Raw genomic sequence first — 135,944 nt, 5'->3', positions numbered from 1 at the left:
ACGGTAAGAATGTATTTCACAGCATGACCCAGTACACTGATACATTGCATTGTGTTACTGAAACATTTCATGAGAAAATGTCTCTGGGTATAGTTAATATTTCTGGAGCTCTCCTTTTCCCTTCCCTCCTTGAATAATTCAGTCCTTAAGCCATTATGTGGAGTAGGGCAAGGTAGGCGTTCGTGCTGGGGGCTGAGCGTTCTGGGTGTCGGAGCTCAAGTGGAAGGAGGGCAGCCATGCATAGGAGCGGCCCAGCTTGAATGCCAGAGCCTGAGCAGGATGAAGAGGGCAACCACATGGAGGGCAGCCTGCTGTGGGCTGTTAGAGCCCAAGCTGGATGAGGAGAGTGCCCATGGGGGTCGGGAGCCTGTCGTGGGGTTGGAGAAAGAGAAAGGAGCCCTCACAGGAAAGAAGGCATGTGGGTTGTCAGCTGGAGTGAGTGAGGTGGGAGCCTAAGAGGGGGGGCAGCTTGACGTGGGGTGTCAGCATGAGGAGGGCATCCACAAGGTAGGTGGCTCAGCATGGCTTGTCCGAGCCAGTGTGTGTGTGTGTGTGTCTCACATGGAGAATCAGAACCCTATCAGAATGAAGGAGGTGGGACTTCCCTGGCAGTCCAGAGGTTTAGATTCCGCGCTTCCAAGGCAGGGGATGCGGGTTCGATCCCTGGTCAGGGAACTAAGTTCCTACATGCTGCGCGGCCAAAAAAAATGAAGGAGGAGGCATCTACACGTGCGAGCAACACATGCAGCTCAACCTGGGCTGATAGAGTGCAAGTGCAGTGAGGAGGGCATCTGTACAGGAGGAAGATCTGTCGTCAGGTGGGAGTCCAAGTAGGGTGAGAGGGTCACCTGCCATGGAGGCAGCCAGTGGTGGGGAGATGAAGACGTCCACACAGGGGCCAGCCCATTACAGTGTCAGAGCCTGAGTAGGATGAGGAGGGCATACATGCGAGAGAGTGTCGGGGCTTCGACTATGTGCTGAGAGATTAATCAACAAGTATATTAGGAATAACCTGAGCCATGTTTCTCACTATTAGAGAAGGGTGTTACATGCATGGAAAGGGAGAAAGCAAGAATGAACTCTGTGGTGGTGGATCGGAGAAGGGGATATTGGCATGTGTTCATGGTTTTCAACAGATCTACGTAAATATAGAAATAAACAGGGAGGGAAGTAGCTCTGTCCACTGAGGGTTTGGGAGCAGGAGAAGTGTGATAGCAGTAAGTGCTTGTGCCTAGATCTTGCATGCTAAATACACTTTCCACTAAAACAACAAAAACCCAAGGTTTCTTGGAGAAATAGTTGATTCTAGGGCTGGGACCAAAGTACAAGATAGGCCTGGAACATCTTGTGCCAGAAAGCAAAGAACTTATCAAGGAAAGATAAGATCATATCAAAGGACACAGAAGTTAGCTTGAAGGGACTCTCACTAGCCAAATCTGGAACATTCTGAGCACTAAAAGTAATGGATTATAAGCTATTGAATGAAAAAAGGAAATCATGAATTCATACTGATAAAAGTAAGTTGGAAATTAGATAGGGTATGGTATATTTATATAGTTTCAAATACTTCTCTCTGCACAAAATACTTAATTACAAGGGAAAAAGAACTGTAGTGGAGAAGCCTGGCAGACACCATCTTAAGTGATCAAAATAAACATCATCTGTAATGGGATAAATCAGTCATGCATCACCTGATAAGATGCAAAGGGAAGAACATGTAATCACTTCTGTGATTCTCTTGTCAGAAATGTATAACCTGAGTCTAATCATAAGAAAACATCAGACAAAATAAAATTGAGAGACATTCTATAAAATAACTGGCTTGTAATTATTGGGACCATAGCTGAAAATTAAATAGGATCTGAGTATTAGATGGAAGTAACATTAACTTCCTGACTTCGATGCTTCTGTTGTGGTTATGTAGGATAATGTTCTTGTTAGTAGGAAATACACAATAAATTAAATTTCATGCATGATCTACTGATGTGTTGCAATCTGCTAAAAACACTGTAGTGCTAGGCTTCCTTCCCAGCTTTCAGACGCGGAATGGGTTTCTTTCCCACTTCCCACCACCAATGGTCCCAGAATTCCAAGGCCTCCATGCATTTTCTATTTTCCTAAAGTGGTCATGTCCTCTGAGAAGCCATTTCTGGCTGTTCCCCTTCCTGTGAGAAGCAAAAGAGCTATCACCCTCCAGTCCCAACAGAGAGCCTTGGCTCCTGATCATCTGACAAAGCAGAAAACAGATGACTTCATGGCAGGGCTGGTGGTGGGTGGGTGGGGTCTTCGGTCCATTTAACCATTTTTGCTAGTTAGAGAATAATCCTTTCAACCATTCCTGTATGTTCACTAAGCCATTGGCAGAGGTTCTAGTTCCCGAGCAATAAACTCTTCGGATTTATTGTCTGAGAAACATGTTTACCAACCCAGAATTTTACACTTAATCAAAACGTAATACAAATGGAGCATGAAATAAAGATTTTCAGATATACAAGGGAACATAGAGTCAACAGACGTCAACTGTTAGAACGATGACCAAATTAACCAATAACATTTATTGTTACATCTAAATAAGCAGGGATTATTTTTCAAACAATATAATCTGGAACTAAAATCCAAGAGCTAAGATTCTCTAAGCTAACTGAACTAAGATTCTCTTTTCTCTTTTTTAGAGAACAGGATGTAGACCAACACTAGATAATAGAAAAATTAAAGTATGAGTTATACATTTAAAGATAACTAATAGAATAAAAGAAATATATCACTCCCATACCATTAAAGCAAAAAATCAAATGGAACAAAAAACCCCTGATTATTCCAAGCATAGGTGGAGTGGGGGTGGGGGGATTTTTCTAAATAAAAATGCTGAATAACGTGGTAAAAATAAGTCCAAGTGTATCACTCATCTCAATATTTATGAATATATGGAAGGAAAACGAAGTCATAGATTTATACATTTGGCAATAAGGAAAGAAATCCAGCTTTTGCTATTATCAAAGATATACTTAAAAGGAAACAGCATGGGGGCTTCCCTGGTGGCGCAGTGGTTGAGAGTCCGCCTGCCGATGCGGGGGACACGGGTTCGTGCCCCGGTCCGGGAGGATCCCACATGCCGTGGAGCGGCTGGGCCCGTGAGCCATGGCCGCTGAGCCTGCGCGTCCAGAGCCTGCGCGTCCAGAGCCTGTGCTCAGCAACGGGAGAGTCCACAACGGTGAGAGGCCCGCATACTGCAAAAAAAAAAAAAAAAGGAAACAGCATGGGGCTTCCCTGGTGGTGCAGTGGTTGAGAGTCCGCCTGCCGGTGCGGGGGACACGGGTTCGTGCCCCGGTCCGGGAAGATCCCACATGCCGCGGAGCGGCTGGGCCCGTGAGCCATGGCCGCTGAGCCTGCGCGTCCGGAGCCTGTGCTCTGCAACGGGAGAGGCCACAACAGTGAGAGGCCCGCGTAACGCAAAAAAAAAACCCACCACCACCACCACCAACAAAAGGCCTCTCAAGGCTAGGAAAGCCATATCAAGGGCTTGCCATCAGATTCTGCCAGAGATATCTATAGATGTGGGTGGATTCCCCTCTTCTCAAGGTCCCGAAATATCTTGAAATTCCTGCAACCAGCAGGAGGTGGTCTTCTTATTCACCTGATAAGGCTTTTGGGAACCTAAGAATTTCTAGTTTTTGGAAGGAGCAGGTAGAGAAAAGATAAATGTTTCAATTCTACTTACAAAGTTATAATTTATTAAATTTCTGTAAGTCATACTTAGCTTGAGGGGAAGGGTTTCTTTATATCTGGAAAACACAGATTAAAAACCAGCGATATTTCAGGCACCCCTCCCCTTGCCAAACTGCAACCATATTCATCAGTTCACTCAGTCCTATGTGACTAATTCTGGATCTTAATCTTCTGTTAACAGTTTTATGAAGCCATCAGGTTTTCCATTAAAATTCTCTAATTTCTTACCCAGTTCAGTGGAAACTATTTTTGAGTAGAAACACAATAAAACATAATTATTCCTAAAGAGTTCACCTAAAAAACTCTTATCTCACTTACATTTAACTTAAAAATTTCATCATATCAAGTTATTTTTCTTGCAGACAAATTTTGTAACAGGTATAATAAGATCTTATTTGACTTCTAGTAAACTTAGGTACAATAAAAGTATTATACTTAATGTTGATGACTCTAAAGACATGTCTGTATTAATTAAACCAACAAACTTAAACTTGTTTTCATTCATTAAAAATTAATCCTAACTCATGTGATCCTGAAATTCATTTGGGTTAGTTTCATTTTTATTTCTGAGTATTTATATAAGCACCTAATTTCCTTTAGGTCGATTATATAGAGATCTTTTACAAACTAATTTTGACAATACTGATGCCAAAATATTGGCTCCCTGTACACTGATGCTGAAATGAGATACGGAGACATGGTTTTGGAAGAGAAAGAAAGGGTGGCTTTACATAGCAGGCTAGCGCCTCAAGAACTGTGCACTCCTCCCTGGGGAATAGGGAGGGTCTTATAGTCAGGGCTCTCAGCTGACTGAGGAATTAAAACAGCTGGTTTTAATTCCTCAAAGAATTGGGTGGCCACCTCAAGGATATCAAAGGACTGGTGTACCAATATTTTCTTAACGGTTGTAGTGGGGTTCCTCTGAAGAGCCACTGCAGTCACGAGGATTGATCCTCAGATACTTCTGCTGGGTTCTCAGTCACCTGAGGACCCCTTGTGGCCAGAGAAGCAAATGTCCCTTGTTCTTAGGAGATGAATAATTGTCTCTCATTTCACTAGCAAATGGTTTGTTCAGATCATACACTGACCTTTTTTTTTCAACTTAAGCAAAAACCTAGCCACCTATATTTTTCCTAAGCCTACGGCCCAGATTCCCCTAGGTCCCTACTTAGGACATGTACCGGTACCCCTTAAGACTCCAAGTCTTAAGTAAAAACAGCTTGAATAACATTTTTAGGATGATCACTTAAAAACAATGAGATCCAGATATGAGGAGAATTCACCAGAACACCTGAGGAGTACTGAGAGGCTAGTGGGACTCAGTGGGCCTGTGCTGGTACTGAGTGCCAGTTCGGTGTAGATTCTAGGTGTCCTCTGGTGGGTATCACTGATATCCCGCCCACTATGCCATGCTAATGTCAACCAAAAAAATTAATCAATAGTTGATCTAAGAAAGAAATGGAATAATTTTATTCAAGCCAATGTAAGGATTATAACCTGGGAGATGGTCTTTCAGAAAGCTCTAAGGGCTGCTCCACCCATTAGAGGTCTAAGCACAATTATATAAGTTTTTGAAACAGTTTACACAATCCAGATCTGCACACACAAAGGGAGTATTGGGTCATTGTGACCCATTGGTTGTACTGAGGACCAGGTTTTCTCCTGGACTTTGTTACACCCACTTTTCTTTTCTTTTTTTCTTTTTTGACCACGCCCTCTGGTTTGTGGGGTCTTATTTCCCCAACCAGGGATTGAACCTGGGCCCCCTGTAGTGGAAGAAGGAGTCCTAACCACTAGGCCACCAGGGAATTCCCAACAGCCACTTTCAATGCTGGGGCTGGCATTGCCCTCAATGACTGCTTTGTCAAGTTCATTTCCTGGTATGACAATGAATTTGCCTATAGCAACAGGGTGGTGGACCTTACGGTCCACATGGCATCCAAGGAGTGAAAGTCCCCTGGACCACCAGCCCCAGTGAGAGAACAAGAGGGAGAGAGAGGGTCTCAGCTGCTGGGGAGTCCTTGCCCCAGTCCTATCCCCCAACACAATGTGAATCTCCTGTTCATGACAGTTTCCATCCCAGACTCCCTGAAGGAGGGGAGGGGCTCAGGGAGCTCTACCTTGTCATGTACCATCAATAAAAAGAAAGTCCTGGTTTATGCAGCCCAGGGTTTTCGTGTGTGTGTGTGTGTGTGTGTGTGTGTGTTGGAGGGTTGGGGGAGTGGGTTGGACAGGGGGAGATCCAAGATCATAATTTTATATTACAGAATAAAATCCAAAATTTCAGGGTCAGCTGGTATGGTCAGATGAAGAGTGACAGATTTGTTAAAAATAATATGTGTGTAGGGCATGTTACCACATGTAATTTACATTTGTGTGAGCCAAAGTTTTAAAAGCCACCACCAGCTTTGCTGTGCATCTAAAGAAAAGGAAACACCAGCCCAGATGCTTCCTGAGACCCTGGAGTTTTCTGTGTGGAAGACTTGAGTATCACTGCTTTTTCAAAGACCACTTGGGATTGAAGATCAAGGTGCCATAGAAATGATGAGAGTGAACAGGAATGCTTCCCATGGGAGTCAGTGCCCATTCAACACTATTTTTATGCTTTTATGTAAGGGGATGATTATGATGTCAGTAATGAAAAGGCATTTCTGGGTCCTGATTGTAAGTGTGACTACTGGGAGGCTGCTCAAAGACAAACATGGGCCCCCAACTCCTCTGCAAGTCACCAGCTTAACACTGTTAGCAGCTGCCCAGCTCCCCCAGCCCTGTGTAAAACCATTGGTTTGTCAGACCCCTGTGAACTCTGGCCTACAGCCCAGGCAGCTCAGAAATTCTGGCTGTCAGACTGGAAACAGTGTGACAACCTTTTTAAAGTGTCTCTTCTGGGAGACAAAAATCCAGTGGCTTGCCTGAAGATACTTACTGGGATCATGTCTGATAAACACCTGAGTTTTCTGAGGTTGGTCAGAAATAAACTTCATATGTATATATATTTTTTGGTGAAAAAATAATATCATTTTCCTAGACTATATGTTGCAGACTTGATTAAAGGAGAGCTTGGGTAAACATGAAAGATTGAATATGTTTTATCTTTTCCTTCCTAAATCCCCACTATAATAACAGTAAAGAAGTAAAAAGACCATAAACCCATAGGGTTAAAGAGAAAGGAGAAATGATGACAGGAGTTAAGAGACGTCAACACAATATCGGAAAATGAAAGCAGATGGAAGATTGATAACTGATTTAGAAGAATGGAGAGACTTAAACAGAAGGGAGCTGGTGAAAGGTGTGCAGCAGATAGAGGGGGGCAGTGGAGGGCACCAATAAAGAGAAAGTCAGTTGGCTCAGCAGAACACAGGAAAGTGTAAGGAATCAAAGGCGCAACCACTGATCTGTTCCTTATCTTTCTATTTTTGCCTTTTCCAGGGTTTTCTTTTTTTTCTTTTTTTGAGGTACACGGGCCCCCTCACTGTTGTGGCCTCTCCCGTTGCAGAGCACAGGCTCCGGACGATGCAGGCTCAGCGGCCATGGCTCACGGGCCCAGCCGCTCCGCGTCATGTGGGATCTTCCCGGACCGGGGCACGAACCCGTGTCCCCTGCATCGGCAGGCAGACTCTCAACCACTGCGCCACCAGGGAAGCCCTCCAGGGTTTTCTTAAATGGAATTATGTAGTCTTTGGAACCTCGCTTCTTTCAATTAGCATAATATATTTAAAAGTCATCTGTGTTGTAGTATCAATACTTTTTTCCTTTTAATTGCTAACTAGCGATCCATTTTATAAATGTGCCACAATGTGTTAGATTGGTTCCAGGTTCTGCTATAAACATTTGTGTAGTGGTTTCTCAGTTTCTCTGTCAACACAGGTTTTCATTTCACTTGGGTAAATACCTAGAAGTGAGGTTCTGGGTCCTGGTAAATCCTCTGAATAATGCTGATTACTTTGTTGTCATTTTAACAAGCAACCAATCCAGCGAGTGTCAGACCGCAAGTTCTGGTTCACCTTCTTTGGGAAGTAGTTCCCGCATCAGTTCGGTTTTCAAAGACTTTGCTGTACAGTTTGGATCTACCCTTTCATGTCTTACTCTGGAGTTGGTCTGGGACTTGGATGTTGATTTATCAATATATTTATGTTGTAGTTCCATACCTAAAGCTTTGTATGCTTCTTTGGGTGTGTCTTGCACATGAACAGCCTGGGGTGAGCCTCAGACTTGTGCCAGTTTATGGACAAAATCAGAGATACCCTTCTCCAGCTCTCTCTTCTGAGGGCTTTCCACATCACAAATCAACTGATCGTGTGGCTTCTCTTGCCCTGTCATAGTTTATTGTGAAGGCTGGGAAGGATGACCAGTTCTGCTGCTATAAATGTTTAGTGACAGCATTTCACTTTAATCTTCACCCCCTGCTCTGCTTCTCAGGTCATCCATAACCACTGTGTTCACACATTTCGCACGAAATAAACTCACTGTCATTCTGTGTTGTCAGGAGGACTCTCATCAACAGAATGTTTGGGAAATGTGTTGTAACATCCTATACAAGGGCTGCCAAACAGCCATTGCATCATATGATTTTTTCTGGCACTTTAGAGACTCTTTAATCACCCTTTTGATGTAAAAAAAATTATCTGCCAATAAATTTTTCTCTAAAATAGGAGGTCATGACAGGATACAGACACACAAAATATTTTTGCAGTTGGACATATAGGACTCAATAGCCATAAGGGTGCATTTCAAAATTTTTGGATACTTTTTTAAAAAAAGTTTCTCTCTTTATCATAAATAATAATTTGCCTTTTGTTGTATCTAATGCTGCTCTGTTTCATGACTATCTTTGCTTGGTTCAGCTTCCCAAACTGAGCAGTGGTTAAAAGCACAGGGTCTTTTAAAGTGTCAAAACTGACCTTTGGTGCCAGATCCAACATTCAAATAAGAATCCTTGTACCTTGATCACATTCTTACCACCTTTAATTTCATACTTCTGTGACTTGGGGCAACAGAAATAAATATGAAAGTGTTTCCCTGTCTAGAGTTTGTTTGTGAGTCCCCTTTAAACAAATACATCACAAGAAAATAAAACTACACACCAGGACTTCCCTGGGGGCCCAGTGGTTAAGACTCCACGTTTCCACTGCAGGGGGTGAGGGTTCGATCCCTGGTCAGGGAACTAAAATCCCACAGCCTGTGTGGTGTCGCCAAAAAGATAAAACAAAAAACAAACAAACAAACAAAACTACAGAGCAGCCATAAGGACAGTCATTTTTCTCACATAACAAGATGTCTGGGGGCTAGGTGGTCCAAGGTCAGCTCAGAGACTTGATAAGGTCATTGCAGATCCCAATAGACCAACAAGTCCAACTTTCTGCCTTGCCATCCTCAGCATGTTGGTGATGCTTCCACTTGGGGTTTCAAGATGGCTGCAGCAATTGCGGACAATGCAGGAAGACAGGATTTCATCCTGCAAAAAGGAAATGCAGTGCTTCTTCCCATGCATCTCTTTATACTAGAATAGACAAAAAACTTCTTAACACACCATTCTAAGACAACAAATATGCTATATTAGTGATTATATTAATAATTCTCTGGCAAAAGGAAGAAGCAGCCAGCAAAATAAAACTAAAAACCTTTCTGGCAAACAGCAAAATCCAGAAACTTAAGTAGCTGAGGTACAGATCCAACACTGACTGCTATTTTACAAGATAATTCGTTAGCAAGTCTAGGAGATTGACAGTCTCTATAAGGGATAATACGAAATTTTTGGATGCCTAATGTCTACAAGAAAGTTCTTATCAGTAACATTGAAAGACATTTTTATGATTACACAAAAAGAACAAGAAGAAAGAAGATATTGAACAGGTAAACAGGTAAAAATTTCACAACAGAATCTCTTTCCTGAATGTAGGTCTGCACAGTTCACCCTGGCTAGATATATAGTCAACATAACTTCTGGGGTGATGAAGAGGTCTGTATTTTCCATAAGACTGCACAGTGATTAATGCTGGGAGCATATAAATGGTATCATACAATGTGTGGCCTTTGTGTCTGCCTTCTTTCACTTTATATCATGTTTTCAAGGTTCATTTGTGTTGTAGCATGTACTAGTTCTTCATTCTTTTTTATTGCCAAATAACATTCTATTGTGTAGATATACCACATTGCGTTTATCCATTCATCATTTGATGGACATATGGGTCGTTTCCACTTTGGGGCTATTTTGAATAGGGCTGCTATGGATGTTCATTCATAAGTTTTTATTTAAACACATGTTTCTAATTCTTTTGGGTACATACCAGGGAGTGGAATTGTTGGGTTATATTGTAATTCTGTTTAACTTTTTGAGGAACCACCAAACTGTTTTTCACAGTGACTGCACCATTTTACATTCCCACCAGCAATGTACAAGTGTTCCCCACTTCCTCATTAACATTTGTTATTTTCTGTTTTGTCTTTTTTTCTAATTATGGCCAGCTTAAGTAGGTGTGAAGTGGTATTGATTTGCATTTCCCTAATGACTAATGATGTTAGTTATTGTTTGGGTATTTGGTTTGAACACTTTCTTTCTAGCAGCTAAATCACCCAATGAATGACAGTGCTTCTGGTGAAGGTGGTAATTGAAGCAGGTAAGTGTTTAGATGGTGCTCTGGTAAAAATTTGAGTCTGTACATAGCCAAGTCACGGAGCCAGTGCAGAGTATTCAAATAGATTAACATATGCCTGATGATGCTCTTGCCTGTCATCATAAATGTCATTTCAGGCCATTATGACCATCTCTGAATGGTACAGGACTTAAGTACAACTCAGGATCCACACAGCATGCTTATAATTATGCCCTAACTCCCTCTGAAGATGAAACACATTTGTTTGTGTTCCTTAAGCCAATGCATAGAAAAATTTCACTGAGACACTCTTTGGACCACTGCTCTTTGTTTCCCTTTTTAAAAATTAAATAATACATTCATATAGTTCAAAAGCCAAACAACCTAAAAAGGAGTAGCCTTAAAAGGCTCACTCTCACCTTATCCCCCATCCACTTCAGTTCCCCCTCCAACAAGTAACTGCTTTTCATTGTTGTGTGTGTGTGTGTGTGTGTGTGTGTGTTTCCTTATGCAAATACAAACAAATCATATATATTCTGGGAGAGTAAAATACATGCTGTTTTGTACTTTTCTTTGTCTTCATTTATTTCTATCTCAAAGATCTTTTGACACTAATGTTACAGAAATATATGAGATCTGTTTTTCCATAGAGTATGTTGTCAAACTTTTGGATTTTTATTAGTATGATGGTTGAAAATGGTATTTCATTGTAGTTTTCATCTTTATTTCTCTTTATTATTAATGAGTGTGTCTATCTCTTTGTATGTTAAAGGCATTTGATTCGCTTTCCTGAGATCTGTCCGTTCATATTCTTTCTCCATTTTTCTGTTGGGTTGTTGGTCTTTTTCTTAATAATTTCGAGGAGCTTTTTGAATATTACTGATGTTATCACTATGTCTATGACCTGAACTGTAAATACTCTTTGTCCAGTTTGTCATTTGCCTTCTAACTTTACTTATAGTGACTTTTGCCTTGCTAATTTTCTCCATGCTACTTTTATATTTATACGTAGAACAGAGGAGGAGGAGCCAGGAAGAAGACTGAGAAGGAACAGCTGGTTAAAGAATCTGGAGAAGAAAAGTATTTCAAGAAGGACAGAGTTGTCTAAAGGGTCAAATGATGCAAAAGAAAACAGAAACTAAGACAAGGCCATATAAATGAACATCAAATTTGGCAGAAAGGGGGCAGTTTTAGTGGTGGAGATAAACACCTTGTTGGAGCAAGTGAGTGAGGAAAGGCGATGGAGAGAACTTTGAAAAAGTGTTCCTCTGTGGTGGGGCAGAGAAATGTGGTGGCAGATGGGGAAACAGGGTCAAGGAAGGGTTTTTTAGTGGGAGATGCTATACTAGAGAATATCTGTAGGCTGATAAACGTGAGAGAAACTATCTAGTGGTGAGAAAAAAGCCAAGGATGCAGAAGGAGGCAGAGGGAATACTTTTAAGAGTGAGGTCCTTCAGAAGGGCAAGAGGGGGTGGGATTCAGGCCCACACAGAGGACAAGCTTCATCCATCGTGAGCGTGGACACAGCTGGGAAAGTGGTAGGTGTGGTTGATGGTGCTGATGGAGGAGTTCCTGCCTGACTGCTCTTGTTTTCTCATGAAGTATGTGGTGAAGACAAGCTGAGAGGACTCTAGTAGAAAAAAGGAAGTGGGAAATCAATGTGTTAGAATGTGGGAAAGGAAACATAGGAGGGAAGGTTGCTGCAATGTTGAGTCCCATTTGAGATTTATGGTGAAAATTTCAAGGGAAGCCAGGGGCCACAGTTGTGGTTTCATCTCCAACCATGCTCAGGCCTGGATTGGGAAGATAGTATCAGGTCAGGAAGCTGTCAAGCAGAAACAATGGAGGGGGAGGGAGCAAGGGAGAAGGGTAATGGCAAGGGAGCGATTATGATAATAAGCATGGAATCAGAGATGAATGAAGAGGAAGTAAGGTTATGGGGGAAGATGGTTAGTAAAACAGAAGGTGGTAAAACAATCAGAGGCCTCAATAAAATAGAAGAAATATGGGACCGCAAGCACTAGCCTGGGTGAGATGGAAGGATGGGAAATAGGGATAAAAATATCAAATCAGAATGCTTGAAGTAGAGATTTTGGAGATGGTGCAGTTATTGGTGAAAGGGTATGACCGTAGGAGTGAGTGGCTGCAGTGAGGGAATAGGAACTTGCATTTGAGGAGACCAGGAGCTGAGTTCCCAAGACGTTGGATAACGCCTCTGAGCAGAACCAAAGGATTGGCATCTAGAATGTGTAAAATAGGAAAATCTTATGAGAATATTCTGGCTGAAAGTGTAGATAAAAATAGATGGTTGAATAAGCAGCTTGTGTTCTGTTTTATTTAGACACAGATTTAAATGGTGGGAACTATGGAGATGTGTACTTAAGTGGGTTAGGAAATTATATACCATGAGGTTATTTATTTTTGGGGGGATGGAGGGTGGAGTGGCTTTATAATAATTCGTAACAGTTGGTACCAGCCTGCTAGGGGAAGCACGCTGAAAGATCACGGTCCATCAAGGCCTCAACTCACGTTATTTTTCTCACAAATTACACAACCTTCTTGTTCATTTGCTGGGCAAGCTCTGCACACATGTTTACAATCTGGTTAAAGAATCAGCCTTTACAATGACGTTATTAAACACAAACATACACAGCGGTGGCCATAGTAACAGCAGGGAGCCTCTGGAGTTTGATGCTCTCAAATCCAGTTTCCTCAGCAACATCTGAGGAGGGTTGTGAGCCTCTAGGAAAGAGGCCATTTTCCCATGCACGTTCACAGGAGAAAAAAACACGCAGCCAGAGAATGTTCATAAGGGTTGGTGTGACCTTCCTTGTCCTCCTGGCAGGCAGTCACAGCTGTAGACGCTCAAGATGCTCTCCTCTCCGGCTCTGAGGGATTTCTGTGACCACGTCAAGATGCCACTGACAATCAACCAAGCGAGGCTGGGAGGATCTGTGAACCTTGTCGCAGCCCTCAGGTTCCCTGTTTGAAAGAGGAGTGATGTTCAATGCATTCTTGCAGGTCAGGAATGAAACTTGCCCAAAAGAATTGATACAGCTGTAATATCATTCAGGGTCCAGTCAGGAACATAAAAACCATACCAGTTATTTTTATTTATTTTTTATTTTATTTTTTGCGGTACGCGGGCCTCTCACTGCTGTGGCCTCTCTGCAGAGCACAGGCTCCGGACGCGCAGGCTCAGCGGCCATGGCTCACGGGCCCAGCCGCTCCGCGGCATGTGGGATCTTCCCGGACCGGGGCATGAACCCGTGTCCCCTGCATCGGCAGGCGGACTCTCAACCACTGCGCCACCAGGGAAGCCCCATATCAGTTATTTTTAACAGAGGGAATTTATTATAAGGACTGCAAAGGCCAAAGGAAAGGGCCCAGGAAACATAGACGTGGCAACAGAAGGAAGCCCCTGGATGGGTAGTGGTTAAAAAAGGCAAGTGGTTAAAAAAGGCAACAGGAATCCAGAAGCTTGGAAGAGGTGGAACTCAAGCCTCAGAGGAAGGAGTACTGGACCGTTGGTGCAGGTATCTTTGATGCACACAGTAAGATTGGTTCTGAGACGGGGAAAAGCTGGAAACTTGAACAGCCCTAAAGAGCTGTTGCTGGGCGCCAACCACAAGAAGCCAGTCCCTTCTCTCTCCTCCAGCCTGGCAGGTTGCCCCTACTGGTGGAGTCCAACAAGGTGCCAGCTGGTTTGCTGAAGTCCAGCCCCACCGAGCAGCCATAGGAAACAAAACCAAGTTTCCAGTTTGGGGGCTATCACAGACAATGCTGCTATGAGCATTCTTGTGTATATCTTTGGATGCCATTTGTGCACTCAGATTTTGGGGGTATATACCTAGGTGTGTACTTGCTGGATTTAATAGATACAGGTATTAACCATTCTGGAGAATGTGTAATGGTATCTTGTGATTTCAATTTGCATATTTCTAATTTCTATTGAAGCTGACCATCTTTGATCACTTGGATATCCTCTTTAGAAAGGTTTCCAGTCAGGGTTCTAGCCCATTTATAATTGGGTGGTCAGTCTTTTCCTTATTGTTCTATGGGGTTTTAAAGTATATTCCTGATATAAGCCCTTTGATTACATGTATCACAAATATTCTCTCCCAGTCTGTGAACTCGCCTTTTTTCACTCTCTCAACAGCATCTTGTGATAAGTAGATGTTCCTAATTTTATGTAGTTTTAATGTATCAATCTTTTTCCTTTAGGGTTTGTGCTGTTTGTGTCTTTTCAAAGGAATATCTCCTTATTCCAGGGTCATGAAGATACTCTCTTATATTATTTTTTTTTCTATTTTCCATCTCTTTGTCCATATGAACTGAATTCTAGTGATTTTTTCAGACCTGTTTTCTAATTTGTTCTGCTTTCATCAGTTTCTAATCATCTACTGGATTTCTAACTAAAATATTATATTTTTAATGCCTAAAAATTCTACATTTTCCCTCAATTCTGCCTGGTCATGTTTGACAGCCTCTTATTCCTGCATTGTCTTTTCAAAATACTCTTAATTTCTTTAAACATATTAAACATATTTAATGTATATTCCGTACCTAAATATTACAATATCTGCAGTCACTGCAAGTGTGATCCTACCACTCCCAAGTTCAATGTTTCCACTCTCATTGTTTATGGTAGCATGTTTCTTTCTGATTTTTTGAACTGTTTGCTATGAGCTCAAGTTTGTCAGAATTTTATCCACGGGAATCCTTCAATGCCTGATTTAAAGTATGTTGTTCCAGAGAAGAATTGTAATTTCTTGTGCTTAGAATCATTACTAAATTGAGATCACTTAAAATTTGGGGCGTTTTTGGCCCCCCAAATTTTAAGGGCTTGGAAATATGTGGGAGACTCCCTCCCCCACTTCTACCCCAAGCCAAAATCTATTTGGGCAAATATTCTCATCTCTCCTTTACTCACTGAGGATGTTGGCATTTGGGGATCCCAAGTTTATTACAGAGTCTTTGATCCAACTTTGCATTTTGTATGGGCCTGGGCTTTTTGTCTCTTGTCCCCAGATTTGGCTTCTTAAAACCCTGGCCTTGGGCACCAGGAACCTGCAGATACCACCAGGGCTACACTGGCTTCAGTGCTGGCTTACCAATTTATTTTTTTTGGCTGCATTGGGTCTTTGTTGCTGCACGCAGCCTTTCTCTAGTTGCGGCGAGCGGTGTGTGGGCTTCTTATTGCGGTGGCTTCTCTTGTTGCAGAGCACGGGCTCTAGGCGTGCAGGCTTCAATAGTTGTGGCTCATGGGCTCTAGAGTGCAGGCTCAGTAGTTGTGGCTCACAGGCTTAGCATGTGGGTTCTTCCCGGACCAGGGCTCGAACCCGTGTCCCCTGAATTGGCAGGCGGATTCTTAACCACTGAGCCACCAGGGAAGCCCTGGCTTAACAATTTTGGTTTTATACTTTCTTACTCCTTTCCCTCACTTTTCTGCCAGCCCAGCAATGAATTTTAAAACATTTAAAACTTTTATCCATCATTTTGAGTGTTCTGTGCCAGGAGGGTTTTCCTGCACATTAGTCTACCATATTGTCAGAAGCGGAAGTCCAATAATCTTTCTTAGAAAATATGATACTCATGCAGGAGCCTCAAAAGGCATATATATAATTTCTTCTTCAGCAGTCGGTCAAAGACTTTTTACAAACCCAAGTTTTCTCTTTCCAACTGTGTTTCTTCATATTTGTTTAGGGTGTCTCAGGAGAAATTCCTTCTATAAATGTGTAGTTGCCATAAGTGAGAGCAAATTGAATGAAAAATCCCTAAAAATAGCAACTATTGCACCAGGTAATGAGATGATCAGCCAGGACCATATTAAGTTGGGAAAAAATAAAAGCTATGGGAGAAATGATTAACCCAAATGATACCTTTCTGTCAAGATCAGAGCCGTCTTCTTTCACAGTTTTTGCAATTTAGAAAGAGCTAGAGGTTGTTTAAAATAGATGAGCTCCCTGTCTTGGGATGTAAATTTAAGTGGAGCAGTTCTGGGAAAGAAACCAGAGGGGGTCTTCTGAACAATTCCAGTTCTGACTTTGTACAAAGATCATCCTTGAAATGCTTTAAAGAAAAAAAAATACAGGAATTCCCTGGTGGTCCAGTGGTTAACACTGTGCGCTTCCAGTGCAGGGGACGCGGGTTCATTCCCTGATCAGTGAACTAAGATCCCACAAGCCGTGCAGCGTGGCCAAAAATTTAAAAAAAAAAATTTTTTTTTTAAAAGAAAAGGAAAAAATCCTCCAGCAAAGGTGGTGGGCAGAAAGCCCAGCCAATATCTGTGTCTTCTTAAGCCAGAAAAGACACTTTTCTCCTTCATAAAAGGCCTCAGGAGGACCATCTTAGGATTTTCACTGTTCCTGGGAGGCTACTGATGGTTCTGGCTTCTTTTAATATGCAGGAGACCGGCCCCTTTCCATTCTAGGTCTTAAATAAGCTTGGTGTTAATGACACACTTCATCACTTCACTGGTAGTGTTTTTGGGGTTTTTTTTTGCAGTACGCGGGCCTCTCACTGTCGTGGCCTCTCCCATAGCGGAGCACAGGCTCCGGATGCGCAGGCTCAGCGGCCATGGCTCATGGGCCCAGCCGCTCTGCGGCACGTGGGATCTTCCCGGACCGGGGCACGAACCTGTGTCCCCCTGCATCGGCAGGCAGACTCTCAACCACTGAGCCACCAGGGAAGCCCCACTGGTAGTATTTTTAACAGTTGGTTTCTTGGGAGGATTTATAATACCAGGATCTCTTCTACAAAGTGTCGCTGTCTTTCAAAAAGGGCTATCCAGTCTTCTCGTCCAGTGCTCCCATGGCTCACATATAACAGGAGCCCCATGAAAATCTGTTCACTCTGGGTCCTGTAGTCATCAAAATACAGCCTAGGATTTCATAATTTTTCAGTAACACCATTTTTTCCCCACGTAGAGTTCCACTTTCAAAGGCACAGGTAAATGTTCATTTTGTAGTAATGTATGAGAGGCCTGCCTGTCTGGGTCAATGGCATATTTTATGACGACCTTCCAAAAGCAAAATAGGTCTGCCTTGGTTTGCCTTTCTGTCCAGGAAAATGATGGTGGCAGCATGTTGTCGCCAATAGGCACCTGGTAAGACTGGTCAAAAGAGAAACTCCTTGGCCAGTTGGTGGAGTATTACCACTGTGTTTGTGGCACGTTAAACCAGTCCTGACCGACACTTCCCATGTCTGGCAGCCCTGCCAATGTCAGGGCCAATGGCCTCTCGTGATGAGATGTAGCCCTTTCCAGCTGGCGTGGCATATACTCACACTTCAATTAGAACTGAGCTTTGCTTCAACTTCTGCTTCATGCTACTATACTTCTTCTCAGAGCATATCACATCTTGATAGTTTTATATTCACCTGGATCCCTCTCCAAGCCCTATTCAAAGTTTGCGTCTGTAGAGAGAGTGTACCTGTGTTTTCACCAGGACTCGGCCAGCCACTGTGCAGTTAACTGTGGTTTCTGGGATGTGTGACACAGAATTTATTTTCACCCGACTTGGACGCAACTCAGACGTTCTTGACCCCCGAAACCTTGATAGACCTCTTAGGACAGCCTGATTTACTCACTTTTGTTTCTCCTTCCAGCATCCTTAATGTGGAGGAGTGTTCGTAATCTGATAATTTGATGATTTGTCAAATTTTTTTCAGGTTAAAAAACACCCAATTGTCTTTGCCCCTTCATAACTTCTCAGCTAATTCAATGGTCCTTAGTTTCCGCTCGGTCCGCATGATCTCCCCAGTGGCTGATGGTCAGCTACTCCGTCTTTCTAGCATCTCCTGCAGGTTGCACTTAATCTTGCTGCTTCTGCCCTGGGCAGTTGAGGTGGTCCCTGTCCTTTATTTCCCTGCTCAGCAGCTGGCCCCTAGCTGTGTTGGGGGAGGGGGCTCCTCTCCAAACCTGAGGCTGGGGAGGCAGAGCCCCAAAGAGGGGAAGTGCCCCTAGCAGCCAGCCTGGGGGTGGGGGGAGTAGGAAATCCAGGCTCAACCAAGAGGAGATAGATCTTCACTCCTGGGGTTTCTCATCATCAAATCAAGAACCGTGGTGGTTCTTTTGGAAGCCACTTGCCAGCCAGGTCATAGGACCTATGCTTGGCTGCAAGTCTAGTGGGATGGGGGGGCGGGCAGGCAGTCTGCACAGTGGTGACAGGGTGTGGCATGGGGTACAGGGAATCCTGGGCTCCTGGGTGCCTGGAACAGTCACACTTCTTGGTGGCGCTTGAGGCGGTGGGCGGGGACTGGGGGTTTAGAGTCCTGAGAGCAAGGGGAGGGCAGGGGGCCGCGGGTGTGCCCTGGTTACACGATAGGAGCCTCAGGAGCACTTTGTCTTCAGGCGGAATGCGGGGCCGGACCCTGAACCCTCGGACCATTTACCCAGTGTTGCCGAAACTCGTTGCCCTCCTGCCCACATCCTGTCAGAAGCGACTTCACTGCAAAACCCCCAGCCAGGTAGCACCTCTGTTGTCAGATCGCCCCTCCCTTCCCTCTCAGGCTACTGCCGGGCCTCCTGGGTTCCTGTGCTTCCCTTTTCTTTCTCCTCCCAGCCCCCCTTTCTCTGATGATTGGCCTGAGCTGGACGGTCCCGCAGCAGCTGCCTGGCTCCTTCCCACAGGGGAGCGGGGGCTTGGTGGGCAGAAGGGTCTCGGCCCCGCGAGGCCACAGCTGCTGGCCTTTTGTCTCCCTCCTCCCAGCCCCGTGCTCATCCCCGGGCCTGCTCCTCGTTGGTCTCCTTTCTAGCCAGGATCAAAGCAGGGTCATCTTTCCTGCAAGAGAAAGGGGAGGTTCCTTCACCTCCCCTTTGCCTCACGTTCACCCCACCCAGTCCCTTTGCTCTGTGTTCCCCAGGATCTTTCTGTGGACACCGCTGTGTTTCCGGAGAAGGTGAGCAATGGGATGCTGAGGGGCAGCAGAGACAAGGAGGCCGTGGATGTGCCTGAGGACGGCCCAGCCCACCAGGGGATCAGCCCCACCTTCATCCTTCAGGAGACCTCACTCTGATCTGGACTCGGGACAGTCTGTCCACATTCTGCCAGGCACCCCCCCGCCCCTCACCATAAGCCCCTTGTCTCTCGAAGGCCAAGACTGAATCACTGTGTCTGCCCCAGGCAGAGGGTAGAGCTGTCACATACAGGGTCATGGGGATGGGGTAAGAGCTTTTCTTGACCTTCGCCAATCTATTCTAGGGCAGAGATTTCTAAGAATTTTTGGTCTCAGGATCCCTTTACGTTCTTAAAAATGTAGGGCTCGGAAAAGCTTTTGCTTATGTGGGTAATTTCTATTGATATTTACCATATTAGAAATTAAAATAGACTTAAAAATATTTATTTAAAAATAACATTAATTAACCCACTATATGTGAATATAGATACCATTTTTATGAAAAATAATTATTTTCCATATTGGAAAATATTTAGTGAGAAGAGTGGCATTGGTTTACATTTTTGCAAATACCTTTAATGTCTGTTGTAATCGAGAGCTGGACTCTCCTATCTGCTTCTACATTCCATCTGTTGTTGCAATATCACATGTCATATGGCTTCTGGAAAATTCCATTACACTCATGAGAGAATAGGAGTGGAAAAAAGGCAAATCGCATCTTGTATTATGAAAATAATTTTGACTACTTAGGGCACTGAATGGGTCTCAGGGACCCCCAGGGTTCCCGGACCACACTTTGCATATCTCTGATCAAGAGCAAAACTTTTCCTGTAAAGGGCCAGAGTTCCTTCGCAGGAACTCTGTAAGTATTTTGCGCTTTACTGTCTGTCGCAGATATTCGACTCTGCCTTGTATCAGGAAAGTAGCCATAGATCATATGTAAACAAATAGGTGTGACTCTTTTCCCAAAAAAAACTTATTTAAAAAATCGGGGGCTGGATTTGGCCCACTGGCTATAGTTTGCTAACCCCTGATCTCGAATACCAAGATTGCAGGGGCCCTGGGTTTAGGGCTTAGGCCACAAAGGGGAAAGGACAGTGCCATCTGACTCATCCTAGCCAGGCTCCTTCCAGAGGAAGCAAAAGGGAATTTCTCAGACAAGACTAGATTTTTCTATTTCTAATGACTCTAGTTCTCAATTTAGTGAAATCTGCAGTCTCCACCTTAATACTTAGATCTCCCTTGGCCAGCTCTGCTTCTCCCAAAGTGCATAGAAGCCTCTCCCCTGTAATTCTGCTGCCTCTCAGAAAGCACACGCATATCCAGCCCCGGGGAAGTCGTCCCGGCCATCACTGCCTCACCCCCACCTAGAGTCACAGGTACATGGGGATGGGGCAGGCGTACAAGACACTCAAGTGGACCAATCAGCCCTCTCACTCCCGAGCCAGGCCACCTGAGCGTCATTTTGTCATCCAAGCTCCTGTTTCCTTTTGGAGCTTCTTTCCTACATACCCCTGTTCCCAGGGTCTCCCAGTGAGACGGTATTTTTCCTCCTCTGCTACAGAGGAAAAGGGGGTTACTCCTGATTCTGGTTCATTTGTAGGTCGAAGTCTCCAACCTGACATTTCCTCTGGTTATTCCCATTCATCCCCTGGTCCTTTTCTTGGCTCTGCCTGCCCCCTGGCAGTCCTTTTGCTTCCTGACCTGACTGTGCTGGGTGCTGTCTGGCTGGAGGAGACGGTCCCTGGACCCCTTGGGGACTGTCCAGAACACTAAGGAAATGCCTGGAAAGATCCTGAGACAGACTTAGAAACTTGTAATGATGGTACTTGCCCTCCCCCAGCCCCCCACCAGCTGCATCCTTCTTTGGCCCTCCTTGTCTTTTCTACCAGGGTAATGTGGTCCCCCCTCTCCCGAAGGGTCTGGCATTACTAGGCAAAGGCTGGAGTCTGAGCGGGGTGCGTGGAGCAAGCTCCCAAACCTGAGTTATCAGGAGAAGCTCTGTGTTATGGGGGGACCGCAGTGCACACCCGAAGCCAGCTGTCCCAGCTTCATCCCCAGACAGAGATTGCGCACTACCAGCCCACGAGGAAATTCATGTGTTCCTCTTCTGACCACATTCCAATTCAACAAGGAAGATACTGCTTTTTGGCTTTAAACATAGAACATTCGAGCTGGACTTTTATGGTCCTGCGAAGAGCACTGTGCTAGTGCCTGCCCACACCTGGTCTCTGCCTTGCCTGGCCCCGTCCAGCTGCCCAGAAGCAGCTCTGCACAAGCTCTCCAGGCTCCTCAGCAGAGACTTGGTAGATTTATGAGTTTGGCCTTGGCTGAGGCCTTCTCACCATGGCTCCCAGCCACAGTCCAGCTGCTCTCCCACATCTCATGCTGCCGCGGCTGGGACGTTCTGTGTCTGCTTTCGTGCCTCCACACCAATCTGCTGAGTCACCCCCTCAGCCCCCTTTCCCCTGCTGCCCTGGTCAGCCCTGTGGAGGAATAGCAGTTCCTCACACCAGAGCTCAGACCCCCCGGCCACGCCCAGTCGGCCAGAATCTCATTCGTTCTCATGATGGCAGTGGTGGCGTCTGTCTAAGGCTACCCCTGTTGGGACTCTAGTTGGCCTGGCCCGTGCCTTCCTACTCTGAGGCACTGAAGTTTAACAAAAAGATGGTTCCTTCTCTGTCTGGACTTTAGGTACCTGATCTGAAGCCACACCTGATCTGGAAAGTTACTTTCTGTATGTATAGACACTGATTTTTCCTCAAACTATTTCTACAAGGCCAGAGATAAATTCCAGTAAAGCACTATCTGATTTCTGGCACCCTATGGCAGGACTAAGGGAGAGGCTGGGAGGGCAGTGCCTGTGGTGGGGAGCTGGCCGGAGGGAGCTCGGTGTAGACAGACTGTAGAAATAACTCCTGAGCCAGTGGGGCCTTCGGCCAAAATCATACAAGGAACCCAGTGAACCCAGGCCTATCTTGTTTGTCCTGGAGGTTAGGTTTCTAATATAATGGAAGATTGTAATTATTATCCCCTGGAAAAGATACACGTTCTCCTTCTCAGGTCCTTCAAGGATGTAACTGAGTCTATCACAACCTTCAAACGCAAGGGCTTAAGGTGCTGCCTGGTTCAGTTAAGGTAAAGCTGCCTCTGGGATAAAATCTCAAACTAGGCAGCTAGGACTATGTAAAAGTTTCTCTGGATACTGGAATGTAAGCAATGTAAGCTTTATGGTTTAACCTGTAAATATAACTCATAGCAAGAGAAGAGTGGAAGGGTGCAGGGCCCAGAGAGGGAGAACACGTAGTGATGAGGGGCAGCTGGAGAGACCATAATGCAGATACAAAATTCCTACATTCCTGATGTTGGGTAAGCATCTTGCAGTGCAATAACAAAGTATGTTCCCTTCTTCAGTTTCCTCTCTACCTATGTGACCCCGGCCCAGCTCTGTTCACACTCACAGCTGCTGAGAGCCTGTCTGGCCCCTGGCTTTCCCATCAGCACCTGCAGCTGCTGCCAGCCTCAGCCGCTACCTCTGTACATGTGCAGCAGTGTCTGTCTTCTTGCAGTCTCCAGAGGGTTTGTGGGCACCTTAGGGGAGAAAAGCAAGGGACAGTGCCCTAACTCAACTTCCAACTCAGTCAGACCCTTTCCTTGCCCACTTCCCTGTAACTGCCACAAGGGAGCCACTGGGGCATCACCCGTGGGTGACAAGATGAGGATCTTCTCCCTGGTCCTCCTGAGTACTCTCTGTCACAGAGGTGCCCACTGCTCTGCCTGGTCTGTGTGCTGGAACCTGGGAGTGGAGCCTGAATCAGATCGATGGGTGAGAGGCAGAATGAAGACAGGCAGGGCCTGGCAGAGAATCCAGGTCCCTAAGCTTGAGTCATAGTCCAGGAGAAAAGGGCGACTGTGGTGATCACTTGTCACCAGGTGCCGGTGAGAGCGGCCTGGTGGGACGAAGAGCATCTGCCTCTCCAGAGACTTGGGGCCCGGTCTCTGCCTCCTTTGTTCTTTGGCCCGAGGTGATGGCTGTGGTGGAGTCAAGGCCAGAGCACCCCAGGCCTCCGGCGTAGAGACGCGATCGCATCGGCCACTTCTGCAAGACATGGGGAGGGGATGGGGGTCGTGCTCACTAGCCCAGCCCTCGTGGTCCTCGGCAGCCCAGACCGGGCCTTCCCTAGCCTCCCTCCCCGAGACCCGTCCCCACAACTGCTCCGATGACAGCGGTCCCAGGCTCCCCACCACTCATGGCCTCACACATTCTCCTGACCACCTGAGCCTGGCTGAGGGGCACAGGAGGAGCCATCTGAGAAAAGCAAGGGCCCCAAGAGGAGCCCCGGATGGTGGGGAGGGAGGCGGGCGGCAGAGCTGGCAGCAGCCAGGGCCTGGGCAGTGGGGAGGGCAGCAGCGAGGGGCAAGGACAGGCTCCTCCTGGCACTGAACAGTCCTGACCCTTTCTCTTGCCCAGTCCCGGCCGGGCCCAAGTGCCTGTGGCCCCAGATGTCAGTGCTGCCCACTCCCCCTACGCAGGGACCTCCCAGGATTGTCCATCCTTCCAGCAGGAGCGTGGCCAGTCCCAGAAAAGGCCAGGTTGACTTGGCTCTGAGGTCTGCCCTCCTCTTGACAGCCCCCCACTTGGGGGCTGAGGGCCACTGCTGCTGGCTAGCTGACCCACCCGACCCAGCTGCCAGAGTGCTAGACCTAGCTGGGCTCTCATTTATACATTCTTCAACATATTTTTGCATCACCTGCTTCCTGCAAGGGTCTCACCTTGGCCGCCATCTTACATCTAAGTAAGCAACTGTGCCGCCCGGGGACACTGCACCAGGTGCCAACATTGGCATTTCAGAGTTTCCCCTTTTAGTCTCAAATTCTTGCATTTTAGTTGTATTTATATGAAAGAAAAATGTCTTAAGTTTCAAGACATTTCAGAACTATGATGTTTAAGGAAGAGAGATGGTGAAAAGTATCCTCCATAGAAATAAAGTTGCTGTCCTCAGAGGGCAAAGACGACCCTTTAGAACAGCTACACTGGCAGTCAGCAACTTACAGTGTGCTCCACCCACCCCCGGGGCCTGCTTAGTGGCTATGAGCCCGGGGCCTGAACTGCATTCAGCCACTTAACCTACCTAAGCTTCAGTTTCCTCATCTGTAAAGTAATCTTCATTTGGTTCTTTTTCTTTTTTTTTTTAAATTTTCTTTTTTTTCATCCTCATTTGGTTCTTGTGCGGATTAAAAGATAAAAATACACTAAAGCGTTTAGTCTAGCTCTGGGCATAACTTTAGCCCCCAGATAATGTTAGCTGTTATTGCGATGATGATTATTGTTAATCATACTTTTCCTTCATGATCTCATTTCACACCCTGGAAGCAAAGTCAGACTCATGTTATCTTCCCTTTCCGTATAATAAAACTGAGGCTCAGGAAAGGTAGGTGACAGTCTGGTAAGTGATGCCTGCAGGAAGCCCTCCTTCCCCCTTTCCCAGCCCCTGCCACTCCCCCACCCAGCTTGGTTACTTCTAGAGTGATGCTTTCTTAGAGCTTTGTTCTCCAAAGGGGGATCCCTCCTGAGACAAAAGTCCAAAGGACACCAAGGCACTGTACAGTGGCATAGTGTCCCTTGGAATCTAGGAATCTCCTAGGTGTGGTTTCTTTCCCAGGCCCCAGCCCTGGAAACTACCCCCTTTTCTCTTCTACCACTAAGTCCCCCGGAGTCTTGGGGCCTCTAAGAATTTCCCTCCCCTTGGAGGAACCATAGTCTCATGAAGTCATTTCCAATCATCACTCCCACTGCATCCCATGAGAAATATTGTCATTCCAGTCCCAAGAGCCAGCCTCAGCTCTTCTCCCCATGAGAGAGCAGGAAGCAGCCGGCCCCAGCGTCAGCTCTGCCGAGGGCAGGGGGACTGAGTCCAGTATCCCCCATCCCAAACCCCCTTCCCCGAGGCCCCGGGCCCGTGACCTACCTTGAGAGGGTGCAAGTAGCGGAGTCCACGCAGGAAGGGTGGCCAGGCGGGGCCAGGCATCTCGTGGCCAAGTGTGCGGGTGAGGTGGGCTATGTAGCTGGTGGCCAGCACCAGCACATCCAACTTGGAAAGCTTGGTGTTGGGCGGCACGGCAGGTAGAGCGGCCTGCAGGGCCAGGAAGGCCTGGCGCAGGGTCCTCACCCGGCTCCGCTCCCGAGCGGCGTTCTCAGGACTGGCCTCACTCTGCAGAGGACCCCAGGTGAGTGGGGCTGACCGGACGCCCATTGCCCCATTGCTAAGAGCATCCTAGGGCAAGGCCTCCTGCCAGAGTAGTAGCATGCCAAACGACAGAGACCCGAGGGCCTCGTACCCTCTTGGTCTGCTCTCAGCCCGGCCCTGCTTTATGGCAGAGGACATGGAGAGAAGACCTCATCTGGGCTCAGAACTGAGAGTCCTGTACTCTTTCCCACCCTCCACTGTGCCTCCCCCTGGCCCTTGCTGCATCCACACCTAAGTCTGAATCCTGCTTATTAGGATGCCCTGGGGCCACAGGGAGCACACAGCCCTGCCCTGCTCTGTAGGGCTGACCCTAGGCCCAGCCGGGTCCTGAGATGTAGAGGCAACTGTGGTAAAGAGGAAAGGACACCAAAGCGTGCTGACCCTGTCGCTGACTGCTGCTCTGGGACCTTGGGCAACATATCACTTCTCCGGGCCTCAGTTTCCTTGAGAGAAGTGAGTTGGGCCAGCTCTCTGAGCCACGCTCTGGTTAAGACCGGCTCTGACTTCCCCAACCACCCAAGCATGGAGCCTTGGAGCGGAAGTTGGCCAATGTCCCCTCTCTCGGGCAGGACAGTAACCATGAGTGAGGCTCTGCCATCACAGGTGACGTTGCAGCCCCTCCCATGCCTGCCTCTCCCAGCTACCTCTTCAGGTCGCGGCTTTCTTACCCGGCCACGAACCAGCCTCCTGGCGCTGGCCCCTCGAGGGCTTGGGGCAGTTCTGCTCCATCTTTGGTTGCTCCAGCTGGTCTCTTCCCACAGGTCCTGCCCTGTCCTGCTCAGGCGGCTCCTTTTCCTGTCAGTGCCTGCCAGCGACCTCGGTGTGGCCTTGGCCGGGCTCTTCCCTACTCCTGGCATGGCCAGTGCCCCTCTGGCCTCTCTCTGTGACATGCCACACCCCTGAGGTATGATGCTGCAGCCCCCAGGACCGGAACACAGGGCCTGAGGAAGCCCCTGGGCTCACGCTAGCGGGGCAGGCTGGTCATTCAACCAGCGACGTCTATATCTGAGGAAGCGAGCGCCAACTCAGTCCTGCTCCGCTCCTTGCTCTGGGAAAACCGCCCACCCGGCACAGCCCCCGCGAAAAGCCTCCTGACTGCCTCCCAACCAGCTGAAGGCGGGGGTGCTGGATGCGGGGAGTGGCCAGGCCCTGGGAGGAGGCCCCTGCTGTAGAGGGCAGGAGGACGGTGGGAAGGGAGCTCCCTTCCCGGATCCCTGCCTGACCCTGACTGTGGTCCTGGGATAGACCTGCAGCTTCGGCTTTGGGGCTTAAGTCCATGGAAGGGCCCTGAACTCCTTTCTCTGTGCCAGAAGCCTGGCTGTGCACCTCCCTGAAAGGACTTTTCCTCCCTTTGCCAGTGAGAATGACCTTCCAGCCAGAGGGCGCTACTCCCCATACCCCAAACTTGCCTCTTATGTCCACCTCAGTGCTTTTACTTTTACCTTTTTGTCCCCCTGGAATACCTCCCTCCAGCTGTACCCTGGGAAAAGCTGCCCATCCTTTGGGTTATGTCCAAAGGATTTGTGAGGATTTCTTCCAACCCCACAGAACCCAGAGCCCACGTCTTCCTGTTTTATTGGTACCCCATTCTATGCACAACCACACCCTGGCTAGCTTCCTAACAGTTCAGTGTTCTAGATCAGTACATGCCAAGCGCTGTGCTAAGTACTTTACATGTATTATCTTATTTCTCAGGTCAACATCTTAAGAAAAAAAGACTCTTACATCATCATTTTACAGATGGGAACACTGAGGTATCAGGAGGTGAAATAACTTGCCCAGTGCCAAACATCTAGTAAGTGATGTTGGTGGACGAAAGCCCAGGCAGTCAGTGAGACTTGCAAGGCTTCTCCTCACCCTACACCATTCTGCCTTGGGTGGGTTACTCACATGTCTGTTCCCCTGCTAGGTGCGAGGTCTTTGAAGGCAAGGACCAGGATGTTTGCTGAGCTGCATGAGATCCTCCATTCAGCTAGTTAGGAGGAGGTAGGCCGAAGGAATAGCAAGCCTGCCACAGTCGGCCCTGCCTGCCCTAAGGTTACCACCCCTGCCTGCAGCAATGTCATTGCACGTCCCTTATCCCCCAATCTTGAACTCCAGAGGAGACAAAATAAGTAAAGAGAAAGTGCAGAGAGAACAGAGGAACAAAGGTGGCTGTACAGAGACAGACATGCAGCCAACCAGAGAGAAAGGAAAACAGAAGAGAGGTCAAATTCACTTGCATGTCCATCGATAAGGAAGTGATTCAATAGATTTTGCTATATCCATTCTGTGGAATGATATGCAGTAATAAGAAGAAGCAGACATCTGTATAGTGCATGGAAAACTCACCAAGATGCACAGTGAAGTGAAAAAACCTAGTTGTAGATCATTAGGTCTAATAAGATCCCAGCCAGGATTTTAAAAGAAGACACCAAAAAACAAAACTATAAGTATAAAGGTTTAGGGACTTCCCTGGTGGACTCCCTTCTGCCAGTCCTCCCTTCCAGTTTAGGACTCTGCCATTGACTGCAAGGGCACAGGTTTGATCCCTGGCTGGGGAACTAAAATCGCGCATGCCTCATGGCGTGGCCAAAAAAAAAAAAAAAAAGTATAAAGGTTTTTGTGCTTATGTGAATATATAGAAAGGAGACTGAAAAGATGCACACTGAGTTACTTTTTTTTTTTTTTTTAACTCCAGATGCAGAGAATTCGGTGCACACTGTCATTTTTGGTCCACGCAGGGCCTCTTGTTAGCCTACCTCTCTCCCTCCTTCCCTTCCATCTGTTCCCTTTTATCCTATTCCCTATCATAGGCAACCATTCCAAACTGTTTAATGTATATTCTTTGGTTTAATGTATACTTTTTGTGGTGGTTTTAAACTATGTACACAAATTCTTTGACACTCCTCCCTTCAAAAGGTGGAGCATACCAGATGGCTTCGCAGGCAAATTCTATCAAACATTTAGAGAAGAGCTAACATCTATCCTTCTCAAACTCTTCCAAAATATAGCAGAGGGAGGAACACTCCCAAACTCATTCTACGAGGCCACCATCACCCTGATACCAAAACCAGACAAAGATGTCACAAAGAAAGAAAACTACAGGCCAATATCACTGATGAACACAGATGCAAAAATCCTCAACAAAATACTAACAAACAGAATCCAACAGCACATTAAAAGGATCATAGACCATGATCAAGTGGGGTTTATCCCAGGAATGCAAGGATTCTTCAATATATGCAAATCAATCAATGTGATAAACCATATTAACACACTGAAGGAGAAAAACCATATAATCATCTCAATAGATGTGGAAAAAGCTTTTGACAAAATTCAACACCCATTTATGATAAAAACCCTCCAGAAAGGCACAGAGGGAACTTACCTCAACATAATAAAGGCCATATATGACAAACCCACAGCCAACATCGTTCTCAATGGTGAAAAACTGAAACCATTTCCTCTAAGATAAGGAACAAGACAAGGTTGTCCACTCTCACCAATATTATTCAACATGGTTTTGGAAGTTTTAGCCACAGCAATCAAAGAAGTAAAAGAAATAAAAGGAATCCAAATCGGAAAAGAAGTAGTAAAGCTGTCATTGTTTGCAGATGACATGATACTCTACATAGAGAATCCTAAAGATGCTACCAGAAAACTACTAGAGCTAATCAATGAATTTGGTAAAGTAGCAGGATACAAAATTAATGCACAGAAATCTCTTGCATTCCTACACACTAATGATGAAAAATCTGAAAGAGAAATTAAGGAAACACTCCCATTTACCATTGCAACAAAAAGAATAAAATACCTAGGAATGAACCTGCCTAAGGAGACAAAAGACCTGTATGCAGAAAACTATACACAGATGAAAGAAATTAAAGATGATACAAACAGATGGAGAGATATACCATACTCTTGGATTGGAAGAATCAACATTGTGAAAATGACTATGCTACCCAAAGCAATCTAGATTCAGTGCAATCTCTATCAAACTACTAATGGCATTTTTCACAGAACTAGAACAAAAAATTTCACAATTTGTATGGAAACACAAAAGACCCCGAATAGCCAAAGCAATCTTGAGGGAAAAAACGGAGCAGAGGAATCAGGCTCCCAGACTTCAGACTATACTACAAAGCTACAGTAATCAAGACAGTATGGTACTGGCACAAAAACATAATTATAGACCAATGAACAGGATAGAAAGCCCAGAGATAAACCCACACACATATGGTCACCTTATTTTTGGTAAGGAGGCAAGAATATACAATGGAGAAAAAGACAGCCTCTTCAATAAGTGGTGCTGGGAAAACTGGACAGCTACATGTAAAAGAATGAAATTAGAACACTCCCTAATACCATACACAAAAATAAACTCAAAATGGATTAAAGACCTAAATGTGAGGCCAGACACTATAAAACTCTTAGAGGAAAACATAGGCAGAACACTCTATGACATAAATCATAGCAAGATCCTTTTTGATCCACCTCCTAGAGAAACGGAAATAAAAACAAAAATAAACAAATGGGACCTAATGAAACTTAAAAGCTTTTGCACAGCAAAGGAAACCATAAACAAGATGAAAAGATAACACTCAGAATGGGAGAAAATATTTGCAAATGAAGCAACTGACAAAGAATTAATCTCCAAAACTTACAAGCAGCTCATTCAGCTCAATATCAAAAAAACAAACAACCCAATCCAAAAATGGGCAGAAGACCTAAATAGACATTTCTCCAAAGAAGATATACAGATTGCCAACAAACACATGAAGGGATGCTCAACATCACTAATCATTAGAGAAATGTAAATCAAAATTACAATGAGGTATCACCTCACACCAGTCAGAATGGCCATCATCAAAAAATTTGCAAACAATAAATGCTGGAGAGGGTGTGGAGAAAAGGGAACACTGTTGCACTGTTGGTGGGAATGTAAATTGATACAGCCACTATGGAGAACAGTATGGAGGTTCCTTAAAAAACTAAAAATAGAACTACCATATGACTCAGCAATCCCACTACTGGGCATATACCCGGAGAAAACCATAATTCAAAAAGAGTCATGTACCACAATGTTCATTGCAGCTCTATTTACAATAGCCAGGACATGGAAGCAACCTAAGTGTCCATCAGCAGATGAATGGATAAAGATGTGGCACATATATACAATGGCATATTACTCAGCCATAAAAAGAAACGAAATTGAGTTATTTGTAGTGAGGTGGATGGACCTAGAGTCTGTCATGCAGAATGAAGTAAGTCAGAAAGAGAAAAACAAATACAGTATACTAACACATATATATGGAATCTAAAAAAATAGAAAAAAGAAAAAAAATGGTTCTGAAGAACCTAGGGGCATGAAGAAACTAGGGGCAGGACAGGAACAAAGACGCAGATGTAGAGAATGGATTTGAGGACACGGGGAGGGGGAAGGGTAAGCTGGGATGAACTGAGAGAGTGGCATAGACATATACACTACCAAATGTAAAATAGATAGCTAGTGGGAAGCAGCTGCATAGCACAGGGAGATCAGCTCGGTGCTTTGTGACCACCTTGATGGGTGGGATAGGGAGGATGTGAGGGAAACGCAAGAGGGAGGGGATACAGGGATATATGTATATGTATAGCTGATTCACTTTGTTATAAAGCAGAAACTAACGCCATTGTAAAGCAATTATACCCCAATAAAAATTTAAAAAAAAAAAAGGTGGAGCATAATCCTCCTCCCCGTGAGTGTGGGCTGGACCTAGGGACTTGCTTCTAACAGGTAGCATGTGGCGGAAGTGTCAGTGCGTTACTTGAGAAACTAGGTTATAAAAGACACTGCAGCTTCCTCCTTGCTCTCTCTGGGATCTCTCCCTCTGGGGGAAGCCAGCTGTTAAATCGTTGAAGATACTCAAGTAGCCCTGAGGAGAGGCCCAAGTGGTGAGGAACTCGAGCTTATCAACCACACCAGCACTAACTAGCAACCATGTGTGTATGTGTACAACCTCAAAAATGGACCTTCCAGGGCTTCCCTGGTGGCACAGTGGTTGAGAGTCCGCCTGCCGATGCAGGGGACACGGGTTCGTGCCCCGGTCCAGGAAGATCCTGCATGCCGCAGAGTGGCTGGGCCCGTGAGCCATGGCCGCTGAGCCTGTGTGTCCGGAGCCTGTGCTCTGCAACGGGAGAGGCCACAACAGTGAGAGGCCCGCGTACCACACACACACACAAAAAAGGACCTTCCAACACCAGTTCAGCCTTTAGAAGACTGCAGTCCTGACCAACAGTTTGCGTGCAACCCATGAGAGGCCCTGAGCCAGAGTCACCCAGCTAAGCTGCTCTAACCTGTAGAATTCCTGACCCACAGAAGCCATGTGAGATAATACATGCTGATTGCTGTTTAAGTTTGGGGGTAATCTGGTAAGCAGCCATAGATAACTAATGCAATGCATGTCGTTGAACCATGTGCATTGTTGCATGAATGGATTTAAAAATCATTAAAATGATAATGCATTTATATTGCAAATATATAATACAATACTACTTATGTCTCAGATCACATTGTTACTTCTTCCATTCCATCCTATGTTTTTAAGTCCTTTGCTTCTAATTTGCTGCAGGATACTCCACAGTGTGCACCCATCACATTTTGACCACCCAGAGCCCCAGGGATGGACATCCAGATTGTCTCCAATTCCTTATCGCCCCAAACAATGCTGTCATGAATACCATCGCATATCTCCTTATGGATTCATGTCAGATTTTTAAAAACACATGTCCAGGAGCAGAATGCTGGGTACTCCCAGAGTGCCATCCAGAGTGGCCACAGTGTCTGCACGTCCAGCAGCAGTGCATGTGCCCTAGAGCCCCATATCTTCACCACTACCTAGTATTAACCAGATTCCTAGTTTTACGGTTGAAAAGCTATAAAGGGCCATCTTATTTATAAGGGCTGTTTTAAATTGTTCTTATCTGACAACTGATGAATTCGAGCATCCTTTGTGTATGGAGCTTGGTAGAGATTCTGTTTTGTTTTCTCCATATTGGGAGACTGTTTGCCCAACATCATCTATGAAAAAGTGCCTCCTCGCCCTGTTTTGTTGCAGCTCCCACTTCACCACATACTTAGTTCCCGTATTTATATATAGGTCAATTTCTGAGCTCTCTGCTCTGTTCTACTGATCATTTTGTCTGTGTTTGAGCCAACATCACACTGCTTTATTATTATGACTTTGTAGCATGTCTTAATACTTGGTGAGATAAAACTCCTCTCTTAATGCTTATTTTTTCCAAGGTTGACTTAGTTATTTCTGGACCCTTATTTTTCTATATAGATTTTAGAGAAAGTCTGCTGAGTTTCTAAAAAATTCAGCTGAAATTCTGATTGAGATTTCATTGAATCCATGGGTTAATTTGGGGAGGATTGCCATCTTTATACTTTGAAGTCAATCCTTCCAAAAACATGAAATATCTCTCATTTTATTTCAAACATCTTCTATATCCTTGATTAATTTTGTAGTTTACTCCACAAATGTCTGTGTATTCTTTTATTCTTTAATTTTTTTGATGTATTGATTCAATAACAATTGATTCATTGTTGAGTTACAATGTTGTGTTGGTTTGGGTTGTACAGCAAAGTGATTCAGTTATACATATTATGTATATATCTATTCTTTTTCAGATTCTTTTCCATTATAAGTTATTACAAGATATTGAATATAGTTCCCTGTGCTATACAGTAGGTCCTTGTTGTTAATCTATTTTACATATAGCAGTGTATGTCTGTTATTCCCAAACTCCTAATTTATCTCTCCCTCATTTTTCTGCTCTGGTACATAAGATTGTTTTCTATGTCTGTGAATCAATCTCTGTTTTGTAAATAAGTTCATTTGTATCATTTTTTAGATTCCACATATAAGTGATATCATGTGATATTTGTTTTTCTCTGACTTACTTCACTTAGTATGATAATCTGTGTATTCTTGCTTAAGTGAAATAGTTTTGTTCAACTAAGTAGTTCATAGTTTTTGTGGCTCTTGAGAATGCTCTTATTCTATTTTCTAGCTGATTATGGCTGCTATACAGAAATATTATTACATTTAAAAAGTTTATCCTGAATCCAGCAACCTTGCTGAGCTTTCTTTTTTTTGTTTTTTTTGTTGTTGTTGTTTTTGCGGTACGCGGGCCTCTCACTGTTGTGGCCTCTCCCGTTGCGGAGCACAGGCTCCGGACGCACAGGCTCAGAGGCCATGGCTCACGGGCCCAGCCGCTCCGCGGCATGTGGGATCTTCCCGGACCGGGGCACGAACCCGTGTCCCCTGCATCGGCAGGCGGACTCTCAACCACTGCGCCCCCAGGGAAGCCCGTGCTGAGCTTTCTTATTGGTCTTAATACTCTGTTGATTCCATTGGTTTTTCTAAGCAGATAAAATAATGACAATTTTCTCTCTTCCTTTCCAATCTTTATACTTGTTTTTTCATCATTCCTTAGAGGATCGACTAGTGCTTCCAGTACTGTTAACCAGAAATAGTGATAGTGGGACTTTCCTGGTGGTGCGGTGGATAAGAATCTGCCTGCTGATGCAGGGGACACGGGTTTGAGCCCAGATCAGGGAAGACAAAAAAAAAAAAAAAAGGAATAAAGTAACGATACGTGCTATAACATGAAGGAACCTTGAAAGCATAACGTTAAGTGAAAGATGTCAGGCACAAAAGGTCACATACTGTATGATTCCACTCATATGAAATGTCTGAAATATGCAAATCCATAGAAACAGAAAGTAGATTTATAGTTTCCAGGGACTGGGGGGAGGGAGGAATGAGGAGTGACTATGGGTGTGAGATTTCTTTTGGGGGGACATAAAACTGTTCTACAGTTAGCCTGCAGTGATGGTTGCACAGCCCTGCGAGTCTACTGGAAAAACAGTGAATCGCACACTTTAAATGGGTGAATGGTATGGTACGTGAATTACATCTCAACAAAGCGATTAAGAAAATAGAAATTAAAACATACAAGCATATCCAAAGAGAGTAAAACTTAAATGTCCTCACCTCCCCCCCAAAATAAAGATGTAAGTACATGAGGTGAAGGATGTGTTAATTAACAGTTAAGAGGATTCCTTTCACAATGTATCAAATCATCACTATGTACACTTTGAAGGTATTACAATTTTAGTTGTGAATTATACCTCAGTAAAGCTAAAAAATTACAGAACATAACTGATTTAAAAAAAAAAAAGCAAATATATAAGCATTATCCCAAGGCGGGAAAAGGTGTGGAGCATGAACCACTGCTCAGAAAGCAAAGAAACAGTAAGTTGAAGGGAGGGTTCAGCCCAGATAGGCTGTACAGTTGGGGAGAAGCCTGGATGGAGGAGGTGGTGGGAACTGTAAAGTATATGGGCAGACAGCAGAGGTGGGGGCTAGGCCCTGAAGGAGAGACTGAATGCCCCAAAGAATTTTGCTTGCTTCAGTTTTATCAAGGGCCAGCCTTTGGATGATCTCTGAGAGAAGGTCCTAGAGCCTTGAAGAGGAGAGTCTATGATGTCAGCCCCCGACCTCTGTGACATAGGCACTAGATGCCAGGGACAACTGCCCCAGGAAATGGGGCTCCCAGCTCCCAGATCCCAAGGGCTGCTGGGACAAAGTGCCCACCTCCCAGAGGCTTTCACCAGCTAGCCCCACTGCTACTGCTGCTACTGAGCGCGAAAAGCCATCTTGGCTGGGGCCAGACTGAGCCAGAGGACATCAGCATTAGGGAAGACAGGGATTAGGGCAACCAGAGTGCCAGGAAACCAGGATGCTTGCAGAATCTCTGATTCAGGTTTAGGAGAACAAAAACCTGGTAACAGAAGACCCCCGCCTGGCTGAAGGAGGACTGAGGGTAAGGCTCAGATGGAACTCTTGGTCAGAGTGAGCTTTGGGTGACAGACGCTGGGGGCAGAGAGGGGTGTACCCACCATTTGTTGACTCTGTTCCTCTCTCTCCCAGGTCCCACATCACTGAAGTGCCTTGAGAAACACAGCCCAGAGGAACCCTCATTGGTAAGAGCTCACAGCGCCAGAACACCCTCAATTCCTAGTCCCATCTCAGTCCCCATCTCCCAAGCCCCCTCCTCTAACTCCATCCTATCCATCCTACCCTCCTTCCCTACTCCTCTCCTCCTTAGCTCTTACCTTCTCTGGAGCTTTTTGCCAGCTCTTCTGACCCCAAAGGTGACATGGATTTAGGGCCTTGGTGAACCAGCCTGCATGGTACATAAGCCAGAGCCAGAAATGGACCCAGTCTCCCAATATCTTGGGCTCTGTTTCTTTCTCTACAGATCCTATGGGCTGTGTCTTCCTCCCTGGCCCACCCAGATAACTTCTGCTGTCGTTCAGCTCCCAAGAGTCAGTCCTGATTCTCCATCCCCTCCATCTCTCATCACTGGCCCACTGCAAAGAAGTGAGAAGGCAAGTTTAGAGCCAAGCTCCCGTCTGAACACCCAGAGAAGCTGGTGCTCCAGGGCTGCGTGTCTCCTTGGCTTGCCACCAACAGTCCTACCAACACCAGGCTGGAGCCACATTCTGTGCAGAGAAGGCCTTGATTTCTCAGCCACTTCTGGCCCCAGAGATACTGATCCTGCCTCTGCCAGGTCTCTGATCTCTGGGCTTGACGCTCCACTCTCCTCTGGATTCAAGGCAATGTTGCCTCAAAACAAGGACCAAGTGCTGCTACAGAACGCAGCACCCCCTGGGCGCCCCCCTCGGGGCCCCTCACAAATTGTGGACTCCCTTCCCTGCAACCTACGACCTCAACCGCCCCAACCATCGCTCCGTCCCACCCGCCCACCTTGCTCTCCTCCCCCATGGTCCCACTCTGCAGGCTCCCATGTCTACTCTTCTGACTCAAATTCGGACTTTGTCCTACATCCCTACTCTTATCTCCCAAGTTCCCCTTCTTTCTTTCATCAGAATTGCCTCTCTCTCTCCCCACCACGTTCTTCCTCGTCCTCCCACTGGCTATACCCATCTCCTGCTCTCACCCACTCCTCTTCTGCCTCTCAGCCACAGAACTCCTCTCTCCTGAGCTCACGTTGCCAGACTCCTTCCCACCCTGAAGACCTACCTAGCTCCACCCTCACCTCCCCAAGCCCCAGTCTACCTTCTCGTGGGGTTCACTCTAACAGCCAGACATGGCACTCACAGAAGTACAGGAACACCGGGTCCCCTGTGGGGGAGGAGGGATGCGTGGCAAGCGAGAGGGACCCTGCAGAGTTCAGGGACCCAGGAGCCCTGGCCCAGGCCCTGGTGGTTCATCTGGGGCGCCGCCGTATCGCCCACGACCTGCGGCTACTGCTTTTGCAGCGCCTGTGGCAAGGCAAAACCGGCAAGGCCCCGGTCGTGGAGTATCCTGTCTGTCTGGTGTGTCTCCGGCCCCGCAGCCCCTCTTGCCCTATCCCCAGGTACAGGACTGGACCCAGGCTACTTGCTTTCCCCCAGCTACTGCCCCGTGTGCAGGGCCAGGAATCCGGACCACTGCGCATCGGCATTGGCTTTGGCCTCTGCCTGCCTCGGGGCCAGGCCAGGGCCTTGCATCTGTTGCCAGAAAGAAGGCCGGAGGAAGTAGGGCCTCGGGGAGAGGCTGCTCAGGCCCATGGGTGTCAAGCCCAGGCATCTCAAGCCCCAGCAGCTCAGGCCCAGGCGGACCTAGGCCCAGGCACCCCCTCCCAGAACGGGAGCCTCAGGTCTGTAGGCCCTCAATCACCAAACTCCACGTGCTGTTCAGGGTCTCAGGCTCAGGCACCAAAACAGGCCACTGCCTCCCTGAAGCCCAGACCTTCCTCTGCCTCAAAGAGGCCTGCCTCTCCAGAGCCCATTCCCCAAAAGTCACCACTCTAGTGCCAGAGCCACGGAGGCTCCCTGGAGCACCTCCTCCGAACCCCACCAGCCCTGCCCGGCCCCAGATCTCAGGGGCTGGCTGGCTGGAGGTCAGGTGTGTTCTCCAGCCCTGAACCCTGGGAGCCCCTTGTGGAGTCTGCTTTCTCTTGGCTGAAGAAGACCAAGGGCACCCGAGGCCCCACTCAGTCTTCAGTGTATCCAATAAAGCCTGACCCTGCAAAACTTGTGTTTGTGTCTTGCTGAGCAGATCCTGTGGGTGGCTGTACCTTCAGGGTGACCAGAACCCAACAAGGGGTGGAGGAGAGTCAAAGGAAACAGAATGACCAAGGAGAGTGAGTGCCATATATCTGAAGAGGGCAAGGGACCCATAAGCCCTGAGCACCTGAGATGTGCAGAGGGCTCTGCCAGGCCCTTCACCCATTTAATTCGACTTGTTGGGACAGATAATGGCATCCCCAGAGATGAAGCCACTGGGCCCCTTCCTCTGGCTGCACCTTAGATTAAAAGGACTCATGCTGGTAAGGCCAGGGGAGCAGCAGGACGTGTCTCCTTGCAGGGAAGGGCAAGCCTAACACGGGGTCCTCACGTTGGAGATCATAAATCCAAGGGTCCCCTCAGGAGGGTGGGGTGCGAGGCAGACCTTGGATAAATCACTTCGTCTCTGGGGTAAACGTAAAGGCTGCGTTCGACGAGTCTGCGTATCACTCCTGAAGTGTGGACAGTCTTAATCCATGCACTTCTTTCCGGACGCGCAGGCTCAGCGGCCATGGCTCATGGGCCCAGCTGCTCCGCGGCATGTGGGATCTTCCCAAACCGGGGCACGAACCCGTGTGCCCTGCATTAGCAGGCGGACTCTCAAGCACTGCGCCACCAGGGAAGCCCCCACGGAATTCTTTATTAAAGACTTATTAACCTCCCTTAACCTTTATTAGCACACACCGTCCCCGCCTCCACCCACCCCGCTCCTGCAGAACAAGACATTTCTTTGAAGCTGGCGCGGCGCGCCCCCAACGCCCCGCAAAAAGATGGCGGAGGCTGCCTTCACAACCGGGCGGAGAACGGCCTCCTGGAGCTGGGGCTCCGCCTGCCCGCGGCCTGCTAGTGCTGACGCGTATTGGCGGCTCTGCGCCTGCGCGAGGAGTGCGGGCTCGGTGCGCCTGCGCCTTGAGCGTCTCCGAGACCGGGTACGGCGGCCCGCTGCAGTGATAGGGAGCCTTGTGTGTAGTTACAGTTTCCGCAACCCGGCGGCTGTGAGAGCGGTCTGGAGTCCTCCCGGCGGCGACCGGACCAAGGTCAACAGCGACCGGAGCAGCAGTCGAAGGCCGGGCGCGGCATGTCCCCGGTGCCTTGGCGCAGACAGTGAAGCGCGGGGCGAGCGGGATGGGTCGGCGCCGGGCGCCAGAGCTGTACCGGGCCCCGTTCCCGTTGTACGCGCTTCAGGTCGACCCCAGCGCTGGGCTGCTCATCGCTGCGGGCGGAGGAGGCGCCGCCAAGACCGGCATAAAGAACGGCGTGGTGAGTACAGCGCCCCTGGGGCCGGGTCGCGCCACGGGCTGAGGGCGATTCTGGGAGGGTCTGGGGGCGGGCCGCACCCCTGCTTCGGACCCGGCCCCTCCCGGGTGGGAACCCCGGCATGCCGGGCGTCCCGGCGCGAATTTCAGTCGGGAACTCACTGGTCAATTTAGAGGCTCCTAAGGTAAAGTGAAAACTGCACACAGCGCTACCTAGGCAGGAACGCTTCAGTTCGACCTCAGGATTAGCACCAGGGGTCTTATCCTGGCTTTGCCCAGTGAGGCCACATAGACTTGTCTGCCAGCCTAATAGCAGCGGCGAGTGAAATATAAGCTAGGTTTCTTCACTCTTCTGAGCGTCATCATATTCTGCAAACTAGAGCCTTGCTTGCTGTACAGATTCGTGAGGCTCAAAAAAGAAAAAAGGTTGCAAAAAGTCTTTTAAACTAGAAAGTGTAGTTAGCAAAGGGGTAGGGCATCAGTCTATAGGATGTAAGTTTGCCCTTGAGGTGCTCTCTGAACCTCATCCTGGTTCCCTCTCTCAGCACTTTCTGCAACTGGAGCAGATTAATGGGCGCCTTAGCGCCTCCTTACTACACTCCCATGACACAGAGACACGGGCCACCATGAACTTGGCGCTGGCTGGTAACATCCTTGCTGCGGGGCAGGATGCCCAGTGTCAGCTCCTGCGCTTCCAGACCCATCAGCAGAAGAGCAAAAACAAGGCAGAGAAGGCAGGTGAGAGCCCCCTCTGTAGCTTTGGGAAGAGGGTTAAATAAGTAAGATCTCTCTCATCTTGGTCTCTGACGAAGTGGGGCTGGAAGTGGGGTTATGGTAGCAGGCGAGAAGCTCAATGTTCACCACTAGAGAGGGGGCCAGTACTACTTATTTGAGAAACCTGGAACCTGGCAGGCTGTTTGTGTTGCAGGTTCCAAGGAGCAGGGACTTCGACAAAGGAAAGGGGCTGCCCCAGCAGAGAAGTCTGGAGCTGAAACCCACCAGGAGGAGGTAGAATTCAGCGTAGAGAATTTGCAGGCGGTGCAGACAGACTTCAGCCCTGATCCACTGCAGAAAGTTGTATGCTTCAACCATGATAATACCCTGCTTGCCACTGGAGGGACGGATGGCCACGTTCGTGTCTGGAAGGTGTGGTTTTGGGAGGTTAGAGGATGAGTGTCAGTAGCAGCAAGGCCAGAATTGTGAGAAACTGAATATGGGTTCTGGGGAACTTGTGAGTGAAGCCTGCACTGAGCGGCCATTAGTAGAGAAGAGGGGTGAGTATCACTGCACGCTTGCCGGGTACCTAGGCTAACTGTGGTGGTGGTTTGGCTGCAGGTACCCACTTTGGAGAAAGTTCTGGAGTTCAAAGCCCACGAAGGGGAGATTGAGGACCTGGCCTTGGGGCCTGATGGCAAGGTGAGGAGTTGAGAGGGTGGAGAAAGTAGGTGATTATGCTGCTTGCCCAGTAAGTGGATCCCCTAACTGTCCATCCTTGGAATCTTGATTCCTGACTAGTTGGTAACTGTGGGCTGGGACCTTAAGGCCTCCGTGTGGCAGAAGGATCAGCTGGTGACACAGCTGCACTGGCAAGAGAACGGACCCACCTTTTCTAACACGCCTTACCGCTACCAGGCCTGCAGGTGTGAAGACCCCAGAGGGTGGCTGAAAGAGGCACAGCCTAGATGTGGGGGAGCGGGAGGAGGCTGGGGGGAAGCTGGGGAGGGTCGGAGCCCTGTCGGGTGTTACCCTAGGCCTCGCCAGGGTGCAGGAGGGCACACACCTCGGAGGAGGGTTGGGCAGGCCCCAGGAGCTGAACAGCTTGTCACCCGGCCCCCAGGTTTGGGCAGGTTCCAGACCAGCCTGCCGGGCTGCGACTCTTCACGGTGCAGATTCCCCACAAGCGTCTGCGCCAGCCCCCGCCCTGCTACCTCACAGCCTGGGATGGCTCCACGTTCTTGCCCCTTCGGACCAAGTCCTGCGGCCATGAAGTCATCTCCTGCCTTAGCGTCAGGTGTGAGAGAGACAGTGGTGGCTTGGCTGGGTATGGGGGGGACCAGGGGGAGCTCAGGGAGACGTGCTGCCTGAGTCCCTGAGGACTGTTGTTGCTGCACAGACTCCAGGACAGTGAGCATTTTATTGTTTGTTGCAGTGAATCGGGCACCTTCCTAGGCCTGGGCACGGTCACTGGCTCTGTTGCCATCTACATAGCTTTCTCTCTCCAGGTAATGGGTGGAGGTGGGCACAGCCCTGAGGGCTCTTTGGGGTGGGGATTCTAGGCCTGCTTGTGCAGGAAGGAGTCTGGCCCAGCCTGTAGCGGGAAAGTCTTCTGGGGGCAGAGGCCGTGTTTTCCAGAAGGAATGTTCCCAGTTGGGCCTTCCCTCACTAGTTTTCCTCCTGTCCCCAGCGCCTGTACTACGTGAAGGAGGCCCATGGCATCGTGGTGACGGATGTGGCCTTTCTACCTGAGAAGGGTCGTGGTCCAGAGCTCCTTGGGTCCCAGGAAACTGCTCTGTTTTCTGTGGCTGTTGATAGCCGTTGCCGGCTACACCTGCTGCCCTCACGACGTGAGTCACTGGGGTGGGTGCGGTGGGGGAACCACCCCAGCTTTCGCTATAGCGAAAACTTGCCTCCTGGAGAATGGGATGCTTATCTGTAGCCATCTACCCCCTTCTTGAATGGTTCTGTTCTCTGGGCTGTGATGCTCCTTTGCCTCCTGACTTCTTCCCTTCCCCCCTTGCAGGGAGTGTTCCTATATGGCTGCTGCTGCTGATGTGTGTCGGGCTTATCGTTATGACCATCCTGCTGCTCCAGAGGGCCTTTCCAGCTTTTCTTTAGCCTCCCTGCTCCCAGGGAGCCAGGGGCCTGGGCACTGCCACCTTCTAGACCAGTGTGGGCCTACCACTGCTCGCTCCATCTGGGTCCACAGCTGAGGTTGCCTCTGATGAGACTAATGGGCAGTGCCTGCCCTTTCCAGTTAAAGCTTGGCTGTGGCCCTGTGCGACACTGAGCCCTGGGAACCTTGCATTTGTCATCTGTGGATCCGCCCAGGGGAGTGGTGTCTGAAGGCCAGGCCACACCACCTGTCTGTCTCCCTCTGCCTACCAGAGGCTCCATAGTTGAGCTTGTCCTTTCTCCAGAAATATGTGAAGATGCCCAAGAACCTGGAGGCACTGCTGTCCTTCCTGCAGAAACAGTCGTTTTCTTCTCCTCCCCTCACAGCCTCGTGGCCAGTTGCTCTTCACATGAGCTCCTGGCATTTGCTGGGGAAAGCACTGGCCTGGGACTTGGTATTAGGGAAGGAAGGGGCAAAAGGAAGCAGCAGGCAGTAATCTTTGGGTTCGGCTGGGTAGCTCCAAGCCAGCCAGGCTAAATATGCAGTAAATTCCTGGACAGTCTACCCTAGCCTTGAGAAAAGGGAAAATGAACTTCAGCGCATTAGGCGGGAAAAGTTGATATTTAATAAACAAGCGAAGACTGAACTGAGGCTCCAGATGGTACTCTTGTCAGCTTTTGCCTCCCTCAGAAGGAGTGGGTGCCCTGAGGCTGAGCAGCTCTGCTGGGTGCTGGAAGATGGCTTTGGCATACTGGTGCAAGAGGCGGCTCATGTAGCAGTGCTGCCAGGGAAGGAGTCCTTCCAGGAAGCCGATGTGGCCACCCCGAGCTGTAATGAGCAGTGCAACGTGGGGAGAATGTTGGGCAGCCTGTAGGGGAAGGGCTAGGAGGGGCTGGAGAGGAGGTCAGGAACCCTGGCCTCTGCTGAGAGCCCAGGCTCTTTCCACTTGCACCGCATGGCGCATTTTCCCTGGGGCCTAAAGCATCCAGATGCCAGGTGCTCACCATGGACTGGGGAGAAGGGGTCATCAGCTACAGTGAGCCAGAGCACAGGGATCTGGATGGCATCTACCTTGGTTCTTGGGCTTGCTGCTCGGTAATAGGCAGCACGGTCTTGATAGCCAAAGACCACAGTTGTGTAACGTTCATCAAAGTGGTGGATTGTGTGGGCCTGCAGGTGGTGGCGGGTGGGATAGGCTAGGATGAGGATAGGGAATAAGGTGTTGGAAGAACAGTTTTGGGCGGAGAGGGGATAGTTGAAATACTATACCCGTAGCACAAAGTCTACATTCACCACCTTTTCCATCACCTTTCTGTTTCTGCAAAAGAACACATAGGGTGGGACTTCCCTGGTGGCGCAGTGGTTAAGAATCTGCCTGCCAATGCAGGGGACACGGGTTCGACCCCTGGTCCAGGAAGATCCCACATGCCGTGGGGCAACTAAGCCCATGCGCCACAACCACTGAGCCTGTGCTCTAGAGCCTGCGAGCCACAACTACTGAAGCCCACACGCTCTAGAGCCTGTGCTCCGCAATAAGAGAAGCCACTTCAGTGAAGCCCGCGCACCACAACAAAGAGTAGCCCCTGCTCGCCGCAACTAGAGAAGGCCTGCGCGCAGCAACGAAGACCCAACGCAGCGAAAAAGAAAAATTAAAAAAAAAACACATAGGGCTTTGGTTCTACTCCTGGACCTGACCCAGAGCCAGCCTCTGTCCTATCTCACGAGTGAGAAAATCCAGATAGGGAACTGACCCGAGCACTGGGAGAACCTGGCATGTCTGCCATCCTACCCTGTCTGCTTCCCTTTTCCACTTGTCAAGACCCTACGGGTTCACAGCTCGGCAGAGCCCAGCAGTGAAGTGCTGATTGAAGAGCACCGAGGTTCACAGCTCGGCAGAGCCCAGCAGTGAGGTGCTGATTGAAGAGCAGTGAGTTCGGTGGGGTCTCCGGGGAGCAGGTGGTCTCAGAGGTATCCCAGCGTGCAGGTAGAGTCAGTGCTGCCACCAGCCCCGCAGCCCATCCCATTCGAGCCAGGTGCTTCAGCATTAATATCCTGTAGGATTGACCCAGGGGCCATGAAAGAAGGGTTTGTACTGGTTAGTGGGAACAGGAGAACGGGAGAGAACATGGAGGAGGAGAGAGAAAAAGGAAGGCTGGGCCTTTGGGTTAAGTGCAGGCAGCCTTTACCCTCCGAGAGAGATGCCCACAGCCAGCAGTGGAGCGTGGGAGTAGCGGCTCTTTATGTGGTTCACGACTTGTCTCCAGATCTTCAGTGTTGCTGGCACAGAGGGCCCTGTAGGTCTGAGGCAAACCGGATCATTGGGTAGGGAAGGAGGCCCTGACCAGAAGGCAGAAAAGTGAAAGGCTCAAGAAATGGAAGACAGGTAGGTTGGGGCCCAGGGTCTCTGAAGGGGTTGGGGTGAAGGGCCACTACGAGGGAGGAGGGTACTCGCCCGCAGTTCTTCCCCACGGCAGCCCCAGTTATTAAATACGATAGCCCTGTGGCGCACACAGGCACGTGTTAGGCAGACCCTCCCTAAGGGCTCCTTTCCCCTTTTGGTAGGTTTCAGAAAGGCCTCCGTCAAAAGGTGCCCTTCATATGGCACCTCCTCCCCATAGCTAGCAGGGTCTGAATTGACCCTCCCCCGACCCCCAACACACACAATTATAAGTTATCAGACACCACCCAATTCCGCTGGGCTGTGTCCATCCTTACCTACAGCCATCCTTCAAAGCTTGGTCAACTAGGTGCAAGATATATGTCTCCTGACTACTGCCCGTGATACCAGGAAGCAGTAATAACAATGGGCTGGGTGGTAAGGTCAGGATATTGACTGCTGTTAGGCTGGCTGGCCCAGTCTAGGGGGAGCTGTCCTCTATCCGGGGTTTTGAGAACTTCCCTGTGGTTTTGGAGAAAAGGGCACAGAAAGATACTATTAGGAGCTCCACGTACTTCGAAAGATTTTACGCCCTCCTCTCCCTCCCCAAACAACTCCCACAAGTTAGCAGCATCATTTGAGGGCATGCATTATGCAAAACATTAAGACTGTAACGAGGTATAATGGGACATAAAAGATTTGAGTATTACCTCATGGCTGTGCAATTAAATAGCCTTTCCATATAGCCACTCTGGTTACCCTTAGCACACTGAGGTAGATGGGTCAAAGGTACCCCCATTTTAAAAGAGGTACACGAGTAGGGTTCCCCGGTACTTGCAGCTTCACGTTCCCCCCTCTCTGTCCCTTCTTACCTGGAGTAAGGGGCTACAGGCAGAGACTGCAGTAAGACTCTGAAGATGGTTTGTAGCCGCCCCTCAAAACACCAGAGCGTAGGGTAGAAAGTCTCCACAGTGACTGGACAGCGTTGCTCCAGGGAGGCCAGAAACTGGGACCCAGTCACCAGTTGTGGCCTCTGTAGTCACACAACACAATGTGCCTCACTCCCCTGATTTTTGCACTAAGCCAGTGAGGTACCTGATACCAGAGTGACCCCTTTCCAGAGGCCAGCCTGGAGGGCACTGCTTTGTCTGGGCGTGAGAAATCTAGCATACCTCAATCTGGAATGGTCAAGTCACCTCTGTTAAGATAGGCCCACTAGGGCCCCAACTCCAGTCCTAGAGTGTCACCTCTCCAGAATTGCCCCTGAACCGACTTCCACACTCAACCTGTCCATGCCCCAAACCCATTTTGGAGAGAGCAGGTAATATAAGTTGCCCAGCTGATCTGCAGGAAAGGTAGGGATCCTGGACAGAGGCTGAAGAAATGCAGCACCATTCAATCTGTGATTTTTGCCTTTTGAATTGTCTACACTTCTGCCAGTTGAATTATCCACACTCTCATCTCAAAACTAGCTCCGGTCATGCTGGCTCCTGATTTTAGCATTCCGTTGTTGCATATTTCCATTCCCTGTTGCATGTGCTCTCTGCTAAAGGGCTTCTTTGTACCACACCACCTCATTTTCTTACTTAACAGCCCCTGCTGTTAGACCATGCTCTAAAGGAGGAATATTCCCAATGGGAATAGATTTTCTCTTTCTTCATGCCAGCCAGGAGGAAGGTAACAGGGATAGGATGGTGGGCCAGATGAGGTCACTGGGCACTTAGCCCTATCTTTCAACCTCTCTGCTTGGTTCTTCTGGATACACATCAAGTGAATGAGAGGGCCTAGCCACATAGAAGGCTTATGAAGGGGGAGTATGCCGTACAAAGACAGAAGGCCTCAGACTCAAGAAATAGAAATTGCATTTCTGTTGCAGGCCTGAAGGGACCCAAGGACCAGATTCCTATTTCTTCTTGCAGTCAAAAGGGGCTACGTAAATTATGAACTAGAGAGGCGTGGTTGGTACTGTGACTGTTGTGACTCGTACCCTGGGCCTTAAGCTCTGGAATAATAACACCTGTGATTCATTGTATGCTATTTGCTGGCACTAGGCTAAACCCAACCTTATTATAAGAAACTATGACAGGTTAAGTTGTTTGCCCGAAGTCACACAGCTAGCAAAAGGCAAAGTGGAATAATAATTATATTAGGCAAAATAGTCTCTGACATAAATTGTACCAATATTTTCTTAGGTCAGCCTCCCAAGGCAATAGAAATAAAAATAAACGAATAGGACCTAATCAAGCTTACATCTGCTTTTGCAGGTCAAGCTTTTTCTAATCAAGCTTTTGCACAGCAAAGGAAACCATAAAATGAAAAGTCAACCTACAGAATGGGAAAAAATATTTGCAAACAATGAGACCGACAAGGGCTTAATTTCCAAAATATACAAACAGTTCATACAACTCAACAACAACAAAAATAAACAACCCAATGGAAAAATGGGAGAAAAAAAAAAGAAAAAAATGGGCAGAAGACCTAAATAGACATTTCTCCAAAGAAAAAATATAAATGGCTAATAGGCACACGAAAAGATGCTCAACGACTCTAATAGCGAAATGCAAATCAAAACTACATTGAGGTAACAACCCACACCAATCCGAATGGCCGTGATTAAAAACTCTACAAATAACAAATGCTGGAGAGGATATGGAGAAAAGGGAACTCTCCTACACTGTTGGTGGGAATGTAAGTTGGTACAGCCATTATGGAGAACAGTATAGGGGTTCCTCAGAAAACTAAAAATAGAATTACCACATGATCCAGCAATCCATACAAAATATATCCATACAAAAAGATACATGCACCCCTTGTTCATAGCAGCACTATTCATAATAGCCAAGACATGGAAACAACCTAAATGTCCATTGACAGATGAGTGGATAAAGAAGATGTGGTACATATATACGATGGACTACTACTCAGCCGTTAAAAAAAACCACACACACACACACATTTGCAGCAACATGGATGCAACTAGATATTACCATAATAAGTGAAGTCAGAAAAAGACAAATACCATATGATATCACTTATACGTGGAATCTAAAATATAACACAAACAAACCTATCTACGAAACAGAAACAGAATCAGGGACATAGAGGACAGACTTGTGGTTGCCAAGGGGGAGGGAGTTGGGGGATGGATGGACTGGGAGGCTGGGGTTAGCAGATGTAAACTTTTATATACAGGATGGATAAACAACAAGGACCTACTGTATAGCACAGAGAACTATATTCAATATCCTATGATAAACCATAATGGAAAAGAATATAAAAAAAATGTATATAAATTGTGTAACTGAATCACTGCTGTACAGCAGAAATTAACACAACATTGTAAATCAACTATACTTCTATTAAAAAGTGTAAAAAATAATTATGATATTACCACTAATACTAGTAAGATTTGTTGAGTGCTCCTTATGTGCCAGGTATTGTGCTAAGCATTTTACATGATTATATCCTATAACCTTCACAATAGCTCTTTGAGATAGGTACTATGATCCCCCTGTGGGAACGTGTTTGAATATTGAGTAAGTTGTCAAAGGTCACAAAATGTGCCAAAGCTAGTTAGCAGTGGAGCTGGGATTGAAACTAAGAGTTTGTGCTCTTAGTCACTTTACTATAATACCTCCTAGCTGCCAAGATTTTGAGTTATCAATTTATTAAATCTTTGGTCTGGTCAAACAGCTCAGTTGTGTAGAACAAGGTGCTAATAAATCACAGGTTTGATGTATGTGGGTTAGTTTCATTTTAACTCTAGTGAAGTGTTTCTTGACTTATCCCTGAGAATTAATTAGTTAAATGCCATTAGTCACTGTGGATGAATCAATTCCAATCCATTACCATGCTGGACAATCCAAACTGCATGTCCTCAGAGTGTCCAGAATGACACTTTCTCTGCATTTAAACCAGTATTTGGAAATCAAAGAAGGATTTGGAGTATAAAGTGGCAGAGGTCTCTGACTTCTCTGTGGCTGGTTGTAAGCAAAGGAAAATGTTTAGTTCAGGACAGCTCTGTTCTGAAATGACTGACTTTCCAAATCAGGCATATAAGGTAAGGTTTATAGGGTATTTTGAGGTTTGGATTTTTAAAATTGTTTTACTAAGGCAGATGTATTCTATAAACAATACATAGGATGTATAAAGCTCTGAAAATACAGAAAAGTTGAGGTAACATTAAACTTCCCTATAGATCTTTTTCAAGGGCTTGAATCAATAGGTTTCTTGTTAGACTCAGCTACTTAGAACCGAGTTTAATGAAAATTAAAAGATTTAGATTTTTGTGGCTATGTAAATTACATAAATTTCAGTGAGAATAAAATTTCCAAGTTCACCAAAACCATCCTCTTCGGATTTTTCCATTGCACTCTACATGGAGAGCCTAGAACTTAAAACAGGGCTGAATGAGCAAGGACAGTTAGGGTTATCCATTAGTCCTGAGCTAGGCGGGGAACCTCTGCCAGTCCTTAAGAGAAGCAAGGTCCTACCAAGCTGATGGGATGATGGTGGGAGTTAGCCACCACCCCACCAACTGTTTCCTTCATTCAGAGCAGCTAATGAGCAGCTCATCTAGACTGCCTAAAAAGAAAAAGATAGTGTGCACATCGCCCGGACACCTCAGGATGCCTTCCACCCCGCTTTTCCGCAAGTGTTTGTCCACATCATTGGCAGCAGCACCCCTCCGATGACTGAAAGGCCCAGCTGGCATGGGGAGTACGCGGGATGCAGAGAATCCAGGCAGGCAAAGAACCGACTCTCCATTAGGTGACAGGAGTAAAGCTGAGCCTGGCTGGAGCGCGGGGCCGGAGTGGTGGTGGGGTTGTGGCGTCAAATCTCACCTGGGCCAGGAGACCCCACCCAGCCAGCCTCCACAAAGGGCTCGAGCCCCGGCTGGAAGCTGCCCTCAGACTCGAGTTACCTACACCCGCCGGAGAGAGCTCTGGACCCGCACCCACCTGGGCCACCCATGCCCAGTAGTAGCCCAAGGAGAGGGCAGCGCCAAGTCCCAAAAGCAGAGAGAAGGACTCTGTCCAGGTGTCATCTTGGTTCCCCAGGGAGAAGCTCAGCCTCTCGCGTTGCTGAGTCTCCACTCCCAAGTTCTCAGACTGGCTCTGACGCCTGAGCTTCGATTAGTGGGCCCGCAGGTGCGCTCTGGGCCCCTCCCGTTACACGCCATTGGACAGCTTGTGCGGGTTCCGCCCGTACTGCCCGGCGATTCGGAGACCCGGGCCCCGCCCACCGCCCTGCTCCCGGCGGCGGGAGTGGCGAGGGGCGGTGCTAGGACGTCGATGCGGTGGGTGTACCGCGCCTGGGCAGTCTGCGCGGAGCTGACCCCAGTGTCTTGCGAATGGCCTCCCGGCCCGGGGGCCGGTTCTCGCGCCTCTACGGCTCCTGCCTCCGCTTCGCGGTCACCGGCCCTGCGGCCTCTTGTGAGGACTAGCGGCCTTCCCCGCAGCCGCCATCTTGCGGGGCAGCTCCAGCTCCTTCTTCCTCAAACCCTGCCCCGGAGCGGCAAGTCTGACAGCCTGGCCAGAGCCCCCAGCCTCTCAGTCAGTCACACACAGGGCCCAGCCACTGACGTGGTCACACCACTCCACTCCCGTAGTGTTCAGTCGTTGACAGTGGCCCTCACACACTGGACATGATCATTCACACCGACACCCCACAGTGTCACGTAGTCAAGTTTCAGCTACTTGAGTGAGTGGCATTCCGCACAGAGTCACACACACATGGGCTAAAGCCACTCGTCCAGTGTCACTCTACGCTGTCTCATACAATCCCTGTCACAAGTACAATAGATACTTACTCATCACCCACTCTGTACCAGGCACTTGGGATGCTGTTCCTGTCTTCATTGGGGTATGGAAACAAGTAAGTAATCTACTAGAGCAATGGCTCAACCTTGACTGAAGATTGGAATTATCTGTGAGTTTCTAAAACTAGCAGTGCCCAGGCCCCACCCGCTGTTTTGGTTGGTCTGGAGAGGAGCCTAAGTATTAATAACAACTTAAAATCTCTCTGGAGGACTCAAATGTGTAATCAGGGTTGAACCCCTGCAACAGAGCATGGTGCTAGATAAGGGAAGTACTAGCTGCAGTGGGAGCCCCGGGGAGGGTGCCCAGACTCCATGGATCAGAGAAAGCACACCCAGATATTAAATGACAATACATTTAAGGCGAAATCAAAAAATAAGTTTCCAAGACAAGGTGGAGGAGGGGAGAGAGTAATTGTTCCAGGAGAGGGAAGAGCACAAGCAAAAGCCTGGATGTGAGAGACTTCTTAAAGGAACCAAAAGAAATTTGGTGTTGCTGGAACATGTGAGATGGTCAGGAATCAGGTTGTGGGCAGCTGCATGAAGGATGTTAGTCTTTATCCTAAGGGTGGAGGAAAGCCATCAGAGTTTTAAGAAGGGATGGGCGACATGATCAGAGTTATATTTCAGAAGAATCATTCAGGCTACTTTGAGAATGGATTGGAGGGGGATGAAAAGTAGGCTAATCAGGAGGCTGTTAACGGAAATTTGGCATGGACCATGGCTGGCTGGACTGGGGGAACGCTCAGGAGAGGAGTGAAGACCTTTAAGTTAGGAGGCAGAACTGATAGGACTTGGTAGTAGGTTGGAGGCAGGGGAAGAGGAGGAATCATGGACGGCCCCCAGTTTTCTGACTGCATCGATTCAGGGATGCATGGTGGTAACACTGGGATAGGGAAGCAGGGGGAGGGGAAGTTTTGAGGAGGAAGACGATGCATTCTGATTCCGACACGTCTGGAGTGCTGCTAGGTGTTCTAAGTGTGTTTTCTTAGATTCTGAATTTGTCTCTTTGGCATCCATTAATCACAGGACCAAACTAACAGCCAAAGTTGTTCACATCTCCCCTGCAATCCAGAGGCCATACTCGGAACCACTTCCTTTATCCAACTCTCACACACCAAACCAATATTTTCCCTTTCCTGGATAAACCCAGGACCAGGGACCAGTCAACTAGGGACAGCCCCTATGCCCCAAAGCTCTCTGAAGTTATTAAAACTAGCCAACCCTAAACTGTTTAACCTGCCTCGTCTCGCTTTTCTAGTTTAATAAAAGCTGTGGCCTGTGCCTTCCCCTTGCTCCTTTCTGCCTTCTGACCTACACTGGTGCTTCCCTCTGTGGTCCTGTGTGGTGAGCTGTGCTTCTTCTTCCTCAGGGAACTGTAACATTAAACTTTTCTTTCAGTGGCATTGACCTCTCTGTGTTGTCACTCAGTCAGTCACCTTTAAAAATTAAGATCCGGCACAAATCAGTAGGCTGTTCAGTTCCTGAAGTGGTCTGGGGCTCAGAGATTGGAATTTGAGATACGGTAGTTATCAGCATTTAGATGATATATTAGCTTGCAGGGTTGCCATGACAAAGTGCTGCAAACTGGTTGTCTTGAACAACAGAAATTTATTGTCTCACAGTTCTGGAAACTGGAAGTCCAAGATCAAGGTGTCAGCAGGATTGGTACCGTCTGAGAGCAGTGAGGAAGAGCCTGTTCCATACCTCTCTTCGAGCTTCTGGTGGTTTGCTGAAAATCTTCAGCATTCCTTGGTATGTAGAAGCTTCACTCCAGTCTCTGCCCGCATCTTCACATGCTGTTCTCCTTGTGTGTGTGTGTGTGTGTGTGTGTGTGTGTGTGTGTGTGTGTGTGTCCAAATTTCCCCTTTTTATATGAACACCAGTCATATTGGGTTAGGGGCCCATCCTACTCCAGTATGACCTCATCTTCACTCATTATATCTGCAACTACCCTATTTCCAAATAAAGTCACATTCTGAGGTATTGGGGGTTAGGACTTCAACATATGAATTTTTGAGGGACACAGTTCAACACATAAGAGATAGTGATGGAAGCTACATGAATGGAAGAACACATGAGCAGATGGGGAATGAGGAGGGAGCCCAGAGGAACTCCGACACGTGAAGAAACTAAGAATAAATGACTAAAGAGAGAGGAATGGTATTGCCAAAACCAATGATACCATGACCCAAGGAGGCAGTGTCCAGCAGTATCCACATGTCCACCACAGGAAGGAGGACAGGGTGACTTTGATGAGAGTGAGTGTTGTTGTGGGTGGATGCTGATGGGAAGGAGCTGATGGGGAGGGAGAAGTTGAAGATTCCAGAGAGATAAGAAGTCGTGCACTCAAAGAACTAAGTCTTTGAGCCAGTGGGTGAGGAAGTAGTCTGAAGCCTGGGTGGAGGAACTGGCTGCTCTGAGAAAACTGGTGACACTGCATTTTGACCACAAAGCTATAGCCACACACTGCAACACTGTGCTGGCAAACAACTGCCACTGTCACCCTTAGCTGATACTTTCCCAGGCCCCCCTCCCCCCACCATGGCTCATATGGAGCCACTTCTCAGTGATGTGCAGTCACAGTCACACAATGATACCTTCACCGGAAACCGACAGTCACGGGTATCACTTGAGCATCACAACTCGGGAAGAGTTCAGCCAGATACCCTAACAGACACACCACTCACATCCTGTACGGTCACACACTGGGACAGTCACACACTGGCCATATTCTCTCAAGTACTGCCATACTGGATACACAGCCACACGAAACACCCCCTACCATGTCACAGGTCTCTCATCCACACAGCCACATACACCAGTCACAATCACACAGGCTAACAGTAAGTCACATTCTATCTTGTCACACACATCTGGGTCCCAGCAGGGACTGAGCCCCCAGTTAAACGTGCTTCTCATTACGCACCAGCTTCATCATCTGTCTCTTTGCCTCTCTCTCCCTAGTTGTCTGTGCCTGTCAAACACGCACACACTCACGCACACGCTCTCCCTCGCCCGGTGGGGGCCGCAGAGGGCCGGGGTCTGCGGGCCAGGCGGGGCGGGGCGGGGCGGAGACCCAGGCCACGGCGCTGGCGCTCCGGACTCTGCCCGGGCCAGGGCGGCGGCTGCAGCCGGGAGGGCTACGTGGAGCAGCCACGTGGAGCTGCCCGGGGGAGGGCCGGGCGGCGGGAGCCGAGGCGCGGCGGCCGCGGCGGCGCACAGCCTCGAGCGACGACGCAGCCGGACCTGGCCCGCGCCGCGCCGCCGCAGGTGGGTGCGAGCCCCGCCCGGGGCTGGCGGGCTGGGGGCCGGGGACCCCGCCGCGGGCAGCCGGGAATACTGGGCGCCGCGGGGCGGGACCGCGGGCAGGGTCGGCCTCCTGGCCTCCAGGTCGGAGGCTGAAGGCGCAGTCCCTCCGCATCCCCTGCGGCTCGGACGCCGCCGGAGCTCTCGCCCCTGGGCGCCTCTCCGAGGTTACCCCTGAGAGCACGTAGAGGGAGGGCCTGGAAAGCGAGGCCTGAGCTCCCTCGCTGTGATGAGGGGGTCTCACAGTCCCCCAAGGGCTTTTCCCTCCGGTGTCTCATTCGTTGCTCTTGACAGTCCCGGGGGGAGGGGAGGCTGGCAGGAGTTTCCTCCTCATTTGACAGCGGAGGAGAAGGGGGACCGGGGAGGGGCCGAGGTTATCACCCAGATAGAAGTGGCAGGGGGAGCCCAGCTCTCAGGTGTGGGACCCATTTGGCTGCATAGCCAGTGCCTCTTCTCTTGCGCCGGGGGGTGGGAGGTGCTGGGAGTCCCAGGCGGCCCTGGAGAGATAAGTTAAAGGAGAGGATTGAGCTCAGAATTACTTCCGACAGTTCGAATTAGGCAGAAATGGAATGCGTGCCCTGTGGGTGGTAGGCTCCTGTCCTGGAAAGTCCAGTGGAGGCTGATGGCCACTGACAGGCATGCTGTGCGAGCAGTTTTGCACTGGATGGGAAGTCAAGCAAGAGAAAAGGCCCCGCCACATCCTAGAGTCTCTGAAATACTCAGGGAGCATCTACTCACTACATTATTCCATTGCATCTTCCCCAAGCCCCTACAAGATAGATACCACTATCCTCATTAAAAAAAATATATATATATATATATTTATTTATTTATTTTTGGCTGTGTTGGGTCTTCGTTGCTGCGCACAGGCTTCTCACTGCGGTGGCTTCTCTTGTTGCGGAGCACGGGCTCTAGGCACGAGGACTTCAGTAGCTGTGGCACGCAGGCTCAGCAGTTGTGGCTCATGGGCTCTAGAACACAGGCTCAGTAGTTGTGACGCAGGGGCTTAGCTGCTCCGCGACATGTGGGATCTTGCCGGACCAGGGCTCGAACCCGTGTCCCCTGCATTGGCAGGCGAATTCTTAACCACTGGACCACCAGGGAAGCCCCTATCCTCATTTTTTAAAGTGAAGGTCCCAGAGCTCAGAGACACGAAGACACCTGCTGAGATCACACTGTTAGTACTGTGAGAGGCTGGATTTGAACAGAGGTCTAACTCCAAGGCCAGGCTCTCCTCCCATGCACTGGTGCAAAGGCTTGAAGAAATCAGAGGCTAGAGGATCATTGTGAGTGTGTGTGTGTGTGTGTGTGTGTGATGTGAATGACTTTATTGAATTATATCACAACTCTAGCAGTTGTGGTGGCTTTTCTGTGGTCATTAGGGTAAATTATGTTTATGCACGTTATAGAAAACGATTAGGAACGTTCTTATTTGACAGGCAGTTGTTCAATAGCCACTCTATTTCTGTTGCTTATAAAAGCTTTTGTAAATACTGTAGTTAGAAATGTGAAAGTGTGAAGAAATCACATTACACCAACCTCATTACACATTACTTGAGGTGCCTTAGCCTGACTTCCTTCAAATAATAGAGGTGAGTTACCTGTACTAAAAATGTCATGTTTGGAAGCATGACTTAGGAGAATATTACTGAGATGACACTAAAAGTCCACATGCAGTTATTTGTTTCTGAAGTGGACTGTAACCAGAGTGCTAAGGTTGTCAGGAGGGCGCAGGATGTTCCAGGTAAAGGGTGGAACAGCTTGGGCAAAAGCACTGCAAAGTGAAAATGAAAAGTATTTCCACAGGCTCCAGTAACCCCTCTGTTTGAAGCAGAGTGTTAGTATAATGGAGCACTGGAAGATGAGTCTAAAATGGTAACTTGATATCTGATTGTAGAAGGCCTTAAATGTCCAGGCGAAGACTCTGGACTGTAATAGAAATAGGGAGCCATTGAAGGTTTTGGAGCAGCGGAGTTCCAGCAAAGGGAGAGTACTCTGCGAATGGAGGGTTCTTTAAATCGAGCAGGTAGCAGAGGCCGGGACAAGAATAAGAGACTCCTTGAGTAATTCATTATCCACTTAGTATTCACTGTAACTCTGTGGTGTAAGGACTGTTATTATCTCCATTATGCAGATAAGTTTAGTGAGGGTAATTAACCTACCCGAGGTCACAGGGACAGTCTGTGGTGGGGCTGGGATTTGAACCTAGGTCTGGCTGGTTCCATAGCTCTGTCCTCTGTCCACTGCACAGGCTGAATAGTTGCACACATGTGACATAGGACCAAGAGGAGGAGAGTAAGAGTAATTCACGTGGGCAGGGTTCAGGACCAGGTCTTACTTTTCAGGGCTCAGTGCAAAAATAAGATTAAGAATTTCAAGACAGAGACAGCAGAGCATTAGACTAAGCCCAGGGCCCTTTTGAGAGCAGGGCCCTGTGTGACTGCCAAGAAGGCAGTTCTAATCATTATGACAACTTGACAGATCACCTCAAAACTCAGTGGCTGAAAACAATAACATTGACTTTGCCTGTGAGTGTACATTTCTGGGTAGGGCTGAGAAGGCAAGCTCAATTCTGCTCCATCAGTGTTGGCTGGGGCAGCTCGAAGGCTGGGGCTTGGAATGATCTACAGGTTTGCTCTCTCACCTGCCTGGCCCTTGGGTGGGGAAGTGAGCAGCTGGAGGCTAGAGCAACTGGGGCTCCTCAAGCATCCCTCTCCCTGTGTGCTCTCTCCACATGGTCTTTTCAGCGTGGCACACTTCTTCCTTGGCGGTTCAGAGCTCCAGAGAAGCATATCTGCATGTCAAGAGGGGGAGAGAGAGAACCAGAAACAGGCATAAACCGTGTTGCCTTTTATGACTCAGACTTGGAGGCCACATGGTGTCATTTCTGCTATTCGTTTGAAGTGAATCGCTAAGTCCAGGTCATATACAAGGAAAGGCAAATTTAACTCCAGCTACTTCCCACAAGAAAGAATTGGTAGATGTTTTTCAAAACAGCACAGTTGGCCTAATGAGTGACTGGGTTAGTGGGATCCGATAGGTGTTTCCCCTTCATCCCTGAACTGCTACCACCAGAGTCATTCTTTGTTGTTTCCAAATGTCCTGTTTTAAAAGGCTACTCCTAGTGATGATAACACATTAAGCCTGGATAATAGGTTTTGACAGCTCTGAGGGATTTAAATTACTCCTGTGCCTCCTGTTAGCCTAGGTCCTGGCAGTTAACAGATGGGAGGAGAAAGCAATTTGAGGGTATCCAGGTGGGAAGACCAGGATGGTGTGAAGCTACTACAGAGCAATCCAGAAAAACTTCCGGAAGGAAAATGCCTTATTGTATAACCAGGCACTGCGCTTTACACGTCTTGTCTCATTTAATCCTCACCACACCCCGAGAGGTGCTCTCATCAACCTCATGTTAACAGACCGAGGCTCTGAAACACAGGAAGCACACAGCTAGTGAGTTGCAGAGCCTGGATTTGAACTTAGGCAGCCAGAGATTAGGGCCCATACCCTTAAACTTTGGGCTATGCCATCTACTCCTTAGCAATTCTGTGTTTCTCTGTTTTTCTCTTCATCGTTGCTTTACCATTTGTATCATTTCCTACTTACATAAATATGTAAGCTTTAAGGAGGAAAAATAATAGGTAATTTTACCTAATATTATCATCTTACTTATAAAATAGTGCCTCACGTATGGTAGGTGCTCAATAAATATTAAAGAAATGAGTACCATTTGCCTTTACTCTATAAACTTATATTTACACTTGCCTTCCCTACAAAGGCTCGCCTTCCTGGTCCTTGTCACTCAAGGTCTTGACTTCGACTGGTGCTTCCCATGATGTCCTCTGCGGCATCCAGTCCAGGGTCTATATCATCTGGCCTTCTCCTTTTGGCCTCTTCTGGCCAGCTGGCCCTCTCAGCCATTTCGTGCCCCTCCTTCCACCTTAGAGCCTGGAGCCCTCAGACCCCTCTCTTTAAACCAGCAGCACGCTGGATACCAAGAACTGGGTGAGGCAGCCCCCCCCCCGTCCACTTGCCTAGACCCTCTCTAAGCCATTGCTTCCTAACCGCCAAGAACACTGTGGGCAGGGCCTTCTCTCTAATCCTCACGGGTTAGGCACATAACTCTGCCGTTCTTGGATTTCCACTCAGTCTCCGTGGGATCTCTACGGAGATTTCTGTCTCCGAGCCTCTGCTGGGGCTGGGGGTGGTGAACTCCACCCTGCTGAAAATCAAATAGCCTTGAACCCTGTTCCCTCCAGTCCTCCATCACTTGTCTTCTTGAACTTGATTCACGGTGTCTTTCATAATAGAGAAGTTTAAACTTTTGATATGCTCAAATCTGTCAGTTTTTTGCTTTAAAACATGAATTTGAAATATTTATCATTTTTAAAAAACATTTATTAATTTATTTATTTTGGCCGCGCTGGGTCTTAGTTGCGGCACACGGGATCTTCGTTGTGGCATGCAGGATCTTGGGATCTTTAGTTGCAACATTTGGGAATCTTTTAGTTGCCGCATGCGGGCTCCTAGTTAAGGCATGCATGCGGAATCTAGTTCCCCGACCAGGGATCGAACCTAGGCCCCCTGCAATGGGAGCTCGGAGTCTTACCCATTGGACCACCAGGGAAGTCCCATGAAATATTTATCATTTTTAATGGCTCTGTCACATAATATGATTTGCTTAATCATTGCCTAAATGTTACAGTTGTTTACAGTTCTTTGACTAATATTAATAGCACAGCTATAAATATCTTTATAATTTCTTTTCCGTTTGTGTTTTTCCTTACGTAATCCCCAGGATGATATTGTTGGGTAGGGGTTTTATGGCAGTTAAAACACATTTGCAGATTACTCTCCAGAAATAGTTCACGTCTATAGTTCCTCAAACAATATAGGTTAATACTCAATGATTCAATTTCTTCAGTGGGTATAGGACTATTAAAATTTACTATTTAGGGCTTCTCTGGTAGCGCAGTTGTTGAGAGTCCGCCTGCCGATGCAGGGGACGCGGGTTCGTGCCCCGGTCGGAGAGGATCCCACATGCCGCGGAGCGGCTGGGCCCATGAGCCATGGCCGCTGAGCCTGCGCATCCAAAGCCTGTGCTCCGCAACGGGAGAGGCTGCAACAGTGAGAGGCCCGCGTACCGCAAAAAAAAAAAAAAAAAAAAAAATTTACCATTTATTTTGATGTCAGTTTTACTGTTAAGTTTTTCTGGGAAAATGGCTATATCTGCTAAGTTCGCAAATTTCTTCTATTCCTGTAGTTATGTCCCCTTTTAATTCCTAATATTGTTTATTTGTGCCTTTTCTCTTTGTTCTTAATGAAAAGTGTCAGGGGTTTTGTGGTTCATTAGTTCTTTTAAAGAAACACTGTTGTTTGACTTTATTGCTGCTCTCTATTATATTTTAAATTTCTTCTATCTTTTATTATTCATTTCTTTTAGTTTCTTTAAGTTTATTCTCTTTTACTAGCTTCTTGAGTTGGAAGCTTAACTCATTAACTTTTGGCCTTTCTTCTAATATAAGTTTTTAAGTCAACCCAATTCCCCTATACATATATATATATATGTATGTATATATATGTGTGTATAAATGTGTGTGTATATATATGTGTGTATATATATGTGTATATATGTATTCCCCCCACCCCTGCACCACATACCTTGTGGGATCTTTCTTTTTTAAAAAAGTTTTATCTTTTCTCTCTTTTAAAAAATTTTTTTAATTTATTTACATTTATTTTTGACTGCATCGGGTTTTCGTTGTTGCGTGTGGGGTTTCTCTAGTTGCGGCAAGTGGGGGGCCACTCTTTGTTGTGGTGTGAGGGCTTCTCATTGCGGTGGCTTCTCCTGTTGCGGAGCATGGGCTCTAGGTGCGTGGGCTTCAGTCGTTGCAGCACACAGGCTCAGTAGTTGTGGCATGTGGGCTCACTAGTTGCAATGTGTGGGCTCAGCAGTTGTGGCTCGCAGGCTCTAGAGCTCAGGCTTAGTAGTTGTGATGCACGGGCTTAGTTAGTTGCTCCACAACTAAGGGATCTTCCTGGACCAGGGCTCTCACCCGTGTCCCCTGCATTGGCAGGTGGATTCTTAACCACTGCGCCACCAGGGAAGTCCCGGCTTGTGGGATCTTAGTTCCGGGGATTGAACCTGGGCCCTGGGCAGTGAAAGCGCTGAGTTCTAACGACTTGACCACCAGGGAATTCCCCAATCCACTTCCCCTTTAATACTGCTTTAGCTACATACCTTGTTTTGATGTATGTTTTCCCAGTATTATACAATTCTCAGTATTCAACAATTTCCATTATGATATCCTTCTTTGACCCATATGTAAGTGTACCTTTAAAACTTTTTATATAAATGAGATTTTTACATCATTTTTGTTATTGATTCCTAATACAATTGCATTTAGTCATGTAACAGTATGAGACTGATTCTTTAATATTTGCTGAGCCATATTCTTTGGCCTATTGCTTATCAGTTTTTATAAATATTCCACATGTATTGAGAAGAAAATGTATTTGCTAAGTGACTGGGGTTGGGTTCTCTATTTGTTCATTAGCTCAGGCTTAGAAAATATTTTATTCAATCGTCTACATTCTTGCTAATTTTTATCTGCTTAATCTTTCAAATACTGTATGAGGTATGTTAAATTCTCCCACCATAATGGCAGATTCAATTTTCCTGATTGTGTTTATGCCAGTTTTTTAAAAGAATTTATTTGTTTTAGAATAGTTTTAGGTTCACAGCAAAATTGAGAGGTTTCCCATATACCTCCTGCCCCACACATGCACAGCCTCATCCATTATCAACGTGCCCCACCAGAGGGGTACACGATGAACTGATGAACCTATACTGACACATCGCAATCATCCAAAGTCCATAGTTTACCTTAGGGTTCACTCTTGGTGTTGTTTGGGTTTGAACAAATCTATAATGACATGTATCTATCATTATAATATCATATAGAGTATTTTCACTGCCCTGAAAATCCTCTGTGCTTCACCTATTCATCCCTTTCACGCCCAGTCCCTGGCAACCACTGATCTTTTTACTGTCTCCATAGTTTTGCTTTTTGCAGAATGTCATACAATTGGAATCATACAGTGTGTAGCCTTTCCAGATCGGCTTCTTTCCCTTAGTAATATGCATTTAGGATTCTTCCGTGTCTTTTCATGGCTGAATAGTTCATTCCTTTTTAGCACTGAATAATATTCTTTGTCTGGATGTACCACAATTTCTTTATCCATACACCTATCGAAGGGTATCTTGGTTGCTTACAAATTTTGGCAATTATGAATAAAGCTGCTATAAACATCTGCATGCAGGTTTCTGTGTGGACATGAGTTTTCTGCTCCTTTGGGTAAATACCAAGGAGTTTAATTGGTGGATTGTATGGTAAGAACATGTTTAGTCTGGAATGAAATCACCTAAGTGTCTTCTAAAGTGACTGTACCATTTTGCACTCCCACCATCAATGAATGAGAGTTCCTGCTGCTCAACATCCTTGTCAGTACTTGATATTGTCAATGTTCTGGATTTTTGGTCATTCTAACAGGTGATAGTGTTATGCCAGTTTTCGTTTTAGGTGTTTTGAGGCTATGTTATTAGGTACATACAGGTTCAGAATCATTATATCTTCCTAGGGGATTAAACTTTTGTGCATTTTGTCATGATACTTTTTTATCTATAATAATGCTTTTCACCTTAAATTCTATTTATTCTAATGTTAATAAAACTATGCCAGCTTTCTTTCCTCTAGTATTGCCTTGTATATCCTTCTTCCACCGTTTTGTTTTCTGTGACTTTACTTTTTAGGTTAATCTCTTGAAAATTGCATGTAACTTGTATGTTGTTTTATGTACCTTTTGATAATCTCTATTTCTTAACTGATGAGTTTATACAATTTATGTTTATTACGATTACTGATATACTTGGATCTATTTTTTTGTGTGTGTGGTACGCGGGCCTCTCACTGTTGTGGCCTCTCCCGTTGCGGAGCACAGGCTCCGGACGCGCAGGCTCAGCGACCATGGCTCACGGGCCTAGCCGCTCTGTGGCATGTGGGATCTTCCCAGACCGGGGCACGAACCCGTGTGGCCTGCATTGGCAGGTGGACTCTCAACCACTGCGCCACCAGGGAAGCCCTACTTGGATCTATTTTTACCATCTTATTTTATGCTTTCTATTTGTCTTCCTTTTTAATTATTTAATTTTTAGGTTCTTTTTTTCCCCCTATTATCTCCTCCATGATGCTTTTTTTTTTTGTAGCGGCAGGTCTTAGTCTACAAACTATGTAGATTCACTATATCTGTTTGGGGCCAACGTATGTCTAGAAAAACAGAGACAGTTTCTGTGACTCTCGGGAGCTTCACCTTCTTGTGGACTTCCATGTTGTGCTGCTTCTTCCTCAAGGCAGCTCTCTTTGCACAGCTACACGTGTATCTACCTGTTGGCCAGTTGCTCACTGCCTCTAGGAAGAGCTCTTAGGAAGCTGATGTCCTCCCTTGCGGTGGTTCTGAACCTTATCAGGGTCATGGAACTCTTTGAGAATCTGCTGAAAGCTATGCACCTTTCTCCAGGAGAACTTAGTGCCAGCCAAAGTGTAGGGTACCATGTCGGAGGGTTCCTGACCCTCTGCTCTAGACCATCAAGCACCTGATGATTTGTCTTCCTAAAGATGAGTTTGAGGTGTCAGGCTTCGGCTCTGGAGGGCTTCTGCTGCCTCAGAAACTCACATGATATGTACACAATCCTGGGACTAATTGGAAAGCTTCATGCTCTGCACATTGATAGATACTCTATTTGACTATTTTCATTTAATCAAGTGATGTGCTGCCAATGGGCCTACACAATGTAGGTCTAAAGGAAAATTTTTGTTTTTTTCCTTTCTATTGGGATCTGGTTTTCCTGTGTTTAATAAATAGCAATTCTTGGGACCACTGTTGGATTGACCCTGATTTGTTGTGTTTTCAAGCCCTACCTGAGTGTAGACCTATTTCAAGGAGTCTAGTCTCTTTTGATTTGTTCTTCAGTGAGTTTTTAATAGATACAGACCAACAATCTGGTTCCCCCCCCCCCCCCCGTTTAAGGCTTGGCCTTTTTGTGACTCTGTGCACTTCTAATTTGGCCTTTTTCTTACTCTCTCTGAACTAGTTTCCACTCGTAAAATGAGTGGACTGAACTACATATGTGCTTAAACTGCACTTCTCCGAGCACCTGGGGGACCGGCAGGGCAAGAGGAGTGGGATGCTCCTGCCCTCAGCACAGCTTCCCCCAGCACAGGTCTGCATTATGCGCTTTACATGCTGGATCTGGAATAAGATTTATTTTGAGCAAAGTTCCTGATGTCTGTGTGTGGCTCCTCCCTGCACAGGAGTTCTGTCACCTGGGTGGCAGGTAGAGGCAGGGAGAGAGGCATTCCTGTCTCACCCACCAATCCCCCCCTCTGTGGCAGACACCGCTTCCCTCTGACTTCCTAACCCTGTTTCCTGCTTCCAGCTACAGGAAGGGTGTTACCTGCGACGATGAGAAGGTTAGTGCTGCTGCTGCTGCTGCCCCTGAGTCAGGCTGTTCCCAAGCATGGCACCACAAGGTAATGGGGTTCAGGGGGCAGGGCCGTGGGCTGGGAGCAGGGGGGTCTCTGGAGAATCGGAGGTATGCTGCGGGCCCCTCTGGGAGGCGGAAGACTGGGTGTACGCTCCCTGACTTCTGTATCATCCTCACCACCTCAGCTTCTGCCTTGTGCCTGCTAGAGTGCCCTCTGCAAAGTGGGCGTCGACACGTTTGCTGGGCTCACTTGGAAACCGGGAGCACACTTCCAATGAGATGTGAGGCTATGAGCTTGGGAAGGGGCTGCAGTCCTCTTATCAAGACCTTACAGTGGAAGCTCCAAAGAAATAGAGATCATTAGCATATCACTTCTATTTTATTTGAATATCTTTCTTGAGGTTTTGTGTCTTAATACTGTGCAGTGGGTATGCTGGGTGGGGTCGGGGGACGGATACAGCCACAGCAGCAAGGGCTGGCAGCAGTGACAAAAGTTGCTGTAACAGCTCCTGCCAGCTCTCTGGCATCACACATCTGGATTGACTTGGGCAAACAGGGATCCCTGTCCGGAACTGCGAGCAAATCTTGAGCTTTAAAGGCTGACAAAAAGCCCCTGAGCAGATCAAAACTACAAAACCAACATATATGCCCTCAACTTGGGGTAAAGAAGAGTCCACTTTGTGTCATGGAGCAAATCGGGTCTGTATAAAACTGGGCAGTGCCACCGGGCTCAGCCAGAGACCTGTCCCTCGGCTCCCAGCATCACAGAGGAAGGGTTGCCATGATGCATGTTGTCCTGCCGCCCACTATGCTGGTTTCTTTTTTTTTTTTTTTTTTTACAACTTTATTGGAGTATAATTGCTTTACAATGGTGTGTTAGTTTCTGCTTTATAACAAAGTGAATCAGTTATACATATACATCTGTTCCCATATCCCTTCCCTCTTGCATCTCCCTCCCTCCCACCCTCCCTATCCCACCCCTCCAGGCGGTCATATCCTGGTTTCTTGGGTCTCCAACTTGTGTCTACTAGGTGCGCCTTCCTCTGGCCTCCACCAAACCAGATGTTTTATTGGGATTTTCACTTACCATCTAAGCTAGGAATCTGCAAAGGCAGAGTCTGGGGAGTAAGGTTCTGCTTCTGAGGAGACCAGAATGGCCTCCTCCCCACAAGGTTTTTGGGGACCTGGAGAAGGAGCTCCCTTTGGGTCTGGGGGGAGAACTCTACCAAGAGCTTGGGGATGGAAGGCTGTGAGGCTGGGCCCTCAGAGGAGGCCCTTTGCAAGGCCGGTGCTTCCCTCCCTCCTCCAGGCTGGACCCTGAAGTGCAGCATCCACCTCTACCCAACCCCTTCCAGCCAGGCCAGGAGCAACTTCAGTGAGTAGGCTGGGGTGGGGGGCGCCCGAGGGCCAGGCCTGGGGCTGCAGACTGGCCTCTCGTGGACTGATTTTCCGCTTTTCTGCCAGACTTCTTCAGAGCTACCTAAAGGGACTAGAGAGGATGGAAGAGGAGCCGGAGCACATGAGCCGGGAGCAGGGTGAGGGGCTGGGCTGATGGGGCCAGTGGACGGGAGGCTCAGGGCAGCCAGAGCTGGGACTGACCTCAGGCCATCCCGCGACTCCTGCCTGATCCACCTGTCCCCTGATGCCTCTTCTGATCCAGCCTCTCTTCCTTAGTTCTCCTCTACCTCTTTGCTCTCCACGACTATGACCAGAGTGGACAGCTGGATGGCCTGGAGCTGTTGTCCATGTTGACAGCAACTCTGGCCCCTGGAGCTTCTGACTCTCCCACCACCAACCCGGTAAGCCCTGCTGGATGGGGGCCCTTCTCCCAGAAGAAGACCCAGCTCCCTGGGGCTTTGGTTTTTTTCATCATGACTCTTTTGGTGAATCCCCTTTGAGCCATGAGGGCTCAAAGCCTGCATGGCAGGGATGCAGGGGGGTGTTGGGAGGGTCAGGGTTCCTGGGAGCATCTCCAGTCACTATAGACCCTTCCACAGGTGATCCTGGTAGTGGATGAGGTGCTGGAGACCCAGGACCTGAATGGGGATGGGCTCATGACCCCTGCAGAGCTCGTCAACTTCCCCGGAGAGGCCCCGAGGCACACAGATCTCAAAGAGCCCCCAGAGCCACAGGATGTTGGGAGGCAGCCTCTGTTGGCTAAAAGCCCGTCAAGACAAGAAGCACGTGAAGCCCCAGGTCCCAGAGAAGAAGCTGGGGGACAGGTGGAGGCCAGAAGGGAGTCCTTGGAACCTGTACAGGACGCTGGGGGACAGGCAGAGGCTGCAAGAGAAGCCCCAGGCCCTGGAGGGGAGGCTGGGGGACAGGTAGAAGCCAGGGACACTGGAGAGAGAGAAGAAGAGCTTCCAAGGGAAACACTGGAGCCTAAGAAAACCCCAAATGAGCTTGAGGTTCATGCTATTCAGCTGGAGAATGACGAGATATAAACCTTGAGGATACAGGTTTGCACCCCAAGAAGTCTCAGTGCCAGAACATAAGCCCCGAAGGGTAGGGTGTGTGTGTTAGGACAACGACCACCTCTGTGCCCCCTTCCTGGCCCCAGTAGTGGCAGGTCTTTCTGTGCAGCTCAGGGAGACCCTAAGTTGAAGGGCAGCTTTAGGGCCCAGAAAACCAATAAAGAATCAAATGAACCCATCCCTCTGGGCCGTTGATCCACTGGTCCAGCCTGCCCTGACCTCAGGCTGCAGGGGGTCGGGACTGGGCAGTCCTCTTGGGAGGGCAGGAATTCAGTTCACCCAGTGTTCCCAGATGGTGCCGAGACACAGCAGAGTACAGCACTGGGCCACAGCCAGCTGCAGACAACCCGGGGAAGGGAGCTCAGCCTTTCCCTGGGGCCTAACCACTAGCATGCCCTCCTGCAGTTCAGGGTAGATCTTCTCCATCATCCTGTATCTGCTCCCCCCACTGAAAATATTAATAATTACCATTTATTGAGAACCTAGTACACACTGGGCATCATGCGGGGCATTTTACATATTGTGATTTTACCCTCACGATAATTCTGTGACCAGGCAGAATTAGCACCATTTGACAGATGAGGAAATTGGGGAAAATGGAGTCCAGTAATGTACTCATGGTCCCATAGCTAATTAAGTGGCAGATTTGAATTCAGGCCTGTCTGAGCCTAAAGCCCATCCATACCTTTTATCACATTCTACGGCCTCACCCCCCTGCCCCAACTCCCATATGGAAATTCGCCAATTCCCATATGCCCTCGGTCTCCCCTAGGGAAAGCAATGCTTTGTATTCCGGGTCACATTTGTGGCTCAGGCACCGCCTTAACTACAAGATGGCTCCAAGGGTGGGGCAGTCAGGCTCGGGGTCAGTCACTGGGGAGATATTTTTGGACTGCAGAGTCTCCGCCAAACCAGAGTAGGCTCCCTGCCCGCTGGCCTGTCTGGTTGGCTCAGCCATGTGGACACTCTTGTGGCCACTGGAGTCTTGTGACAGAGCTGGGGCCCAGAGGAGCTTTTCTCATGGCTTGTGGTTATTTGGAAGTTTCCCTGGGGTGCAAGGGGTTAAGTCTCCTCCCCCGCCAGGAAGGCTGGAAGTCTGGCCCTCTACCCTGAGCTGGGGCCCCAGCAAGGGCACAGCTGGTAGCAAGCCTGGGGCACTTCCTGCTGCTCTGGTCTGGGTGGCCCTTCCTCTGGGCCTGGGCAGGAGGTGAATTTGGGGAATAGAGAAAAAAAAGGGCGAAGGACTGCAGGATCAAAGCCTCCAGAATCCCCAGCCAGAGCAGCTCAGACATCAAAGACAAACAGACTGCCAGAAGGAAGCTGGCTCTGGGGAAGATTTATTTGCTCTGCAGCTCTGCCATATGAGATGCCAGGTCACAGGTGGAGCCCTCCCACAGCCTGCATCCGCCCAGGGGGTAAGGCAGCCAGATGCCAGCTGGCCAGAGAAGAGAGGGCGACAGCAGCCAGTGATGCTGGCCTGGGGTGGGGATGTGAGCCGGCGCTTCCTGCCACAGGGCACTCACACGATGCCATCGAAGCCCTGCAGACCACACTTCTTGCCCGCCACCTGGCAGCCAAAGCTCAGTGCCTCCTGCATGCTCTTCCCTGGAGGGAGGGATGAACAGCCAGATCAGCCTGGTCTTCTGGGCAGGGGCAGGCCCCGGCCCTGGGCCAGCTGCTGGGGTACTCACCCTGGGACAGGCTGAAGATGACGGACGCGTTGAAGGTGTCTCCAGCCCCCAGAGTGTCCACCACCTGGGGCGGTGGGAAAGCGTCGGAGTGGAGCAGCCGTCCATCAGGGCCCAGGGCATCGGCACCCTCCTCAGCCCAGGCACAGACCAGCGTAGCCCTGTGACACCCTCCACTCAGCTGGGTGTTAGCCCAGCCCTGGCCCCCAGCCTCATTATCCCTCCCCGGGGCAGACCCTGGAGGCCAGGCTCCCTCACTCCCCGTACCCGGGCCGCTGCCTGGCTTCCGCTAGCTCACCCCTTCCTCACGCGGCCGTACATGCCCCTCAGGGCCTCCTCCGCTGAGTGGAACCCAAGGTGCTTGGCCACATCTTTGCTGACAAACACCTGTGGGCAGTGGAAGAGAGGCTGACAGTCACCTGAGCTCCACCCCAGCTGTCCCTCACTACCAGCAACCTGCTCCTCCATCGAGGCCACCTAAACCCCCAAGTAGCATCTCACTGTCCCTCAGGAACAGGTTTTCATATTTGCTCAGGATATGCTAGAAAACAGCCATGTAAATTGTGACACAAAAGCCCCGGCCTATTCTAAGATCAACGAATTTCCTCACAATTGAAAACCCAGAGTGAGTCTTGAGGTCATCTTGGGGCGCAATCTACAACTGGCAGGTAAAACCACGGCTTTCAGGAGGGTTTTTGCTCTGTTTGGCTTTCCGCATACAGCTATGCCCTCTAGGTCTGATTTCTTCATCTTTAAAACAAAGGGATAGGGGTTCTAGAGCTTCCTTAACACCGGCTACATATTAGAATCACCAGGGTGTTTTGTTAAAAAATACTTCAGCCCAGGCTTCACCTCTACCAACCAAATTAAAAAAAAAAAAAAAAAATGAGGGTGGGGCTCAGGCATCCACATCATTTAACCTACAGCCAAGGTTGAGGCCCAACAAGCTTCCACTGTGATGCTAGAATTATCATGCCGATTCCATTTACATTCCAAACTTACCATGGGCGAGTCCCCTTCCCATCCTCCCTCACCCCCTAGCGGCTCCCACCCCAGAATTGGAGGGCACCTCGGAGAACAGTCCCATTCTGTCATTTGACAGAGGAAAAGACAGGAGGCCCAGGGAGGAGAGGCTTCCACGCAGGCTGGCCCTGAGGCTGGCTGTCTTGGCCTTGACCAAGCCCTCTGGCTGCCTTCATACCTATGCGCCCACTGGGGTGGAGAAATTCTACTCCTTGGCCACTGTTGAGGCCTGCACCAGAGCCCCAAGCTAGAGGTCTGCCTCTTTGCTTTGCCCCCACCTGCCAACATCACTAAGCCGCAAATTGCCATCCTAAGTGTGACAGGCAGGACAAGGGGACACTCGGAGTCCCTTTAAGGACCAGATTAAGCTGGATGTGGCAAGGGGGGCGCCGTGGGGGATGCGTACCACGTCTCCGTAGCCTAACAGCTGGTACAGCTCCTCTCGCGGCTTCTCCACCTCCACAGACACCTGGATCTTCTGCTCCGGAGGCTGCCTGGCGTTGTGCTGTTCTATCCGCTGCAGCATCTTCACCTGCTCCGATGCATTCCGGCCCTGGGGCAGAGCAGGGCAGGGCAGGCAACTCAGGACCAGCTGGGCGCTGCTCTCATTCTGCCCTCCCTGCGGGGACCACGGGTGAGGGGAGAGGGGCCAGGAAGGCTGGGCCGGAGCCCCATCCTAAGTCTCAGAATTCTAGTGCTATTCTGGACCTTGGAGACCTTACTGACCAGCCCTCCCGTTTCAGATGAGAAGACGAAAGAATAAAAGAGAGACTTTCCTAAGGACCTACAATAAATTAAATGACAGGGCTAGGATGAGAACTTAGGACTTCTCAAGGTTTCCTCCCACCTAGACTCCAAAACTTCTCTTGGAACGAAGATTCTAGTTCCCTTTATTTGGGAGCTGGGTCAGGCCCTCTCATTCTTGCCTCCCCAGAGGTAACGAACGGGTCAGGCCTCCCACAGCCAGGCTCCTGCCAGAGGCCAAGTCCAGAGGAGGTGGGGCAGCCTGTAACACAGAAAGCACCAGACTTTGCCTAGAGCCAGCACCCTGCTTCTGGCACCTACATCCTGCTGTGTGACCTTGAGTAAATCACCCAGTCTTTCTGGGCCTTAGTTTCCACCTGAAAACATAAAGGAGGATGGAGAGCGGGTGAGGGGTGTTGGATTCATTGATCATTAAGGTACTTCATGGTTCAAAGAAACCAAGAAGAAGGCAGAACATGTGGAGGGGCTGGCAGGTTGAGGCCCTCAAAACACAGGTAGGGCAGGGCTTGCCTCAATGTGGATCCACTTGAACCGGCTCAGGTCAACCTTCTCAAAGTCTTTAGCAGACACATCTGGTAGGTTCCTGAGTCGCAGGACAGAAAGGACAGAGAAGGGGCATGGTGAGGTCAGCCAGGGCCAGGATCTCTAACTGGCTGCTAGGGCCCCTATGCCTGGTGCTGCCTGCAGCATGGCAGGAAGCTGAATCTATAGCACATGCTTCTGAGGCTTAGCTCCAGGACAGACCCTGTCTCAGGCTAAACTCAAGACCACTCCTTGCCCTACTCAGCTCCATCCAGACAGGGGGCTGGAGGCAGTTTCCTAGGGTGCCCCTTCCTGTGTCTGAGGCTGTGATATTATCTAAGGGCAAACTCAACCACCACATATGTCAAGCAAGGGACCAGTTCTGCGTGCCTTGGAGACCGTATCTCCCAAAATGCTTTCAGAGCACCAGGGACTACAATTCCCAGAATTCATCTTGCCAGCAGCACACACAGATACCACCATGCAGTGCCCCGGGGAAACTACAAAGGCCACGCCATTCTGCCTGGAGCTCCGGTCTGGGTCCTCTCACTTCAGGCACCCCAGCGGTGACAGCAGCCCTGTCCTGAGTTTGGCAGCTCCATGTTATGACCCTGGGATCAAGGTTGGTGCTTGAGGATGAGTTTGTTTTTGGCCGACTTAGGTGTGGAGACCTGGGAAGCTTCCGCCTTGACCTTCCTTGGCCAGAGACCTACACACAGCCAGTGTCCTCCCCTCCCCTCCATGTTCTGTGCCAAATCCTCCTTCGATTTAACTAGCTGGGTGACTGTGGCCTTTCTGAGGTGCTTCCCCTTTGGTAAATGGGACCGAACCCCTAGCCTCGCAGGCCTGCTGCAGCTGGAGATAATGTGTGTGGATATGCCTGGACCGAGGCCAGTGGGCAATAAACATTTCTCCTTGGAGCTCCTCTCCCTCCCTTCCTGTGAATACCCATGTTGTGTCCCTGATCAAAGTTGCTACAGATTGTTGCTTAATGGGCAGATGACTAGGGTTGCCCAATGGGAAGATCGTGTCTAGCATGTATGCCTACCTACTCACTCACTGGGACACAAAGAGCCTAGGGCCACTGGTCATAAATCTTGTTCTAGGATGACTGCGCCTCCCGCAGGTCCAGTGATCATGCTGGGCAGCAGGGGCAGTCAGAACCCTAGGGCAGTTGGGCTTGGGCCATCTCTGCCCTAACAGAGTACTTGGCACACACTAGGTTCTCAGTAAACTAAACCTCTGAGATTTTTCAGGAGGGAATCTGGGAGAGATGAGAAGGGGTCTCTCCCTGGAAGCCTGGGACCCTAAAGGGATTCCCCTGCCCTGCCCCAGGTTAGCAACACATCAGACGGCCCTGTTCTGCTGAGCCAGTGTTCCCCTTCCCTCCTTCAGCAATGGCTGTGAGTGGTGTGTGGCATTTGGTCTGGCTTCGTTATGCTGGGACCTTTGGGGTTGCTCATCTCTTTCGAACACCCAAACCTCAGCTCCTGGTGCCATGCTGCAGGCTGGCAACTCTGGGGCTGACCCTGGAAACCCCAGTGGGCCCCCTTCAGGGCTCAAGATGGTTTGAATCACATCTCCCATCCCTCTGTCTTCAGAACAATTTCCCCATACTCACACCCAGGCTGCTGATTGGCTGATTATGGAAGAATCACATCATAAATTACAGTTTGCACAGGCCTGCCCGCCCATCCTTGGTGTTGACCAAGGCCAAGTCGCTAGGCAGAGCAAAGCCCATCCCTTCCCACCTCACTTCTCCCCTAATTGAGAACAATTCCGAAATCACCGAACAGTTTGGCATAGGGACAATTTCTGGTACAAAGAGAGAGGCCACAGAGGGCGGGCATGTGGGCTGCCCACGTGGCAAGTGAGGGAGCTCATTGGTGGGCTGCGGCAGGGCAGGCCAGGGGGCCTTACGTGTCGTAGAGCACAATGGTACGGGAGCCATTGGAGCTGTTGACGATGCAGCAAGAGCACGGGGCTTCCCCGCTGCTCTGCCAGGCCACCTGAGACACGTCCACGCCCCGCTGCCTGAAGTCAGCCACCAGGAAGCTTGGGGCGGAGCCCGAGCCAAGGGAAGGGCAAGGAGACACAGATTAGAGGCTACCAGGGGCCTGGACCTCCCGCGGGGTGGGGAGCGGTGCCAGAGCACGCGGGTCTTGGAGAGAAGGGTCCTGCTCTGGGAGCTGAGTGTCGGCAATGGCGGCGGCAGCTGGCAAGGCGCAGACAGATGTACAAACCTGTGGGCATGTAGGATGGTGCGGCTACCACTGGCCTCGCTGCTGATGACTGTGGAAATGGGGATGGAGCCCGTGGTCTGAAAGACCGTGTAGCGTAGGTCCACGGAATAGCGGCGAAGGTCGTCCAGGACAAAACTGCCAGGGCGGAGTAACCCGGGGAGGCGCAGTTCGACGGGGGTTTGGGGACTGGAGGGTAGGTGGCAGGGCCACCGGGGACCCTGAGGTGCAAGCACAGGGGCCAGGATGGGACTGGGAGTCACTGTCACAGGCCGTGTGGAGGCAGGAGAGGAAGGAGAGCATGGCTGGAGCTTAGTGAGAGAAACCCTAAGGGACATTCTGTTAGGTCCTGACTGAAGCAAACTCCAACCCTGACCCTGTCCTTCAATCTGACTCAAGCTGGAAAGGATTTGCTCACGTGCATAAAGCTAGATGGGGTAGATTTGGGACCTAGAAGATGCACCCTGTTTGAACCAAGCAGGTGAGGGCACCGTGGCCCGCATCATGCAAGGCCCAGGCAGTATTAATAATTACCAAGGTGATACTTTGTCCCCCAGGTGCCCTCTGCTTGCTCATCCCCATGGCACTCCTCCCTCTGAAGTCCTTCCAGTCCTAACATGATTCCTCTCCTTCTACACCTGCCTCCACGATGCCCAGCCAGGAGGTGGTGCTGCCTTGGTGGGCCTGCTCACTGCCCCCTCCTTCCACAGTGGCAAGCCCTCTCAGTGCCTGAGGCCCCTCAGTATGGACCGGGTCCAGGACTCTTGCTCAGAATCCCCTCCAATCAGAGTGAGCCGGGGGGTGGCCCCTCAGGAAGACTGTACCAGCAGAAAGAGGAGGCCACCCACCCCTCCCAGCTCTTTGGAAATGCAGTGTCCTGTCACCAGGAGCTGGCCACTATGCCCAGCAGTCCAGCCACCATCCTGGCCTTTCTCACTATGGCTGAACCCCACTTTCGGCAACACCAAGGCTGCACAATACAGATTTGTATAGGGGTACCACGTCGGGGCATCATTCCTTGCCTTACATCTCAAGGATCCTTTAAATAGTAGCTTTCCCACAGTATGGAGAATATGATTTGGTTTTTGCCAAATAACTTTTTGCACCCACAGTGCCAGGCACATGGTAGGTGCTCATTCAGTGTTTGTTGAACACATGGGGAGCATTTGGAATGGCCCAGCTATCAGCATGATTGCCACACAAAGGTGGGTCCACCACCCCAAAGCAAGAGGCATGGTCTTGCTCTAGCTGGGAGGGAAGGCAGCTGCTGAAGAGGGCTGACAAGTGAGCAGCTGTTGGCTCCGGGTCCCCCTGTCCCACATCACAGGGCAGGCTCTCGCCCCATTATTTGCTTCGTGCCAGTTCATAAGGAAGGGAATCTGGCTGTAGCTTGGGGCTGGGCTCTGGCAGCAGCCCCTCTCAAACCAGGGTTCAAAGGGCTGTGCTTTACAGGCCAGCAACCTGGCAGCCTGCCCCTGTGCCCACAGTGGGCAAAGTGGGCCTCACCGCCTGATAAGCGCTTGCTGAGTCGGCAGTGCCAGGGGTCAAAGGGCTCTTGGGTCCCTGCAGCGGCCAACACAGAGGAAGTGTGTGGGTCACTACGGGCTTCAGCCTCCTAGCCGATGAGCTGGGAGGCATGGGTCTGGGCCCGGCTTTCGCACGTGGCATCGGGGTGGCCTTGGGCAGGGAGCTCTCCCTGCTTCAGTGAACAACGGGGACACAATCACTGACCCTGCCCCCTCAGCTGGGAAAGAAACTGCAGGCCTGGACCCTGGGACCGTGGATGCAGGTCATCCCCGAGAGAGGGCAGGTACAGCATGTCCCTAACTGCCTTCTGCCACAAGGACAGGCAGGATTAGGGACTTGAGAAGGGCAAAGTCACATCCACCGCAGAGAGTCTGTTGGAAACAAGGAAGGAGAAGGTGGGAAGCCGAAGCAGGCTCCAGGGACTGGCCAAGGAAACAGGCTGTGAAAATGAAAGCTTTAACAGGAGCAGCATTAACAACTGAGCAGCAGATAAGCCATACCAGGGAGGGTCTGGGATGCTGGTACTCCACTCCCCACGCCCCACCCACTTCTGGTGGCCACAAACCATTTCTCAGAGACCGCCCACCCAGGGCCAAGGCTTCCTTCTTCTCCCCCCACCCTGTGGGCCACCCTCCTCTGCGCCCTCTGCTTACTCGGCAGCGTGGCCCGGGGCCAGCGAGCCCATGAAGGCACAGGGGGCTCCAAGCAGGGAGAGGACAGTGCAGGAGTTGGATGCGTTGCCTCCACGCTGCCATCTCTGGGACAAGCACCTGCAAAACACAAGGAGGGTCCCTGCAGATCCAGCAGGCCGGGGCTGGGATAAGCAGGGCTGAGCCCCGAGTAGGGCCCACAGGAAGTAAAAGCCAGGCGATTCCCCTCAGAAAGCATCCAGGCCAGCCTTAGGCTCAGCAAAGGGAAGAGGCTCAGCTATTCCCCAGCCCAGGCTAAATTCAAGTTCACAGTGATTAATTTCTATCTTGCACCTATTCTTATGACATCAGGAAAGCACTCACTCGGGCCCATCACAATCTGAGGGTCTCACTGACTTTGGGTTACATCCTCCTCTGTTACAGTGACCCCCCACCAAGCCTCCTCCTTGAGAGCTGCCTCTTCCCAAAGGTGGCAAATCTCCTGCTGCTCCTCTCTTAGGAGAGACCACTTCAGTAATAACTCAGATTAAAATAATTAAGAAAGGAAGCAAACCCGGACATTGTGATCATTTAAGAAAGTTGTGTGTGGTAACTTTTATGATGACAAAAGTTAAAAAGATCACTGAGTGAAGACCAGTTTTTCTCCATCTTTGTTTGTTTCTCCTTTATTTTTCAGCTTTATTGAGATGTAATTGACATATAACATTCTGAAAGCTGAAGGTGTACAACGTGATGACTATTTTTTTTTTTTTTTGCGGTACGCGGGCCTCTCACTGCTGTGGCCTCTCCCGTTACGGAGCACAGGCTCCGGACGCGCAGGCTCAGCGGCCATGGCTCATGGGCCCAGCCACTCCGTGGCATGTGGGATCCTCCCGGACCGGGGCACGAACCCGTGTCCCCTGCATTGGCAGGCGGACTCTCAACCACTGCGCCACCAGGGAAGCCCCAACGTGATGATTTTGACATACATATATTTTGTGAAGTGATTACTACAATAAGGTTAGTTAACACATCCATCACAGTGCATAGTTACCTTTTTTTTCTCCATCTTTACTGAAAATCTAACAAAAGGAAACTAAGTCAAGATACACCTGAAGGGCTTCATTGTCATCATCAACAGCAAAAATGATAACTCATGCATACATAGTCAAAGAACTTGAAAGATTTCTCATTTGTGCTCCAATAATGCTGTGACGTAACAGTACAGGCTGTTATTTCTATTCTTCCAGTTCCAAAAAGGATAATAGTAACTGTGGCAGCTTACGATAAGGGGAACACGTACCGAAGAACTACTAATTAAGAGAAACGAATGAAGTAGAATTTTTAGGCTAGGGTATATTTGTACACAAAGCTTAACCTTGAAGTTCCCTTCAGCCTTGGGAAAAGGGGACCATGATCTCATTAGCAAGAAGGATACTAATCTGCAAAAGGTCACACATTTCTCAAGCTGTGAGCTTTAGAGAAATTTTCATGCAGAGAAGAGAGGAGAAGCCTGGAGGGACTGGACTTGCTCAAGGTCACAACAGTTAATGACAAAGCTGATACCCGAACCCGGGTTTCCTGACCCCAAACCACTGCTCTGTATTTCTGAATGGAAAGTAGTTGGGTCCCAGCTTGATGCGGCTTCAGAGGAAGGGTATACAGTTTTACTCTGTGGAAACCCTTCAAAGTTACATTGACACCCAACTTTCTGTGCAGAAATGCTCTGCTGAGCATGAAGATGCTTTCCGGAAGGTCCTTCTCAGCCAGGACTCTGGGAGGCAGGGCCATTCCTCAGGGGTCTGGCTGAGTTCCAGGTGGCAGTTCTCAGCTGCCTATGGAGAGAGCCTGGGAAAGGTGGGGCTCAGATGCTGCGAAGGACTGTGTCCTCACTCAGGTTTGCCCATCGGAGAGGCACAACAGAGTCCAGGAGCTGGGCTGGGTGGGATGGGAGCACAGGAGAGAGGCCTTGTGGACAACCAAACTGCTCCACAGAGGAGAAAAGCCATGGGTCTGGGGGAGGGGGGAGATACTCCCTAAAGCGCGGGGAGCACGGAGGGTCTCTTGAGAGAGGCACCTCGCTTAGTGCCCACCGTCAGAACCAGCTCCCGTCAGGGTGAAACTAGCAGGCTCTTGTCCCAGCCTCCCAACATGAGTAAGCTCAAAGGCACTGGGACTCAGCTCTAGCAGAACAAGTCCTCCGGGTCCTCCGGAGGTCCTCCACAGTTCTTGGAGAAACCGTAGCCCCAGAATTTGCACTGTTCTCCGGAAAGTAAACTCGACTCCTCACTGGGCACCAAGTCCTGGGGCTGGCTTGACCTTGGTAGGTGGGCTAGGTCCACACAGCAGCATACCCTTGTGCCTCCCCCCACTGTCCCTGCACTTTTTGCCAGGGGCTGTCACCTCTGGCGAACAAAGCAGCCCAAAGCAAAGGGTCAACTCCATGAGGCGGGCAGCAGCAAAGGAACAGGGAGGGAGGGGCTTCCCTGGTGGCGCAGTGGTTGGGAGTCTGCCTGCCGATGCAGGGGACACGGGTTCGTGCCCCGGTCCGGGAAGATCCCACATGCCGCGAAGCGGCTGGGCCCGTGAGCCATGGCCGCTGAGCCTGCGCGTCCGGAGCCTGTGCTCCGCAACGGGAGAGGCCACAGCAGTGATAGGCCCGCGTACCGCAAAAAAAAAAATAAAGGAGCAGGGAGCACCAGAGAGGGCGGAGGGCTGGAGCACTAGCGTCAGGACGCTTGAGTTGTGACTACCGCTCTGCCACTCATCAACTACGTGGCCCCTTACAGAAATTGTCTAATTTCTCCAAATCCTTAGCTTCCTCATCTCTAAAGAGAGGATGTGACTGATCCTTACACGCTTCCCATGGGCTGCTGTGAGGAAACTATGTAACAATGCCTGTAACAGTGCTGTGTGGACCCACGGACTGGAGAATGCCGGGGGCTCTCCCCTCAGTGAGCCTCCTGGCTGTGGTTGTTGCAGTGTCTTTCCCGAGTTCAATCTTGAACTCGCCTTTTATCTAGTTCTTGGCTGAGACAAGTGAGGGCCAAGAAGCAGTTCTTGTCCGTATTCTGAGCACTAGACTGCGCCAAGAGACAGCCACAGATTCCACCACACAGAAGTGTCTCGGGATCACAATGTAAGGGTGATCAATGTAAGGGTGATACGGGAACCAACAAATGACTTTTCAACTTCTACCACACAACCAAGAAGGGTCTCTTCCACTATGCTGTTCACTGAGTATTGGAAAAAGGACTTCTGGTAAACTTCTGGAATTCGGCACCAGGGAAAAGTCTGTGTGGCTCACGAACCAGCTCTACCCATAACTCACAGCATCTCCAAATTTGCCTGCTGCGCCAGCAAGCCCTGAGCTACAGTGAAGCTCAAATACCATGGTTTTGAAAGTTCCTGAACAGTCTAACTGCACATACTTCTTATTGTAAGCTACCTCAAAAAAAATTTTTTTTAAGGCACAGATGAGATATATATGTGGTAAATAAATTAGAAGTAAATGCTGGTGATAGGCAAGTGCACAGTTCTTGTTAAAAAGAAAAAAACTGGTTCTGTACCTTCCTAGCTGTGTGCCCGTGGATAAATAACTGCATCTTCCAGGGTCTTTACTTGCTTAGCCTACTCGGTAAAATGGGGATAATGATGTCTGACACGGTCCCAGGGTTGAAATGGGAACTGGAGAACACAATGCTATCCAAAGCCTGGATCTTACTACTAAAGGCCTCAATTCTTTCCCCAGGTCCCGGGCAGAGGGCAGGGGGCACCAGCTCCCAAGGCGACTCTCAAGGCCTCGCTGCGGCCCCCCCCCGCCCCCGCCCCCGCAGCCCTGTAGTCTTGGCCGCCTGGCACAACGCGGGGCTACAGCGGCCCCTAGGGTCTCCGAGGGGCCCGGGCGCCCCTACCTGCTGTCCGTGTCCTCCTCCGGGTATTTGTCCATCACACTGATGATGTCCAGTACCACTAGCCCCACGCACAAAATCTGTTTCTCTTCCATGATGCTGCTCCCGGAGATTTCTGCCCGCCCGGCTGACGGGGTTCCTCCCGGGCTCTGCCTCTTACCCCGGAGGATCGTGTCCCAGCTCCCAGAGTCTGTCCTGGCTCCTCCTCCGCGTCCCGAGCTCCTCCTCCGCGGAGCCTCCTCCAGCGGCGAGGGGTGCAGTGGGGTGCAGGGGACGGAGCCGGGCTCTTGCTCCCCACGCGCATCGACCCCAGCGGGCCTGGGAGTGCAGACCCCGCGGTCTTGGTCCCTGGCTTCCTCTTAGCAGGTTGCGTGGCCCAGGAGATGGCTACGCCTTCAAATTCTCGCCGTTTCCTCACTTGTCAGACGGACTCCGAGCGAATACAAATCTCTCTGAAGCGCGGCTAGGCAACCTCATGAATGCCAAGAGAAAGTGCAGCAGAAAGGCATCTCTTGTCCCGCCCTCTCCTGCACCCGCGGCTCCCACTCCAGACCCTAGGCCCGCGGGGTTGAATCTGGCCTCGCAGCTGCGGCCCGGACCCCGGCATCCAGAGCCGCGGCTCGCGCGGTCCCCGCTGTCCCGCCCCGCCCCCGAGGCCCAGCCAATCCCAGCTCGAGGCCTCGCCTCCGCCGCTGAGCAGCTGGGACACGCAAGATGAGCGGCGGAGGTCACGTGACGGGAGACACCGCCCAGCGGCGCCGCGGTCTCGGCTCCCAGTGCCCTCTGGCGGACACCGGCGGAAAAGGCGCGACCAGTAGTGGGGCCCGGCTAGGGCTCCAAGCCCCGGGCGCACTTCACGCCCGCGCGTCCATTGCAAGTGCAGGCAGAGCTACCCCTGCCAGAGCGGATGGCGCGAGCGGGGTCCGGAACCCGGGGCTCCCTCACCCTGTCCCCTGTATACGCCTGTCTACCCCTGAACACATAGTAGAGCAGACAGCTTGTTTAGTTTAGTTTTTTTTTTTTAGAAAAACCAAGTGTCTTTATTCCTGAATAGTTTAGTATGGCGGTGGGGGCCGGAGCCCCCTCGAGAGAGTCCCGGAGCCCAGGGATTCGGCCTAGAGGCCAATTGGGGGAGCAAAGTGTGCGAGGATTAGCCCCTCCGCAGTCCGAGTCTTGCAGGGACGGCGATCAGGCCAAAAGTCTGGACGAGGAGACCCCAGAGTCCCCGACCCGGCGCACTCCGACCGTGGGAAGGACGCTGCTCCGGGCGCCTGCGCTGCTGCGGCGGGTACAGAGACTGCAGCTTGCCCCGGGTCGGGGCCCCGTCACAGGCGAGACGCCCCGGAGCGCCCCCCCCCCCCCCGCTGGCTGTTTGGCCGGCGTAGACACTTCGGGCCGGTGGGGCCTGGCTCCCTGTCTATGCCTGTTCTAGCTCCAGGTCCTCGTAGAGCAGGGCTCCACTGAAGATGGTGAGCGGTTCCTCCGAGTGCGCCAGCTGCCCCATGACCAGGTCGATGCAGACCGTGTCCCCGGCCTGCAGCGGTAGGATGAGGCTGAAGACGCCTAGGGCGCCCGGGCTGGGCTGGCTCTCGGCCACCGGCTTATTCTCCAGGCCCTCAGGCTCGTAGCCGCCAGAGTCTATGCGGGCCACGCCCAGGTTGGAGCGGGACAGCACGGCCTCCACTTTCTCGTGCCGGTGCCCAGTCAGCACCGCGCTCAGCAAGTAGCGTCCGGCTAGAGGCGCCGTGAACACGCCTGGGGACAACAGTAGCAATCAGGAGGGAGACAGGTGGCAGGGGCCGGGAAGGTGTCCGGGAGCCCTTGCAGAACTCCTGGACTGCGTGCGGAGGGACCCTCTGGGTCTTTTCACCTCTCTTCTACTAGAATGTGAGCTCCACAGACGGCAGGGAAACCAGTGTTTTGTTCATTTCCGCATCCCCAGCACTTAAAACAGTGCCTGGGCAAGAACAGGCCCCCATAAAGAGCTGTGGAATGATAGGCTTTTCCCCTCCCCACCTCACCCCTCAGTCCAAGCTGTGGTGAGAATGAATAAATGAAGGAGAGAATAGGGGTCTCCCCAAACCAGAGAATGAAAAGACTCAGCTTGTCTGAAACGGCAAGAATGGGGACATATCACTGCACAGCCTCCCCCGTTCCCCCCAGTGCCCAGCTGCCCACTCCCAGGCTTACCAGTCTCTGGATCATAGTAGCCCCCATCGTTGAGCAGGACTCTGTCGAAGGGCACTGTGCCTGGTTCAGAGCGGGGCAAACTCAGGGCAGCTGAAAATGCCACGCGGGGCACAGAGGCTGCTGGTGCCCCCTCTGCTCCTGGGTGGGGTGGGGAGGGTGTCAGAGTGGACGCTCAGTGCAGGGCTGCCCAGCCCCCTTCCCCTCCTGGGTCTCTACCCCCAGGGCTGCCTGAGGCCTTCCGTCCTCCAAATCCTAGTTCAGTTCCCCGCCCTCCAGCACTGAATGAGAGGAACTTACCCTGTTCACCTTGGGGACCTGTGGGAAGAGAAAAGGGAGCAGTGAGAAGTAAGGCAGCTCTCGCTAAGTCACTCAGCAAACGTCTGCTTTCCCACTGTGCCAGGTGCTATGCAGACTCCAAAACAGACTGGGCGTATCAAGAAAAGGAGGAAGAGATGTAGGGTCCATTCTGTTCAACCTTATAGGCTCAGCCATCGTCTTCAACACAGCAGTGAGGCCACCACAGCCAACTGGCCAACACAGTGACTATCCTCGCTCCTAGTCACTGTCAGCCATGTAGGAGCCCCAGTTCCTTGCCCCTTTCCCCCCTTCTCTGTCCGGTTCAGAGTAGAATGTCAAGGCCGGGGCAGCCGGGGTTGGGGCTGGGAGTGGCCCTGGCTGCAGCAAGGATCTCAGCCCACATACCTGGTGGTCCGATGGGCCCCTTTTGTCCATCCTTGCCTGGAGGTCCCGGAGGTCCGGCAGGGCCTGGGGGTCCCTGTACCCCAGGAGGCCCTGGTGGCCCAGCCTCACCTGCAGGACCTACAGTGACAAAACTAAGTTGAAGGAGAGCCATAAAAAGGAGTTTTCAAAGGACAGGGAAGGTGGTGGATCCAGGGACAGGGTGATGGGGCCCCTCGCTGCCCATGCTGGGTACCTAGCCGGCAGAGCAGCACCCCTCCTCCACCCACAGGCCTGTCTGAGCCGTCAGGGGAGGGTGGGGAGCTGGGACCTTGGATCATCTCTTGTGGACAAACCAAGCCCTGGGACAGACGTGGGTCTGCAATTCATGCTGGGCAGGGCAAGGAGAAAGTGGATGAGGTTAAGGCTGGGCTGTCGCAGGGTCAGGGGAGGAGAAAGAAAGGACTTGAAAGGAGTGACCCCACCCCGTGCCTCCTCTTGCCCCCTCACCAGTGAGGTCCTTCAGACTGAGCTGGTGAAGCCGGTCCTCCAGGAGCAGCAGGGAGCTGTTAAGGGCGCCGAGCCGCCTGCCCAGGCCGGCCTGCCCCCCTAGCAGCTTCTCCAGCAGGGCTGCCTGTGTCTGGCTGGTGCTGTTGGTTTCCCGTAGCCCAGCCCAGAGCCCAGCCACGTGTCTGGAGAGGCCTTCGCGCAGGCCCTGCAGTCCCCCGGCCACCGTGTCCAGCCGCTCACAGACTCCCTCCAGGCGGCCCAATCGCCCCTCTAGGCTGGGGCACTGGCCGGCCTGCGCCTGTCCCTCTTCCAGGCCTCGGAAGCGCTCTTCACTCTCTGTAGCATGCTCTGTGGCCTCCTGCTGCAGCCTGTTAATCTCAGAGATGATACGGTCCTTGGTGGCTCCCAGGTCAGCCAGATCAGCACCCTGGCCCTCCACTGTGGTCTGGAGCTCATGCAGTGAGTCATTGAGAGAGCTGAAGGTGAGAATAACCTCGGAGAGCTCTCCCTGCAGGGCCTGGAGGGCTGAGCCTGAGCTGCCCCCGAACACACTGAAGCCATCCAGAGGCCCACGGCTCGGTCCCCCAACACCCGGGCCGGCCCCAGGGCCCCGCGCGGGTAACAGGGGGCAGGAGCAGCGCTCCACACCATCCCGAAGACGGCCCAGCTCCTCCTGGACACCACCGCAGGCACCACAGCCCTCATCCCCACGGGCCTGCAGCAGCCCCTCCAGCTGGCCCAGCCGCGCAGCAGTGAGATTCAGCTGCAGCGTGAACTCTGCAGCCGTCTCATCCAGCGCATCGACACGACCCTGGAGCTGGCCCGCGACCCCTTGCAGTCCCTCCAGCGTGGCCTGCTGGGCCTCCCCAGCAGCTCCCAGCTTGTGCAGGCCTGAGCCCACCAGCTGCAGCTGTCCCTCGCTGTCCAGCACCCTGCGCTCCAAGGCACTGAGGATCTCGCTGACCTGGGAGCCCTGCTCGCCCGGGGCCCCAGAGCAGAGCTGCCCACATGCCTGCACAGCCCCTGCCACCTGCTCCTCCAGCAGAGCCAGCCGCCCCCCCAGCTCCCCGCTCACATTGGCCAGCAGCCCCTCCAGCTTCTCTTGTTGGCCCCGGGCAGCAGGCAGCCAGTGGCCCAGCCCCCCGGGAAGCCCCCGCCAGCCCTCCTCCAAGGGGCCCAGGGTGGAGTTGAATCGGTCCTCCAGGCGAGCGAGGCGGGACGCTAAGCTGGTATAGCCTGGGGGGTGGCCCCCTTGCCCAGCTGCTACTCCCAGGTTGGTGCCTCGCCTCCCGCTCAGCACTGTCACCGAGCCAGCCACCACATCCAGCCTCCGCTCCAGTTCGGCCAGTCGCCGGCCCAGCTCTGGAGGGCAGCATTCCTGAGGGGGCCAGCGGCCCAGGGCCTGACCGGCGAGTTGCCGCTGCCGCTCCTCCACGGAGGCCAGTAGCTTCTCCAGCGCTCGCAGCCGCTCCCTGTCCTCCTGCTGCTGCCGGCGGAAGCCATCCAGCCCCGTCAGGCACACAGAGCAGGACTCCTGCAGCCGCTGCTCCAGCTCCTGCAGCAGCTCCTCGCCGCGGCCGGGCGGGGCCGGGCTTGGGCCCAGAGCCCTGCTGCCACTGCTGCCACCACCACCGCTGTGATGGGTGTTGAGATGGCCCAGCTCCTGGTCGTGGGTGGAGACGCGGTTGTCCAGGAGCTGCAGCTGCTGCTGTATCTCGTTGAGGGTTTCGTGCACACCAGGGCGGGCAGCTGCATCTGCAGGCTGCTGCCTCCCGTTAAAGGCTGTCTCCACAGCTCTCTGGACGTCTTCCGTCAGGCGCCCACTCAGTCCCTGCAGGAGACCCCGGAGGCCCTGCAGCTCCTTCGTCAGGCTCTGCACCTGCTCCTCCAGCTGCTGCACCTTCTGTGACTCCCCAGGTCCTGGCAGAGAGGGGAAGGCATAAGGTCGAGGGGCTAGGCCTCAGCTCAGTGCCTACCTCCTAGGTCCTGCACTCCCCAGCTCCAACAAGAGGGCAGAGGTCCCAGCTGATTCGGCCATTCCTTAGCTGCGTGACTCGGGCAAGAAAAGATGGTAGGAAACTCCATTCACTGAACGCCTTGAAGCCACATGTGTACCATGGCTCCTTCCCACATCCAACAACTCCACTGTGCAAATACCATTAGTTCTTCCCATTTCACAGACTGGGAAACAGAGGACCAGAGAGGTTAGTCAATTAACTGGGCCATGGATTACAAGTGTAATAAGTGGCAGAGCCAAGTTTCAAACCCAGGTCGTCCATCAGACCACCAAGGCCAGGTCCTTTCCGCCTTCCAGAATGCCTCTTAACTTTATGGAGACTGTTTTCACATCTGAAAAAAGGGAATGATACTATGTCACTCGCTCAGGGTGAGTGAAATGCGAACGTGCGGTAGGAACCTCTCCACTGCACTACAGGGACAAACAGGGCTCCGAGGCAAGCTGCGGGGGATCTGGCTGGATGGTGGTAGAGTCAGCCAGAAGTTCCTGTTTCCATAATTACAGCACAGCTATCTCCCTGGCAGGCAAACACAGCACATCTGCAGTGCCGGGCGACGGGGACTGCTGCATTCTGGGACCTGCAGTCTCCAGAGGCCACGAAGGGGCCTGGGACCTGTAGTTGGCTGCAGTGCATGCTAGGACTTGTAGTCTCATCTGTCTATCCCCTTGGACCAAGCTTCTCCAAGGAATTCCCCCTTCCTCCGCAGCTGTTCCCAACTAGGAAGTATCTTGGCCACATGTGGGCGAGAACGAGCACATTCTCTTTTTCTGCCTTCCTTTTCTCTGGGTCTCCACTCAATCTCTCTTCTCTGTGTCACACACACACACTCAGACACGGACACGGACACGGACACGGACATATTCTCTCTCTCTCTCTCTCTCTCTCTCTCTCTCGCTCGCTCGCTCGCTCTGGCTCTCACGTATGACACTAGGACACGGACACGGACACGGACACGGACATATTCTCTCTCTCTCGCTCGCTCGCTCGCTCGCTCTGGCTCTCACGTATGGGAAGGGATCTCATTAACTCCCTTCTGCCCCCTCTTCTGACCTGGAGCAGGGGTTCCCCGCAGCAGCCTGGCCCACGCTTCCCGCAGCACCGTCTCGCCCTCCTCTCCCCAGCAGCTCCGTACTCACCTTCCCCACCCAGTCCACTCAGGTGGTTGCCCGCACTGGAGCCCGAGAGGTTGGGGCGGGCGGGCCGGGGCCGGGGGCGCGGCGTGGTGGGTGCAGGGCCCAGTGCCGGGGCGGGGCCCTCGGCACAGTCGTCGCCCCCGTACCCCTGGCAGCACCTCCACTCCATATCCGTTACTGTTTTGTAGGCCACGCGGTAGCGAGGGCGGAGGAAGCTGCGGTACCTGGGAGAGGCAGAGGGAGGCCTCTTGACTCCTCCCCGTCCTGTAGTGATCCTGGCCCCTGTCCTCAGAGATGGGCAGCCGCTGGGGGACTAGGCCTGTCCCTCAGGCTGGGTCCCCCTTACTGACCCGCCTGTGGCCTTGCTCAGTTGACAGTTTTCAGCGTGTTGGCCAGGGGCCAAATCCCTATTCTTCCTCCCCTTGTCCTGTGCTGGAACTTTGAACTCCTCTCCTTGACCGTGACCCAGCCCAGAAAAGGCATTCCAGGGGCTGGCAGGGGGGTCCAGGTAAGTTTGCCCTCAGTATTCCACCGCCAAATTGCTGCCTCAGCATCTCCTCAGCTGGCTCTGACCGAAGCCCCTGGTCCTGCCCCTTGCTACCTGCTTGGTACAAATGCCCCCAGTTGGCCGCCCTAGCCCAGCCCCAACCAAGTGCACAGCCCTTGGGGGCTGGGGTGCTCACATGATGCTGTGGGAACACTGGGGCTGGCCCCAGCCACAGGGCTGGTAGTCAGGCTTGATGAAGGTCTCCACTCCATCCTCAAGGACACAGCTCACTGTCCGGGTCACCACGTAGGCACACCAGTTCCTGCAGATACAACCCCACGTGGGCCCAAGATCCAGAGACACATGCCCCCAAGGAAGGCCCAGGGGGCTACCAGAGGGGCTGAGGGAGGGTCAAAAGATGAAGGGCCCCTGGGGACGGGTGGGAGCCAGGGCTTTGGCAGGGGCAGCTCCCCCCCACCACCCACCTTCCTGTGCAGCAGGAGTCAATAAAGACTTTTCAAGATGGGGACAGGAGATGTAGATGCAAAACCACAACCACGAGACGTTGGTCCTCGTGGCTGGGGGCACCTGGGGAGCCTCTGAATCCACGCATTCATTCGTGTCCCTTCTGCCTCAACCCCCAGCTTGGCGTGGCCTGTGTGAACCGACTGGCCAGGTCCCCTGGTGATCCCCTGGAGGCTGGCTTCCACCCACCACTCAGGGGAGAGGACGGGGCAGGCAGGGGTCCAGCTCAGGGTTAAGGAGAGAATAAGCCATTGATCAGCCCTGCCCGCCTTGGGGCTCGAAGTTCTACACTCTTGGCCCCATTCACGCCAGTCTCTGGTCCGTGTCGGCTGGAGAGCCACGAGGAGCAGAGGGTTGGCGTCAGAAGCGTGGATTACTGGACGGGGCTGAGGGAGCCCTAGAAAGGAATGAAAGGTCTGCCGAGAATCCCAGGCTGGTATGCAGCTGGCGGCTGGCAGGAAGGCCTGGCTGGTGCCCCTCAGGGTAGTTTCCCTGGGCGCCTAACGTGGAAGCGGATCTCCCTGAGGCTGGGGGGGACCTATCTCTTCAGGGGGCCCTGGAAGTGCCCTGAAGGAAGACGGGCATGTAAAGAGCCACCTGACGGATGGGTTTCCTCTTCCCCCTGCCCTGCCCTAGGCGGGGACAGCCCAGAAGAGCGGACCCAAGGCGGGGGCCAGGATACACACCTTCTCACCCACCCTCCCATCTCCCTCCAGCCTCGGGCTGGGACCCAGACTCTTACCTGTGGCGGCTGGCAGGCCGGGGGGCGCTCTGGGCCTGGGGTCCCCCCGGGCTGAGGGCCCCGCCACTCCCAGTGTAGAGGCTGTAACCGCGAGGAGGGTAGCTAGCTGCCCCCACGGCTGTGGTCAGCAGGCAGCAGAGGTAGCAGCTCCAGAGGGTTCCGGGGGCCATGGCGGGAGCGCTCCGTGGTGGCCCTCAGAGGCACATCCTGGCCTGACCACTGGCGCCTCTGCCTGGAGCGGGGGATGCCGCTGCTCCGAGGGACAGCAGGTCCTGTCCCCAGCTTCCTGCCGGCAGCCCCCAGCCACACGCCTCCTCCTTGGCCGCCTGGCCTGACCCCTCTCCCCCTTCTCTTCCCTCCTCAGGCTCCTATCTGTCCCTCCCTCTGTTCCTTCCGCTGTCCTCTTCTCCACTTCTGAGGGGGATTTGTCCTCTGTGCCCCCCGGCCTCCTGTGCCTGGTCCCGGGCCCTCTCAGATGCTGCTTCCTGGGCCTCCACCCCCTCGCCCCAGCTGGCCCTCCTCTGGTCTCCCTATCGCTTTTCCCCAATGACTGGATCCTGAGGGTGACAGGGCTTTGCCCCTGTGGCTGCTCAGAGGCGCAAGAGTGGCTTCGGGGCGGGCCCTGGCCTCCCGCCTCTCTCTCTCTCTCCCTCACTCCCCTCCCTTCCCCCCTGTCTGGCTGGCGGTCCAGCCTCCCCCTTCCTCCCCCCACCTCTCCAACCATCGTGCGCCACATCTGCTTCTTGTTAACTCCGGGAAAGAGAGAAAAAAAAAGGAAAAACAGAGAAATGTGGAGTTGCCCCCGGGCTTGGGGCCAGCCTCTCAGACGGGCCACATGGAGCGGAGCTGGGGCCAGAGCTGGGGAGGAGGCCCAGGGCTGGTCGCTTAGACAGGGAACAGGAGCTGGAGCCACAGCTCTCCTGGGGCCAGGGCAGGCCTACCCTGGGAGAGAGGACCTGAGAGAGGAGCCCAGAGGGGAGAGGTGGCGAGGAGAACTGTAAAAGGAAGAAAGAACCGCAGGGCTCAGCAGGACAGTCACTCACCATCTAGTCCAGCTGCCTCCTTTCACAGATGTGAAAATTGAGGCCCAGAGTGGGAAAGTAACTTGTCCAAGGTAACACAGCAAGTCAAGATCAGGGCTCAGATTAGAATATAAATGGTACCCAGGTCGGTGGCTTGGGAGGAAAATGGAGGAGGGGAGCGAGGGCTACTGGGCCAGGGAGGAAAAGGAGAAGGACTCCACTGAGGCAGGCAAGAAATTCAGAGAAGCCAGAAGAAGAAAGGAATCTGGAAATGGGGAGTAGCCTTCTGTCAGGCATGGAGAGGACATGGGCAAGAGGAGAAAGACTTTCATTCTCAAAAGGCCAGGTGAGGGGCTTCCCTGGTGGCGCAGTGGTTGAGAGTCCGCCTGCCGATGCAGGGGACACGGGTTCGTGCCCCGGTATGGGAAGATCCCACGTGCCGTGGAGTGGCTGGGCCCGTGAGCCATGGCCGCTGAGCCTGCGCGTCCGGAGCCTGCGCGTCCGGAGCCTGTGCTCCGCAATGGGAGAGGCCACAACAGCGAGAGGCCCGCGTACCACAAAAACAAACCAACAAACAAAAAAGCCAAAAGGCCAGGTGAACATGGGTCTCAGACTTGTCTTGGAGAAGGTCAGCCATGAGTGGGGTGGGGGAGGGGAGGGAAGGAGGGAGGTGAGTTGGGCCCGATCTATTTAGCCTGAAGGAAGTCACTCCCTAGAGTGGAGCCAAGTCTGATAGCCTCTGAGGCAGGTAAGGAAGTTGACTCAACCACCAGCCTGCCCGGTAGGCTCTGTCAGAATCTGTCAGCCGGCCCCCCTCACCATCTGGCCCCCAGCGTTGTGTTCTGTACAGGTCTCCCTGTGTGGTGGGCCACTTGGGAGAGCCAGGCAGCAGTACTAGACAGAAAGGAGGCGAGAGCCCGGTGTGTGGGCGCTGCGGAGGTGCCTGGGTAGCAAAGGCACGTGTAGGACTCAGTAAGGAGCAGCTGGTCCTGCTGGGGAACAGGACACAAGCGCCCGACAGAGAATGAACACAGGGCAACACAGACAGAAGGCCAGATGGGTGCTGTGCTCTGGGTAAGAGGAGGGGAAAGATAGCTGGCTGCTGCGGGGAGTCACAGAAGAGCTATTGGAAGAAAGAGAATCTGATAAATGTGGTGGTGGGGGGGAAGTGAAGAACAGGGATGGGGTCGGGGGGAGAGATTTCAGGTTGGTGAAAGCGGTCTGTCTCAGTTTCCTCATCTGTAACATGGGAATAATCATAGTACCCTCCTTCCTAGTTTCGTGTGGATTAAGTTAATCCATGTGAAGCATTTAGAATAGTGTCTGGCATGTGGTGTTAGCTCTTCTTTGTGTCAGAAAGTCAGAGAGGTCGATTGTGGAAAAATCAGGGAGTGGTTCAGATGACTGGTTAACAGCTTGGGTTACAAGTTTTTGAGTAGGGGGTCGATACACATGCAGAAAGAAGATATTCTCGCAAGAGCAATGGGCAGGGTGTTAGGGCGCAAGGATGCTGGTTCCAGCCCCTCCTCTAAACAGTGTTATCACTTTGAGCAAACCCCCTGACTCGACCGGGGGTCTGCTATCTTTCTGTCATCTCAGGTCCCTTCCAAATTCTACACTGCAAAGTGATGCAGACTTGGAAGAGAAGGCTGTGACTGCTTGGTGACTGCCTGGGTAATGAGGGACCAGATGAAGGGGGACACCACAGAAGCTTCCAGGGTTTGAGCCAGGATGAGTAAATCGAGAAGAGGAGCAGGTTTGAAGGAAAGAGAGATGACCTTCGTTTGGGCATCCTGAGTTTAAGATGAGAATAACACATCTCAATGGAAATAAACGTCCAAAGGAGATCGTTAGCAGTGTGGGTCTTGATTCTGGGAACCATCTGCAGGGCAATGGTTGGAAACTATAAGAATGGATGCCACCAAATCTTCAGTGTGAATCTGGGTGATCTGCCTCTGAGGTCCTATGGCCCAGAATATGATGCTGATGACTGGGAGAAATGTTGGCAAAAAGACAGGATGGTGAAAGTAAACACTGGAACCATCAGAAATGGAAATTTGTGGCTGTTCCTTAGAGGTGAGGGGATCGGCACCTAGGGAGGCTTGAAGGAATTGGTCCTAGAAGGTCCTGATTTCAAAGTCACCATCAGTGGAAGGCAGCAGCTTAGGCCCTGGCCCTGGCCCTGGCCCTGGCAGGAAGCGAACTCACTTCCCCTCCAGGTGGCCCTGGCTGCTGCTGTGGGTTTGCTTTCTCTGCTCTTCCCTGTCTTCTCTGTTCAGGAGCTTCTGGCAACTTGAAAAGTCATCCCAGCCATCTTGTGACTACCCAGTTGTCACCCGTTCCTTTGCCTGCCCCCTTAAGTTACAAAATCTGTTGTATTTTAAGTGTGTCAAGTCAAAAATGTTGCCTTTGAAATATAATGGCAGTAGGTTGCATTTCATTTAGTCTTGTAATTAGGAGCCAAGACCTAGGGCCTGACATGAATGTTTAGAGATCTCAAAGAAATCAGTGGGTTCACTGGGGAGGCCTGAGGTGTTGGGCAAGCAGGCTGCAGTGGAGACTAAGGTTAGGGGGAATGCAGTGGTGGCGGTGGTATTGATAGGCAGCCACAAATTTCCACAGAGACTGGAAGAGAATTCCTGAGACCAAAAAAGGCTAAGAGTCCCTGGGGCACTAGGACAAGATCCATTTTATAAACTTTCCAAGACAGATTTCCATGGGTCTAGTGCCAATGGGAAATCTTGGCTATACCAGGCAACTAACACATTCAGTCAACCATCACTGACAGAGCAATGAACTCCTGTGCCTGGGGCCAGAGAGATAGGGGCCCCAGCAGTAAGGAGCATTTTATGCCTACCACCCTCTGTCAGAAGACTGAATAGTGGGAGGAAAAGGGGGGAATAATATCAACCGGGCCTTGGGTCATGCCAACCCAGATGGGAATTCCAGCTTGTGGGGACTCTTGAGCAAAAGTGCACTCCTGCACAAATGCACACATTTTCTTTTTCCTTCCAACCCTTCCCACAGGTACAATACTTTAGGAGCCAACCTCCCTGGACGCAGGGCCCAGTGCCCCTTTTCCAGGTCTTGCTGCTTTTTCACTCCTGAGCCTAATCCTGACTATGTCTTCTGCTTGAAATTGTCACACTAATCACAGAGATTAAGCTCCACACGTTCCCCCGCCCCACGTGCCCCCTAACCCTCTCTCTCCCCCTATTTCCCCCAGGATAAGACTTCACCTGTCTCACTTCCCACATACTTTTCCACCCAAGCTTTTCTCAGGAGTTGTTAGCTCTTAGCTGAGTCTAGTTTAGTCCTGAGACCATTTTTAACTTGGTTAAAATGTTCCTCCAGGCACTAGGCCAAATGACCCATTCAAGGCTGATAAAGACTTGCTGACCTAGGCACAGGAAGTTCTGGGAGGTGAAGGACATTTCTGGATGGTTCTAAAACAAATCCTTTTCCGCTTGCCCCTGACCCTAGGACAACCTATTGAGTCCACAGTCTGACACAGAGTATGGAACAGAGGAAGGAGGATCAGGTGACAGTCTCTAACCATTTGTAGAAACTTGATCAAATCAATTACCTTCTGGGCCTCAGTGTCCTTCTTCATAAAGTGACCTTGAAGGCCCCCTTCAGCTCTGAGAGTCTAGTTTACTTTGCAACTGGGTCAGCTGGTTTCTGGACAGCCTTGGAAAGCTGAAGCACTTCCAAGGTCTTCCCTTATGTCATTTGCAGTCTAGAAAGTCTACTTTCCAGGATCTAGTTGTGTTTCAACAGATCTAGAAGTTTGGTTGCACTTGGATCTGCTTCAAATTTCCAGGAGATGCAAAGCATAATGTGTGTAATCCTTTAAGACCTAGACCCTCATTCTCCCAGAGCAGAGCTGGGAACAGACTGCTCACTGAGGGGACACATGAGGGAGTACACGGCTGGGATTTCACCGTTATGTGGAGGGAACATGGGCTTGGGATTCTAAACAGAAAACTTCTGGGAAATGGTGGGGGCTGGGTGATGAGAGGGGAGGCCGGGGAACTACAGACTGCTAAAGGCTGAGACCAAGCTTAGGAGTCACTGGGCTGGTGCATGGAGGACAAACTGCTGATGGTCCCAGGCCAGGGAAGCCCACTCCGGGCTAGTGCACCCTTAGCTCACCGTGCACACAGGCAGCCAGTCGGTCCCCTTACCCAGCTGTTCCAGCCCCATAGCAGCTCCTGTAGTTTTCTTTGGCTCAGAGAAGTAGAGGCGTCCCCTGAGCCCTGGCCCCCCTCTACCGCAGAGCAACTGGCTTCCATTACCCCTGACAGCTCCAGAGAAACAGCCCAGCCCCTGGCCCCAGCCTGGCTCAGTGCCGTTCCCTTTTATGGTGAAGCTGAGGGAAAGCAAGGAGGTGGGGGGGAGTACGTTTTGGCTGGGCAGAGGGTTGTAGAGCCCCAGGCTGCCTCTCCCCTCACCAGAGACCTCGGACATCTACCTACAGTCATCTTCCTTTTTTCTCCTCGGTGGCCCACTCTGCTTATAACCCACACGACCCCTCTTGCTGGTCCCAGCCCTTCCTCCTTTTCCCCCTCCCTCACATCCGGGGGGGGTGTGATTTCCCACTTGGCTTAAGTCCCACGGTTTGGGTTTTGATTCCGGGAGGGTCCGCCCTATTTCCGACGCCCACCTCTGAGAGTGGGATGGAGGGAGGGAGTCCGGAAGGGAGGCACTGGTCAGATCACAAGCAGGATCGTTCTATTTGGCGGATGTGGGGCAGAAAGGCTGGCGCCGAGGAGAGTTAGCCGGCCGTCCCAGCCCTGTCCCCATTCTGCACCGCCTCTCACCCCTCTCCCGGCCGCCCGGACCAGGGAGGGGACCCTGAGGGCAGGGCGCAAAGGAAGCACCTGGCCAGGCCGGGAAGCGAAGGGTGGGCAGCAGCATGGGGGCCCGCGACCGACAGGGGGGCCGCAGTCTAGGGTCAGGCCGAGCCTCCCGCTCGGTCCCGCCGCCGCACCCTCGCTCTAGCCCACTCCTCGGCTCCAAGGAAGCGGCCCCAGCGCCGCTAACCCTGTCCCGGACCACGCCAACAGCTTCCAGCTGCGCCGTGCCGCGTACGAAGCGAGCGTCTGCAGCCCGCCCGCCCCCTACGGCGGCCGGCCCCTCCCCAGCCCCGCCCAAGACCCCGCCCCTCGCGAGTGCGCCGCGGGAGCAGGCGAGACGCGGGGGCTAGGGAGCCCTTACAGGCCGAGCCTGACGGCCGGAAGTGGCTGTTTTGGGACTGAGCTGGCGCAGCAAACTTCCGGCCCAGGTCTCCTACCTCGAGCTAGTCCGCAGACCGTGTCGGAGCCGGGCCCTGCTGATCAGGTGAGAGGCACGCAGGCGCGGTCCACGGCCCATCGGCGGTGGCTGGGCCAGTGGGGCGAGGACGGGTCTTGGTCTGGGCGAGGAGTGCGCCGGTCCGAGGCTCAGTCCCTCCTCTTCTCCGCAGCATGATCACGGACGTGCAGCTCGCCATCTTCGCCAACATGCTGGGCGTGTCGCTCTTCCTGCTTGTCGTTCTCTATCACTACGTGGCCGTCAACAATCCCAAGAAGCAGGAATGAAAGTGGCGCTTTCTCTGCCCCAGGTAACGGTACGGGGCTGTAGCGCCCAGCCCCAGAGAGTGAGTGGCGGGGCCGCGCCAGGGCGTGAAGGGTTCGAAACTTCAAATCAGAAAGTGTTGGGCCAAGCATGATACTGGGCCCCTTTATCCGCACAGAGCAGCGAGTGCCCTGCCCCCTTCCCCCTTAAACTGCTCCCTGCTAGAAGGGGGTGGGTTCCCTAAACCCCCTCAGTCCCCATCTTCATGTGGTCCCCAGATGCCCAAGTTGATAGTACGGGTACAAGAAGGTACTGACACCCGAAGGAATAAAGGTACTGAGGATGCCGTCCAAGTAAGAGGATTTAGGCTCTTCTCTTAAATAGTACTCACTTTTCCAAGGTTGTTCAGGCTTTTATTTAGGCATAATTTTTTTTTGTGAGGGGTTGGAAAGATAGAGAATTCTATTTCAGGGGCACAGGGCACTGATTTAGGGGTTGGCTAGTGTAGACCCAAGCCATAGAGAAGAATGGGATGGGGGAGGTGTTGTATGAACGTCTTGTAAACCAACCCGTAAGTGTGGTTGAGAATTGTAAGGGGGGACAGGCTGGATGGGAGTTGATTCCTGAAGGATTGCCCCAGAGGAAAGCTGCAGCATTTTCCTTACCTCAGGTCTTTCCCCCTCTTTTCTAGGGTTCCAGGACATAGTCTGAGGCAAGATGGAGGGTGTGAGGGGCCTTCACACTTCACTTCATCCCTTCTACCCATCACAACATACAAAGCAACTACACCTGGATTTTTCCAAACAACTTTTATTTCCTCAAAGTCTTCCTTAACCTTATGGAACAAGAAGCTGCCACTGAATAGGGCCCAGCATAGGGCTACTTTATTTTCTACTCCCTCCCCCCAATATAAAAATATAGATTTTTTTTGTGGTCCCAAAATCGTGTGCTGTGGAGGGAGGGAAGGGGTGGCAGGTCCCTGCTTTGTCCTGTCTCAAGGTGATGCTCTGCAATGTCTCAGAACAGTGTGGCTGGCGTTCCAAGGAGTTACAATTGTCACATGGAATTGGGAGCTAAGAAAGGGGACTAGCACATTTCTTACTGTGTTCCCCATCTCGGGGTCATGTGCTGGGCATGGAGGTCAAGGCCTCAGACCCGGGGAGAAACAGTGAGTGGAGGAGATTTAGGGACAAAACAAACCTCAGTTTGGCCCAAGGGCCCCCCACTGTAACAAATCCGGGACTGGGAGTCAGACAGACTACGGGAAATAGGAGGAAAGGCAGGGGCAGAGCAGGGCCGTGGGGGCCCAGCCTGAGGCAGCCTGCAACAGAGAAGAGAGAGCAGTCAGGGTTGTGAAAACTCCGCCCTTCTTCTGGTCTTTCAGCCAGGGGCCGGGAGATGAGGGAGGCAAGGTGGCTGAGGATAGGCAGGTTGAGCACCGCACGGTGGTCTCATAGGGATGGTCTGACCAGCCTGCTCCTTAGGCCTAACTAGAAGTTGTTCTCTTGTCTGTTGGAGTGAAGACGGACAGCATGATGGGGGAAAAAGTCAGGGACTAGGTTCTTAATGAAGGTACATTTAGTCTTTCGGGGGTCAAAGGGAGAAGGGAAGGAAGAAAATGATCTTGAATGGCAGAAATGGGAATAAGGGGATAGAAGTGAGAGGTGGGGTGAAGAGTTGGACCCTGGTGCTCACCGTGGTGTGGAGCAGGGTCCCGGCTCTGGCTCACTGCTCTCCCTGGTCCGGGGGATAGGGGACGTGGGGCCCGAAGAGCCTCTCATCCCTCTGCGAGTCGGCGGTGAGCCCCGGCCCAACCTGGGCCTAGCCTGTGTGGACAGGGGGTAGGCTATGAGGCTGGATTCTTCCATGAACTTTTTTGCTTCTAGGTTTCCTTCTAGTATCCACACGTATGAGTGTAGTATAGGTGTCAACACGGGTACTGGGACCTTGAGATCCTGGGCACTGTTTCTAGCTGAGAAGGTAGGGCAGGATAATAGCTAGAAAACTCTTGGGTTCAGTCTATGACTATACATTCCAAGCTTTACTTAACTAGGGGAGTCAGAAGGGTCCAGCATTTAACCTTCATGGCTGTACCACGGTCAAGATCTGGCTGAGTAGAGAAGCACGGTGTGGAAAGATGGAGGATTAGTAGGTCTACCTCAGAGACTTCATTGCTCCAGCCCCTGCCAGAGCTTAAGCTTCACCTATCCAGTCAGCTTCTGCCTATACCTAACTTCAGTCAACCTAGTATGGGGATCTGGACTGAATCAGAGTTGGTGGCACAGCTGTTCCTAGGAGCAGCGACCAGATGTGTTACCTGGGGAATCCGGGACCCCTCCTGGCGGGAACTCTCCTCTGGCAGGTCTGGGCAGAAAGAGAGGAGAAGCTAAGGGCAGGGGCAGGCAAAGCCAAAGCTAGCAGGCTGAGGTTAGGGTATGTCTGGCAGGGATACTGGGATTGGAAGCAAGCAACAGACCTGGCTGAAGGGGATGGGGGTGCAGCACTGGACAGACAGGCACTCAGGCATCAGAGCAGCTCTCTGCTGTGGTTGTGGGGAGAGGGTGTAAAGCAGTGCTGGGCATTTTCCCTCCCACTACCCAGGTGAACAGCGCCTTGCTGGGCTCTGCCAGAGTTGCTATGCTGGGGACTGGGGAAGACCCAAAAATGTTACCTGTAGTCGGGTCCTGATACAGGGGATCCGAGGTCCAGCCCCTAGCAGACCTTTCCCAATCACCGTGACAGCCTCTGGTTTGTCCCCTGAGGATAGGAATGAGCAGCTACTCCCTAGGGAATAAAGGAACTTGATATCAGGATGGGGCCATGGAGAAGAGGTAACTTCCTTTAGATCAGGGTTTCTCAACATTGGCAATATTGACATCTTGGGCTGGATAATTCTTTGTTGTGGGCGGCTGCCTTGTGTATTTCAGGATGTTTAGCAGCATCTCTGGCCTCTGCTTAGCAGATGGCATTTCTTCCCCTGCCTCCTCCCCACTGTAACAACCCAAAATCTCTCCAGACAAATGTCCGCTGCCTGGCAAAATCGCCCCTGGTTCAGAAGCACGGCACGCTCTAGTCTGGTCCGAGGGGTAGAACAGGAACTTGAGCTTGAATCAGAACCCACTCAAGCTGAACTACTATGAATTTGTAGACCTTAGAGTTATCCCAGTCATATGTGTGAGCATTTAGGGATCAAGTCAGCAGTACCCAAGACTGGTGGATTCAGGGCTACCCGTTTAAAAGTTAACAGGTTGGGAGTAGTGGGCTCTGAGGGAGGTAGAAGATGTTAGGCTGGAGTCTTAGAAATCATCCCCATCCAGTGCTTTACACGGCTGGGTCTATAACCTAAAAGGAGAGCAGACGGTCTAGGCTCTATGTGGATGATATGGTCACGTAACATCTGCGGTGATGACAGGTGAAAGGCCTATGCTTTTTTCATCCTTCAGTTTTGTCTAAGTTGCCCAGCTCCTGGAGTCAGGGAGCTTGAATAAATAGCAGGTAGGAAAAGTCCTCAGGTTCCTCAACTGTAAAAATAAGGATTAAATGAGATAATGTGCTTAGAGCAGTGCCTGCCACATAGTAAATGCTCAATAAGTGGTAACTGTTATTTTATTACACAAAGATGTTCACTAAACTCCAGCTTCCTGTACAAGGGCATTGATGTTAGGGATTTAGGATAATCCAGGAGGATAACTGATGCCCCTGGTCTGGAGTGGCCTGTATTACATCAAGTCAGGAATGAGGTCCAGGTCACATGGCAGCCTAGTCAGGAGTCTGGCCTATGCCCTGGGAGGTAGGGAAGGAAGGAGGTTGGCCAACCCAGATTTCAGTGGTGGTGGGTACAGACCTGATATGCTGAGTGAGTTGGGCAGTAGGCAGGAGCCCATGTGTAAAGAGGCTGTGTTAGAACTAACAGGAGTTGGGGACGCGGACGGGCTGCTTGAAGTAGGGCGATGGGTCAGTGGCTGCTGCCGCCGTCTCCTGTCCTGGCTTCGGGGCTCTGAGTGGAAGGGACACAAGCAGATAAAAGGGCAAATAAGTGAGGCATTGTCACTCCCCTGCCCCACTGGCCTTCCCTTGTCAGCAGATGCCTGTTTTCAAGCTTGTCATCATACCAGCATCCCCCTTCTGAAGTAAGTCCAAGATGGGTAGAAAGAACTAATAATTTATTCCAGCTCTCCAGTTTTCATTCAGCCCTCATCCTACTTCACCTCTCTGGAGCTAACCAGCCTACTCACCCACCAGTTCATTCTTCTGGCGAAGAAGTTATTGAGCTTGGCTTTCCTAGGTTCTCCTCTTCCCCCTAACTGCCCCTTTTCAACTCCTTGTCCTGCCCCTAAATGTCAGTGGCCCCCATCATTTTATCCTTGGTTCTCTCCTGCTCTATGTACTCAAAACTCCCAAGTCTCCCTCTTGCCCTTTTTTCCCTGAACTGCAGTTCTAATTGTCTACTGATCGTTCTTACCTGGCACTCTCTCATGACCCAAACAAAACTCATTTTCTCCCCTCCCTTTTGTTCTCCCTATCTTGGTGAAAACTCTGCTAGAAACCTTGTTTCATCTCTTGACTCCTCCCTCACATTTAGATTTGTGTTTAACCCAAATCTGGAGAATTCTCCCTCTGCCTTCACTTGAATTCCTCCTGTATTCACCCGTGCCATTGCCAGCATCCAGATACAGGTCTTTATCTCTCATCCAGGCTTTTGAAAAAAATTCCCCACTGGCCTCCCCAGCTTGAGTCTCTTCCCTTTTACAATCCATCCTTCACACAGGTGCCAGAAATTATTATTCTAAAATAATAGAATAATTTATTATTCTATTTATTATTCTAAAATAAATTTATTTTAATAAAATTTATATATAAAATAAAATTTATAAATTTATATTTAATAAATTCTATTTATTATTCTAAAATAAGACCTGATCAAAAGTCATTTTGGCTGAGGCAAGGGGGAGATGCTGAAAGTCTTTTAAAGGATAAAGTCTAAACTTTTTAACATGGCATTCAGAGCCCCGCCCACTGTGGGTCCAGTCTACACATCCTTAGTAGGATGCTGACTTGATCCTTCACACCCTCTGCTATAGCCTCTAGGGCTACTAGCTATGTGGTTCTGCAAAGTCTGTTTCCTCTTCTAGTGAAACTTCAGACATCTTATACGTCCCATCTCAAATGTCACCTCTGTGATGCCTCGCTGACCATTAACAGTAGAATTAATTCTTCTCTTTCATTGTCCTTTGTTCACTTGGCTAGTAATTGTTTATGGTTTCTGTCTCCTTAACTAAATATTAGTACATGTAAAGTACTTAATACTGCCTGGCACATAGTAAGTGCTCAATATTCTAATTGGAACTTGAGTCTCTTGAGGGTAGGGACCTTGTCTTTTCCAATACTGTACATCCCAGTGCCTGTAAAGTACCGCCTGGAAAACCAGAGACCTTAATAAACATTTTGTTTACCCGGATAGCAGACACCCACTGTAGACCGTAAGCTGGCTCAACAATCCGTCTAAGGGCATATGGTTATACTCTGTGGGGCAGCTCTCTTGGTCCCTTCTTTGTAGCTAGAGCCTCACTGCTACAGATTCTGAAAGGTGGGGTCCCAGTGGGGTAGATGTTGAGGTAGGGAGATTTCTCAGGCTTGGCAGGTCCTTCCTTTTATCACAGGGGGACAGCAGGTACCAAATGCTCTCAAACGGAATGAGCTATTAACCTTTGTGGAGCTGAATTCGATGGTGGTTCCAGATGCCAGTTGACTTCTAACAAAGCAACATGTGTTACATGTGAAAAGGCTCTAAAGTAGAAAGTAGGTGACGGTAACTTTACCTTGTCTAGCTACAGTAGCAGTGACAAGGCTACTTCTGGAATGTCCCAAACCAAATTTAAAAAAACTGATACTTGCATGAATAAGGATAAGAAGAAAGGGAGAGATCTCAGGATGGAAGCTACTGTAGCTTTGAGGAGTTTGCCAAGATGCTGGGTACCAATTAGAATCTAAGACCACAGACAGGAGTCAAAAACAACCAGACCTTAGGGGGCTAGTAAGAGTTGGCTCAGCGATGCCAACAAAACAACCGAAGTCAGACTCATGGCCACAGTCACATAACTCGAAACTTACCCACCACCAATGACTTAGAGACACTGTAGAGCCTAGGCCTGGGTAATTCTTTGGTTAAAACAGGGATGTCAAGATGATGTCAAGTGATAGTGCACACGAGGCAGAAATAATGAACTTTAATGACAGAGGGGGAAATAGCAGGAAATAGATGATCTGAGAAATATCTATACACAGAAGGATGTTGAAACCATGTTAAGGGATGAAGCCTCACCCCACCCCAAGGAAGGATGAGACAGCAGGCTAGAAATTGAGTGAAGGCCTCTGGGACATTTGTAGGTTCTAGTAAGGAACTGAGTGGCACTTAAGAGGATACAAAGCAAAACAGGCAAATGATATAAAAAATGCCAATGTGAAATGTAAGTATCAAGGGAAAGATATTAAGGATACAACTCAGGAATCCTGCCCCTAAAGAGAGTTTCAGGGTAGGAGACAGGTTCTAGTTTAGGAGAGAGGCCTGATCTGGAAAGTAGAAGGCATTTAAAGGTAACACGTCATCACTTAAAAGACTGTCTTAAGGTTTGGGGGCTGCCTGTGAATTTGGCAGCGTGAGCACACAGCCCAGTTTCTCATGTTTTGGCTTCTGGGCCCCGGTATAGTCCAGGCCTACCCAGTCTCCACTGTGACGAGAATTAAAGGGAGGAGCCCCAACTCTCTTCTTTCTTGGCTCTAAGCTAGAGAAACAGGGCCTTAAGGCTGAGTGCAAGTGATAATGTGTACAGCTCTGCATCTAGAGGTTGTGAGATGGTGTTTTATGATACTCAGCCACTAGGTTCCATTTGGGAGAGGCAGGACAGTCCTCGGGCAGAGGCCTGAGACATAGAGTCAGACCGACCTCACCACTGTATGAGTCAGAAGGGATATTCTAAGGGCTCACAGTTTTGAGGGGCAGTTGTGTAACCTGTGCCTAGGTCGTGCATCATCCCTCCAAAACATCTTTAGAACTGTCCCTACAGGTAGCACCCCAGATCTCATTGGATCCCTAGGATGATCGCAGACCTGATTTATGCCCTGTGAGGGGTGGACAGGCGAGACAAGCCTTGATTCAGCTTCAACTTCTTGCCTTTTATTTGTTCAACAAATATTTGCAGATCATTTAATAAGTACCGGGCGTGGTGCTAGGTGCTAAGGGAATAAATAGATGTGTTAGGAGACATTTCCTGCCATCAAATAAGTTTTACTCTGCTATTTAACACAAAACTTGTTTGCAGGGGAAAAAGTAAAAGTGGTGATGGTGCTGGAGGCACTCTTCCTGTGTCCTTTGACTCACTTCTCAAAGGAGCCTCCACTCACCATTGGCCTTTAGCTGCTCTATCAGAAGCTGCTGGTCAGCTGAGACAAGGCATCACAGAGGCCAGGAGAGAATTCTGGTAACCTCAGCTTTAAGTGCCAGAGCTGGGGCGGACTAGAGTGGCCATGGTAGGCTGATGGCTGAAGGCTCCCCGCTTTACACTTAAGTCCCTTGTCTTTTACACCAGTATCCCGCTGGGTAGGGTGGAGGCCTAGGGAATAAGTGTAAGTTATTGAGTGACACTTGCTTGAATCCAGGGCCAGGACTGGTATGAAGCGAGTGAGGCGCCTAGAGTGCATAGTTTAAGGAGGCCCTTGCCTGACCCTGAGAGCGAGTGCCTTCCTAAATCACGTGTCCTAGGCACCTCACTGGCTTCCCTCTAGTCCGAGCCCTGTTTTCATCAACACATAGGCAACAGAAGGAGGAGCCCGTTTACTATCCAGAAATCGCACACTTCAGCTGCTACATTAGCCGTTCCCCAGTGAGCTCTCCCTCCTGCTCCTCGGTGGCAGCTGCGGATAGTGCCCTCTGCGCCTCTGAGCCCCGCGGTCAGGGACGTGACCACGGGTCTGGGAAGGCGGTTCTCGGGACCTGTTTTGCAGCAGGGGGAGAACGAGGTAAGGAAGATCCTGGCACTATGGTCAGGGGCGCCGGGAGGCAAGGCTTACTCAGGCTCTTCCAGCCTCCTGCCCCAGCAACATTCCTGCTCACCCCAAGTTGGCTACTTTTTGGTTTCTAAAATGTCATCCCCCAGGGCCTCCCTGGTGGCGCAGTGGTTGAGAGTCCGCCTGCCGATGCAGGGGATACGGGTTCGTGCCCCGGTCTGGGAGGATCCCATATGCCGCGGAGCGGCTGGGCCCGTGAGCCATGGCCGCTGGGCCTGCGCATCCGGAGCCTGTGCTCCGCAACGGGAGAGGCCACAACAGTGAGAGGCCCGCGTACCGCAAAAAGAAAAAAATAATAAATAAATAAATAAATAAATAAATAAAATAAAATGTCATCCCCCAGCCTCCGAGGACAGACCCTGCCAGACTAGTTCCCTGAACTTCTAACTTAAGCTTCTGGCTGGGCTACCTAGATCTTTTCTGAAATTTTCTGTGTAGCCCAATCTCATGTTCTGTTGTGGCCAATAAAGGATAGTCAATTAAACGTACGGTTAAATATAAAATTTTTATACATTAGTGGGAATTTTCTTACAAATAAGTTGGTACGTCAAAAAAAAAATCTTGTCAACGCAATCCCTGTTTTGGGATTTGGAAAGTATATTTATAGCTGCTTTTATAGTTAGAGATCTGAGGGTCGTGTTCTTCCTATCTCGGAAGACAAAGTATGCCCAGATGTGGCAAAGGCCCAGGGGCCAGATGTGTGGAACCAGGAAATGTCACAGAGCTACTGCACAGGGTAAATCACACAAACAAAGGAGTTTTTCTAAGGGTTAGTTGAAGATGCCATTTCCACATACCACAGCTACATCACAAGTCCCTAGCCCAAGCCAGGGCCAGTCTCCCATGCTGGAGTCTAATCAGGGACTTTGAGATGAAGTGGTAAAACTGTAGCACCAACAGATACTCAGGAGAACGGGAGTCAAGATTCCCGGATCTGATCTTTCAACTCCTTACAGTATTCCTATTTGGTATTATTAGGAACCTTCTTGACCCCCTGACTTTAGACATAGTTTCTTAGTTCTTACAAATATTTATGCAGGTCCCTAGGGTCTCTTGGTACTCAGACCAGCTCTCTTTCTGCTTCTAAGTTCATTTACCTGGGGGAACATGGCTTCTCACTTGGTTTCACCTGTACGTGGATGACTCTTAGATCCAACCCTGATGTCACCTTTTCTACAGTTTGGCCCTTTTTCTGCCTGTATAGCTGGCCCATGACATCCAAGCATGTCTAAAATAGATAAACTCAGCACTTTGCTCCCAACAATGTCTTACGGTCATCGTGACATTTTCCCTCAGCTTGTAGCCATGAAGCTCCCTTAGTTTGTCTCTCTTCCACCACCACTGAATCCTGCCACCTCTATTTCTAGTATGTACATTCATAGACCCTGGTATAGGCACTAGTTATCTCATGTATAAACTACTGCAAGGATCCACCTCCCCGTCCTTGCTTGATTTCTATATAAACAGTTCACAGGTAGCTCTCTTAAACAAATTTTTTGTTCCCATTATTCTCAGAAACACAGTCATTGCCATGTCTCGTTAACTCATAATCTTTGTTTTCAAGACATTCCGGCTTCTTCCTCCCACCTGTCTTCCTGATGTCCACGGGAAGGGCTTGGCCCTTCGAACCAGCTAGTGCGCCTGCTTGTTGTCCTCTCTACGTGGCAGCGCTGGTCCTGGCTATCACTGTCATCTCTGGAATGTTTCTGTTAAAACCATACACCACCACCCATTCTTCAAAACCATTCCTCAACTGATCATTCTTTGGGTGATTACTCTTGTGTTTATCTACAACGGTGGCTCCCCACGTTCCCTGTATGTTTATAATGAGTGTGTGCTTTTATGTTGTGTTTACTGCCCTGTGTCCCCCATAAAGTTTCAAGTCAGTCAACCAGGAATTACTCTGTACCGACTATGCCTATTTTCTATTAGTTATTTGGGGGAAGTAACAAATAAACAGAATACATGTCTCTCACTCAAGGAGCTTAATACAACACTCTGCATTTGGTGGGGGGGCAGGGAAGATGTTAATAAAATATGGACTAAAAACTACCTAGAACCCTCCAGTGAGGACCTAGAAAAGGCTCTTTGCTATTTCCCTTTTGTAATCAGGGAAGGAGAATTTATGGTGCCAATATTCCTTCTATGAGTTAAAAGGAAAATAAATTAAAAGAAGTAAAAATATCCAGATTTAAGATGGGAAACTCAAGTATACTGGAACACGAAAAGACTAAGTTTGAATAACTGCCACTTAATAGCTGCGCAATCTTGGACAAGTTACCCTTAAAAACCCTCAGTCTCCTCGTCAGAAAAGTGGAAATACCACCTATCCCACAGGGTCTTTGTGAGGATTAAATGAAATAAATATGCGATATTGTTTTTTTGTTGTTCACTGTTTAATGCTATTTAAATATAAGGCATTATTATTGCTTTAATACTTTCCTTCTATCAAACGGTGCGCAAAAGTGTCCTTTCCCAATGAAGACAGACTCTGTAAGAGTGGGGCTTGGAACATAAGCAGAGGTAACTATGGAGCTTCTCAGGGGTAGAACATCTTACTGGTCAAAGCTGGTAAGGCCCGCTGCTCTCTCTCCTGTGGCTGCTCTAACTAGTAGTCAGATTTCCACAGCCACTGACCCCAGTGCATGTTTCTGCTCTGCACCGAAAACCGTTGCAAGCTGAGTAGCAGGGAAGTGCTAACAAGGACGAGTGCAGCTTGAAGACCAGCAAAGCTTAGTTCCAGCACTTAAGCCTCCATACTCTGGCAAGATTGCTGTAGCCCAGAAGCCACATACAATGTTGATTTTTGATTTAGTTTATTTCCAGAAGTGGCCCGGCAACTGTCTCCCTACTATAGTCCGGGTCACTCCCGAGGAACGGCTCTGGAGTCCCTTCCTCTTCTTTTTTCCTAAAGGCCCACCTGTTTTGGGGATACACTGTGACCCAGAATCTCTTATCTTGTACCAATCAGGGTCTCCTTGGCCAAACCCAGGGGCACAGTTGAGCACTTGTGACCACTGCTGGAAGGGGCTAGACTGTTGCTTTGTAAGCCTAGAACAGGAGCTCTCTGTAGTTGTTCCATTTTTCTTTGGAAGAGCTGGCATCCTTCTGTTAACACTTTCTGAACAGGCTCTGAAGCTAGGAACAATTTTAGCCCATAGAGACCCTGGATAGCATTCTCCATCTTTGTATGGTGCTGCGATTTGGATTGTGAGGACATCTCCTATGTTGCTCCCAACAAGACCGACCCTGTCCTTGACGTGGAGGCTCCATGTCTCAGTGTGACCTGCTCTAGCCAGGGTTTCTTCCTTGGGAACTTTCCTGCCTCCCAGCAGTTGCTGGAACCCAGATACCGTGGACTCCCGCCTATGCCATACACGGTACCGTCCGGAGCTCGTGCCGCGGGGAACACCAAGGTCGCAGAAGAGGCTGTAGGTTCTGCTATATACTAGTTTTATTGATTCACCCCTCGGTCCCAGGCCAAGTGTGCATCTTCAAGCTCTCAATTCCCCCAGCAATGCCCCAAACAACTGAACACCTGTTGCAGGGGCTCCCAGACTAGCTTACCTCTGACGGGGCCCAGCACCCGGTGGCTGACCTTTTGGGTGCTAGAGCCCAGGCCTGGCAGCCCTGCAGGCCGACCGCCATGGAAAGGAAAGCTGAGGGAGTTCTTCATCTGTGGAGAACTTTGTTGACTGCTGCTGCTGCCACCAGCAGCTGCGCCAGTGCTAAAGCTTCGCGTGCAGCTCAAGGTGTTTTCAGAGCAGGAGACAGGCAGCCCGCTGCAAGGAAGCAGATGCCAGTTAACCCTGGGCCAGGGAGGTTGTTGCAAGTCTTTCCCCATGGTCTGATGCTCAGTAAAGCATCACCTCTGGGGTGAAAAGGCACAGGGACTCATTCCAAGGGAGCAGGGAGGGATTTACGTCCATGGATAAGGTCCCTAGCCTGGGGCATCTCAGGATGCCTGGGAGCCCCTGTTCACACGTAACGCGCTCCTGCAGACGATACGCTAAGAGCCCTAGGCGCTGTCCCTGGGCAGCTTTAACTCCTAGCGAATTCCCCTTTAATGCCTTGGTGCTGCCCTCGGACCCCTCGGTCATTCTCAACCGCTGGAAGCTGAGACCTGCCCCCAGCCGCACCCTAACCGTATTTGATTTTGTGCAGAGCTCTGGAGCAGGGAATCCCCTAGCCTGATTTTCAGGTATCTGGGAAGTATGCAGCTCCAGGTAAAAGGGAAGAGGATCCCATTCTCCAAAAAATGCACCGATCTTACTAATTTAAGTTTACCCTGGAAGTGTTCACCACGTGGTCTTTTGGGAAGTTGGGAATCACAAAGATTCCTTGGAACTCCTCGCTCTAGAGCCCTGTTCCACTTTCACAGCCTTTCTCCCTTCCACCCTGCTGGTCTTACTTGTTACTTTTGGGTGGAGTTCGAGAGCCTCTCTTCTTGTTGACACCCGTGTTCACAGTAGTGCTCAGGCCTCGACTGCTGCGCACGTGTTTTAGCATCCAGGCCCGGAGGTTCGTGAGGCTGCTATGCTCTGACAGCACAATTCGGGGCCATGGATTGCATTCTGCCATGTCCAGAGCTGCAATGGCCATAGCTCGTCCCACCTGTGGGGAGAGTCTGGTTTGGCTCAGTGTCTTGGTCTTCCAACCTAGGGTGCTGTGGTTTGGGGTGCACAGCACAGTGGGAGGGAAGGAGAGGCCGGCCTCACATTTGCTCAGTGAGTATCCCAACTTTTGTGCTCAGGCTGTTTATCGCAAGTGAACTTTGAGCTATTCCCTAAACTCTTGCCCATCTGGGGCCCTCATCCATTACGAGCAGGGGCAGGTGGGCTTTCTGGCTGGCACCAGGCAGGAGTTCTCCCAGCAGGAGAAGGCATTGGGATCTCTTCTCTAACCCACAGCTCTTTCTACTCCTCTTGTGTGCCCTGGGACACCAGGATCATCAGGTACCTCTGCAGAGGGGGTACTTTTAGGTCACTAGTGAACAAATGCAATAGAAGGAGGAAGACGAGCTCAGGGATTCTCTGTGGCGGGGTTGGGGGGAGGTCAGAATAGTGCCCACTCATCCTCTCAGCACCTTACAGTCAGAGGCTTGTGCCTGTTAACCGAGGAAGACAAGCACAGCAGCTGAGAGATGAGGCAGCGATAGTGGTGCGCCTCTCCCCAGAGGACCTCAGAGTCAGGTAGCAAGAGTGAAGGCCTTCCCAGACTTTGCGGTTCCCCTTTTCCCCACTCATCCCCTGCACGCATACCTGCTCAAACTGTTCCACAGTGTATCTGGAGGGGAAGGCCGGCGGGGGAGGGGGGCTGGCACGTCCGTTGTCATGGCAGGCGGCAGGGATGCTGTTTACTGAGCGTCCAGTGTTGTAGTTGCATTCAAGTGTGTAGCTAAGACACAGAGACATTTATCAGACAGAATCTGGACAGAGCCATGGGGGGACAGACTAGGTGGTCTATGAGATAATCATTTGGGAAAAAATAGACACAAATAGAAAGTTTTGCTAATCCCCAGCAACTGGAAATTGACCTTGGCACTTTATCGTATACCTAAGAAGGTCCCCAAAAGGGACCTTTAGTGTCCCAGACTAAAGACAATAACACTAATTGTGAATCTGTCCTTTGAGAAGACTTCGGCTATCCCTGCCCCCTGAATGCCCTCGACTGGGTATTGTTTTCTTTGGGAAGCTATTTCATCAACTGTATCTCAATTTCCACCCAACCTGTGGATTATCCCTGAGGCTTTGTAGATTGCAACCCGGCCGCTTCCCTCTTTAGACTGGCCATCTCTGCGGTCTCGGGCATACATGTTCTTCTCTGAGAAATTGCAGCCCTGGAAGTCAAAGTGGGCTGAGTTCAAGGAGATGAGCTTTGGATACAGCATATTTTCCACCTGTTTGGGCGAGGAAAAAGGCAACTCAGAAGGAGAGACAGAGAAAGAAGGATGGGGACAAGGAAGAGATGCCAAGCACGCAGCCATGTGCCTTAAACACAGCAGACACCTTCCGAACCATCAGCAGTAGTCAGTGTTTGTAAGTTCTCACTGAATGTTTGACAATATTTCTAGGTGTTGGAAAGGTACGATTCTACCTCTTTCTAAGCCCTTCTTCTCTCCAATAATGCAAAATTCTCCTCCTCCCCTGGTTTCCCAAACCCTAGAAAAGACTAGGATGCCGACAGCTTGGCCCTCTTTCAGAGGTCATGACGTAACAACTGAGCCGTGAGGGCCCAGCGCTGCCCCTTCTTGGCGCTCTCGCTCAGGATAGGGCACCTCCTGCAGCCCCAGGCCTTCCTGCCAGAAGGCCCCCTTCCCTCCACCTGTGGCCTGACCTTTATTTCCTAACCTGCAACACGTCCCACACTCACATGACCACCTGTGGATTCCTACCTGGGTGTTCTCGTCACTAAAGCTGTTTCCATACATGAAGCAGCCCCTCTTGGAAGCATGTCCATGCAGGTCCACGTAGTAAGCAACACCACTCTCTTTGGGGGGGATGGTGTCGGGGTCTGGATGCTCAGCCTCAGTGGACTGTTGTGGCATAATCCACACACTGTGGTGCTTCGGCTCTGCTGGCTCGGTCTGTGTCCAGGCCTCAGGGTTCTCCCCGTCAGACGAGTGCCCAAGGCGAGCTTCATTTCGGAGATTGTTGGCTTTCTCAAGGTCGGAAAGGGGAGCATCAGGAGGGAGATGGGGACTGCGCTGGTGCTCAGAGGGACTCTGGGAGTTCAGACGGGAGTGCACGTGGTGGTAGAGAAGCACAGCTTTAGCCCCGTAGACGGCCGGGTGCAGGACTGCATCAGGCTTCAGGTACTGACGGTTCAGATTCACTCCACGTGAGTCTGTGCTGTAGGGAAACAAGGACCAAAGCAGGGTCTAGAGGGCTGGGCCAGCGAAGGAGACACTCGAGTAGATGAAAAGGAGACTTGACTTGTGACACGAGAGGCTGAGGGTGCGTTAGGAAAGAAAGAACTGAGGCAGGCCCTCTCCGTGGCCAGCTGTCAGCCCTCCCACAGAACCCGAAAAGACAGCTCCCTCGGCTCAGCTGGACCTGGGTATTCCAGCTCTTCTCCTAGAGAGTGCCATTAGATGGGACATTCCTTCTCAGGTCACTGGATGATCACATGAACTTGCCCTTGTTAGGGTGCAAGAGGACTGGGAACACAGACGTTAGATGAGAGGCTGATAGTCTTCCATTGAGATGCAGGGCATGAGGGGACTGGGAACAGTCCAGGCGGGCTGGGGACGCTTCTTACCGGTAGTGGCCCCGGACTACGCCATCGGGGTTTAACATGGGAATCAGCTTAAAGACAAAGAGGCGACGTAGGGTTTGGGCCCGAGGATCATCAGGTCGAAGGATGAAGTCCAGAAAGCCATTGAAGACAAAGCTAGATGGAGTCTCCCCAGGGTGTACCCTACTGCTTAGGAAGAATATCTGAGGTGGAGAGGAGAGCAGTTATTAGGTCAGTTGCTCTATATTCTACGGTCATCATGTGGGGATGGTGGTGGGATGAGGTGGAAACAGCCACTGGACTTCCAGCTGGCTGAGTTTGCAAATGAAGTAGGAGCTGTCACACTTGCCTCAGAATGCAGGCTGAGGCCATGTCTACGGGGCTGAGGAATAACATGGTCTTAAGCTACCAGCAGTGCCTGGAGCTGGGCAAAGGCCAAGGTACTTACCTTTATGCTATTTCTACTCACCCTCTTGCCTGTGAAACGGAATGGTCGGGGTGTGCTGGCATCAGGAAATAGCTGCTCTAGGCGGGGCTCTCGATCTTCTCGAAGCCCATGGCAGGAACTGATCGTTAGCAGATCTACACGAAGTCCATCCAGAGAATAGCAAAGAGTCTCCCGGTGGTAATAGATGGTATCTAGGGGGCTGTAGAGGTAAAAGTCATTAAGCCAGGAGAAGTCCCTGAAGTCCTACCAACAGGTGGGCCTTGTCATGAGCCCAGGATTTGTAGGATCTGGTACTTCACCCTAACCTTTGGGGCTTTACAGTCCCTCACAGTTTTAAATGATGCTGAGGATTTGGGTGGGTCTATGTTGCCAGAATGCAGGGAGCAGGACAGGATAAACGTATTGGTTTTTTCCCCAGTTTATGGTGCCCTAGGATAGACTACTTTGCATAGACACAGAGTTGGTCTCTGTTGGGGCAGGAGAACAACAAATGTGTGCTGAGCAATGGCAGTGCTGGTGAAATTCTGGGTAACTGATGGGAGCTGGGATACTAAGAGGCTTGAAGTAGGCAGGTGGATAAGCGCAGTGGAGCAGTGGTAATGCCAAGATCAAGGTCACACAGAAACATCTGCCAAAGGTACCCCAAATCCCACATTCGCTACAGAGAAAAGAACAGATGAGATTTTGTTTCAGGGCTCTTAGGGCAAGTTCCAGGAGTGGCAGAGGTGCTGTGTGGTCCAGGACTGCAGGACAGCAGTAAGAATGCGGCTGGCACCTGCTATGGGTAGGGTGGTTCTCCAGAAAGCGCTGGTCCAGCTGGTTTAGCAAATCCTGGCAGTCACTGTAGGAGAAGGGGTAGCAGAAGGCGAAGAAGGTGGTGGCCCCACGGCTTTCCAGGAAACGGTGAACAAAGGACAACACAAACTGCGTCTCTGTCATCTGAGGAGCAGAGGAGGAAGAGGGGGCAACATGCCTCAGTGTCAGAGCTCAGGTCCTCCCGGGGGCACCAGGAACCGACCTCACACCCTCATCGCTTTTACCAACGTCCCTCCCTCTGAAACTCCACGTGGCAGCCAGATCCTTCTAGGCTTCCCGAGGCAGGGGCTTATCTTGGACTCCAGTTGGCGCCAGAGGGACGCTGGTACCAAAACCTGGTGTCCCACCTGCCTGGCACGCTGTATCGAAGGGACTCCTCTTTCCTTTCCCTCATCTGCTTTTAGCACCCAAGTCTGTCTCTCCTCCTCGCGGAGAACTTACCTCAAAGGTGGGCCGGTCTCGAATGCGTTCCCAGCGTGGCCGGGTGGGCAGTGTGCGCACAAAGGGGGCCATGCCCTGGGAATACAGCTTGCTTTGCTTGTTCATGTTCATGACGTTGATCTTGATGAGTTTCCCTGGAGTTCCTCCCCGGACACTGAAGTAGAACCATGACCTGAGGGCCAGAGTAGGAGAGACAGGTCATTCTATGTGGGAGGGTTGGAGAGGAGCTATGTGGGAGGGCTGGAGCAAGCCAAACTGGGAAAGGGCTACTTGGTAGGGAGAGAGGGAGGGAGGGAGAGGAAGGGGGAGTGGGAGGGGAAGGGTAGTGTGCGGGCACGCACTCTCAGAGGGCTAACTGAGGCACGGGTGCGGGGTCAGCCTCTCTTCCTTCTTCCACCGTCCAATACTCTCCTCTTACCTGTTCCCATTCTCGAATTCTGTTTCAGCACAGTCTGGTCGGGTCCACACGTTGAACTCATAGTCAGGGGAAGAGGCAATGCTGCTGGTGGAGGCTGAGGCACCACCCGCTACTCCTTCCCCATCACTAGACACAGATTCCACCTTCTCCACGTGGGCTAGGTTCCCTGAATCAAAGCGAGAACTGAACAGCAATCCCCCACAGCGCAGCTCCATGGTGGGGCTGGGAAAGCATCCTCCTGCCCCACTCAGGCCCTGAGAGCTGGGGAAAAATGGCGGGGTAGGGAGGAGAGGAAGAAAAATGAAAACATGTTCTTTGAGTATCTCTGGGTGAATGAGAGCTGCTCTTAGGGAGTGCCCTAAGAAACAAGAGTCTCTCTCCGCCTTAAGAAAAGGTAGAAGTGGGCTTCCAGCAAAGGCCAAGAATAAGCAGTTTTCTGTCCCCACACTAAGGGTTGTAACTGATCTCAAAGGACCCTATTTTACCACAGCTTGGCTATTCCAAAATAAAATACTCAGTGGCTTGAGTATGCTGAGAAACACTAGACTCTAAGTTTCTTTGCAGCCCAAAGATTAGAGAAGCTAGAGAAGTCAGACTGCCCAAATCTAGCCAAGATACACCCACCACCACGCGGCCATCTTGAGAGATGGGCCATTCTGGATCTCTGGTTCCTAGACTGGCTCCCCACTCTGGAGAAGAGCATAGTGGAGAGAACCAAGTTCCTAACTTTGGATGGGCAGCTTCCTCTCTCCACTCCTCTGTCCTCACAAGTACTGACCAGGCAGTTTTCTGTTGCTCCCCTGAGCCCTGGAAGGGCTGGTTCTTACTTTTTTGTTATTACCCCATGCCTATCAGGGAGGAAAACTAGACGTGTGGGCTTTGCCAAGCCAAAGGAAACTGGGCAGAAGCCACCTGCTCACCTGGAGACTGCAGCTCAAACCCAGTTAGGGTACGGGTCTATTCCACCCTCTCACCCCCAGTCCTGTAAGCAGTGAGGCCCCTGAAAAAGCTACCCTGGTAGTTGTGGGTTAGTAATGGATGTTCTGAGCATCCCTAAAAAAAAGTGGCCAATAGAGACCTACTTGGGGACAGGGGGATGGCTTCTCGACCCACAACTCTGAAGGACCCTCGCACAAGGACCGAGACTGTCCCGGCCAGGGAGGGGTTTGTTGGCTTGGGATGGTTCTGGGCGGACTCACACTCGCGGGAGGGTAGGAAAGCAGGGCGTAGCGGGTAACAGGCGAGGCCACAGGAGCGGGGGTGCGGCCGGGGGCACCCCGGGCGAGGGGCGGGGGCGGGGCCGGGGCCCGCACTCCGCGCAGAGCCCCTCACCTCTCTCCGGGCCGGTGATCCCGTTCCCTCTCCCGCTAGTGAGGCGCCACCTGGGCCCCGGCACCCGGGCCCTCCACCCAAGACCCAAACAAAACCCGAGCGCCGAGGTGCCGGGACCCCGCTCTGCCGGGAAACAAGAAGTCTCACGCCTATTGGCCGCGGGGACAGCTGGCTACCCGCCCAGTAAGGCTCGCTGCCATTGGCCAGCACGCCGGGGTTCCCTCGCACGTTTATCAGGCACCTGAGCCCGTGCTGTTTGGGGGCTCGACCTGCGGGCCCGGCGGAAGGGTTCCACCCGCGTCTTCTCAGAAGACGGTTAATGGCCTGCCCACCGGGAGGAGGAAAAGACGAAGTGACCAAGATGGACACTGGAAAAGACTCACCTGCAAAATAAAAAGACCGTGTGTGAAGCTAACAATTGCCTACCGTACTGATCTGTGTATTACAGAACACCCACCGGCTTCAGCCATTCTCCCGCGGTTCAGGGATCCTCCAGTGCTCGGGCCAAAAACCGAGTGGAGGATGCGGGCATCGATCCCGCTACCTCTCGCATGCTAAGCGAGCGCTCTACCATTTGAGCTAATCCCCCGGCCGCTGTTGGCTTCTTTCTTTTTGCCTTACAGGTTGTTCTGGGGTGTCCACTGACCAGTGAACCGACCGCCATTCAGAACATTCATTTAGCTTAGCACTCAAGTGCAGTGGGACCGCGGGCAAGATTTTTAAAAGCAGACATATAATAATTACACCTAATCAATAATAAGCCTCATTTAAAAGCACAGGTTAACATTCCTTTGCATGTAACCCCCAAGAGAGCGTACCCGTAACCTGACTATTTACTGCATATATGTTTCACGGAACATCTGCAGTGCGTACGCAACTCACAGTCGGCTTCTAGGTAAGCTTTTCTCCTCTGAGTGAGTGTAAGGTAAAAAGATCACACGAAGTCCTTCGAGCCGGAATCGAACCAGCGACCTAAGGATTGCTACAACTCACCCACTACAGTCCTCCGCTCTACCAACTGAGCTATCGAAGGCCCCGCTGGTGCAAGCACCTGCCGTCGTCCCTCTAATGCTTACCAAGGCCTCACTCCAGGGTCTCAGTAATTTTAGGGTGGCCTGGCCCCCACTCTCTAAAGGAACTCCCCGGGACCGAGCTCCTCCAGGGTGCACAGAACAGAGGAACCCGGAGACAGAAATGCGAGCAAAGGGCGCTGCCAAAGGACCCGCTTTCCAAGCCTGGACGAAGGAAACACGGGCAATACAGTTTCCCTTCCGTTTCCTTGCTTTTTACAAAACGAACCCCCCCCCCCCCCACCACCACCACCACCAGCTGTGGTTTCTTACAGGACTGCGGACACTTCGAGACCAGGCCCACAACCCTGACTTATGGGCCACATTTCTCCGGCCGGGCGGGTACGCACATGTGCTCTACAATCGCCCGGCGCCCGCTGGGTTTGCAAAGCCGACCGCTTACGTTCGCTATTTCCGCTCCTCGTTTCTCTCCGGTTTCTCCAGGGGCGCCAGGAAAATCCTACTGCTCTCCTGATGTGAAGGACATTCATTCAGTCAATTAACCCACGTTTGTCAGGATCTCTTCCTCCTAAGAGCAAGAAAGATACAAACCACCGAGCTGCTGGAGGCGAGCCTGGCGGCGCTGGAGCGGGCAACGCGGAATGCCCGGGATTAGTGATTGCGGACGGGGCCCTGAGCCGGGCGGGGAGTCGGGCCGCTAGCATCCACCCGGCTCCCGCCCCTGCCCGCCTCACACCTGCATCTCTCCTTCCAGGGGCCAGGCATGCCAGCCCACAATCCTTTGCCCACCAAAAGCTCACGGGGTTTTAAAACAAAGAAACAAACCTAAAACCCAACTCGTGTGTGAAGCTTTGCTTCGCGGTGTGGCGGGGTGGGTGTGCGGGGAGACCTGGTCTCCATTGCCAGCTCTGCAACCGCCTGTGTCACCCCGAGTCACAATCGCCCGGGCAGATCCAGGTCGGGCGATGGTTTCAAGCCCCTCGCGGCTCCAACATTTTTGGGGTTCTCTCAGGCTGTTTTAAATCCGAAGTTTCTGTTGTCATTGAACGCAACACGGGGTTCACGCCTGTGCCCATCCACAAAGCAGGAGGTTAACATCTTCCCATTGATTTATTAGTCTAACTTCATTCTGCTGCTGCAAATGCTACCATTATGTCCTAGAACGTTAGTTTGGGGTAGTTTTCTTGGAACGGTGATTAGCACTCTCACTGTCTTTCTCTTTCTTGTGGGGAGGCGGGGCTGGAAAGCAGAATATATTTAATTATGTTGCTTGGGGGTTTTGTTTTGTTTTTGAGCGAAATTCGCATAACATACAGCCAACTATTTTAAAGTATGAACAATTCAGTGGCATTTAGTAGGTTCATAATGTTGTGCAAACCTCTCTCTAGTCTAAAAAAAGTTTTTTTTAAATCACCTTGGAAGAACACCCTGTACCCTTAAAGTAATCACTCCCATCCATACTTCACCCAGCCCCTGGCAACGACTAATACGCTTTCGGTCTCTACGGATTTACCTATTTTGGAGATTTCAAACAAAAGAAATCGTAAAATATGTGACCTTTTGTGTTAATTTCTTTCACTTATCATAATGTTTTGAGAGTCACTGAAATTGTAGCATGTATCTGTACTTGTCCCTTTTTATGGCTAAATAATATTCCATTCCTTTGTCGATTCTTCTGTTGATGGACCTTTGGGCTATTTCCACCTTTTGGCTTTGAAAAAAAAAAAAAAGATCTTTATTGGAGTATAATTGCTTCACAATACTGTGTTAGTTTCTGTTGCACAACAAAGCGAATCAGCCATATGCATATACATGTCCCCATATCCCCTCCCTTTTGAGCCTCCCTCCCGTCCTCCCTATCCCACCTCTCTAGGTCATTGCAAAGCACTGAGCTGACCTCCCTGTGCTATGCTGCTGCTTCCCACTAGCTATTTTACATTCGGTAGCGTATATATGTCGATGCTACTCTCACTTCGTCCCAGCTTCCCCCTCCCACCCCATGTCCTCAAGTCCATTTTCTATGTCTACGTCTTTATTCCTGCCCTGCAACTATGTTCATCAGGACCTTTTTTTTTTTTTTTTAGATTCCATATATATGTGTTAGCATACTTGTTTTTCTCTTTGTGACTTACTTCACTCTGTATGACAAACTCTAGGTCCATCTATCTTACTACAAATAACTCAGTTTCGTTTCTTTTTATGGCTGAGTAATATCCCATTGTATCTATGTGCCACATCTTTATCCATTCATCTGTCGATGTACACTTAGGTTGCTTCCATATCCTGGCTATTGTAAATAGAGCTGCAATGAACATTGTGGTACACGTCTCTTTTTGAATTATGGTTTTCTCAGGGTATATGCCCAGTAGTGGGATTGCTGGGTCAAATGGTAGTTCTATTTTTAGTTTTTTAAAGAACCTCCATACTGTTTTCCATAGTGGTTGTATCAATTTACATTCCCACCAACAGTGTAGGAGGGTTCCCTTTTCACCACAACCTTTCCAGCATTTGTTGTTTCTAGCTTTTTTGATAATGGCCATTCTGAATGGCGTGAGGTGATACCTCATTGTAGTTTTGATTTGCATTTTTCTAATAATTAGTGATGTTGAGCACCTTTTCATGTGCCTCTTGGCCATCTGTATGTCTTCCTTGGTGAAATGTCTATTTAGGTCTTCTGCCCATTTTTTAACTGGATTGTTTGTTTTTTTGATATTGAGCTCCATGAGCTGTTTGTATACTTTGGAGATTAATCCTTTGTCTGTTGTTTCATTTGCAAATATTTTTTCCCAATCTAAGAGTTGTCTTTTTGTCTTGTTTATGGTTTCCTTTGCTGTGCAAAAGCTTTTAAGTTTAAATAAGTACCATTTGTTTATTTTTGTTTTTATTTCTCTTACTCTAGGAGGTGGGTCAAAAAAGATCTTGTGGTGTTTTATGTCAAAGAGTGTTTTTCCTTTGTTTTCCTCTAAGAGTTTTATAGCGTCTGGTCTTACATTTAAGTCTTTAATCCATTTGGAGTTTATTTTTTTGTATGGTGTTAGGTAGTGTTCTAATTTCATTCTTTTACATGTAGCTGTCCAGTTTTCCCAGCACCACTTATTGAAGGGGCTGCCTTTTCTCCATTGTATGTTCTTGCCTCCTTTGTCATAAATTAGGTGCTCATGTGTGCGTGGGTTTATTTCTGGGTATTCTATCCTGTACCATTGATCTATATTTCTGTTTTTGTGCCAGTACCATACTGTCTTGATTACTGTAGCTTTGTCATATAGTTTGAAGTCGAGGAGCCTGATTTCTCCAACTCCATGTCTCTTTCTCAAGATTGCTTTGGCTATTCGGGGTCTTTTGTGTTTCCATACGAATTGTAAAATTTTTTGTTCTAATTCTGTGAAGAATTCCACTGGTAGTTTGATAGGAATTGCATTGAATCTGTAGATTGCTTTGGGTAGTATAGTCATTTTCACAATATTGACTCTTCCAATCCAAGAACATGGTATTTTTCTCCATCTCTTTATGTCATCTTTGATTTCTTTCATCAGTGTTTTATAATTTTCTGAGTACAAGTCTTCCACCTCCTTAGGCCGGTTTATTCCTAGGTATTTTATTCTTTTTGTTGCAATGGTAAATGGGAGTGTTTCCTTCATTTCTCTTTCTGATTTTTTGTTGTTGGTGTATAGGAATGCCAGAGATTTCTGGCATTAATTTTGTACCCTTCAACCTTACCAGATTCATTGATTAGTTCTAGTAGTTTTCTGGTGGCATCTTTAGGATCTTCTATGTATAGTATCATGTCATCGGCAAACAGTAACAGTTTTACTTCTTCTTTTCCAATTTGTATTCCTTTTATTTCTTTTTCTTCTCTGATTGCCATGGCTAGGACTTCCAAAACTATGTTGAATAAGTGTGGCAAGAGGGCTTCCCTGGTGGCGTAGTGGTTGAGGGTCCGCCTGCCGATGCAGGGGACATGGGTTCGTGCCCCAGTGTGGGAAGATCCCACATGCCGCGGAGCAGCTGGGCCCATGAGCCATGGTTGCTGAGCCTGCGCGTCTGGAGCCTGTGCTCTGCAATGGGAGAAGCCACAACAGTGACAGGCCCACGTACCACAAAAAAAAAAAAAAAAAAAAAGATTGGCGAGAGTGGACATCCTTGTCTTGTTCCTGATCTTAGTGGAAATGCTTTCAGTTTTTCACCATTGAGTATGATGCTTGCTGTGGGTTTGCCATATATGGCCTTTATTATGTTGAGGTGGGTTCTCTCTATGTCAGTTTTCTGGAGAGTTTTTATCATAAATGGGTCTTGAATTTTGTCAAAAGATTTTTCTACATCTGTTGAGATGATCATATGGCTTTTATTCCTTATTTGTTAATGTGGTGTATCACATTGATTGATTTGCGTATATTGAAGAATCCTTGCATCCCTGGGATAAATCCCACTTGATCATGCTTTATGATCCTTTTAATGTGCTGTTCAATTCTGTTTGCTAGTATTTCATTCAGGATTTTTGCATCTCTGTTCATCAGTGATATTGATCTATAATTTTCTTTTTTTGGTATTATCTTTGTCTGGTTTTGGTATCAGGGTGATGGTGGCCTCATAGAATGAGTTTGGGCGTGTTCCTTCCTCTGCAATTTTTTGGAAGAGTTTGAGAAGGATTGGTGTTAACTCTTCTATAAATGTTAGATAGAATTTGCCTGTGAAGCAGTCTGGTCCTGGACTTTTGTTTGTTGGAAGATTTTAAATTATGGTTTCAATTTCTTTACTTGTGATAGGTCTGTTTGCATTTTCTAATTCTTTCTGGTTCAGTCATGGAAAAGTGTACTTTTCCAAGAATTTGTCCATTTCTTCATGGTTGTCCATTTTTTTGGCATATAGTTGTTTGTAGTGGTCTCATAATCCTTTGTATTTCTGCAGTGTCAGTTGTGATTGCTCCTTTTTCATTTCTAATTTTACTGATTTGTGTCCTCTTCCTTTTTTTCTTGATGAGTCTAAGGATTTATCAATTTTGTTTATCTTCTCAAAGAACAAGCTTTTAGTTTTATTGATCTTTGTTATTGTTTTCTTCATTTCTATTTCATTTATTTCTGCTCTGATCTTTATGATTTCTTTCCTTCTACTGACTTTGGGTTTTCTTTGTTCTTCTTTCTCTCCTTGTTCTCAGTGCAGAGTTTGATTGTTTATTTGAGATTTTTCTTGTTTCTTGAGGTGAGATTGTATTGCTATAGACTACCCTCTTAGAACTTCTTTTGCTGCATCCCATAGGTTTTGGGTCTTCATGTTTTCATCATTTGTTTCTATGTATTTTTTAAATTTCTTCCTTGATTTCTTCAGTGATCTCTTGGTTATTTAGTAGCGCACTATTTAGCCTCCATGTATTTGTGTTTTTTACAGTTTTTTTCCTGTAATTCGTTTCCAATCTCATAGCATTATGGTCAGAAAAGATGCTTGATACAATTTCAATTTTCTTACATTTTCCAGGGCTTGATTTGTGACCCAAGATGTGATCTATCCTGGAGAATGTTCCATGCACACTTGAGAAGAAGGTGTAATCTGGGGCTTCCCTGGTGGCGCAGTGGTTGAGAGTCTGCCTGCCAATGCAGGCGGCGCGGGTTCGTACCCCAGTCTGGGAGGGGCTGTGGCAGTGGGAGGCCCGTGTACCGCAAAAAAAAAAAAAGAATACCAGGAATTAACAGTCTTTATTTTAAAGTCTATTTTATCTGATATGAGTATTGCTACTCCAGCTTTCTTTTGATTTCCATTTGCATGGAATATCCTTTCCCATCCCTTCACTTTCAGTCTGTATGTGTCCCTAGGTCTGAAGTGGGTCTCTTGTAGACAGCAAATATATGGGTCTTGTTTCTGTATCCATTCAGCCAGTCTGTGTCTTTTGGTTGGGACATTTAATCCATTTACATTCAAGGTTATTATTGATATGTATGTTCCTACTACCATTTTCTTAATGGTTTTGGGTTTGTTTTTGTGGGTCTTTTTCTTCTCTTGTGTTTCCCACTTAGAGAAATTTCTTTAGTATTTGTTGTAAAGCTAGTTTGGTGGTGCTGAATTCTCTTAGCTTTTGCTTGTCTGAAAAGCTTTTGACTTCTCCATCGAATCTGAATGACATCCTTGTTGGGTAGAGTAATCTTAGTTGTGGGTTTTTCTCTTTCATCACTTTAAGTATATCCTGCCACTCCCCTCTGGCCTGCAGAGTTTCTGCTAAAAAATCAGCTGATAACCTTATGGGGATTCCTTTGTATGTTATTTTTTGTTTTTCCCTTGCTGCTTTTAATATTTTTTCTTTGAATTTAATTTTTGTTAGTTTTGATTAATATGTGTCTTGGTGTGTTTTTCCTAGGGTTTATCCTGTATGGGACTCTCTGTGCTTCCTGGACTTGGGTGACTATTTCCTTTCCCATGTTAGGGAAGTTTTCAACTATAATCTCTTCAAATATTTTCTCAGACCCTTTTTTTCCCTCTTCTCCTTCTGGGACCCCTATAATTCGAATGTTGGTGCATTTATTGTTGTCCCAGAGGTCTCTGAGATTGTCTTCAATTCTTTTCATTCTTTTTTCTTTATTCTGCTCCTCAGCAGTTATTTCCACCATTTTGTCTTCCAGCTCACTTATTCATTCTTCTGCCTCAGTTATTCTGTTATTTGATTCCTTCTAGTGTATTTTTCATTTCAGTTATTGTGTTGTTCATCTCTGTTTATTCTTTAGTTCTTCTAAATCTTTCTTAAACATTTCTTGTATTTTCTCAATCCATACCTCCATTCTATTTCCGAGATTCTGGATCATCTTTACTATCATTACTCTGAATTCTTTTTCAGGTAGATTGCCTATTTCCTCTTCATTTATTTGGTCTTGTAGGTTTTTACCTTTCTCCTTCATCTGTGACATACTTTTTTCTTTATGAGTGGGATTGTGTTCCTGTCTTACTGGTTGTTTGGCCTGAGGCTTCCAACACTGGAGTTGTAGGCTATTGGGTAGAGCTGGGTCTTGGTGCTGAGATGAGGAGTTCGGTGAGACATCGCTCCGATGAATATTCCCTGGGGTCTGAGGTTCTCTGTTAGTCCAGTGGTGCGGACTTAGAGCTCCCACCGTAGGTGCTTCGGCCGGACCCAGGGTTTGTGAACCGAGATACTGCAAGCTGCCTGGGGCAGCAAAAAAAAAAAAAAAAAAAAACAATAACAAAGTAAAAAATAAAATTAGACTAGAAGCTAACAGATATGTTAGGAAGAATATAAAAATAAAAATATAGATGAATCAACAACCAGAAGGTACATCAGTACACAATAGTAAAAAAGAGGAGGGAAAAGGAAAAAGAAAAAAAAGGCGGGGGGAAGCCTTAGCTGTGGAGGGCTGGGCCTAAGCAAGGGCGAGGTTTGGGCAGCGGGCGGGGCCAATGCTCAGGACCCACAGGGCTGGGAAAGGCCCTGGGAGCTGTGAGGAGTGGGGCTTAGGCTCCAGGAACAGAAGGGGCCCAGGTGTGCCCCCACCCCTGGTTCCAGAGGCTAGGGGACCTCACCTGGGAGCTCAGCAAGCTCCCCGGCCTGAGTGGGCGATCTCCCTCTGCTCCTCTCTGGCTCTTCTCCGAGAGTCCCTCCCGCCTGCTTCTCCTGATCTCCCCAGCCTCAGGGGCGCCAATCCTGTCTGGCCTCCCCTTCTCCTCCCCCCTCCGTCCCCCTCCGTCCTACTGGTTCACTTTGGGGTTCCTCCTGTCTCCTTGGGTGTTAGAGTTCCCCCACCAGCGGCCAGCAGGCGCACCTTTTGGCTTTTATGAATAATATTGCCATAAACATTCGTGTACAAGTTTCTGTGTGGATGTATGTTTTCATTTCTCTTGGGTATACTCTTAAGAATAGAATTGCTGAGCTTTATGGTAATTATATGTTTAACTCTTTGAGGAACTGCCAAACTGTTTTCCACAGCGGTTGAACAATTTTTCATTCCCACCACCATTGTAGAAAAGTTCCAATTTCTCCACATCCTTGCCAACACTTATTTTCTGTATTTCTTATTGTAGCCAGTTTCAATAAATTGAGCTCAATTAATAATAGGCAATTTTCTGTCATTAAAGATTTTTTGAAATCACCATTTGAACAGCCATTTCTCATCGTTTGCTTTTTTACAAAAGTTCATTGAAATATTCATCTTATTGTGGGACAGTTTATCCAAATTTTTCCTATTAATACTGCTACAATAAATGTTCTTGTACATAAATCTTTGTCTATATTTCTGTTTACTTCTCTAGTCTCTAGAATATATTTATAGGAGTGGAACTACTTGGTAAGGTAGTATGAAACTGTTAAGGCTTTTGATAAATATTACCAAATTAATTCCCAGAAACATTATACCAATTTCTATCATAGCATTCACTGAGCATATTATCACTTAAAAAAACTTTTATTAATATGATAGGCAAAAGTAAGCGCTACCTTATTTTATTTATTTTAAAATAAATTTATTTATTTAATTATTTATTTTTGGCTGTGTTAAGTCTTCGTTGCTGCACGCAGGCTTTCTCTAGTTGCGGCGAACGGGTGCTACTCTTCATTTCAGTGAGCTTGCTTCTCATCGCAGTGGCTTCTCATTGTGGGGCACGAGCTCTAGGTGTGCGGGCTTCAGTAGTTGTGGCACGCAGGCTCAGTAGTTGTGGCTCACAGGCTGTAGAGCACAGGTTCAGTAGTTGTGGCGCACGAGCTTAGTTGCTTCGTGGCATGTGGGATCTTCCCGGACCAGGGCTTGAACCCGTGTCCCATTGGCAAGCGGATTCTTAACCACTGCACTACCAGGGAAGTCCCAGCGCTACCTTATTTTAAATTTACACTTCTTTGCCAACGAAATGGACTTTCCCCCACTAAGTCTATTGTTCATTTGCATTTCTTTTATGAAGTATGTTTCATCCATATTTTTATTGTTGTTTAGTGCTTTTCTTACTGATTTTTAAGAGTTTTTCAACATTAAGAATGTATTTATGATAAGCTCGGTAAGGAAATGGAGGCCTTAATCAGCATACCAACCAGACCTAACAGACATACACAAAACATTCCACCCAACAACAGCAGAATACACATGCTTCTCAAGTGTACATGGAATATTCTCCAGGATAGCCCACATGTTACGTAACAAGTCAATAAATTTTAAAAGACTGAATGGGAACTATAGACTCCAGGTGACACTGATGTGTCAGTGTAGGTTCACTGATGTTGACACTAGGGAAGCTGTGGAGTGCAGGGGCAAGGGGAGCGTACATTTTGCTCAGTTTTGATGTGAACCTAAAACTGCTATAAAAAATAAAGTCTATTAAAAATTAATAACTTGTGTACTAACATAGTAAAAAAAAACTATACCAAGGCACATCCAACATGTCTGAACTCAACGTTTTTATTAATAGGTAGAATATTCAATAGTCAATAAGTATTCGCTCATGCCCTGGTGAAAGCTCTCCCTCACCCCCAAATTCTTTCTTATACTTCAAGTCTGGGCAATGAAACTGCCAGGTAAAAATGGAACATCATATAGGGAAAAGCAAGGTCCTTTTTCCCCTAAAGTCCCCTTGGGAGCAGAACCAGGAAGATTATGTAGAAAAAAAATTAGTCACTTTAAGCGTTCACTTAAATCCAAACTCCTTCAGGAGAGATTAAGACATATTAAAATGCTCAGAGGTCATCCAACCATTGAAATTTCTGTATAATTGACAACTGGGTCATTCTGGAATAGGGCAGGGTAGGCATGCCTATTTCTGTGGGAAACACTCCACTCTAAGAGTGGAGCCATTTGGGAATGGACTGCCAATGTCACAGGCGTGAGTCTAGCAACATTATCTATCCATAGTAAGGCTCCCCATCAAGCTGCCCTGCTCTAAAGCTGAAGCTGTAGACGGGGTACACATGACCAGAGGAAACCAAAAACATGATTTAAGACTTAGGAAAATTGGAAAGAAGTGTTTCTAATGAGTCACACGATATAATTTGTACAAGAACTAGTAATAACTAGTTAGTTAACAATACTCAAACTGCCCATCAGTTACATGGTATGTTCTCTGTAAAACTCCACCTGTGTGTGAAAAGTTAAAATGTCTAGAAGTGATCTTTCAGGTGTCAGTTTATTGCCAAAAACACCAATTATCAGTGTGATTGCCCACCTGCCAGCATCAGTGTACTCCACCAGTCCATACTGGTTGGTTCAACTAACTGGCTCAGCTTGGATTCCTGTTCGTTGACAGTTCTGCTAAAGTGAAACATCTGGATGTCTGGTCTAGCTTTAATGGACAGCAGGTAGTGTTGGACTACTGACAGAGGAAAAATTCTGACAATTCCAGTTATCAGGTCAAACCACTGTGTCTACTGAATAAAGCCAATTAAGGTGTCAGTGTCCCTGTGAGAGGCTGTGGAGACCCCAGTTTGCCTGAGTTAAAGAAAAATGTTGCATCCCAGGATCATATGTCAGAGATTAAATGAACCTAACAAGGTAGAAATAGTACACACATTAGAAACCAATGAAGCACTTGTAAGTGGGATTCTCTCAGTTGCTAGATTGAAAATCCAGTCCAGCAGCCTTGGCTGGACTCAATGTCATCGTAGGACAGAGTGTTATCATTTTACTGGTCCTGCGCTTGTGCCAACCCAAGCTCACACCACCCCCCTTTCTTCAATTTGCCTTGAATACAGGACAGTTACAAGGATTCACTACTCTTAAGAGTTGAACCCATCTGCTTGGTAAGGAAGAACTGAGGCAACGGAACATGTCTTGGGGCCCTTGGACAGTCCTGCCTAGCGGTCCTAAACCTTGGTCCTTTGCCAGGTGGGGTTTCTTTTTTTCTGGGAAAAACGGTCATGGCTGACTGCCACTAGAAGAGCAGGGTTCTTCCCAATGTGGTAATGTAGTTACATCCTAACAAGGAAAGAGAACAAAAATGTGAGATGCTGTAGTCCTCACGACCTCACCTTGTACCAAGATTTTTCTACGCTTGCTTCTTTATAATCTTGCTGCTGGAAATGGAGGCAGCATCTCAGGGCAGCCTGTGAAAGGGAAAGTGGCAGCTGGCCATCTCAGGTGTTTATGATGGAAGCAGACACCAGCCCATGGAAGTTGGGGCGGGCAGTGCACCTCCAGTACTGCGTATATTTTCTGAAACGTTCAAGGAAAGAAGCTTGAGGTGAGAACGAAAACCCATGCAGTCAGCTAATTACTAGTCTCAAGTCAAAAATTAAAAGGGACTTTGGTGATAAACCCTTGACTCTTGGAGTTCTAAACCTTTCACTCACTGCCTATAAAATGAACGAATTAATAAATTAAGGTCCTGGGAACGAAGGAGACACCCGCTGGTCACTGGCCAAGAATTCCTCTAGGAGACTCTCCCCAACTTTTCCAAGCATAAAATACTCAAGCTACCAAGGCAAATCCTGGGACGCGAATCACAGGGACAAGTGAGACAATACATGAGCAAGAGGAGTGTGTCTAGAACCCTCGACAGGCCAAACTTTAGAATGGGCTTTCCTTGCCAGAAGCTCAATTACAGCCAGTGGCTACAACCTTCAGGAGGGCAGGGGGCTCAAGAACGTGCAGGTGCTCCAATTTCGTCCTCCTGTCCACAACTACAGGAATTCCTGTACGAAGAGGCACAGAGGAAAGCTAGAAATCAAACCTGTGTCCTTTATTCCACCGAGTATTCCACCCATGGGCCACATCCTGTCTCATCAGACTGCTGGAAGGTTCCCTGGGCCCAAGGCACATGATTACCTGGGCTCTGCTCTCCAGACAGATGGTAGGGGTGGGCAGCAGAGAAAGGCTGAACACTGAGGCAGAGATCCCCCAGCACTGAAGGGGAACGGAGAGCGAGGAAGTAGGACCACAATGGAAGGGCCAGTGAGGGGCCTTGAAGGAGCTAAGTTGAGCATGTTGAGGTGAGAGGCCTTTCCACCCAGGCCTCCATGTCCACTGACAGCCACACCCAGGGTGTGGGTACAGACGAAGCTGCTGCCACCCACTGAGGTGCTATATTCTTCTGGATCCTTCTGGAGGTCCCTTTCTTTCTTCTGCGGCGGCTGAAGTCTGGGAGCAGGAATCATTTGTCAGAAGAAGGCAGAAACCACTTGCTGGAGTCCCACCTCTTTGGAGATGAGCTGTTTGAGGTTTCAGGAATGAGAGAGAAGGAAGTGGAGAGCAGGAGACAAGAGAGGAGGCGAGAGAGGCTTACCAGCCCAAGGACAGAGGCTGCGAGCTGTGTGCAATCGGGCAGAGCAGTGCTCAGTGGAATCGTGGGTAGGAGGCTGAGATACCCCTGGGCTCAGCTGCTGCCAAAGTGGAAGAACTGAGGCAGAGGCAGCCAACCACTTGCCTAGGAGACAGAACTCAGGCACCATGTAACAAAGACTCCCATGCAGAACTGCCACCCTCTCCCCGCCAGCAGTCTCAGATGGTCTGCTCCAGACAGAACCCAGCAGCCAGGGAGGCAGGGCCTACTTCTGGGATATCATGGCAAGTGCCCAGTCCAAGAAGGCCACTGTGGTGTCCTGTAGGCAGAGCCAGGTCTGGTGGGCAGCCTCACTGAGCTGTGTCTTCACGCAGTCCCAGGTCACCCCACCTCTGGGAGGAAAGCAGAACATTTGTGGAGGTTGGAAAGCGGTGATGTGCAGCTGCGTCAAGTCACAGGGCTGTAGCTCCCACTCACAACCCGCATCCCAGAGTGGCCAAGGGATGAGCAGGGGCCAGGGCAGAGCGAGAGACTCAACAGAGGAGCCTTGTCCCTGGAGAAAGGGCGCGCGGCCACGGGCCTCCTGCTGGTGTCCCGGGCGAGGGTCTCACCTGCAAGCCTCATGGCAGTGCTCCTGGACGCGGGCCAGGGCCTCAAGCAGCATGTGCCACGTGGGCAGCAGGATGTTCTGGTAAAGAAACAGGAGCAGCTCCCTCAGAGAATGGAGCAGCTGGTTCAGGGCATCAGGGAGCTGGATCTGTAGCTGAACCGTGGAGAATGGACGGGATTAGAGTGGCCAGGGAATGCAGTCCACATGGGGCTGCACCTTCCCAAGAACTCAGCCCCTGGCGAGAGCAGCCTTCTCTGACCTCCCTGTCTCTGGCTTACCCTCTGGGAGAGGCTGGTGAGGCTGTCACCGAACCAGGCAAGGTGGGAGGCACAGTGGGCAGAAAGGAAGCTGACTGTGGCACTGGTGTGGGCCCAGGCCAGCTGCAAGCTGGGCCTCACCATGGTCAGCAAGTGGGAACCCCAGGCCGGCAATGTCTCCTCCAGCCAGCTGTAGGAGAAGACACAGGGGAGGAAGGAGGTCTCTGAGTTTTCCCAGGCAATTTGGCCCAAGAACAGCTGGGGCAAGGGAGGCCTTGGGAGAGGAAAACCACCATCACTTCCCACTGATTGTCAATGCCTGAACACACAAGCCCTCTCTCTCCCACCCCACCCCTCCCCAGGAGGTGCTCACCTGTAGCCTTGCAGGCTGTAGGAGTAGATCTTGGTACATGCTTGTTGGCCAGCAGGCAAGACACCGGATGAATGAAGCAACCGGCCAGAAAAGGAGGCTGAGTAAAGGGGGCCTCGGGTGAGCTGGGAGGTGAGCGGGGAAGGGACCGGAGAGACAGACACTACAGGCCCCAGGGCAGACCCAGTGAGGGATGGGGCAGGACTCAGTGTGCTCCTGGGGCTGCAGAGCTGCAGAGCTGCCTCCAGTCTGCTCTGGAGCACACACGGGGGGAGGATGCAGGCCAGGGGAGCAAGAAGGGTGCAGCCAGGTGGAGCCCTGGGCTTAGGCGTCAAGAAGCCTTGGGTTTGAGGGTCGGCCCTTCTATTTCCTAGCTGTATTTTAGCTAATTGGTAAATCTTTCTGAGCCTCAATTTCCTCAGAAGTTAAAAACAAGATAACATCTACTCAGATGAGACCATGAATATGCAAGCATTTCTATACTGCAAAGCACCTGTCCGATCTGAGGTGTGACAGAAACATGTCGGAAATGTGTTTGTTCTGGATTGTGTTGTGGGGGGGCGGTGCTACATGCAGCTCTGTGTCCCCATAGAGAGCCCCAGGCTATCTCCCTTGCCTGCCAATCCCTGCTTACCCTGGAAAGAGCTGTGTGACCGCAAGTCATGGCACAGGAAACCTACGGCAAAGACCAGCACCAACAGGAGCAGCCGCGTCCAGGGCAGCCAGAGGCCCCGTGCCTGCTGCAGCAGACTCTAGAAGGGGTAGAGAGCAGCGGTCAGAAGGGAGAGGCGCTGCTCCTGGCCTCGTAAGGCAGGCCTCGAGCTAGGCCTTCCAGGGAGAGGATCCGGCCTTCACATTACCCAGGAGGTAGTGCGGGCTCCAAGGACAGGTGGGGCAGGAATGGGATACAGGCCCACCCCAGGGCGTGCTGAGACAGCGACGCAGAACAGTTTGTGGGGCTGGGGGAGGGCTGGGCGCTGGCACCTTGCAGGCCGCGTCACAGGTGATGACATCCTGGTTTCTGCAGCTGCTCTTCCCTAGCAGGTCCTGGTTGGTGAGCTTGAAGGACTGAATGGTTTCTTGCAAAGACTTCTGTGTCTACAGGGTAAGAAAAGTCTAGGCTGGGATCGTAAGATTTGGCCCAGGAGGGAACCCTGAGCCTCCCTTCTGCTTCGTTTTCCATGCCAGATATGCTAACAGAGCACCTTCTCAGAAAGGGGGGACAGTGGCTGAAGGGTATGAACCCAGAACCCAGACGAGGCTCAGCCTGCCATGTCCTCCCAGCTCCTTACCTTCTTGGGAATCCGCTCCCAGGACCTGAGCAAGTGCTCCAGCAGCAGGCTGTGGGGAAAGCACAACCCCTTCCAATCAGGAGGCCCACTTGGCCCCTTCCATCCCTCTGTCGTCCACGAGGCCCTGCTCCTTCAGGCTGAAAGATATCCACCTCCCCGCCCCCTGTAGAGGAGCAGCTTCCTAGAGGCCTCCCAGCAATGTTCCCGCTGAACTTGAGGGGCATGAGCCTGAACAAGTGACAAACATCCCCCTTCTGCTTCTAGGACAGGGACACACCAGAAGCGTGAATTAAGGCTTCTCTGTGTGGATCAGGGGCAGGTGACCCTCCCACCCCCACCTGCCTGGACTGTGACAGGTGCTTGGGATACAGCTGCCTCCAGACGCTGGTGCTGAAGGGGTCCACCGTCAGGCACTCGGTCAGGCTGCTCAGGAGCTGCACAGGGGACGGGAGAAGGGAGAGACTGCTGGGGTCCGGGGCTGGTGGCAGGGATTGCTGGGAGGTAATCCCCTTCTCCTAAGTGAGGCCATCCGGGCAACACACCCACCCTAAAGGATGGAGAAATTGTGCCCATGCCCCGAAACTCTCCGAGAGGCTGTAAAGGGGGAGGCCAGGGCTCTTGAGCTTGAAGTTCACTTGTCTGCAAGGGGCAGGATATCAGAGACCGGCCAGACCTGAATGTGTCTCTTTTCAGCTCCGATCTTCTGAGGGCAGAGCATGAGGGAGCCGGGCAGGCGGCTGTCAGGAGTGAGCTAAGGGGATGCCCAGAAAACGGGCTCCCTGAAGCAGGGCCTTTGTCAGCAGGTAAGGACCTCTGTAGCAGACCCCTGGGAAGGAAAAGGAGCCTCCCACCATTTCCTCACCTCTTTCTTCATCTCCGGAGGGCAGCCAGGGGTGGCTCTGGACAGGAAGGAGGGGAAGTAGGTGTGCAGGGTGGATTCCGGCTTCGCCCCAAATGCCAGCACCTTCAGTCGTGGGTAGAGCTGACACAGCTGCTCCTGCAGGCTGTGGAGGGGGTTGAGAGGAGAACCAGGCACAGGCTCTAAATGGATTTGTGCGCTGTGTCCCTTCTGCCTGCCTCAGAGTCCACACCCTGCCCCAGGCGGGCAGTCATGAAGGGCCTTGTGATGGTTCTGCATCATTCTAGACTCGGAGACTTCTTGGAAAATTTGCTCAGAGTCATGGGTCCCCTCCCCAGGAAAATGCCCACATGCCAATCACACTTGAGGGCCCATATAATTCCAGGGGTTCAACGATCCCTTGTACTTGCAGGTTGATCATCTCAGATCTAGAGTGCCTGGAGGGGAAGGGACATATATTGTCCACTCCTAACCCTTTGCTGGGATCCTTCACAGCACGTGTGACCCAGGGCAGCCCTACCTGGGAGTCAGGGAGTTGTTGGGCATATAGGCAAAGTCCAGAAGTGGGAATAAGTCCTTGGGGCCAATCATGCCAAAGCCCTTGGTGAGGTTGGGGTGCATCCTGTGGAGGAAGAAAGAAACAGGCTTGTTGGGGACCACCTGCCCGGGCCATGGACCCAGCTAAGAATAACATCCAAGAAAAAGGGCATGAACTCTGCCCCCTCCCCCTCCCCTTCCTTCTTCACCATCACACTCTGAGCTGGGAGGAGCTGGGCCTGATTCTCCTCTCATCTACAGAAACCAGGACCACAGCATCCCATTTTGCTGAAACAGCCACTGGAAAACGCCCTGGGCCTTGGCCTTGCTGTTCCCTGCCATTACTCACAGGAGCAGCCGATCCAGGTATGCAATGGCGAATGGAGACAGAGACTTGATGCCCAGCACAGGCAGCATGATCCCCAGCCACACTGTGGAGACGAAGGTCAGGGAGGAAGCCTCAGGCCTGGATCCACGGAGAACATTAAAGAGTAACTTGCTGGCTCCAAAACCTCCCTCTTTCTTCCCCACTTCCTCGTTACCTCTCAGTCCCTCGGTGAGATTGGCAAAACCTGCTTGACCCAGGGCCCACATGATGGTCAGACACTTTGCTGGTCGGCTCTGGTGGGACCTCAGCAGTTCCAGGAACTGAGGAGACCGGTGGGGGAGACAGGTTGGGGTAGGGCAGAGCGCCAGGAGCACCCCCAAAGCCGGGGAGGGAGAGAGATGTCAACTGGGAGAGGAGGGGCAGGCTGCGGGACAGGGCAGCGGCACGGCAGCGTGGCGGAGCGATTCGGAGCGCAGGCTCCAGCGCCAGGCCGTGGCCTCCACCGATACTTGCCACTTACTAGTGGACCAACTCTATGAAAGTTACTGAACCCCTCAGTGGCTCAATCTTCTCATCTACAAAATGGGAATAATAACAGCAGTACCCACCTCATATAACGTACACAGTAGACACAGTAAAAGCACTAACAGTGATCTTCTGTCTTACAGGACCTCCCACTACCCCTTAATTGGGTCTAACAGTATAGATTCCGCCCAGCCTCCCCAGTCCTAGCCTCCCAATGTCCCCACCACGACCCTGAGCTCACCTTGCCCAGGTTCATGGTGGCGATCTTGGGCTTGTCCTGCAGAATGGCCTGGATACAGATGCGGTAACCGTGCAGTGACTCCCCTGGAGAGATATACATTCTCAGACCTACATATACTAATCAGCAGCCCAAACCTGTAACCTCCCTTTTGACAGCCGAGAGCCCAGAACCCAGGCCCAGTGAGTCCTAACATCCTCCTCCTTTTCCAAAAGAGTGTTGAGGTTAGCACATTTCTCTGCTGAAACGGAACCACCCAGCTACTCCTGAAGCAGGAAAAAGGGGGTACTCCCCAGATGGGACTGGGCTATTCCTCACGGGCCCCTCTCACCTGGCGTCTTATCCAGCTCTTGTAGCATGGTGAATAGACAGTGGTCAAAAAAGAGCTCCACAGACTCCGCTGCCTTCGCCAGTAGCCCTCGGATGATCCCACGCAGCTCCCGGCTCACCAGGCTGTAGGGATAATCTGCGGCCGATAGGCCTCGTATGAGTGCTAGGACCAGAAGCCTCTGCCAGCTCTGAGAGCTCTGATTTGCCCCCTGAGAACGGTAAGTGGAGGCAGAGGTCACTGCACTGTTGCTGGCACCCTCCCTATTTCAATGAGGTCTGGAAACTTTTAAGCCATGATGATGTGAGAACAGCTGAAATCACCCATGTAAATCAGGGCAGTAGGGGGCACTGGGCTCAGTTACTAAGTAACGTGCTTACGCACAGCCCTTTCATAATTTCCTTGAACTTGTCTGGAGAACTAACCGTGAGTATGCTGGCTTAGTGTGGGTTCACTTGGAGGTACTTGGAGCTTGTAGTTGAGATAGCTGGCCAGGTCCTTCAACCACACAGATGGGTTCCCAGAGAACACGCTTTGGCTCTTGTCCAGTTCCTTCTGCAGAGCTGCCAGGTCCAGCTGCCAGCGACACAGGACCCTCATGGTGAGTTGTGGGTACAGAGTAATGGGGTAGAGGTGGGAAAATGGTTGAACTAGGTGGTGGTAGGAAGAACAAAAGGTTTCTGCTTTTAAACGAAAGTATGTGGAATGTCACGCTTTTGCTGAATCCAGATCTTTAGGAAACAGAGAACATGACAGCTGCAATTGCTGATCTCAAGGACTAATACTCTTGGGCCCTTCACATGTTCAAGGGGAAAAACAGAAGACTAGACGGAAAATGAAAGCTCCCTCCTTCCCTGTGGAGAGGAACCACAAGCAGTTTTTCTAAATCCTCCCTGTATCTCTGGATTTTCAAGGCTCTCCTCTCACGAATCTATGTTTCTCTATAAACGTATTTCCTTTCCATCCTAAGTGCAAACACTGTACCCCTTGGGGTTTCCATCCTTTCCTGAACGCCTCCTCTCAGCCAGCAATGTCCCACATTCCACAGGTCCCTGAGCCGCCTGTCCCCCTCCCGCTCCTCTCATGTTCTCTACTCCTCGAGTCCTCATTCTTGCCCTGCCTAAAGCCTAGGCACACTCACAGCTTTCAGTGCCTCCTCCAGGCTGCGAAAGCGGCCCTGCTTCTGGTTCTGGTTGGTGAGCGTGGCCACCTTCTTAGTCTGCTTCTTGTTCCCCGGTTTCTTAGGCTCCACAGCAGGGGGTGGAACCTGCTCCTTATTCTGCCGCTTCATGATTTTCTCAAAGCCCCGCTCATACAGGGTGCTTGTCGTCTGGATTGGAGCTGGGGTAATGACAGGCAGAGAAAGGGGGGCAGCCCTGAGTCAGGAGGGCCTCACAGGAACAGTGGTCCCTTCCTCCACACTGTCACCTAATTCATCTCCAGGGAGGATCCTGCCTCAAAGCCCCTTCTTGCTGTCCTGCTTAAGGAGCAGGGCAGGGAGCCCTCCTGGCTGCTTCTTCAATAATCACAGCTCGTGAGTTCATGGGCTCTTTCACAGAGATGAGGTGTTTCTTTATTAGGAGATCAGAGTATGTGAGAATCGGTGGTCGGGGGTGGGATACAGAGGGCTGGCTTCTTTGTTGAATGGCTACCAGTCTGGGAGGTCAGGATTTTTCCATCTTGATTCTACCCCAGTTCCTTTTGGTTCAGATGTGACAACTCTACAATCAACAAGTGGCAAGCTTTCTCCACTCCTCCAGGAGGCTTTGAGGAAACCGGCACCACTTAGAATAACACTTGGTGGGTGTGGACAGTGTGTGGTGGGTCATTTCTCCCAGTGCAAGGCCTCGTGTGCGTCCCAGTCCCCACGCCCACCCCCGGCCTGCTGGTTACTTAAGACGGGGGCACCGTGTATAATGAACCAGGATGCCTCTCCGCAGCTCTCGGGCACCTGCCCGGAGAGGCCAGGCCAGGGCCCGGGAACAGCTGGTAGGGCGTATGTGCAGTCAGCTGAGCGTCCGAAAACCAGAATCCCGGTCCCCTCTGACATGTGATCCTGGACAAGCCATCTAACTTCGCTGGGCCTCAGTTTACTCATTTGACAGGCAAGGACAGCGACTTCCCTCGCGCTGTCTACCTCCCGTGAGGCTCAAAATAGGCAACGCCAGGGTGGCGCCGGCTGAACTGGGAGGTACCGATCGGCAGGAGAGCTCGCGCCTCCAGAAGCCCGGGGGTGTTTTGACCCTCTGGGCTCGGGTAGCTGCTCCCTACCACCCGTGGGGGCAGGCCCGGGGCCGGGCGGCGGCGGCGGGCCGGGTGGGTACTCACGGGTCAGGTCGTACTTCCACACTCCGTTCGCCTCCCCGAGCGCCCGGCGGTCCCCTCCGCCGCCTTTACCACTGCCGCCGGCCCCAGGCCGCCGCCCCTTCTTCACCACCTCCCAGCGCCCCCCACCAGCCGTCCTGGCCGACATGGCTGCAACCCTCCCGCCACGGCCACCTCCCTGGGCTTTCCGGTCCGGCGCGGACGCGCAGCGCTCTGCCACGTCTCCTCGCAGGGCCTCGCGGCGCGTGACGCCACCCGCAAGGCAGCCTGGGACTTGTAGTCTTTCGTGTTTGACTGGTTCTCCCACTCCAGGGGTCGGTTGGCGTCGGGGCCTTTTCGCAGCAAAAAACCAGCCAGGCAAAGATGTTGAGATGAGAGGCTTTTGCATTCAGACAACTTTTATTGAGCAAAATGTGAAGGCATTGGGTGACTTGGTGGCAATTTAACTGTTTCTGTTTTTCTTTCCGTTCTAGAAGTGCAAGAAGGATGGAATGAAAATAGTTCTCCTCATCTCCCAGGAGAGTTTGAAGATTAAATGCTTCCTTCCTTGTAGGAAAGTGCTAGCTTTTCTGTTGCTAATGATTAAACTTTGGGTTTAATGAGCTATAAAAATCTGTTCTGAAGGGGGGGCTTCCCTGGTGGCGCAGTGGTTGAGAGTCCGCCTGCTTGATGCAGGGGACACGGGGTCGTGCCCCGGTCCGGGAGGATCCCGCATGCCGCGAAGCGGCTGGGCCCGTGAGCCATGGCCGCTGAGCCTGCGCGTCCGGAGCCTGTGCTCCGCAACGGGAGAGGCCACAACAGTGAGAGGCCCGCGTACCGGGGGGGGGGAAAAAAAATTGTTTTGAAGGAACAAGGAAGAGGATGGAGCCTGAGGGAAGAGGCAGTATTTGGAGGGCAGGAAGTAGAGAGCGGAGAGTCCTTCTGGTAGGAGGCACAGAAAAATCTGGGGCCCTGGTACAGCCAGCGCTGGGTTTCCCCTTCCAGGCAATGGGAAAGAAAAGACTCTGACTCCCACCACAAGGGTCAGTCCCAAGTCCCAGATGTGGCAGGGAAGGGATCGAGAGCTGCAGACCCGGGGAACCACTCAAACAGGTTACTGCTCAGACATCCACTATCTCCCGAGGGCCTTCTGCCAGGCTTGTAGTATCACGTGAGACCTCAAAACTTGAAGCATCCCAGCAGGGGAGGATGAGCGAAGGTGAACTGGAAGGGATCTATCACGATTAAGGAAATGTGCTATTTCATGTACACTCCTACATTTGAGGACGGGATTCACACCTGCCATACTGAGGAACAAGACAGGCAAGCCCTTATAGTAAGAACTAATAGAGTTCAGTTTCCCACAGGACGAATAACTTAGGGAGTGATGGATTCCTTTAGGAAGGAGATTAGAGAAGGCTTCTTGAAGGAGATGGCACTTGAGATGGGTCCTGAGGAATGGGCAAATTTTCATTGGCTGGGGATTAGGACAAGTGGAGAGAACAGGCCAGTTGTATGGATTTATTGATTTAAGCAGAGGCCTAGAGGTGGGACACAGCGTGGCAAGGCTGGGAGACTGGAAGTAGTTCAATGTGACAGTGCTTAAGGGATTTTGGAGGGGATGCGGTTGGAAAGGGATCTGAGCCCATATGCCATGGGCCTTGCCTGCCAAATTCGGACTTTGTCCTCCAGACCCTGGGAAGCCAGTAGGAAAGAGGCACATCTGCTTTTGGAAAGGTAAATGGGGATATGTGAAGGATGGGATGGGGTGGGGGAAAGGCAGGAAGGGAGATATAACCGGCTCTTGCTGCCTCCTTCTGCCTGCCCTCCAGCCCCTTCAGGCCTGACCATAGCTGACTTTGCCTCTGAGATGCAGTGCTTTTGGCAAGGAACATATTTGAGCTGATCATTAATCAATTCATTTTTTTCAGATCATTGGTTTAGCTCTACTCAGACACTATCTTCTCTATGTTCTACCTCTTCTGTGTCACATGTATGGTCACAGAAGAGACACTGTTTTCGGAAGAGAAACAGAACAGGCTTTCCATAGAGGCAAAGACGGGGGGTGCTCCATGGGGGACATATATAGAAAGGGAGGGGTTTATTTCCTATCTTTCCTTAGAATAGTCTGGCAGGTCATCTGTTGTAACTTGGCATCTAAGGGATAGAAATCATTCACTTACTTATCCAGTAGCATTTCCTAAGCACCTTCTTCTCTACCTAAGCACCTAGCACAGTGCTAGGTGGAGCTAGAGGACACACCTCACTTGCTTGAGAGGAACTCGAAGCTTGTGTGGGAGACAACCGTGTAAACAGAAAATTATGGTTCACCATCTTAAATGTTGCAGACATTGGGAAGGAGGCAGTGGCTTCACATCCTTGAGCTCTGGGTGTTCAAAGAGCAGCCTTAGACACTAGCCATGGAGGTGGGCTTAGGCAGGTACCCATGGGGTTTGAGGGAAGAATCAAAAGAGGAGGACGGGTGGGTGTCCAGTGTGGAGGCGAGAAGAAGAGTGAGCTCACTGAAGCAGTTTGACCCATTGTGTTAGTTTCCTATTGCTGCTGTAACAAATTGCCACAAACTTACTGGCTTAAAACAACACAAACTTCTAATCTTACAGCTCTGGAAGGGGAACTCTGTCAGGGTCTCAAGGGGCTAAATATGGTGTCTGCAGGGCAGTGGTCCATTGTGGAGGCTCTAGGGAAGGAGCTGTTTCCTTGCCTTTCCCAGCCTCTAGAGGCTGACCGAATTCCTTCGCTCATAGCTCCCTTCCATCTTCAAAGTCAGCAATGGCGGGTCAAGTCCTCCTCAGATTGCATCACTCTGACCTCCTGCCCCCTGCCCCAATTTTGTGGACCCTTGCAATTACATTGGGCCCACATGGATAATCCAGGATACTCCCCCTATTTTTTTTTTTTTTTTCGGTACACGGGCCTCTCACTGTTGTGGCCTCTCCCGTTGCGGAGCACAAGCTCCAGATGCGCAGGCCCAGCGGCCATGGCTCACGGGCCCAGCTGCTCCGCGGCATGTGGGATCCTCCCGGACCGGGGCATGAACCCGTGTCCCCTGCATCGGCAGGCGGACTCTCAACCACTGCGCCACCAGGGAAGCCCACTCTCCCTATTTTAAGGTCAACTGATTAGCAATTTAATTCCATCTGCAGCTTAATTCCCCTTCACCATGTAACCTAACATAGCCATAGGTTCTGGGGATTATGACGTGGACATCTCGGGGGAGGTGTTATTCTGTCTACCACACCCACTTAACCAGCAGGGTGAGGTCTCGGCCTGAAAATGAACATTGGGCAACGCAGAGAAACTACCTTATCCTTTTACTATATCTACCTGGAATGGTGGGGGGAAAAGCCTTTTAAAATTAGGCACAGGGCTTCCCTGGTGGCGCAGTGGTTGAGAGTCCGCCTGCCGATACAGGGGACACGGGTTCGTGCCCCGATCCGGGAAGATCCCACATGCCACAGAGTGGCTGGGCCCGTGAGGCATGGCCACTGAGCCTGCGCGTCTGGAGCCTGTGCTCCGCAACGGGAGAGGCCACAACAGTGAGAGGCCCGCATACCGCAAAAAAAAAAAAAAAAAAAGGCACAGGAATTAAAAATCATAATGATAAATAAATGCAGGCAGGGAACTTGTTGGAGAAGAAAAACAGAATGAGATCAGAAGTCTCTGTGCGTGGGGGTGGGAGTCAAATGGAGGAACTGAAGTGAATGAGGAACGAACAGACACAGTTTGCTTATTTCAGGCTTATAACTGGAGTCATCTGAGAAATGGTGGCAGTCTGGAAGGAGGGTCATGGAGCAGGGCCATGGAAGAAACACAGTCCCCGTAGTATCTCAGGCATACTCAGCATGGCAAGGAAACATCTACCAGGGCTAGTCTGAAGCTAGAGGAACGTTCTGGAGGTCACACCTCTGTGGTCTTTGTGAATGAGCCCTGAACCCTGAGTCAGGAGGTCTCA

At 50.2% G+C, this 135,944-nt stretch overlaps 11 protein-coding genes across 19 annotated transcripts; 5 read left to right on the top strand and 6 right to left on the bottom strand.

Annotated features, from left to right (window-relative positions):
* Positions 1-18,667: 18,667 nt before the first annotated feature.
* Positions 18,668-19,346, top strand: LOC309815230 (sodium-dependent multivitamin transporter-like). Its single transcript, XM_082641885.1, has 2 exons — positions 18,668-18,788; positions 19,185-19,346. Exons 1-2 carry the CDS (start codon positions 18,678-18,680, stop codon positions 19,335-19,337), a joined length of 264 nt encoding a protein of 87 aa, XP_082498011.1. The 5' UTR covers positions 18,668-18,677; the 3' UTR covers positions 19,338-19,346.
* Positions 19,347-23,136: 3,790 nt separating this feature from the next.
* Positions 23,137-26,355, bottom strand: TCF23 (transcription factor 23; the record flags this gene model as incomplete). Its single annotated transcript, XM_082642762.1, has 3 exons — positions 23,137-23,316; positions 25,187-25,429; positions 26,134-26,355. 3 exons carry the CDS (start codon positions 26,353-26,355, stop codon positions 23,137-23,139), a joined length of 645 nt encoding a protein of 214 aa, XP_082498888.1.
* A 9,764-nt stretch (positions 26,356-36,119) lies between these two features.
* PRR30 (proline rich 30) lies at positions 36,120-37,316 on the top strand (the record flags this gene model as incomplete). Its single annotated transcript, XM_082641797.1, has 1 exon — positions 36,120-37,316. The coding sequence occupies one exon, from the start codon at positions 36,120-36,122 to the stop codon at positions 37,314-37,316; it is 1,197 nt and encodes a 398-aa protein (XP_082497923.1).
* Positions 37,317-38,484: 1,168 nt separating this feature from the next.
* On the top strand, positions 38,485-42,311 carry PREB (prolactin regulatory element binding). The gene is made up of 9 exons (XM_082642348.1): positions 38,485-38,831; positions 39,373-39,565; positions 39,756-39,973; positions 40,163-40,243; positions 40,343-40,467; positions 40,665-40,838; positions 40,977-41,049; positions 41,232-41,391; positions 41,568-42,311. The coding sequence occupies exons 1-9, from the start codon at positions 38,697-38,699 to the stop codon at positions 41,660-41,662; spliced, it is 1,254 nt and encodes a 417-aa protein (XP_082498474.1). The 5' UTR covers positions 38,485-38,696; the 3' UTR covers positions 41,663-42,311.
* A 3-nt stretch (positions 42,312-42,314) lies between these two features.
* ABHD1 (abhydrolase domain containing 1) lies at positions 42,315-57,085 on the bottom strand (the record flags this gene model as incomplete). Its single annotated transcript, XM_082642385.1, is given in 16 exon segments — positions 42,315-42,542; positions 42,665-42,830; positions 42,930-42,978; positions 43,537-43,538; positions 43,541-43,712; positions 43,847-43,914; positions 43,916-43,960; positions 44,113-44,158; positions 44,376-44,458; positions 44,460-44,559; positions 44,910-45,070; positions 48,999-49,161; positions 49,213-49,320; positions 49,456-49,541; positions 52,860-53,361; positions 56,967-57,085. Coding segments are annotated over 16 exon segments (2,082 nt in total). The 3' UTR covers positions 42,315-42,330.
* On the top strand, positions 53,046-65,356 carry CGREF1 (cell growth regulator with EF-hand domain 1). The gene is made up of 6 exons (XM_082642526.1): positions 53,046-53,128; positions 62,661-62,754; positions 64,018-64,083; positions 64,173-64,243; positions 64,383-64,507; positions 64,706-65,356. Exons 2-6 carry the CDS (start codon positions 62,687-62,689, stop codon positions 65,150-65,152), a joined length of 777 nt encoding a protein of 258 aa, XP_082498652.1. The 5' UTR covers positions 53,046-53,128; positions 62,661-62,686; the 3' UTR covers positions 65,153-65,356.
* A 1,147-nt stretch (positions 65,357-66,503) lies between these two features.
* KHK (ketohexokinase) lies at positions 66,504-78,103 on the bottom strand. 5 transcript variants are annotated; one of them, XM_082643181.1, is made up of 9 exons: positions 77,491-78,103; positions 73,601-73,717; positions 71,424-71,558; positions 71,101-71,235; positions 69,169-69,241; positions 68,300-68,446; positions 67,169-67,257; positions 66,874-67,031; positions 66,504-66,787 (listed from the first exon to the last, which is right to left on the bottom strand). In XM_082643181.1, exons 1-9 carry the CDS (start codon positions 77,580-77,582, stop codon positions 66,702-66,704), a joined length of 1,032 nt encoding a protein of 343 aa, XP_082499307.1. In that variant the 5' UTR covers positions 77,583-78,103; the 3' UTR covers positions 66,504-66,701. The 5 variants fall into 5 exon arrangements, with proteins under 5 accessions (XP_082499307.1, XP_082499310.1, XP_082499308.1 ...); XM_082643184.1 differs by having other exon boundaries at positions 66,874-66,937; XM_082643182.1 differs by lacking the exon at positions 71,101-71,235.
* A 379-nt stretch (positions 78,104-78,482) lies between these two features.
* Positions 78,483-86,406, bottom strand: EMILIN1 (elastin microfibril interfacer 1). The gene is made up of 8 exons (XM_082642800.1): positions 85,771-86,406; positions 84,700-84,825; positions 84,020-84,240; positions 80,866-82,785; positions 80,380-80,496; positions 79,975-79,992; positions 79,678-79,815; positions 78,483-79,242 (listed from the first exon to the last, which is right to left on the bottom strand). Exons 1-8 carry the CDS (start codon positions 85,938-85,940, stop codon positions 78,905-78,907), a joined length of 3,048 nt encoding a protein of 1,015 aa, XP_082498926.1. The 5' UTR covers positions 85,941-86,406; the 3' UTR covers positions 78,483-78,904.
* A 5,605-nt stretch (positions 86,407-92,011) lies between these two features.
* On the top strand, positions 92,012-93,278 carry OST4 (oligosaccharyltransferase complex subunit 4, non-catalytic). 2 transcript variants are annotated; one of them, XR_014295902.1, is made up of 3 exons: positions 92,012-92,135; positions 92,260-92,433; positions 93,043-93,278. XR_014295902.1 is itself a non-coding variant. In XM_082642503.1 (3 exons), exon 2 carries the CDS (start codon positions 92,261-92,263, stop codon positions 92,372-92,374), a length of 114 nt encoding a protein of 37 aa, XP_082498629.1. In that variant the 5' UTR covers positions 92,025-92,135; position 92,260; the 3' UTR covers positions 92,375-92,397; positions 93,043-93,278. The 2 variants fall into 2 exon arrangements, 1 of the variants encoding a protein (XP_082498629.1); XM_082642503.1 differs by having other exon boundaries at positions 92,025-92,135; positions 92,260-92,397.
* Positions 93,279-93,398: 120 nt separating this feature from the next.
* Positions 93,399-111,224, bottom strand: AGBL5 (AGBL carboxypeptidase 5). 4 transcript variants are annotated; one of them, XM_082642500.1, is made up of 15 exons: positions 109,775-110,053; positions 109,357-109,528; positions 108,875-109,038; positions 108,121-108,298; positions 107,676-107,854; positions 106,810-107,266; positions 106,145-106,314; positions 105,677-105,812; positions 104,827-105,029; positions 103,983-104,197; positions 96,196-96,348; positions 95,023-95,135; positions 94,669-94,715; positions 94,047-94,177; positions 93,656-93,672 (listed from the first exon to the last, which is right to left on the bottom strand). In XM_082642500.1, the coding sequence occupies exons 1-14, from the start codon at positions 109,987-109,989 to the stop codon at positions 94,129-94,131; spliced, it is 2,451 nt and encodes an 816-aa protein (XP_082498626.1). In that variant the 5' UTR covers positions 109,990-110,053; the 3' UTR covers positions 93,656-93,672; positions 94,047-94,128. The 4 variants fall into 4 exon arrangements, with proteins under 4 accessions (XP_082498628.1, XP_082498625.1, XP_082498626.1 ...); XM_082642502.1 differs by lacking the exon at positions 94,669-94,715 and having other exon boundaries at positions 93,399-93,672; positions 95,023-95,131; positions 96,192-96,348; XM_082642499.1 differs by lacking the exon at positions 94,669-94,715 and having other exon boundaries at positions 93,399-93,672.
* Positions 111,225-123,762: 12,538 nt separating this feature from the next.
* TMEM214 (transmembrane protein 214) lies at positions 123,763-132,170 on the bottom strand. Its single transcript, XM_082642101.1, has 17 exons — positions 131,996-132,170; positions 130,809-131,008; positions 130,093-130,243; positions 129,671-129,805; positions 129,343-129,425; positions 128,791-128,896; positions 128,598-128,679; positions 128,232-128,333; positions 127,715-127,856; positions 127,195-127,286; positions 126,853-126,901; positions 126,545-126,658; positions 126,195-126,312; positions 125,564-125,660; positions 125,212-125,380; positions 124,935-125,086; positions 123,763-124,715 (listed from the first exon to the last, which is right to left on the bottom strand). The coding sequence occupies exons 1-17, from the start codon at positions 132,138-132,140 to the stop codon at positions 124,589-124,591; spliced, it is 2,064 nt and encodes a 687-aa protein (XP_082498227.1). The 5' UTR covers positions 132,141-132,170; the 3' UTR covers positions 123,763-124,588.
* Between the last annotated feature and the right edge of the window lie 3,774 nt (positions 132,171-135,944).

The sequence above is a fragment of the Mesoplodon mirus genome (genome assembly GCF_964341445.2).
Source record: "Mesoplodon mirus genome assembly, chromosome: 14".
Taxonomy (NCBI): Eukaryota; Metazoa; Chordata; class Mammalia; order Artiodactyla; family Ziphiidae; genus Mesoplodon; species Mesoplodon mirus.
This window is presented reverse-complemented; position numbering and strand designations above follow the sequence as displayed.

Excerpts from the sequence above, each read along its gene's own strand:
- LOC309815230 (XM_082641885.1), top strand. The coding sequence starts at position 18,678 with ATGCGGGGCCGGACCCTGAACCCTCGGACCATTTACCCAGTGTTGCCG. Across the intron at positions 18,789-19,184 it reads ACTGCAAAACCCCCAGCCAG|GATCTTTCTGTGGACACCGC; the intron begins GTAGCACCTCTG and ends TGTGTTCCCCAG.
- PREB (XM_082642348.1), top strand. The coding sequence starts at position 38,697 with ATGGGTCGGCGCCGGGCGCCAGAGCTGTACCGGGCCCCGTTCCCGTTG. Across the intron at positions 40,468-40,664 it reads TACCGCTACCAGGCCTGCAG|GTTTGGGCAGGTTCCAGACC; the intron begins GTGTGAAGACCC and ends CCCGGCCCCCAG. Across the intron at positions 41,050-41,231 it reads ACATAGCTTTCTCTCTCCAG|CGCCTGTACTACGTGAAGGA; the intron begins GTAATGGGTGGA and ends TCCTGTCCCCAG.
- CGREF1 (XM_082642526.1), top strand. The coding sequence starts at position 62,687 with ATGAGAAGGTTAGTGCTGCTGCTGCTGCTGCCCCTGAGTCAGGCTGTT. Across the intron at positions 62,755-64,017 it reads CCCAAGCATGGCACCACAAG|GCTGGACCCTGAAGTGCAGC; the intron begins GTAATGGGGTTC and ends TCCCTCCTCCAG. Across the intron at positions 64,084-64,172 it reads CCAGGCCAGGAGCAACTTCA|ACTTCTTCAGAGCTACCTAA; the intron begins GTGAGTAGGCTG and ends CTTTTCTGCCAG.
- KHK (XM_082643181.1), bottom strand. The coding sequence starts at position 77,582 with ATGGAAGAGAAACAGATTTTGTGCGTGGGGCTAGTGGTACTGGACATC. Across the intron at positions 69,242-71,100 it reads ACCATTGTGCTCTACGACAC|GAACCTACCAGATGTGTCTG; the intron begins GTAAGGCCCCCT and ends CCTGCGACTCAG. Across the intron at positions 66,788-66,873 it reads CATCTTCAGCCTGTCCCAGG|GGAAGAGCATGCAGGAGGCA; the intron begins GTGAGTACCCCA and ends CCCTCCCTCCAG.
- EMILIN1 (XM_082642800.1), bottom strand. The coding sequence starts at position 85,940 with ATGGCCCCCGGAACCCTCTGGAGCTGCTACCTCTGCTGCCTGCTGACC. Across the intron at positions 84,826-85,770 it reads CGGCCTGCCAGCCGCCACAG|GAACTGGTGTGCCTACGTGG; the intron begins GTAAGAGTCTGG and ends TTGTATCTGCAG. Across the intron at positions 80,497-80,865 it reads CAGTCTGAAGGACCTCACTG|GTCCTGCAGGTGAGGCTGGG; the intron begins GTGAGGGGGCAA and ends TTGTCACTGTAG.
- OST4 (XM_082642503.1), top strand. The coding sequence starts at position 92,261 with ATGATCACGGACGTGCAGCTCGCCATCTTCGCCAACATGCTGGGCGTG.
- AGBL5 (XM_082642502.1), bottom strand. The coding sequence starts at position 109,989 with ATGGAGCTGCGCTGTGGGGGATTGCTGTTCAGTTCTCGCTTTGATTCA. Across the intron at positions 108,299-108,874 it reads AACCACCCTACCCATAGCAG|CCCCCTAGATACCATCTATT; the intron begins GTGCCAGCCGCA and ends TTACCTCTACAG. Across the intron at positions 95,132-96,191 it reads TCACTCAGCATATCAGGTCT|TAGCTGCTCATTCCTATCCT; the intron begins GTACCCACCACC and ends TTCCCTAGGGAG.
- TMEM214 (XM_082642101.1), bottom strand. The coding sequence starts at position 132,140 with ATGTCGGCCAGGACGGCTGGTGGGGGGCGCTGGGAGGTGGTGAAGAAG. Across the intron at positions 127,857-128,231 it reads AACAACTCCCTGACTCCCAG|CCTGCAGGAGCAGCTGTGTC; the intron begins GTAGGGCTGCCC and ends CCCCCTCCACAG. Across the intron at positions 124,716-124,934 it reads CACTGCCATGAGGCTTGCAG|AGGTGGGGTGACCTGGGACT; the intron begins GTGAGACCCTCG and ends CTTTCCTCCCAG.